Below are 121,896 nucleotides of genomic sequence, written 5' to 3'. Positions count from 1 at the left end.
CGGGAGTCCCATAGGGCGGCGCACAATTGGCCCAACGTCGTCCGGGTTAGGGGAGGGTTTGGCCGGGGTAGGCCTTCATTGTAAATAAGATGTTGTTCTTAACTGACTTGCCTAGTTAAATAAAGGTTCAAAATAAATTAAAGCACAAGGGCGATGCGCACAAGTTGGTGGCAGAACAAAAGGGAGTTATTTTAGAACGGCAGCAAAAAAAACTATATTTACATGTTGCTTATGAGTGCATTCCCCACACCTTTTGAATTATAATTAGATTTTAAGCCTCCGAAATATTTGTGTCATCATCGCAAATCAACTGCATTACACTTAAAAAACACAAACTTCAACCAGTAAAATGGCTCTTTGGCTAGCTTTTGCTACTGCCTATATCAATGATCGTTAGTATTCTAGCTAACAACTGCTCCATCAAAATTGTTACTTTGAAAGTTCACAACCAAATACAATCTTAGGTACTGTTCAAGCAAGAATGAAAACATAATTGTAAGAATATGAGAACCACAAAAAGTTATGTTTAGAAATAATAAAAATGTAAACCTAGCCTTTGTTGAATGGGTGCAGATGGTGATGGCTTTCTTAGTGCCGCCAACTGTCGCGCGCATCTATGCGTAAATGTCAGTGTGTCGTGTACTGGAAAAGGGTATTTTGGGTTAGTTAGTTAGTTGGGTAATGAAAAATGGCAAACATTTTCCCATGTTGTAATCACAAAGTGTAATGGCTCTATATACTACTGTTCAGTTGGGGGCAGTAATGCAACATATTGGATGCCAACCGCGGTTATAAAACCCACTGAAGAAGAAGAACATGCGCAGTTTGAGCTACTCCGGGAAGTGACGTTACAGGCTAGCTCAGTGCTGCCACCTCTCATTGTCTATCTCAAATTGAAGGTCGACTGGGGTACTGCATGCTGCCATTAGCAACTAAATTATCCTTATAACTTCTGTACGTGATTTTTTAAATCATCGTTTCAAGGACATACATCTGGTGTATTAGAAGCAACTATTGGTACCATGATTGTCTTCTAAACATGTTGTTCTTTACACGAAGTTTGCCATTTTCCATTCACTATAACGGGGATCCTGTTTGCCGCTAACAATGCCTGCAGTACCGCGGTCGACCGTGAACTTCCATGGCTTCAATGACATGGGGGGCAGTCGTTCTCTCCTGCCTCGCCAGAAAGCCCCTAGCTTACGTAGGAAGCGCAGTTGTTCTCGCGAGATTCAAACCTACCCAGCTCGCTAGTGCAAGATGGAGAAGTGAAATTTACACGCATCTAAGGTAAGCAACTATATGCATATCTTCGTTAACATTGGGCTCTAGTATGATGAAATTTTGAAATGAGGAGTCTTTAAAAACGGTTCATATTGGTTTGATAGTGCTAAGCAGGGGTCTGAAATGCGCGTCGTTTTAGGCTAAAACACGGACATTCTGCTGTGTGAACCGCCATTATTAATTTAGCCATGGACCATGCATACATAGTCCCACCAGAGTTTTCTCTTTGGTCCCTCTGAGTGAAAAACCACTGTGGAAAATATAATTTAAAAACTCTGTCGTTGCGATGCGCTATACACGCGCTACAAACACACTGCAGCTTGCGTGTTTTCTGAAAAGCTAGCTAACCTAGCTTGCTATGTTTCCTGTATTTTGTGTAGGGTAAAGGCATTTTGCAAGAGGCAGATGCCCTTTGCTTTGAGATTTACAATGAGTTAGTCGATTAACCATGTAAACACGAACCTCAGCGGCAGAGAATCAGATATCCCGTTACAACTAACTACTACTCGTCGAGGAGCTAGTCGAGATTGCGGATGAAAGTTTAGCAGAAAACCGACACCAATGTAAAGAGGCTAGCGAGTTACTAGGCTAGCTAACGCTGGACATCACATTATGCCGGTATTTTGATTGACAGGTCGTTTGTTTTACGAGGAGATCCTAGAAATGGTATTCAGAACTGAGCAGAACAGCCAGAACACATTCAGTTATGACTAGTAAGTAGAGGTTGATTTAGGTCAGATCAGCCCATTTGAAATAAAATGATATTGTTGACATTGTGTGAATAGTCAGTAACATTCGAGTTGTTCATATTTGATTATTAATAAGCCGTCTTTTTTTACATTTCTCATGAGCCTTTAGATTGAAATGTCATCCAGTTTCACAAACTGCCTTACAATATTCCATTTGCTTTTCCATTTTGTTTTTTTAACCTTTATTTAACTAAGCAAGTCACTTATTTACAATTATGGTCTAGGAACAGTGGGTTAACTGCCTTGTTCAGGGGCAGAAAGAAAGATTTTGACCTTGTCAGCTTGGGGATTCGATCTAGCAACCTTTCGGCCCAATGCTCTAACCACTAGGCTACCTGCCACCCCATCTATGACAGTTCCCTCATATCCTTCAGCTTCATTCGAATAGGTAGGCCAACCATTGTCTTAATTGTTTTTTGTTCATCTATAGGTTTGGTATGTCCCCTTAGGAGCCCAGCATTAAAAAAAAAAACACTTTGCTCAATAGATGTGCTTGTTTTTAGGCTCTCAGATTGTTTTAGGAGACCAGACAAAACAATGCTAAGGAGGAGGAAATGATGGTGAAACTAGTGAACCAAAGCAGTTTCTGGTATGTACCAACTACTGGTAGTATTGTAAACTACTATAATTTACAATAAGTATTAATCTCTTCTAACAAAGTTGTCGTTCTTCTGTCATCATTTTATTATGCTATTTATCTAACTAAAATAATTAGGGGATGAACTTGAGAATATTGTTTACCTACAACATGTTTCATTTGACTTTGAATTGTAGCTAAAAGCATTGTGGCCATCAGAAAGCCATTTGAATAGCAATGCAGTCTCATTGATGTCAGACAAACAGCAGCAGATTGAGATTCTTCCAGTGATTTGCTTTTATGTATTCCACTGTCTTCGAGAGACCATTGTTTGCCTTCTGACATCCTCATGTCACATAGTGTGGTTATCCTTCTTGCTGCAGGGCTCTAAGGAGGCTTTCACACAAAATTGGTTTGGAGTTCATTTACCACTTTTAGTTTGGTTAGTGTTCACACCAGTCGAAACTATCTGCGCACTAAACAACGCACCATGGTTCTCTCAAAAAGGGTGGTCACAGCCTGATTCCATTTGTGCAGTGATGCGGTTCGCGCCAGGTGAGAATTCCAAACACAGGAAAAGAACCAGAGGCGAGCTATATTATTTGTTTGACTGCGATTGTTTGATGAAATGGATACATCATCGTAATTTCATATCCCGGGGATTTTGGCTACTGAATATAGCCTTTTCACTTCACAGTTAGAGCAGCTATTATGCTATTTCCTGTTATTCTTGGAAGGCCAAATTAATATGAAGCTTGGGGTGCAAGTGATGCTTAATTTCATGATAATCATAAATGGATTTAACGTGAGCATTTTGTGCAAAATAAACTAATTACTAGCATGAACACATGATTTTGTTTAGGCCTTTTAGCTTGTTTGACATTTTGCAATGTGAAACCAACCGGACCAAATTGGGGGGGGGATACAATGTAACATAATCTAACTCTGATTTGAACTATAGCTCAGAATTATGTGTGAAAACGCCCTATGGTTGAGGCCAGACTGTACGTGGAGAATGGACAACATTTAGAATCAATGTATTTTGGTCCGTGTGTGACGTATAAAATGCCCTCTTTACTAATTGGCTGAAGGGGGGGGAATACATTCTTGGCCAATACTAATAATTGGCCAAGAATGCATATAGAGGAAACCACTGAAATTGTAAGAATATGGACCGATCATCTCAGCTGCGGCTCCCATTGTGAAAGCATTTGAATTCACGAATACAGATCAAATTAACGGGCCAGTCTGGCCTCACCTTAATGCTGCAATTGCTTTGGCAAATAGAAGAGAACCCAACAGTTTTAATTGCGTTCATCGAATACATTTTACTAGATTGGAGATGTATACATAGACAGACAGGATTTCCTGTCAAAATGCCAAAAGTATGTTTGCTCACCTGCTGATGTTTTACACTTATGAAGTGTTGCTTGCTAAATGATAGTGGAGATGAGTTCTGACTATGTTGGTACCTTCAGCTTATTCAGAGGATAATGTTACTCTAGTTACAGGGTGGATGGATGGTGACTTGTGTTAATAGAAGATCTATAGATACAACTCTTATGATAAAGACAATATATGCACAATTTGGTTGCTGAGATTTTGTGGTTGCTGGATAGGGGCTTAATAAAATGTGTCGGTACTCTATAAAAGGCCATAGGGGGTGTTTTGATAGTTACTGTTTTCAGAAAGTAATACTTGATGTGGGGGAAAATAATCTCCACCCCAAAGTATATTTTTTTTACTGAGTAACAAACAGGAATTCAAATCCTAGATGTTTCTGCTGTTACAATGGAAAACATGGAGATATTTGTATTTAACTTTTGTACAGAAACTTGCAGCAGATATTCCCACACAAAATATGAACATGTTTTAGAGGGATGGAGAAATGAACGCCCATCTCCTAACTAGCTACGCAAATTTGATGAACTAAAACTGAAATACACCACCAACTCGCTGTCACGTTAGGTCCGTATGGGGGAATGATTCAGCTGGTTATTAAACGTTTCGGCTAGCTAACCAACCAACCGGCTAGCCAGCGCGGTAAGTGAGAGCGTATTTTTATCCACTTCAAGCATAATATTTTGGGAGGAGGTATGGTAAAACATAAACGACTGATTCGTTCACGTCTGGTCGGGTGTGACTGTTGCCAGCCAGCTAGCGAGTTGTGTGAACGGTTTGTGTATTGTTACGGATGCAGGAGAGGACGGGCTTCTTGTGAGGCCTACTGCAGCCGGGCGCTAAATTTAACGGCGTGTTACACCGTTTGAGGAATGAGGAAAATACTCGCGGTAGCGGCGGTTGAATCTCTCAACTTGTCATTGCTAGGATTAGCATAGCTTGTTAATTTGCTAGCTAGTTTACCACACATTTCGTTAGATACGTCTTATTTGCTATTGTATCGCGTATTAGATATGTGTTGACATCCTCAAAAGCAATATTGATTGAAATGGCTAGTTAGCCAGTTCCCCACTGTCACCCAGCTAGCTAACTAGCTGCTAACTAACCTCCTACCCGGACATTTGGGCTTAACGAGAATTTACTCTTGTTCTTTCGATGAGGTATGCAATACATATTTATTATTACAGTTTAGCGAACTAACCGACTTTATTATCCATTAGCCAGTTAGCCCCGTTAGCTAGTGAACTCTCCCCCTTTTTTTTATTAGCTAGCTAGCTAATAATTTCCTTACCGCAGTAGCTAGCCTGCTACAGTAATGTTAGCTAACTAACAGTTGCCTAACTACCATTCGGTTGATGCTCTTTTCGTGTATGCTTTATTTGATAACGCCAGCTTTGTTTTGGATAGGAACATGCTTGTCTGGTGTTAGACTAGCTAGCTAATTTTGTTACGTTGAGTATGACCGCGGTGTGTAGAGAACGTCAATGTTAGCTAGATAGCTAATGCTGGCCGTATACTCACGTTGTTGTTGAATGTAGTAACTTTGCTAACGTTAGTTAGCCAATTGCGACGTTCTCAGATTCTACGGTCTATTGGTGAACATTCATTGAAGTTTAAATGCTTTTAAAGCACTTTTCTTGACAGGTTAGAGACATTAAACTGGTAACGTGTGATATTTTTGACTAGTTCTGTGCGGGAATCTTTCAGCTATATTCAGTTATGTTGTAATGTAGATTAATATAGCTAACATATTAGTTATCTTGTTCATCAAGATATTGTATCAGCAAGGTTTTCAAATGCTTGGAACCTGCTGAGCAAACCCCCCGAATCCAGTCAATTGCAAACAGGTTGAGGGTAGCTGGCAACAATAGTCTTTCTGATTTGTCTGGGGTTTGTCGTGAACCAAGCCTTAGAGAGATAATGTGATAATGACCCATGTTTGATAGTAAGTTGCTCAGAGATATACTGGTGGAAATGTGCCATGTTTCTCAACATTGTATTGATTGGAACTGTGTGGATGCGCAACTGTCCTATACTTTTGAACCCACACTTGGCTGTCTTGCTCAGAAGCTGTGTCCAGACTGTTACCTAATTGTATAGGCTACATGATTTGAATCTGCACCACTGAGCAAATAGATTTTCCTAGCTAGGCCCTCCTTGGTTGTTCTGTCTGTCTCTGTCTGTGTTCGAGTTCAGTAAAATACGTTTTTAAACCAGGACCATCCAAAAAATCTGCATTTTAAACCATTTCACCTGTTTTTATATTTGTTTATTTATTTTACTTCAATAGAGTGATCAGGGGTGTGCAACTATAATTTTCCTTAACAGAAAATACATTATTGCAACACATTCGGCATAAATTAGCTTGATTTTCACAAGATGACAACAGAAGTGCAACGCTATTTGGCTAGCAGCCACACAAGTAAATGAGCTTACAATGAAAAATGGCCATATTTCTGTTTATCATAAAAATAATGCAGCCAGCTACATTTCCTAATGTTTTGCTTGAAATTAATCTTGCATTTCACTTGAGGCTACACCAAGAAAAGCACCACAGAAAAGTAGCTAGACATCAGCTGTCTGCTGATAGATCTCATCCGATTGAAGTGCAACTGAAGTGTCAAATTAGTCTTCTGCAGAGCAGAAATTACAATAAGAAGCGTTATAGATATGTGTTTACAAAATGCAGCAAGATATTTCTTATGCATTATCTTTTTTCCTCATGGACAAATGCAGAATTCTGCATTAACACGACCCCTGGTTGGACAAGAGAAGCCCATTTTTCATGGGAGGAATGTTTTTTTGATTAGGGCCTAATGTCTAAATGTGTAAGTTAGGGTTAGACAAGTTTATTTTAAACTTCTCGCTATTCTCTCCCTTACAAGTGTTGAAAGGCTTGTACGGAAATTAGTGCCTTGACACAGGATAAAAATGTTTTTAGTATTTCATAATGCCTTTATCTTTATGTGAATGACTGTCTTTCTCCTGTTTTAGGCATTGTGAATGAAACATGCTGTTAAGTGGGTATTGCCAAATTACTTAACTGTAAGTGACACTTGTATATATTGTTTCTTCTCAAAAATACCCATTGCATAAACTCCATTTCAGTCTGAAATGAATTAAACTTACCATCTACTATTTAACTTCTCATTTGTTGTTGCTAGACTAGATGTAAGGCCTACATTTGCAACTGTACACAACAGCACAATTTCCATGGAAACACACATGCATTGTTTTTCTACAGACTGCATGTTAATCTATAATGTCCTGCATTCCAACAGGCGCATCAGATAGAAGCTATTGACAATGAAGGTTGACAGAAGCAAGTTAAAGAAAACCCCCACTGAAGCTGTGAGTGCATCTCAATGTTGTCTCTGTCTGTAGTCCCTGTTGGACCCGGGCCTGCACTCTACATCCTTTACAGTCTCCCCCTCCTCTCTTGCCCCCTCTTCCTCACAGCCTGCAGACTGCAGGACGCTCATAGAGAAGCTTAAGGGATGCCGCGACGAGCAACTGCTGTTGGAGCTGCAGCACATCAAGACCTGGAATATTGGCAAGGTGAGCAGGAGGGAGAGGCACTTTACAAATGATTTGTTAATGTGACGTTCATTCTTTGTATTAGATCATAATTTCATTCATAGGCAGTACTTTACCTGATCAGGTAAATGTATAGAAATGTTTCAGATTTCTCAGAACCAATTTAAGGAACGTTTCAGGTTTCTCTGAACCGTTTTAAGCTTCCTCCTCGATTTAATATTAGGCGTTTTAGTCCAGGACCAGGCTTAATCTGGGTCTGGGAAACAAGCGCTGTATTATACTGACATGACCGTGAATTGGCGTCACCGGGGATATATCCTCGTTCAACTGGGCTGTAGAACAAACTATCCTCTGACATGTAACAGCTATATTCATGACCTTTCTATCTGTAAAGTTCCACAACGTTTGTCTGCTGAACGTGGCCCAGGTGTTGATGCTGAATCAGCAGAATGTTAGCTCTATCTAAAGTGATTTCTTGAGTCCTCACCTGCCCCTATCTTCTCCAGTGTGAGCTGTACCACTGGGTGGACCTGCTGGACCGTTTCGATGGGATCCTGTGTGACGCGGGCCAGACGGTGGAAAACATGTCCTGGCTGCTGGTGTGTGACCGGCCGGACAACGGGCAGCTCAAAGCCCTGCTGTTGGCCGTGCTCAACTTCACCGCCCTGCTCATCGAGTACAGCTTCTCCAGGCACCTTTACAGCTCTATAGAGGTAGGAGTAGGACCACTCTCCAGTTGACACAATGACCATGGACAGTAGGACCACTCTCCAGTTGACACAATGACCAGGGACAGTAGGACCACTCTCCAGTTGACACAATGACCAGGGACAGTAGGACCACTCTCCAGTTGACACAATGACCAGGGACAGTAGGACCACTCTCCAGTTGACACAATGACCAGGGACAGTAGGACCACTCTCCAGTTGACACAATGACCAGGGACAGTAGGACCACTCTCCAGTTGACACAATGACCAGGGACAGTAGGACCACTCTCCAGTTGACACAGTGACCAGGGACAGTAGGACCACCTCTCCAGTTGACACAATGACCAGGGACAGTAGGACCACCTCTCCAGTTGACACAATGACCAGGGACAGTAGGACCACCTCTCCAGTTGACACAATGACCAGGGTCATGTTTAGTAGATCATACTGAATATTAAACTGTGGACCACTTCTTATTGGACAAGTTCATGTTCAGGCTGCCTCCCCTTTTCACTTCCTTTAAACATTTTCTCTCTTCTGACACAACCCATTTGTTCACAATGACGTGGTTTCCTCTTCTGTTGGTTGGGTGAAGTGGGCCTCCCTGCTTAGCTTTGTTGGGACCCACTTGCCTAAAATAGTTTCACCTCTTGGTTTAAATTGACAGTTTTGCTGCTAGAGAGTGTTGCTTTGGGGGCCTTTGTAAAATAATCCAGGAAACACATTGCAATAACATGTCCTGAGTAAAGGTTAAATTAATAAACTGTTTCTTCCTCTCTGGGTGATGCACCTGTCACAAACCTAGGTGGAATGAGCCAAACAGTCTTTCACTTTCTCTCCTCACAGCACTTGACTACCCTGTTAGCGTCATGTGACATGCAGGTGGTGCTGTCTGTGCTGAACCTCCTGTACGTGTTCAGTAAACGCTCCAACTACATCACCAGACTGGGCTCTGACAAGAGGACCCCTCTGCTGGCACGCCTCCAACATCTGGCTGAGGTACCGTACAGGTGGCAGAATGAGAACATGTTATCAGATATCCTGAGGAAGACATGCTTGTTGATGCTTTTCTTCTGCATGTCCATGTTAAACCGACTAAACGTTGATAATGAGTGACATAGCCGTTTGTTTTTGGCTTTCAGTCTTACAGGTTTTCAACATGCAAGCCACAGCTTATTTTGATGTTAGCACTTGGTGTTGTATTTCAAAACCAACTGGCCAACCGTATAGAGCAGTAGAGTAAAAATGATTCTCTGTTAATGTATTTGCCTTGATATTTAGCCTAGGTAATGAAGCGATTTGGATAGGTGGTCTGATGTGTGACGTTATTCCTGTAGAGTTGGGGAGGGAAGGAGAATGGCTTCGGTCTGGCCGAGTGCTGCAGGGACCTGCCTATGACGGTGAGGCTGAACCTTTATCATTGTCACAATCTGTAAAGGCTTGCGGTCTCCAGACAATCAGCTCATTTGCTTTGTAATGATTACATTTCCCATTATGACTGTCAAATGATACTGATGATGTTAGTTTCTATCACCCCCCCACGACTCACCTATCCTCTGTTTGCATCCTTCACCTGTCTCCTTCCACATTCACCCCCTCCTTCCACATCTCTTCTCTTGCCATCCCCCATCCCTGTAATGGTGACCTGAGCAGAAGTACCCTCCCAGTGCCACCACACTGCACTTTGAGTTCTATGCTGAACCTGGCCCTGAGGTCAAAGTGGAGAGGAAGGTAAAGACTGACACATTTCCTTGTACTCTACCAGAAAACAAATATTAGTGGGCCACTAATGCATGTCCCCGGTCTTTAGTAAGGCATGTCTTATGAGTGGATTTATTGACCATTTGTGAACTTTCTCTCTGCCTGACAGACCAGCAGTAACACATTACACTACATTCACATCGAACAGCTCGACAAGGTAAGGAACAAATGTTGTCTATTTTCTCAGAGCATTTAATGATTTAAACGAAGACTGAACAGAAGTAAATGTACCTTTTTTATTTGTTTAGGACTTCGCTGCTTTTCTTACATTGATCCTACATTCATATTAAAGAAACCAACCTATCCCCCAGGCCAAATTCAGATGTTCCTGATATTCTATGTTGTCTTTCCAGATCTCTGAGAGTCCCAGTGAGATCATGGAGTCACTTACAGTGATGTATAACATCCCTAAAGACAAGCAGACCCTGCTGTTCACACACATCAGACTGGCCCATGGCTTCTCCAACCACAAGAAGAGACTGCAGGCCGTGCAGGCCAGGCTCCACGCCATCTCTATACTGGGTAAGAGGGAGGGAGGGAGGGAGTGTGTGCTGCCTCAATATAGTTCAAAAGAGGTTATAATTGATTGGATTTATGTAGAGCTTTATCTGGACTCTCAGACCGTCATTCACTGCCAATGACATGGTGCTTTTCTACATCACCATTACAAGTTCTATGTTCAGTCGGTAATCAGTGCTTATGTCTCTGTGATGTTTACCTGTGTGTCCGAATTGTCTGTCTGATGCGTCAAATCCAATTTCCCCTCTGGGGATTAATGCAGTCAATTCATTTCATCCATTACATGTCGATCACTCTTTGAAATGAGTTTGCGTGGTAGTTAATTGTATTGTGGGGTTCTTTCCCTCCACAGTGTACTCCAATGCACTCCAGGAGTCGGCCAACAGTATTCTCTACAACGGCTTGATAGAGGAGCTGGTAGATGTGCTACAGATTACAGACAAACAGCTTGTGGTAAGAAATTACATTCTTTCTCCTTTCCACTCTATCCTGCTGTCCTCTGCCCCTAATGGGGTGGTGGGTCTGTGTCACATACCAATAGTAGGTGTGAAATTGGAGCCAATATTGTGACTGCAATCATGTCATATTATAGACTAGTATCAGATGTCACTGCATTGTAGTTAATGTAACTAATACAAGACCGTGATCATTACAATATGATTGCAATGTGGTTTGTGGTCAGATTTGACAATACAATCATGATTGTCTTGGCATTGTATATGTACCTAAAGAGTTTCCACAGTCATGGACAATCCTGGAAATAATGATATCTTGAAAGTCCAGGAAAACATACCTTTTGGCCTATATGTAATCCTCTATGCAGTTCTATAGTTTCATGAATACCCTGTCTCTTTCCTCAGGACATAAAGGCAGCGTCTTTACGCACCTTAACATCCATAGTGCACCTGGAGAGGACGCCCAAGCTGTCCAACATAATCGACTGCACCGGCACAGCCTCCTACCACGGCTTCCTGCCTGTGCTGGTGCGCAACTGCATACAGGCCATGATCGGTGAGTGGTCTAGCTGAGTGGTCTATTGATTTGAACTTGGACTGATTTTGATGCCAGTCCAATGAGAACCAGTCTTTACAATTTAGCCATTTATCACACATTCTTATCCAGAGCCACTTAGTTAGATAGGTGCAACAATGGAGTAACACATCTTCAGAGTTGGTGTTATGGTCGGATATGACTGTTGTACTAAGTTCTGAAAAGAAACTCTTAAGAACTATTCTTCAGCCTCCCGGGTGGCGCAGTGGTTAAGGGTGCTGTACTGCAGCGCCAGCTGTGCCATCGGAGTCCCTGGGTTCACCCCCAGGCTCTGTCGTAACCGGCCGCGACCGGGAGGTCCGTGGGGCGACGCACGTCCGGGTTAGGGAGGGCTTGGTCGGTAGGGATGTCCTTGTCTCATCGCGCACCAGCGACTCCTGTGGCGGGCCGGGCGCAGTGCGCGCTAACCAAGGTTGCCAGGTGCACAGTGTTTCCTCGGACACATTGGTGCGGCCGGCTTCCGGGTTGGATGCGCGCTGTGTTAAGAAGCAGTGCGGCTGGTTGGGTTGTGTATCGGAGGACGCATGACTTTCAACCTTCGTCTCTCCCGAGCCCGTACGTACGGAAGTTGTAGCGATGAGACAAGTAGCTACTAACAATTGGAGACCAAGGGGTAAAAAAAAAAAAGGGGTAAAAATTCAACAACAAAAAAAAAGGAACTATTCTTCAAGACAAGATGGGTATTTTGGTCTCCTGTCACTAGTAGAGTCCAGTGGAGGCTGATGGACCCAGCTCTAGGAAGCAAGGCTGCCTAAACAAATGGGCAACTGCACTGAAAGGCCTGCAACAAAAATAATTAATTGAGGTGACCGTTGAACAGAGTTCAATATCCCTGACTGTGCCTCTAACCTGCGGTGGGTGTTTGTCTCCTCAGACCCTCTGATGGAGCCGTACCCGCACCAGTTTGCCACTGCTTTGTTCTCCTTCCTCTACCACCTGGCCAGCTATGACGCTGGGGGCGAGGCCTTGGTCTCCTGTGGGATGATGGAAGCCCTGCTCAAGGTAAAGAAACACACTGTCACCTCTGACCTGTCACCTCTGACCTCTGACCACTCACCCTTTTTTATTCTGCTAAGCCGGCCTGGTTTCACGATGTACGTATGCTGCGCAGGTGTCTGACAATTTGAATGATCTGTTGATCGCCAGCATACTCACTTGCTCTGCATGAAGGCTGAACAGATCTAAATATATCCTTCCTGCTTATGGTCCCCATAGGTACGCCAATTAAGCCCCCTTCTGCTCTAAAAGGCTCCATGTAGAGGAGCTTAATTGTTTTCTAAGACAAGAATAGGCTTGGTCTGGGAGTCTGATCCATTGTGCGCATACAAACACAGTCTCAGCTCCCTCTCCCCTCCCTTACTCCCTTCCTCTGTAGGTGATCAAGTTCCTGGGGGATGAGCAGGACCAGATCACGTTTGTCACACGTGCAGTTCGAGTGGTGGACCTCATTACCAACCTGGACATGGCAGCCTTCCAGTCACATACCGGCCTTACCATCTTCATCAGCAGGCTGGAGGTAGGGTCCTTTACACACACATACCCCTAACACACCTACCATTCTGCCTATCTCTGTTGCCCCCAGCCAAAACGCTTTTATTAGTTTAAATTGACATGTTGGTTGCCAGAGGGCTTGGAAGTGGCTTTTGGGGGCCTTTGTGACCCACTTGGGAAATAATAAATGTGTTGCATAAATAACCTGAGTGGGTGACGACGCACCTCACTGCCTGGGACCTGACGCAGCACTCTAGGGGCTCTGTACTCGGCTCAATCTCTGCTGGAACACCCATGTGCCAAAGTCCTGAACTCTTTCCCTCTCTCTCACTCCCACATTGTTCTTTCTTTCTTTCCCTCTTTCACTCTGTCTCTCTGTGCAGCATGAGGTGGACCTGTCTAGAAAAGAATGTCCTTTTGTCATCAAGCCAAAGATCCAGAGACCCAACTCTACCGTGGAATCTGAGGACATGGACACGGACGTGGATGGCCAGTCAGAAAGCTGTAGGCTCCTTTTTATTTTCTATTGTCAATCAGCGGTTCCATACATTGGGCTATAGGCCTACATTTAGTTGAAGAGACCATATGAATTGATCAACATGGTTATAAGATGTTAGTCTAAAATTGGTACCATGTTTTGGTCAGTCAATATAGATCCATTTGATTTACTTTTGTTGAGGGTTAAACGGTATGTGGAGGTACTGTCCAGTAATTGTTCTATAATAGTTAGGTAGCTATGTGTTGTGTTACGGTCATTACCTGCAAACTAATCAATTCCCAAAACTAGAATGTAAGAAGTTAAATAGCCTCCATTTCCCCACATTTTCCTTGCCTTTGTTATGGGTGATAATATAGATCCAGTGTTGGCTGTTGTGGTATGGCTGGGGTCTTATGGCGTTGTGGCTGGGTGTGGTGGTGGTATACTTGAGATCTAAAAAGAACTGGAGACTGCGTCCAGGATGTCCGACTGTTGTTTTCAAGGTAATCTACTCAGGTTCGCGGAACGCTGATTCATGGACTCTATCGTGCTTAAATCTGGTTTATATGGACCAACATGACATGCGCACAAGGAGCAGTGATGACATCATCCAAAAACATGGCAGACACTGGATGAATATAAACTCAGCAAAAAAAGAAACGTCCCTTTTTCAGGACCCTGTCTTTCAAAGATAATTTGTAAAAATCCAAATAACTTCACAGATCTTCATTGTAAAGGGTTCCCATGCATGTTCAATGAACCATAAACAATTAATGCACTTGTGGAACGGTCGTTAAGACACTAACAGCTTACAGACGGTGGGCAATTAAGGTCACAGTTATGAAAACTTAGAACACTAAAGAGGCCTTTCTACTGACTATGAAAAACACCAAAAGAAAGATGCCCAGGGTCCCCGCTCATCTGTGTGAACGTGCCTTAGGCATGCTGCAAGGAAGCATGGGGACTGCAGATGTGGCCACGGCAATAAATTGCAATGCCCGTACTGTGAGACGCCTAAGACGGGGAGACAGGACGGACAGCTGATCGTCCTCGCAGTGGCAGGCCACAGGATCGGTACATCCGAACATCACACCTGAGGTACAGGATGGCAACAACAACTGCCCGAGTTAGACCAGGAACGCACAGTCCCTCCATCAGTGCGCAGACTCTCCGCAATAGACTGAGAGAGGCTGGACTGAGGGCTTGTAGGCCTGTTGTAAGGCAGGTCCTCACGAGACATCACCAGCAACAACGTTGCCTATGGGCACAAACTCACTGTTGCTGGACCAGACAGGACAGGCAAAAAGTGCTCTTCACTGACGAGTCTCATCAGCGGTCATGGTCGGATTCACGTTTATCGTCGAAGGAATAAGCCTTACACAGAGGCCTGTACTCTGGAGCGGGATCGAGGTGGAGGGTCCGTCATGGTCTGCGGCGCTGTGTCACAACATCATCGGACTGAGCTTGTCATTGCAGGCAATCTCAACGCTGTGCGTTACAGGGAAGGCATCCTCCTCCCTCATGTGGTACCCTTCCTGCAGGCTCATCCTGACATGACCTTCCAACATGACAATGCAACCAGCCATACTGCTCGTTCCGTGCATGATTTTCTGCAAGACAGGAATGTAATTGTTCTGCCATGGCCAGTGAAGAGCCCGGATCTCAATCCCATTGAGCAAGTCTGGGACCTGTTGGATCAGAGGGTGATGGATAGGGCCATTCCCCCCCAGAAATGTCTGGGAACTTGCAGATGCCTTTGTGGAAGAGTGGGGTAACATCTCACAACAAGAACTAGCAAATCTGATGCAGTCCATGAGGAGGAGATGCACTGCAGTACTTAATGCAGCTGGTGGCCACACCAGATATTGACTGTTACTTTTGTGTTAGTTTTCTGTTAGTCACATGTCTGTGGAACTTGTTCAGTTTGTCTCAGTTGTTGAATCTTATGTTCATACAAATATTTACACGTGAAGTTGGCTGAAAATAAATGCAGTTGACAGTGAGGACGTTTCTTTTGTTTATAATTGTTTCAGTGCTGAATAAGAGAAATCGGCCTCAGCGACAATTATTGGAGTAATTTAATTGATGTTTTGTGCACAAAGGTGATGACTGTCTTTTTAGTAATTTTTCTATCTGACTTATCTATGGCAATGGTCTTTCTGGGCCGGGCGGCAGTATAAATATAAGGATGTAGATTTGATCAGCCATGCTTATCGGTCTATAGGTCATTTGCATAATTTTGTGGAATTATGGTCATGCATCTTATTACGCCCACAGCATACATGAATATCCTATCAGACAGAGCCAGAGTAACACCTCACTGGAGTGAAACGTGCTTTTGTAAGCCTAGTCATTGAGCAACCTATAACTATTCTAAATGCAATTGCCTTTGATGGCCATGATTGAAAAGGAAAAATATTTCTCAATCTCAACTCGTAATTAAATTGCGCCTCCCATTTGCCATACGATTACATAGCCTGCCTACCGTTGACTATAGCCTATCAGCGCATCACCCACCACTTTGCAATGTGAGCTTGAGGCAGGAATTATCTGAAAGTTTTACTTCAAATAATGACACAGGTCAACCAGCATTTCACATTTCTCTCCTGTTCCGTTGGTTATTATATCAACTTTCTTTCGCTGTCCAGAAGCCCAGGGCACAATCCTAGTCATGTTAGCAACCAATCCAAGTCCACCTCTGTCACATCTGCTCACATTAGGTTTAGAAAAGTTTTTTTTCCAGGGAATTGCGTTGTTTGATTGACTTACCCGCTTCATTACCGAAGTTACAGTCAAAATGCTATAGCCTATAATTGAGCACGTAAGACGATTGGCTTGCTATCGTTACATGCTTTCAATAAGCTCTTGAAGAAAAATGCCCAGTCTTTCTATGCATAGTATCATAGAGGGAGAGGCGAACTAAGAGCTTTCACTCTCACAAATCTGTCCAAAACAAGCCCAATGTGTTTCTACATCGGCTGCCTTCCAAAACAAGCCCAATGTGTTTCTGTCGCCTGCCTTCCAGCCTTGATGACTACCATTGCTAGGGCGGGGAGAAATAAGAATCTCATTATATACAGATCTCTGATAGTATTTTCTGTTGGTCACGTCATTTTACTGTTTATACATATTTTTATACAAACCGGTTTGTTTACCTGTTAATGAGGGTCAGTTTGGTTGACAGCAAAATTTACTGTAATGTACATCCCTATGCAGTATCGAGGCAAAATTTTCGAAGCAGTTGAAACCGTGCTTCTAGACTGGAACCCTGACCCCTCGGGTGTGGTGGCTGTGGTGTGACTGTTGGCTGTGTCTTGGTGACTGTTGGCTGTGTTGTGGTGTGGATGTTGGCTGTGTCTTGGTGACTGTTGGCTGTGTTGTGGAGGTGGTGTGGATGTTGGCTGTGTCTTGGTGACTGTTGGCTGTGGTGTGGTGTGGTGTGGATGTTGGCTGTGTCTTGGTGACTGTTGGCTGTGTTGTGTTGTGGTGTGGATGTTGGCTGTGTCTTGTTGGCTGTGTTGTGGAGGTGGTGACTGTTGGCTGTGTTGTGGCAACGGTGGGGTGGTGGTGTGGCTGTGTTGTGGCTGCTAAAACTGTGTCCTCTTAAGTGTCAGAAGAGAGGATGGAGAGCAGCCCTGGTCCCTCAACGTCCTCTGGCTCCAGACCTGAGACAGACCACCGAGCGCAGAGCAGCACTGCCAGCACGCCCCGCACAGGTACACACTCGCATAGCAACGCACATAAACAAACATTCTCAGCTTAGACTATCACACGCTCAGTCAAACACACACACACAGGCGCTCACACTCCTATGTGTTCCATCTCCCATGTGTTCTCTTCCTCCAGGCCTGCAGTGTATTCCCCAGAGAGCAGCTCTGCTGAAGTCAATGCTAAACTTCTTGAAGAAAGCCATCCAGGACCCTGCCTTCTCTGATGGCATCCGTCACGGTGAGTGAGCTTTGATAACCACACTCTAAAAAGCATGAACAATGGAGATACGCAAAACTTAAGCTGTCTGAGGGGAACTGGTCTTATATGATCAGATGGGTTAAGGTTGTAATGCTTATAATAGGTACTGGGGCTTCAACAAAACATGATGAGAAAATGTTGAATGAATTCCCCCTGGACTTAGCCCGACTAACCTCCTGGTCTCTGTATGGCCTCTCTTCTCCAGTCATGGACGGGTCTTTGCCTACCTCACTCAAGCACATCATCAGTAATGCAGAGTACTATGGACCTTCCCTTTTCCTACTGGGTGAGTACTCGACTCACACAACATGCTTCAGAGGAATCTACCATGACATGCATTATAATGTGTAGTATGTTTACTAATATCACTTGATCATTGAGAAAGTTCTGTGAAGTCCATCAAAGCATACATTATGCCATGTTGATTAGAGTCAGTTTTTTCCCCTTCTGATTTTAAACATATTTATCTCGTTTCCCCTCCCTCCCTCCCCCTTTCACAGCGACGGAGGTGGTGACGGTGTTTGTGTTCCAGGAGCCATCTCTGCTCTCCTCCCTGCAGGATAATGGCTTGACTGACGTCATGCTGCATGCCCTGCTAATCAAAGACGTGAGTCCCACAGCACTCATCTCCTCTCGGCTCACCCTGCATTCAGACCACTCCATAGTCGTCGATGCAGGTTGGCTTTGATAAGTGCGAGGGAAAGTTTGTCGTTGGTGTCTGAATGCAAGGTCACTCTTTCTCTCTTTCTTCTCAATCTTTTCTCTACCTCTTCAGTTGCTCAGCGGACCCCCTCCTCTCATTTCTCTCACTGCTCACCCTCTAATCTCCCTCTTGTCCTCTCCTGCACATTTGACATGTTTAAATGTCCCGTTTTCTTTTTCAGCAGGGTCATACATTAACACCGGTGTAGCCAGTGGATGTAGAGCCTACACTGCCTAGTCTTCATCTTGCCCTCCATCTCCTCTCTGTCACACAGCATTGCATTAAACAGTCATTCTCCCTCCTTGGTTTCACCGCTTCCTTTCCTCCCTCACTCTTTCCTTCTGTTTTCCCCCTGCTCCTGATTGCCTTTACGTTTTGATTCCCTATGCCCTACCCTCACCCTCTCTTCCCCTCACCCTCTCTTCCCCTCACCCTCTCTTCCCCTCACCCTCTCTTCCCCTCACCCTCTCTTCCCCTCACCCTCTCTTCCCCTCACCCTCTCTTCCCCTCACCCTCTCTTCCCCTCACCCTCTCTTCCCCTCACCCTCTCTTCCCCTCACCCTCTCTTCCCCTCACCCTCTCCCCCTCACCCTCTCTTCCCCTCACCCTCTCTTCCCCTCACCCTCTCTTCCCCTCACCCTCTCTTCCCCTCACCCTCTCTTCCCCTCACCCTCTCTTCCCCTCACCCTCTCTTCCCCTCACCCTCTCTTCCCCTCACCCTCTCTTCCCCTCACCCTCTCTTCCCCTCACCCTCTCTTCCCCTCACCCTCTCTTCCCCTCACCCTCTCTTCCCCTCACCCTCTCTTCCCTCACCCTCTCTTCCCCTCACCCTCTCTTCCCCTCACCCTCTCTTCCCCTCACCCTCTCTTCCCCTCACCCTCTCTTCCCCTCACCCTCTCTTCCCCTCACCCTCTCTTCCCCTCACCCTCTCTTCCCCTCACCCTCTCTTCCCCTCACCCTCTCTTCCCCTCACCCTCTCTTCCCCTCACCCTCTCTTCCCCTCACCCTCTCTTCCCCTCACCCTCTCTTCCCCTCACCCTCTCTTCCCCTCACCCTCTCTTCCCCTCACCCTCTCTTCCCCTCACCCTCTCTTCCCCTCACCCTCTCTTCCCCTCACCCTCTCTTCCCCTCACCCTCTCTTCCCCTCACCCTCTCTTCCCCTCACCCTCTCTTCCCCTCACCCTCTCTTCCCCTCACCCTCTCTTCCCCTCACCCTCTCTTCCCCTCACCCTCTCTTCCCCTCACCCTCTCTTCCCCTCACCCTCTCTTCCCCTCACCCTCTCTTCCCCTCACCCTCTCTTCCCCTCACCCTCTCTTCCCCTCACCCTCTCTTCCCCTCACCCTCTCTTCCCCTCACCCTCTCTTCCCCTCACCCTCTCTTCCCCTCACCCTCTCTTCCCCTCACCCTCTCTTCCCCTCACCCTCTCTTCCCCTCACCCTCTCTTCCCCTCACCCTCTCTTCCCCTCACCCTCTCTTCCCCTCACCCTCTCTTCCCCTCACCCTCTCTTCCCCTCACCCTCTCTTCCCCTCACCCTCTCTTCCCCTCACCCTCTTCCCCTCACCCTCTTCCCCTCACCCTCTCTTCCCCTCACCCTCTCTTCCCCTCACCCTCTCTTCCCCTCACCCTCTCTTCCCCTCACCCTCTCTTCCCCTCACCCTCTCTTCCCCTCACCCTCTCTTCCCCTCACCCTCTCTTCCCCTCACCCTCTCTTCCCCTCACCCTCTCTTCCCCTCACCCTCTCTTCCCCTCACCCTCTCTTCCCCTCACCCTCTCTTCCCCTCACCCTCTCTTCCCCTCACCCTCCGTACCCTCTCTTCCCCTCACCCTCTCTTCCCCCTACCCTCCGTACCCCCTCTTCCCCTCACCCTCTCTTACCCCTACCCTCCGTACCCTCTCTTCCCCTCACCCTCTCTTCCCCTCACCCTCTCTTCCCCTCACCCTCTCTTCCCCTCACCCTCTCTTCCCCTCACCCTCTCTTCCCCTCACCCTCCTTTCCCAGTCCCCTTCCTCCCAGTTGTTCCCTACCCTCGCCACTCTGTCTCTCACTCGCTCTCTCTCTTCCTCCCCTTTTTCTCTCTTTCTCCCTTTTCTCTCTCTCACAGTCTCTCTCTCTGCAGGTCCCGGCTACCCGGGAGGTGCTTGGTTCTCTCCCTAACGTGTTCAGTGCCTTGTGCCTGAATGCGCGAGGCCTGCACTCCTTCGTCCAATGCCAGCCCTTTGAACGCCTTTTCAAGGTGCTGTTGTCACCTGACTACTTGCCTGCCATGAGACGACGCCGCAGCTCTGACCCTCTGGGTGAGTTGGGCGCGTGTGTGTGTGTTATTGCAATCTAGTATGGCGAGAGAGACCTTTGATAGAGGTGTGTTAACTTAAAGGAAGCTAGTATATTGGGACACAATTCACTCTGTTGAAAAATAGGTGTTTGTTATAGGAATGTTGGGTTGTAATTTGAAATACCTGATACACTAGAAGTTAATGGTTACATGTATGAGGAATGTATATTGTAATGGAGGTTGGATAAGAGCCAGGGGCTTGTAGAGTTACTAAAAAGACAATCACATAGTTGTGGCCACAGGTAAGTGAGGAATGGGGACTGTGATAAGTCACATGAAGGGAGAAGGAATAGTTTATTACCCACATCACTTAACTTCCTGCCTAGCTACAAAAATGTAGTGTTTAGAGGTAAGGGAGACTGCCTAAAGGGGGGTTTAAATACTGGTGCTGGTGGAAACATGTCTGTCTTTTCAGCTGTTTGACTCAGTGGGTGAATTAACTTGGTTTGAGCTTTAGTTTTTACTCTGTTTATTTAGAACCTAACAATACTGAACAAAAATATAAATGCAACCGTTTCAAAGATTTTGCTGAGTTACAGTTCAAATAAGGAAATCAGTCAATTGAAATAAATGCATTAAGCCCTAATCTATGCATTTCACATGACTGAGAATACTGATATGCATCTGTTGGTCAAATATACTACAAACAAAAATGGGCTTCACAATGAGCCTCAGGATCTTGTAACGGTATCTCTATGCATTCAAATTGTCATTGGTAAATCTAAATTGTGTTCGTTGTCCATATCTTATGCCTGCCCATACCATATGCCTGCCCATACCATAGCCCCACGGCCACCACATGGTACTTGTTGACATCAAAATAGCGCTCACCATACACGTGGTCTGCGGTTGTGAGGCCAGTTGTACGTACTGCCAAATTCTCAAAAACTACGCAGGTGGCTTATGGTAGAGAAATTAACATTAAATTCTTTGTCAATGGCTCTGGTGGACACTCCTGCAGTCATCAAGCCAATTGCACACATTGTGTTGTGTGACAAAACTGCACATTTTTGTGGCTTTTTATTGTCCCCGGCACAAGGCGCACCTGTGTAATGATCATGCTGTCTAATCAGCTTCTTGATATTCCACACCTGTCAGGTGGATGGATTATCTTGGCAAAGGAGAAATAATCACTAACAGGGATGTAAACAAATTTGTGCACAACATTTGAGAGAAACAAGCTTTTTATGTGCATGGAACATTTCTGGGATCTTTTATTTCAGTCCATGAAACATGGGACCAACAATATTTTTGTTCTATGTAGTATGGCGACACTATACACTGTTGATGCAGATGTCTGTATGTAACCATGCTGGGTTGTGTGTGTACAGGAGATACAGCGTCCAACCTGGGCAGTGCTGTGGATGAACTGATGAGACACCAACCCACTCTGAAGACTGACGCCACTACTGCCATCATCAAGGTGGGTTTACAATGACATGTACAGGAGGCCTGGGAAAACTGCAATGATCAGCACCATTGAGCAGGTTTGGGAGTTAGTACTCCAGTACAGGTTGGTATTTGATTACTAATAATCAAATACAAGTATTCAATTTACAAATATAACTATTTTAGCAGGTTAAATGTATAAGCACAGGCACAATTTCCAACTGTAAGATGTTTATTGTTTTGAGTATGTCAAATGCAGTGACTATGTTAAAGTTGTGTATCAGAACCATCAGTCATTGGAACAACCTTTAGCATACTGCAATCTCTTTTGGCCTTCAAACCCGTTTCACGGTAACATGTGAGTACTCAATTACTCAAAATGATTTTAGTGAGTGCACAGACACTCATTCAAATGCCCATCCCTACCCATTGTTCATGTCTGGACTTGTAGTTTTAACTCCATGTGACTTGACCAGGAATAACTGAGGTCTTGTTGTAGCTTTTAACTAGGGCACAGAGTTCAACTGGTTCAGGTCATGTGTTAGGTAGGACCCTAATAATATAGATTAACCTTGTAAACTGCATAGTGGATTAGCACCTACATGATTGTTTCTTTAAGCTGGGCCATGTGATCTGAACAGGAACAACTTAATGTTTATCCTTGGAGGAGTTTTTACATTATGGTAAATTAACACACACTTGTTTTCTCTTGAAAACAAATACCCTTGCCTTGTTTTCACCAGCACTCGAACTTGTCTTATCTTGCCAGCACCGACTTTGCTGATAGCTACTTTATTGAGGAAAAATGTACTTACTGTAATGTGTGGTTGTCCCACCTAGCTATCTTAAGATGGATGCGCTAACTGTAAGTCTGCTGTGTATGAGCGTCTGCTGAATGACTAAAATGTCAACTGTCCTTTCCCAGTTACTGGAGGAGATCTGTAACCTGGGCCGAGCCCCGGAGTACATCTGTCAGAAGCCCTCTATCCAGAAGACTGATGGCACCGTGACCGCGCCCCCCGCCCGCTCCTCCCACGCTGCCGAAGAGGCTTCCAGCGAAGATGAGGAGGAAGAGGAGGCGCTCCATACCTTTACCCAGCAGCAGGGGGAACCAGACAACAACAGACAGTCAGTGCCAGTTGAACTGTATGACATTCCAAATCAGCGATGTGATTCTTCCTGATCAATTCAGGATTTATTACCCCTGATTATAATTTTTTTTCTCTCTATTTATACATAATTTATGTATTTATATTTTGTTACATGTTTGATAGGGAGTTGGGATAATATAGTTTTTTTGTCATTTTTCCTATAGGGTTGTTGGCACTGAAGAGAGGATACCGATTCCTCTGATGGATTACATTCTGAATGTGGTACGTGTGTGGATGGACGTTCTCTGGTTATTCTATGTGATGATACGTGCAATAAGGCACACTTAAATCAAGTCCCTTTACTCACCAAAAATTGTCAATGAAGTGAAGACAGGCAAGATCACATAACATTTCTCTTGTGTTCAAAATTAAACAGAACATTTGTACAAAATAATGACTTCTGGGAGCGTATAACGGTGTGCAGACTGTACTACTACTATCGTCTAATCACTTTTTGGGACGTGCTTAGTCAGTCACTAGACGGCTACCACCCTGTTAGTGAACTCTGCACCTTAGAAGCTGCTGCCTATGTACATAGACATGGAATCACTGGTCACTTTAACCTTCTCACACGTGAGTTCCAAATATCTAACGGTCGCCCCAGCAAGAGTTGTTTTATAATGTTAGAATGCACTCACTGTTCCAAAATGTGATTATTACACAACGGGACAGTTAACACGCGCTGCCTGCCAGACATCTTTTGGCTACGTTTCAACTTGTCAATTTCAAATGATTTTCTAACAACAGTTTGAATTGAAGTGTGTTCCGCCACCTCATTAATTCACATAGAAGTAGCCCATTTCAGCGTTGCAAACAATTTGTTTGAGACTTTACTGAGCAGGATAAACTTCTGTCTTTGAGGAGAGCCTACCACACTTCACATATGTTTGCGCAGATCAAGTGTGCATATGTTTGTGCAGATCAAGTGTGCATATGTTTGCGCAGATCAAGTGTGCATATGTTTGTGCAGATCAAGTGTGCATATGTTTGTGCAGATCAAGTGTGCATATGTTTGTGCAGATCAAGTGTGCATATGTTTGTGCAGATCAAGTGTGCATATGTTTGTGCAGATCAAGTGTGCATATGTTTGTGCAGATCAAGTGTGCATATGTTTGCGCAGATCAAGTGTGCATATGTTTGCGCAGATCAAGTGTGCATATGTTTGCGCAGATCAAGTGTGCATATGTTTGCGCAGATCAAGTGTGCATATGTTTGCGCAGATCAAGTGTGCATATGTTTGCGCAGATCAAGTGTGCATATGTTTGTGCAGATCAAGTGTGCATATGTTTGTGCAGATCAAGTGTGCATATGTTTGTGCAGATCAAGTGTGCATATGTTTGTGCAGATCAAGTGTGCATATGTTTGTGCAGATCAAGTGTGCATATGTTTGTGCAGATCAAGTGTGCATATGTTTGTGCAGATCAAGTGTGCATATGTTTGTGCAGATCAAGTGTGCATATGTTTGTGCAGATCAAGTGTGCATATGTTTGCGCAGATCAAGTGTGCATATGTTTGTGCAGATCAAGTGTGCATATGTTTGTGCAGATCAAGTGTGCATATGTTTGTGCAGATCAAGTGTGCATATGTTTGTGCAGATCAAGTGTGCATATGTTTGTGCAGATCAAGTGTGCATATGTTTGTGCAGATCAAGTGTGCATATGTTTGTGCAGATCAAGTGTGCATATGTTTGCGCAGATCAAGTGTGCATATGTTTGTGCAGATCAAGTGTGCATATGTTTGCGCAGATCAAGTGTGCATATGTTTGCGCAGATCAAGTGTGCATATGTTTGTGCAGATCAAGTGTGCATATGTTTGCGCAGATCAAGTGTGCATATGTTTGTGCAGATCAAGTGTGCATATGTTTGTGCAGATCAAGTGTGCATATGTTTGTGCAGATCAAGTGTGCATATGTTTGTGCAGATCAAGTGTGCATATGTTTGTGCAGATCAAGTGTGCATATGTTTGTGCAGTCTTCCAAGAATTGGAACATTTTCTTGCTGGCGCTCGCTTTGCCTTGTTGTTTTCCTTACAAATAATAACTGGATATGTGTGTGTGTTACTTTGATAGGAAGTTCCTTATTTTCTGTATCGTGTTTCTACTGTAGGCGCGTATGGAGCATAATGAATTTACGGTTTTAACATGTTTTCAAGTACTTGTGACAAATAATGCATTCTGATAATTGCATCTATTGTAATGGGCACCTATGATGCGTGTAAAATAATTTTTTGAAGGTTGTACTGATGATAATGAGCTAAAGTATTTACCAGCTATGTGTGGCGCCATGTTTGTTGAAATTATACAATGCATTCTGGGTGTCACGTAAACTGTCAGACCGAAGATGTTATAATGAGGTGAAGGAATGGTTCACTCTTCTTTTGGGTGAACTTGTGGAAGTGGATGATTGTAGAAGACACACCCCTTCAACATGCATACTATAAACAGACCAAACTCATCTCTCTTATCTTTGGTTGATGCAAAAAAATAAACATTCCGGCGCTCACAAACTACCCATCGTCAGATTACTTTCGATTTCTAGGAAGTGTTTTACTCAATTATTTCGGTCAATGGTGAGTTCACCCGTGATGTGATTAATTATAAATAGTAATTGCTATTAACTAATACATATTGTAGTTTCTGTCAGCCGGGAGTCATATTTGAGTTATACAAAATATGTCACTCTTTCCTCAGTTAGCGCGAGGACAAATGTAGCCTATATTTTCCAGTTTGGATGATTGTGTTACGCTGTAGCTACTTCGGTTTCCTTTTGGATGCAATGTTCAGACATTCACAGATCACTTTCTGGACGTGACTTTGTAAGGACTGTGTTTGTGCAAAATGTTTCTGTGGAAAAAAAGTGTTGCGTCAATCGAAAATGGACGTTGTAAGTAAGCGTTCTCATCGACTGTTCTAATCACGCCGGTTTGATAGTATGCTACAGTGACTATACAACTATACAACGATCACACCCGTTTGTTGGTACGTGTGAAAAGGTTAATGTTTACAAACGTTTTTACTCATTTCATATGTGCATCTACTGTATTCTAGTCGATGCCACTCCAGCATCGCTCATCCTAATATTTCAATATTTCTTAATTACATTATTTTACTTTTAGATGTGTGTGTCTTGTTAGTTATTACTGCACTTTTGGAGCTAGGAACACAAGCATTTAGCTACACCTGCAATAACATCTGCTAAATATGTGTGTTTGACCAATAAAATTATATTTGATTCCTTACCCCTTAACATTCCCCTTTTGTGTTCCTTCCCAGATGAAGTTTGTGGAGTCGATCCTTAGTAACAACACGACAGACGACCACTGTCAGGAGTTTGTCAACCAGAAGGGTCTCCTGCCCCTGGTCTCCATCCTGGGTCTACCCAACCTGCCCATCGACTTCCCCACATCAGCTGCCTGCCAGGCTGTAGCCGGGGTCTGCAAGTCCATACTGGTGAGACCTGACACTGGGGATATGGGAGGTGTGTGGTTATGATGGGAGGCTGTAGCTGGGCTCTGCAACTCCATACTGTTGAGACTAAGAGATGTGGGGATATGATTTCAGTGAATTTGTTAGTGATTGAGCTCAAGCAGAGCTGGAATATGGACTATAGCCTCTTCAGAATATATAACCTGTGGTATTTTGATGAGGTTCTCTGACGGTTGTGACTAAACTCCAGGGAGACCTGTTAAATGTAACTGTTCAGTCTCTCCCCGTGACTGTACTGTATTGATAAATCAAATTTGATTTGTCACATACACATGGTTAGCAGATGTTAATGCGAGTGTAGCGAAATGCTTGTGCTTCTAGTTCCGACAATGCAGTAATAACCAACGAGTAATCTAGCTAACAATTCCAAAACTACTACCTTATAGACACAAGTGTAAGGGGATAAAGAATATGTACATAAAGATATATGAATGAGTGATGGTACAGAGCGGCATAGGCAAGATACAGTAGATGGTATTGAGTACAGTATATACATATGAGATGAGTATGTAAACAAAGTGGCATAGTTAATGTGGCTAGTGATACATGTATTACATAAAGATGCAGTAGATGATATAGAGTACAGTATATACATATGAGATGAATAATGTAGGGTATGTAAACATTATATTAGGTAGCATTGTTTAAAGTGGCTAGTGATATATTTTACATAATTTCCCATCAATTCCCATTATTAAAGTGGCTGGAGTTGAGTCAGTGTGTTGGCAGCAGCCACTCAATGTTAGTGGTGGCTGTTTAACAGTCTAATGGCCTTGAGATAGAAGCTGTTTTTCAGTCTCTCGGTCCCAGCTTTGATGCACCTGTACTGACCTGATACTGAAGCGTGGTGTGTTGTCCCGTGGTCCCCAGACGCTGTCCCATGAACCCAAGGTGCTCCAGGAGGGGCTGTGTCAGCTGGACAGCATCCTGTCGGCCCTCGAGCCGCTCCACCGCCCCATCGAGGTCCCCGGGGGTTCCGTGCTGCTCCGAGAGCTCGCCACCGCCGGTCATGTGACCGACGCCACGCTATCGGCCCGCGCCACGCCACTGCTGCACGCGCTCACTGCCGCACACGCTTATATTCTGATGTTCGTGCACACCTGCAGGGTAGGGCAGGTAAGATGCCGGTAAACCAATCAGCAAGGACCTCTCGTTATGTCACTCCACACCTGTAGCCCACAAAGTAGAGGCTGTAGATTAGGTTGACTTTGTATTCAATTAATTGAAAGATGTCAGCAGCATATAATCAACCAACTGTAGAGGTACTGCACCTCACCACTGTGGATTGTCATTGTTGGGAAGGAGTTGCTTGACTGTGAGAGGTTTGGTATTGGTTTGCCCAGGTGTGTTCATTAACCTTCCCCTGTGTGTTGTGCAGAGTGAGATCAGGGCCATCAGTGTGAACCAGTGGGGCTCCCAGCTGGGTTTGAGTGTTCTCAACAAGCTGAGCCAGCTCTACTGCTCTCTGGTCTGGGAGAGCACCGTGCTGCTGTCTCTCTGCACACCCAATAGGTACACTACCTCTGATAAGCCTGTCTGATACGCTCTCTGTCTCTCTCCTCCAGGTTCTAGCTCTCTTTAGCCCTCTATCCTTTGGCCTTGAGGTTCTCACTGGTTCTCTCTCTCCCCTTCCGCCTCTCTCTCCCCTTCCGCCTCTCTCTCCCCTTCCGCCTCTCTCTCCCCTTCCGCCTCTCTCTCCCCTTCCGCCTCTCTCTCCCCTTCCGCCTCTCTCTCCCCTTCCGCCTCTCTCTCCCCTTCCGCCTCTCTCTCCCCTTCCGCCTCTCTCTCCCCTTCCGCCTCTCTCTCCCCTTCCGCCTCTCTCTCCCCTTCCGCCTCTCTCTCCCCTTCCGCCTCTCTCTCCCCTTCCGCCTCTCTCTCCCCTTCCGCCTCTCTCTCCCCTTCCGCCTCTCTCTCCCCTTCCGCCTCTCTCTCCCCTTCCGCCTCTCTCTCCCCTTCCGCCTCTCTCTCCCCTTCCGCCTCTCTCTCCCCTTCCGCCTCTCTCTCCCCTTCCGCCTCTCTCTCCCCTCCCGCCTCTCTCTCCCCTTTCGCCTCTCTCTCCCCTTTCGCCTCTCTCTCCCCTTTCGCCTCTCTCTCCCCTTTCGCCTCTCTCTCCCCTTTCGCCTCTCTCTCCCCTTTCGCCTCTCTCTCCCCCTCCGTCTCTGTGTGTGTGGCCTTATCTCTTTCTCAGCATGCAGTCAGTTGACAGAACACACTAACTCTCTCCTGTTTCTCTCTCCTCTCTTCCCCCAGTCTCCCCCCAGGCTGTGAGTTCGGCCAGGCTGACATGCAGAAGCTGGTTCCCAAGGAGGAGAAGCCATCTGGCAGCACCACAGCCACTGCTTCTGCGTCTGGATCCAGGAGAACTGGTAAGAGAGGCCCTTCTACTGAAAAAACAAACAAAAGAAGATGTTATCAATTGGTTAAGAATGATCATTCATGAAAGCAATAGGACAATGTTTTGCAGGTCGTTTTTCTTCTTACATTCTAAAAATAACTGTCAACTTTGGAATGTTGGAGTTTGTTAGCAATCATTTGAGCAACGTGCAAGAAAGGAATGTATAAGCTTCTTTTAGCCAAACTACTCTTCCAGCACAGCCACCCCTAGCTCTAACCACAAGCCCGTTCTTCTCTCTCGCTAGCTGAGTCTGAGGCTGTTGCTGTGGACCCCTCTGCCACGTGTCTCCTAGAGGGGATGGGGTTGGACGGGGACACGCTAGCCCCCATGGAGACTGACGAGCCCACCGCCGGCACCTCTGACCCCAAGACCAAGTCCAAACTAACCCCCGCCATGGCCACTCGCATCAAGCAGATCAAACCTCTGCTCTCTGGTGAGGACACCAGGAGCTTTGTCTTTTCTTTTTCACACCATTGTCTATTTGTAGGCAAACGTTAAGTGTAGATTGGTAGTCCCACCAAATACAGCAATGTACTGTCAGAATCTCTGCATTAGTGAAGAAAGACATAGGGAACATACAACTCTCAGGTGAAGGTTGAAACACTGTCCGTTGTGACTGCTGATTCTATATTTGTGAGTGCAGGCTGTCTCTTTCATCCTGGTGTGGTAACTCTCCCCTCTACTCCAGCGTCGTCTCGTCTGGGCCGGGCTCTGGCCGAGCTCTTTGGTCTTCTGGTGAAGCTGTGTGTGGGTTCTCCAGTCCGACAGCGCCGCTCTCACCACGCCACCAGCACCGGCACAGCCCCCACCCCCGCCGCCCGGGCCACCGCCTCCTCCCTCACCAAGCTGCTCACCAAGGGCCTCAGCTGGCAGCCCCCGCCGTACACCCCTACCCCTCGTTTCAGGTACTCTACTGTTACCCCTACCCCTTGTTTCAGGTACTCTACTGTTACCCCTACCCCTCGTTTCAGGTACTCTACTGTTACCCCTACCCCTCGTTTCAGGTACTCTACTGTTACCCCTACCCCTTGTTTCAGGTACTCTACTGTTACCCCTACCCCTCGTTTCAGGTACTCTACTGTTACCCCTACCCCTTGTTTCAGGTACTCTACTGTTACCCATACCCCTTGTTTCAGGTACTCTACTGTTACCCCCACCCCTCGTTTCAGGTACTCTACTGTTACCCCTACCCCTTGTTTCAGGTACTCTACTGTTACCCCTACCCCTTGTTTCAGGTACTCTACTGTTACCCCTACCCCTTGTTTCAGGTACTCTACTGTTACCCCTACCCCTTGTTTCAGGTACTCTACTGTTACCCCTACCCCTTGTTTCAGGTACTCTACTGTTACCCCTACCCCTTGTTTCAGGTACTCTACTGTTACCCCTACCCCTCGTTTCAGGTACTCTACTGTTACCCCCACCCCTCGTTTCAGGTACTCTTTTATCCCTACACCCCAACCCCTTGTTTCAGGTACTCTTTTACCCCTACACCCCAACCCCTCGTTTCAGGTACTCTTTTACCCCTTCACCCCAACCCCTCGTTTCAGGTACTCTGTTACTCACAACGGCTACTTGGGTTGCTTCCGGATTCTCTACCCATCTCACGAAATGTGCACCTACAAACCCAGTGGTGGAAACTTCCTTTAACTAATGCTTACACTAATTCAATACATCTGTAGAAGGGATGAGACATCCCCCAATGCTGTTCTGTAGATCTGAGAGGATTGGAGTTATCAGATGTGTGTTGTCATGGCCGTGATGTCTCTGCTCTCTCTCTTCCACTCCAGGCTGACGTTCTTCATCTGCTCGGTGGGCTTCACGTCCCCCATGCTGTTCGACGAGAGGAAGTACCCCTACCACCTCATGCTGCAGAAGTTCTTCTGCTCCGGAGGACACAACGCTCTCTTTGAGTGAGTAGAGCACCCTCTGTTAATAGACCTGTAGCTACAACCAGCCTCATTACTGTTGCTGCTCAGCTCTCACCATTCATACCAGACTAAATATATATATTTGGCACTACCTTTATTGTCAGGATTACTAATATAATGATTATAAGTAGGGCCTTTTCCCTGACCAGGAAACATTTGAAGCCATAATTGTGATTGTACCCAACAAGAGCTTATGTTTCTTTGCCCATCGGCTCTGAGACATCTCTCGTTCCCCCTCCTCTCCTCAGGACATTTAACTGGGCCCTTTCTATGGGTGGTAAGGTGCCTGTCTCTGAGGGCCTGGAGCATGCAGAGCTGCCAGATGGGACAGGGGAGTTCTTGGATGCCTGGCTGATGCTGGTGGAGAAGATGGTGAACCCCAGTACTGTGCTGGACTCACCCCACAGCCTGCCTGTCAAGGTTCCCGGGGTCACCCCCACCACCCCACAGTTCAGTGCCCTGCGATTCCTCATAGTCACTCAGAAGGTAGGGGGATTGGTTAGTGGTGTGTGTGTGTGGTTTTTCCTGGATGTGTTTAACTATTCTTGTGGGGAACAGAAGTCCCCACAAGAATAGTAAACAAACAAAAATTTGACCTACGTGACATTTTGTTAGTCCTCACGAGGTCAAATGCTATTTCTAGGTGATTTAGGGATAAGGTTCAAATTAGTGTTAGGGTTAGAATTAGGTTAAGGTAAGAGTACTGGTTAGGGTCAGGGAAAATAGGTTTTTGAATGGGACTGAATTGTGTCCCCACAAGGTTAGTTATACAAGACTCTGTGTTACATGAAATAGTAATTTTTTTAGATGCATTTTTCAAAGAAGACAAACACACGTTGCTCCCTCTAATCCTGAGCCACTCTCTTTGCCTCCCGTTTAGGCAGCGTTCAGCTGCATCTGCAGCCTGTGGAACAGAAAGCCCCTTAAAGTGTATGGGGGCCGCATGGCTGAGTCCATGTTAGCTATACTGTGCCACATCCTGAGAGGAGAACCTGTCATCCAGGTGTGTTCTTTTATATAAGGTGCAGTGGCACACTAGGAGAGAAACTAATGGGGGGAATTATTTGTAATGTAAACTCATTTTCTTTGTCAAATTATCTTTTGAGGGATGGTTGCTAGTGGCATGTAATGAAATTTCGTTAATTCCTCCCAGGAGCGCCTGGCCAAGGAGAGGGAGGGCACGGCCCGTCCAGAGGAGGAGGGAGGTCTTGGGGCCTCTACGCTGCCTGTAGGCCCCAGCTCTGGAGGTGAGAGGAAATGGTTCATTTTCAACAACATTACATGGTATTAATGGCAGCGAAGGCTGAATTATTTGATACAATGTATTTTTTATACACATGAAGGATAAATGCACAATAACTATCCCAACAGCACATAATGATTTATAACACTTGAATGAAAATCCAGGTGCAGGTGGATCAGCAGGGGCCCCTGGAGCAATAGTAAATGCAGGAGAGGGCCCTGCCGGGTCAGTTCCAGGACCAGCCATTGGAAGCAGTACAGCACCACCTGCACCAGGGGGTGCAGCAGAGGACTCCACTAACACTACTCCCAGGAGAGAGCCACCGGTTAACCAGGCTCAGCTACAGCAGGTGAGGAGGGTGTGGCTGTCGGTCCAGTCTGTGTGTTTTTGGATTCCTTTACCTTTTGTGACCGTTTTTTCATGGAAATGGCAGTTTTTGTCAGACCGTTTTTGGTATTCAACACGCATCATTCGACAGCTTTGATAGATATAACTGCTAGCATTGCTAGATACAGTTGAGCGCATTGGTTGCACTGTTGGCATTGGTTGAAATTGCACTGTTCTGTTGTCAACTTCTTGTCCCCTTGAACCCTCACCCTGGTGTGGCCTGCACCACTTTGTCTTGTTGTGACAGGCTCAGGGAGGAGGCAGGGAGAGGCAGCAAAATGTCAACCAGCAGCAGCTACAGCAGGTATACAGCTAGCCTGCTCCACACTCAGGCGCGAGCGCACATTTGACTAGAATTGAATCTGATCTCTTGTTTGTAATGGGTTCCCGGCTGAAGGTGGCCAGGAGGAACCAGAGGGAGGGAGGGAGCAAGAGAGAGTGGGAGGCTGGATGTCCTTTGGTTGGTGGAGCATTTTTGATACACACAGGAAACTGTTGAGTGTTGTAAAAAAAAAACAGCAGCGTTGCAGTTCTTGACACAAACAGGTGGGCCTGCCAGCAACCTACATACCCCGTTCGAAGGCACCTAAATATTTTATCTTGCCCATTCACCATCTCAATGGAACGCATACACAATCTGTCTCGAGGCTTAAACATCCTTATTTAACCTGTCTCCTCTACACTAAAGTGGATTTAATAAGTGACATCAATAAGGGATCATAGATTTCACCTGGTCAGTCTGTCATGGAAAGTGCAGGTGTTCTTAATGTTTTGTATAGTCACTATATAATACATGAGATTGACTCACTGATCACACTGTGCCTTAGCCATAGTCGGCTCCTTTTCTCTCTCTCTCCCTTTCTCACACACACACACACACCCCCAGCAGTTATGACAGTGCTTTACAGATACCCAGCCTAAAACACCAAAGAGTAAGCAATACAGGGGCTAGGGAAATTACTCCCTAGAAGGAAGTCTTCTCTAACCCTGTCCTGTGGCCCGTTTTCCCTCTAACCCTGTCCTGTGGCCCGTTTTCCCTCTAACCCTGTCCTGTGACCCGTTTCCCCTCTAACCCTGTCATGTGACCCGTTTCCCCTCTAACCCTGTCCTGTCCTCTGCCTCTCTCTCTGGTTTTTAACCATTGTTCTCTCCTCGGCCTCTCTCTGGTTTTTAACCATTGTTCTCTCCTCGGCCTCTCTCTGTGGTTTTTAACCATTGTTCTCTCCTCGACCTCTCTCTGTGGTTTTTAACCATTGTTCTCTCCTTTATGTAGCTGATGGACATGGGTTTCTCCAGAGAGCATGCCATGGAGGCCCTGGTGAACACCAGCACCATGGAGCAGGCCACAGAGTACCTGCTCACACACCCTCCTCCTCTACTCAGCGGAGCCGTCAGGGTACGCCCACACACACACTTACGTGGGAACGCACACGTAAATACAGAACATGCATACTCACCCACGGTCCATTGACACACTATATAGTCATATTACACGCATGCACAGGTCCACACACATAGGAACACACACACACGTGTGTCTCCTCCCGTAATGCGTGTTAAGTGTACTCTGTTGGTCTGTCTGTAGGACATGACCATGTCAGAGGAGGACCAGATGATGAGAGCCATCGCCATGTCTCTGGGACAAGAGGTCAGCATGGAACAGCGCTCTGATTCGCCCGAGGTGCGCTGCCACACACACACTAAGACACGCCCCCACTCACAGGCGTACGGATGGAACATATTGCTGAATGAATGGACATCGGCTCATGAATGAATAACCAGGGCCCCCTCCAGAAAGGGGCTGTGGAGTCTACAATACACCCTAGGCACTTGTGTAGATCTGAAAGTATTGGGTAGGTGTGTAGCCTAGCGGTTAAGAGCGTTGGGCCTAGGTGAAAAATCTGTTAATGTGCCCTTAAGCTAAGGCACGTAACCCTAGTCGCTCTGGATAAGAGAGTCTGCTAATGTCTGAAATGTAAAAGGATATAGTGTTTTCCACAAGCACATGGAGTAGGCAGCCCAATAGAAAAAGTAGCCAGCCCAATAGAAAAAGTAGCCAGCAGCCTCCTTCGGTTAAGACATTTTTCCTAGATTAGATTTTCAACCAGCAAATATCAGGAAATAAATATTTTTATAAAAAAATTCAGCTGTTGTACAACACGATAGATATAGATATATATATATATATATATATATATATATATATATATATATATATATATAAATAAAATTACAATTTGTCATATATATATATATGTATGCGTGTGTGTGTATATATATATATATATGTATGTATGCGTGTGTGTGTATATATATATATATGACAAATTTTAATTATTTTTTACCTTTTATTTAACTAGGCAAGTCTGTTAAGAACAAATTCATATTTTCAATGACGGCCTAGTAACGGTGGGTTAACTAACTGTCTGTTCAGGGGCAAAACAGAATAAATCACAGGGGGGAAATATTTAGACTATACTGGGCCTAAAGAATCCTGTAAGAGTCTGCTGACTTCCACGGGCTTCAAGCTTCCTTTTAAAGACATTTTCTCAGCTATCTGCAATACAGGTATGAGAGACGAATGTAGCAGGTGTTTAACATGGGCTTTGCTCCACAGAAAACAGCAGTTAACTAGTCCATTGTCAACACTCTGGTGAAGTCAGTAGACCTATGTCAATAAGTATTAATAGGTTTAAAACAACTAGCCTACCTATTGTTCCTGCAGTGAGGAGGATTCACCATATTTGATAAACCAGTCAAGCTGGCTGTCTCTAAATAAAAGCACAGTAGATAGCATATCTCACCACTCCTTGGCTGCATATGAAACACACCTGGGTCCAATGTTAATTTATTTTCTCACTGGGCACAAATCTACTGGCCTACCACAGTTTATCCATGGTGTAGTTGTTAAGTGCATTGGGGTCACGGAGGGCCTGTAGGTTGTCATGGTTTCTCTATATAGGCCTATTCAGCTATTAATAGGCTACATTTGGTTATTATGTGTGTTAGAAAGCTGTGTAATATAATTCAAATAAGCAATGACTATTCTTTAATTCGGTGTATTAATTGCATTGTTTGTATATTATGTATTTTTGAGAAGATTTGAAAATAGGATGCTGCCCCCTTTTAAGACAAATGTTCCAAAAGAGATCAACATGACCACAGTAGGCTAGCCAAGACCAATGCTACATGTCTTTTTTGCAGACTATCAACAGTAGCCGGCCTATTGATAGTATGTGCACAATCACTTAAAGTAAATAAGCTCAGTGAGTAGATGGATGGGCACTTCTTTTTACTCTTGACAGCTCGTGTGCTTTGTGTCAGCATCAACCTATGTACTGCTCGAAGTTATGATTGGCAGGAGAGGGGTGGTGCTTGAATGAACGGCCTATCCTATTGCTCAAATACAAATAGCGTGACATTTACTTGTGTGGTCTTCAATGGTAGACTGACAGAGCAGGCAAATGTTGAACTGGAATTAAAAAAATGTGTTGAGGTTACCGGCCCCCACATGTTTTCACTGCCAGCGGGCCAACGTCAAAGTCAGACCCTGCAGGCAAAAGGAAAATCAATGTGCAAGAAAACAATTTGGCGAAGTGGATTTCGACATGCAAATTTATGCTCTCTCTCAGTGTAAAGAAATTTGACTGCAACCGTAGCGCACCCAACACACACACAGGTACAGAGAGGCGGGACTGTACCCAGGTACAGAGAGGCGGGACTGTACCCAGGTACAGAGAGGCGGGACTGTACCCAGGTACAGAGAGGCGGGACTGTACCCAGGTACAGAGAGGCGGGACTGTACCCAGGTACAGAGAGGCGGGACTGTACCCAGGTACAGAGAGGCGGGACTGTACCCAGGTACAGAGAGGCGGGACTGTACCCAGGTACAGAGAGGCGGGACTGACAGTCACACCAGCAGTGTGTCCCTGTCATCTCTCACTTTGGCTGACGGGCTCCTGTCCTATCAATTGATGACTAGAAGATGCATGTTGTTCATTCTAGCAGGAGAGGGCTTGGCACTCTTCTTTTTTTCTCTCTCTCTCTCTCTCTCTCTCTCCCTCTCTCTCTCTCTCTCTCTCTCTCTCTCTCCTGACTGGCAAATTGAAAAGTAGTTCATTTTAAGTGGAGAAAGTGCCCGGCTGAAAATGCCTCTGTAATTATCTGTATTGCCGACAGCCGGCGCTAGTGGAAAAAACTGGGTGTAGAATTCCATTTATTGTTGCAGCTCCAGCTTTTCATTTCATAGACTTGGTGAAATATCAGCCGTATTGCTTTTATCTGATGTATACACAGATTGGTTAGGGGCTGTTTCTGGGCCCACACCACTTCACCCCCACAGGTGCTCACATTCCCTCCCTATGTCTTTCTCTCAGGAGGCGGCGCGTCATCGCGAGGAGGACGATAGGAGAGCCAGGGAGCGTACGGAGGAGGAGGAGGCTCGCTGCCTGGAGAGGTTCCTGGAGGCCGAGCCCCTGGACAGTACGGAGCTCCACGCCTTCACTGACTCCATGCTGCCCGGCTGCTTCCACCTGCTGGACGAGCTGCCAGACACCGTCTATCGCCTCTGTGACTTGCTCATGACCGCCATCAAGAGGAGTGGTCCCGAGTACAGGGACCTCATCTTACGACAGGTGGTCAACCAGGTATGTGTAATACCAATTGGTCAACGCTTTGGAGAAGTGATGACGATTGCTAGTGTTGTCACTCTGTTAATGACCTCTGGACGATCAGCTGTAGGGGTGCCCTTGTGACAGTCTGCACCAATTATTTGAGTTCTCGGTGTCCTGTATGTCATGGTTTTCCCATCTCTGTCTTGGGGCTCCCCCTGGGTGCACGTCTTGGTTTTTGCCCTAGCACGACACAGCTGATTCAAATAACCAAATCTTGATGCGTTGGTTATCAGCTGTGTAGTGCTAGGGCAAAACCCATAACGTGCACTCGGGGGGGAGTCCCTGGACAGAGATTGGGAAACTCTGCTGTGTGAAATGTCAAGGTGTGATCTATTAAAGTATGTGATCTTTGACATGTGTAGGTGTGGGAGGCAGCAGACGTGCTCATCAAGGCAGCAATACCCCTGACCACCAGTGACACCAAGACTGTGTCCGAGTGGACCAGACAGATGGCTACCCTGCCCCAGGCCTCCAACCTGGCAACACGCATCCTGCTGCTCACACTGCTCTTTGAGGTACACACACACACACACACACACACACACAGAAAAACCTCCTGCTCAAACTACTTTAGTGACAGACACATAGATGAACAGTAATTCCTTTCTCGCACACCCCCACCGGCCCTGAATGTTGATGCATGCTGTCTTCTGTTACCCTGTAGGAGTTGAAGCTGTCGTGTGCCAGGGTGGTGGAGAACAGTGGGATCCTCAATGTGCTCATCAAGCTGCTAGAAGTAGTGCAGCCCTGTCTTCAGGCTGCCAAGGAGCAGAAGGACATCCAGACGCCCAAGTGAGTAGCAACAACCCCAGAGCTGTGTATTTAGAGTTGGGCCAACTTTTTTTAAATTGTGAATATTGTTCTAATTCAGTTACAAAGCATTATTTAAATATTTCCCATGTAATTATAATGGGAGCTAACATGGCTGCCATAAAATGTTGAAGTGTCATTCATGTCACTGCATCATAATGCAGAAACAATTGTCCAAGTCTCTAAATACATGGCTCTGCCATCCCCCAGCAAACGGACTAAAGGACCGTTATTGAGATTAGCTAGCTAGCACACGTGTGGAAATTAATACCTTTCAGAAATATACTGTCCTGCTACAAATGGCGGCATGAACAATCTTCATTTTTTTTTAACAAAGTCTTTTCTTATTAGAGCGATACTTATTTTTTGTACTTGGGTGAGGTAAATGTAGAAGCGTTGCATCTGTCAGACAAAAGGCAATGTACAACACGACTGAACGTTGTCTGTCCCACTGTGTACAGGTGGATCACTCCAGTGCTGCTGATCATTGACTTCTATGAGAAAATGGCTGTTTCATCTAAACGTAGAGCGCAGATGAACAAGGTAAGAGGAATGTCCCCGTGCAACATAAAGATTAACCCACATTATAGGGTATGCATGTGATTACCATTGTATTGCCATGTCTGGTCTTTTAGTCAACCTTCTCTCTACAAAATAAATCAATAATAATTTCTCCTCTCATCCTTTCGTCCCCACACCCCGTCCACTCTCTCCAGTACCTGCAGCCTAACGGTAATAACTGGCGTTGGTTTGACGACCGGTCGGGTCGCTGGTGCAGCTACTCTGCCTCTAACAACGGCACTATAGACTCAGCCTGGAGGGCCGGGGAGAGCAGCGTCCGATTCACCGCGGGACGCAGGAGATATACCGTACAGTTCAACACCATGGTCCAGGTATAGAGAGAGGTGTATGTAGTGCCTTAGGAAAGTATTCAGACCTGTGACTTTTTCCACGTTTTGTTAGGTTACAGTCTTATTTTCTTCCCTCATCAATCTGCACACAATACCCCATAATGACAAAGCATAAACAGGTTTTTAGACATTTTTGCTAATTTATTAAAGATTAAACAGATCACATTTACATAAGCATTCAGACCCTTTACTCAGTACTTTGTTGAAGCGCATTTGGCAGCGATTACAGCCTCGAGTCTTCTTGGGTATGATGCTACAAGCTTGGCACACCTGTATTTGGGGAGTTTCGGGCTCTTGCTGGGCCACTCAATGACATTCAGAGACTTGTCCCGAAGTTGTCTTGGCTGTGTGCTTAGGGTCGTTGTCCTGTTGGAAGGTGAACCTTCACCCCAGTCTGAGGTCCTGAGTGATTCGAGCATGTTTTCATCAAGGATCTCTTTGTGCTTTGCCCCGTTCATCTTTGCTTCGATCCTGACTAGTCTCCCAGTCCCTGCTGCTGAAAAACATCCCACAACATGATGCTGCCATCACCATGCTTCACCGTAGGGATGGTGCCAGGTTCCTTCCAGATGTGACGCTTGGCATTCAGGCCAAAGCATTCAATATTGGTTTCATCAGACCAGAGAATCCTGTTTCTCATGGTCTGAGAGTCTTTAGGTGCCTTTTGGCAAACTCCAAGCGGGCTATCATGTGGCTTTTACTGAGGAGTGGCTTCCGTCTGGCCGCTCTACCATAACGGCCTGATTGGATGAGTGCTGCCGAGATTGTTGTCTTTCTGGAAGGTTCTTCTATCTCATCATAGGAACTCTAGATCTCTGTCAGTGACCATCGGGTTCTTGGTCACCTCCCTGTCCAAGGCCCTTATCACCCCCCTGCTCAGTTTGGCTGGGTGGCCCGCTCTAGGAAGAGTCTTGGTGGTTCCAAATTTCTTCCATTTAAGAATGATGGAGGGAACTGTGTTCTTGGGGACCTTCAATGCTGCAGACATTTTTTGGTACCCCTCCCTAGATCTGTGCCTCACCACAATCCTGTCCTGGAGCTTTACGTACAACTCCAACCTCATGGTTTTTGCTCTGACATGCATTGTCAACTGTTGGACCTGATATAGACAGGTGTGCTTTTTCAAATCAATTTAATTTACCACAGATGGACTCGAATCAAGTTGTGGAAACATCTCAAGGATGATCAATGGAAACAGGATGCACCTGAGCTCAATTTCGAGACTCGTAGCGAAGGGTTTGAATATTTATGTAGGTTTTTCTTTACATTTTTTTTAATACATTTTTTTCGCTTTGTCATAATGGGGTATTGTGTGCAAATTGCTAAGGATTTATTTTGTATTTAATAAATTTTAGAATAAGGTTGTAACATAACAAAATGCACTGTACACACTGACTCAATGGTCAGTTTATTAGGTACACCCATCTAGTACTGGGTCGGACCACCCTTTGCCTCCCAGAACAGCCTTACTTGTTCGGGGCATGGATTCCACTGGGATATTGGTCCATGCTGACGCGATGACATCATGCAGTTGCTGCAGATTGGACGGCGGTACATCACCTCCACCAGCCTGTACCGTTGACACCAGGCAGGATGGGTCCATGGACTCATGCTGCTTACACCAAATCCTGACTCAGCCATCAGCATGACTCAAAAGAAACCGGGGTTCGTCAGACCAGACAATGTTTTTCTAGTCCTCAATTGTCCAGTGTTAGTGATCGTGTGCCCACTGGAGCTGCTTCCTAGCTGATCGGAATCGAACCCGTTGTGGTTGTCTGCAAACCACCGTTGTACTGTGCCATTTATTTGTCTGTTTGTGGCCCGCCTGTTAGCTTGCTCGATTCTTGCCATTCTCCTTCAACCTCTCATCAATAAGTTGTTTTTGTCCACTGGACTTCCTCTGACTGGATGTTTTTTGTTTGTGTCACCATTCTTGGGAAAATCCCACAGGGCTGTCGTTTCTGAGATACTGGATCCGGCGTGCCTGGCACCGATGATCATAGCACGCGCCAAGTCTTTTAGGTCACTAGTTTTGCCTGTTGTGATGTCCATTTGAACAGTAACTGAATGCCTCTGTCTGCCTGCTTTATATAGCAAGCCATGGCCACGTAGGAGCGATCCATTCTGGTGAAAGTAGTGGTGTACCTAATAAACTCGCCGGTGAGTGTGGGTGGGGGAGCCTCTTCTATACAGAGACCACTCAAAGGAACAGAGTCGACAAACAGGGGATTTTTTTGGTTATTAGACTTAGGAATACTTTAATAAATCCTGGTGCTCAATGGAGAGTATTCATTGAAAGTGCTTATCAGTCCAGTTATGGACATAATTTGTGTCTGGGAAACCGTTGACTTCTATATCTTTGTTCTATTCCAGGTGAATGAGGAGACTGGTAACCGTCGTCCGGTGATGCTGACGGTCCAGAGAGTGCCTCGCGTTCCTAAACCTGCCAAAACTGGCAGCATGACGGACTCTGAGAAGGAGGAGGGGGACAGGGGCAAGGCAGAGGAGACACAGACAGACCCAGGTGATGACTGGATAGGAGCTACTGTTCTAGTATAGCCTCGAACAGATACCTGAGAAGGAGGAGGGGGACAGGGACAAGGCAGAGGAGACACAGACAGACCCAGGTGATGACTGGATAGGAGCTACTGTTCTAGTATAGCCTCGAACAGATACCTGAGAAGGAGGAGGGGGACAGGGACAAGGCAGAGGAGACACAGACAGACCCAGGTGATGACTGGATAGGAGCTACTGTTCTAGTATAGCCTCGAACAGATACCTGAGAAGGAGGAGGGGGACATGGGCAAGCCGTAGGACAGAGAGACCCAGATAATGGACCTACTGCCTTCTACAGTGCCTTCAGAAATTATTCACACCACTTGACTTTTTCCACATTTTGATGTTACAGCCTGAATTTAAATTAAGATTGTGTCACTGGCCTACACACAATACCCCATAATATCAGTGGAATTATGTTTTTACGAGTTAATGAAAAGCTGAAGTGTCAGGGCACTAGGTATTCAATCCCTTTATGGCCTAAATAAGTTCAGGAGGGAAAATGTGCCTAAGTCGCATGATGGGTTGCATGGACTCACTGTGAATATTTTTTACATTATTTTTGAATGATTACCTTCTCTGTACCCCCCCCCCACACACAATTATCAGTAAGATCCTTCAGTCGTGCCATCAATTTCAAACACAGATTCAACCACAAAGACCAGGGAGGTTTTCCAATGCCTCGCAAAGAAGGGAAACTATTGGTAGATAGGTATCAATAAAAAAAAGCAGACATTTAATATCCCTTTGAGCATGGTGAAGTTATTAATTACATTTTAGATGGTGTCAATACACCCAGTCACTATAAAGTTGCAGGTGTCCTTCCTAACTCCATTGCCGGAGAGGCCAATGGTGATTTTAAAATCTTTACAGAGATTAATGGCTGTGATAGAAAACTGAGGATGGATCAATAACAATGTTGTTACTCCACAATAACAACCTAAATTAGAGTGAAAAGGGAAACCTGTACAGAATAAAAAATATTGCGAAACATTTTTTTTATTTGTAATTAGGCACTAAACTGCCAAAAAAAAATGCAAAGAAATGTATTTCATGTTTTGAATACAAATATTCATGTTTTGAATACAAATATATATGTTTGGGGCAAACATCACTGAGTACCACTTTAAAAAATATATTTTCAAGCACGGTGGTAGCTGCATCATGGATGTGCTCGTCATCGGCAAGGACTAGGGAGTTTTTTATTTTGATGAAAAGAAATGGAATAGTGCTGAGCCCCGGCAAAATACAAATGTCTGCTTTCCAACAGACACTGGAAGACAAATGTACCAGTTCTGCAGGACAATAACCTTAAACACAAGGCCAAATATAACCTGGAGTTGCTTACTGAGATGACATTGAATGTTCCTGAGTGGCCTAGTTACAGTTTTGAGTTAAATCAGCTTGAAAATCTGTGGCAAGACTTGAAAATAGCTGTCTAGCAATGATCAACAACCAACTTGACAGAACTTGAAGAGTTGAAAATGATTCAGCAAATATTGTACAATCCAGGTGTGCAAAGCTCTTAGACTCATAGCTGTAATTGCTGTCAAAGGTGATTCTAACAGGTGTTGAATACTTATCTTACAATAAATATTTATTTATTTATTTGATATACTTTTCCTTTCTATTTGACAGAGTATTTTGTGTAGATCTAAAAAAAAAGATTTGAATCCATTTAAATCCCAATTTGAAACATCAAAATGTAGAAAGGGTGTGAATACTTCCTGAAGGCACTGTAGATTTATAGCTTTGGAAGAAATATGCTCAACTCCAGTGTTTTATAAGCAAAGTGTGAAGTGTTCACCTTTTATTAGACATTGCTATTGTCACAAAGCACACTTTGTTTAGATGAAAAATGTATAAATCTATGTATACTGTTACTTTAGTTGAATACCATAGTCAAATCCTCCCCTCTCTCTTTCAGACTCTGCCCCAGTAGCTGTGGAGATGAGTGCTCCTAAAGATGACAACACTACCCCTCAACTAAAGGAGTCCTTCTCTGGTCCTTCTGCTCCTCCTGCCCCCCCTCCTGCAGCCCCCCTGGACCCCATGTCTGAACGCACCGGGGCAGGAGGAGCCATCGTGGTGCAGGGCCTGACAGAGGACATGACCACGGTGCTCATCAGAGCCTGTGTATCCATGATCAGTGTCCCCGTGGACCCAGACACCCTCCACGCCACACTAAGGTTCCTACTTTTATTTTGTTCTCTTTTAAGTCTTGAATCTTATGTAAATGCAGCGTTTTCCACTAGTGTCGCCTAATCAACTTGTTAGACACATTTTCAGCTGACTACTTTGTCCACTTCAAAATCATATTAACTAGGTTACTTTTCATTTAAGTTTCTGTCGAGCCCCCTCTCGCTGGAAGGAACGATATGCATCTTCTAGCGATCTATTGATAGGACAGGTGCTGACCTGAGGTGCTGACCTGTTGCACCCTCGACAACCACTGTGATTATTATTATACCATATACAGGGGTATTTGGAAATTACCAAGGGATAGTTTTTCAATACTGTCATTATTGTTTATACTTTGTTTGATCTATTTTTATACATTTGGATATTTGTAGCTACTTTTTATGTAAATACCTGCAGTCAACTCGTGCATTACGTTAGGAGATGAGGAATATCGAGTTAATTTCCATTTTTAATTACTAACCTTACTGGTAGTCCCCAGTAAGGCCTTTACAAGCACAGAACCATGAGAGACCGGAGCCTTGTTGTGGAGTAGTACGGAATCCACAACTAAATGTTTGCCAGCTAGATATCTTATAACTTAACTGTCTAAAATGTGCTAAATGCTCTGCAGTTGTGCATTTGATTTGCTAATTTATTAGCTTGTTACCTAAGTGGTTACCCTCTTTCATAATCAAGTTTTGCATGGTAACAGCAGGGAATCCCCTCCTAGATCAACAGCCTTGCGGTCTAATATTTATTTTGTGCAGCAAACTGTGAGTAGCGTTTTTGAGCTACTTCTATAACTTTGAGCTGGGATGTCAGTCCTGCAAATAATTTAGGTCAGAGACTGTATAACATGTTCGCAATGCGCTCTTTAGCATTTTTAGTTAGCATTCTCTATAGGATTTTACATATATTTGTTAGCATTGCTAACCTACAGACTACAAAGGCTCAGTGGGGGTTGAAAATAGAAGTCTTTCTGTTCAGTGCCGGTATTACCAAATATCCCGGTATGACAGTATGGATACTTCTCAAGCCAACTTAGAACATCCAATGGTGTGGGAATTCATTCCTTGCAGTAAAACTATAAATAAGACAGCAATCTTGAAGATTAATTGTAAAAATAAAATGAAACGTTTTTTTTTTTTAAGTAATGTTATTTTACTTGTTCTTACATTATCAGTGATTTCAATTATAAAGTCATCTCTTTCTACATAATACCACAACTACATTTTCCAGGTATTCAATCATTTTTCTGTGTATTTCGGATGGAATCAAGGCATTAGAATGTCCTCGATGCCACACATGGAGCTCCTTAGACAAAATATTTTGAACCCAGGGGGGACAGACCCACCCGGCCCAGGTCATGCTGGCTGTCTACTCTAAGTACTTGTTGCACACTGAGAATGGGTCATGAAAGTGCTGTACAAATCAATTGATATAGTAAAATAAAACTGATCCGTAATGGGAAATTGGTTTGCGTCCGTCATAAAATGGGACCATTTGAATCACAACTGGAAAACGTAACATAAAATACATCTATATATAAATTGCACCGGAAGAACTGGCATCAATTGGACTGTGTAATTTATAATGTTTCTTCAGGCTGTGCCTGCGCCTGACGAGAACCCACCACTATGCCATGATGTTTGCTGAGCTGAAGAGTACCAGGATGATCTTGGGGCTGACGCAGGGGTCAGGGTTCAACGGCTTCACGCCGCTCGTCACCCTGCTGTTCAGACATATCATCGAGGACCCTGCCACGCTACGACACACCATGGAGAAGGTACTGGAACACTTTCACCTATTTCAACTGTTTGGTATTATTTTCAGTTTTCTGATCAGTGCAGCTGAAGGCAAGGAGAAACTGAGAGGAACAAACTTTAGACTGTTGAGAAACCCCCAGTCAGTGTTAAAACGTAGTGCACTATAGCCATTTGTAATTTGCACTTAGTGTCTGTCTGACCTCTAGGTGGTGCGGTCAGCAGTGACCAGTGGGGCGGGCAGCACCACGTCAGGTGTGGTATCAGGCTCTCTGGGCTCCAGAGAGATTAACTACATCCTGCGTGTTCTGGGCCCGGCCGCCTGCCGGAACCCAGACTGCTTCGCAGACACGGCCAACAGCTGCGTCCGCATCGCCCTACCGGCACCCCGCGGCGCTGGTACGGGTACGTTAAAACACTGATAGTTGAATGTCCACAGGTCTATCCGGTTCAAAGGACCATGCAAAACAGTGTGGTGTGGGGACCAAATCTTTATGAAACTACTCCTGAATACATCTTGGACATCTCTGACAGACCTGTGGCCAGTCAACTATCCGCTTGCACCTATAGCTCTCAGCTAGTGCCCCTATTTTATAGTGTGACTTAATGTGACAGTGTGTGTGTGGTTGCTGTAAGTGTTGACATCTTTTTCTCGCTCAGCGTCAGATGATGAGTTTGAGAACCTGCGTATCAAGGGGCCCAACGCGGTGCAGCTGGTGAAGACCACTCCCCTCAAGCTGTCTCCGCTGCCCCCTATCCCTGACACCATCAAAGAGGTCATCTATGACATGCTCAACGCCCTGGCCGCCTACCACGCACCTGAAGAGGGTAAGACCCACAAGCACCCTATCCCAATTTGTGTTTCCTCGATACCTTGCGTCCCATGTCCTCGCCTCCTTTACTATATTGAACAAAGGTCCCTCTCCTCGGTTCTTAATCTCCAATGCATTAGGAGAAGAGGAGAGAGGATGTGAGGAATGAAAAGACATCAATGAATTGAGACAGCAAGCCGTACACTGAGTGTACAAAACATTAAGAGCACCTTCCCAATATTGAGTTGCACCCCCCCCCCCCCATACCCTGTTTTTCTTGCGCATTCACCCTCTGAATGACACAATTACACTATCCATGTCTCAATTGTCTCAAGGCTTAAAAATCCTTCTTACCTGTCTCCTCCCCTTCATCTACACTGATTTGAAGTGGATTTAACAAGTGACATCAATAAGAGAGCTTTCACCTGGTCAGTCTATGATATCTCATGGAAGCAGCAGGTGTTCCTGCTACACGTGTGTAAAGTGAAAGGTTCTGTGGGCTAACTTCCTGTGTGTCTCTTGTGTAGCTGAGCGTCCAGAGGAGCCTGTTGTGGCGGTGCCCGTGGGGCAGGACCTGTGTCAGATACTCCAGGATGATGATGTCTACCAGCAGTACAGACTCACCAGACAGGGCAGTGACTTCGACTCACAGTCCGCTTTCCACATCAACGTAAGTGTCATGTCTGGCTGGCTGTTTGTGAGAGTCCTTCTGGCCATGGTCCTGTTTCAGTAGTGGATACACTAGCGAAACGTTTTGCAACAGAAAGCAGAAGATGTGTTCTTATTGGAAGTTTAGGTTATACCTCTCCGTTTGAAAATGTTTTCCCACCGACTGAACAGGGCCCAAGAGTGAGTATTATCAATGGGAACTTGTTACTATGTATGTTTTGAAAACTGCTGTATTAGTCTAGATATTGTAAGTAATATTTTCTCCACCTCTCCTCGTTCTCTCAGGCCCAGGTGTTTACTGCAGATGGTACTGTGGCTGACTCCTCTCAGTCTGGCACACCCCAGGGAGAAGGTGAGGCACTCCCTCCCTGCTCTTCACCTCCAGCCTCTACTGGTATTGACTACATTTACATCCTTACACTTCTTGCTTTTGTTTGATTACATTTTATGATGAAAATATACAATATAGTGTTTACACAAAATTAATGAAAAAAGATTTTGTCACGACTGCGTCCTTAAAAATGTGTTGTAACAACCTCTCTGCCCCTACTTGATCCCAACTCCTCTCTTCTTTCCCCTCCTCTCTTTCAACTCCTCTCATCTCCTCTCCCCAGCCTCTACTCCAGAGGAAATGCGTGAGGAGAAGAAGGAGGTGGAGGGTGAGAACGGAGCCAGCTCAGAGGAGGGTAAGGGGGCCAAGGCTAAGGCCTCCAAGCCCCTGATGCCCACCTCCACCATCCTGCGTCTCCTGGCAGAGCTGGTCAGGTCCTATGTGGGCATCGCCACCCTCATAGCATCCTACTGCTACACGGCCGGACAGTCTGAGCTCATCAAGGAGGTGGGTTGGTTCGTCTGGACAAAACTTCAATTTTTCAAAGTCTGTTTGCATTGAGATTTTTACCACTGTAATACATTTAGCATTAAGAACCCAAAGGGATCAAAGCTTGGAGTTTCCCCAACTCTGTCCTCAGGACCCCCAGAGGTGCACCTTTTTTATTAGATTTTTTTTACCTAACACTACACAGCTGATTCAAATGATCGGAGCTGGATTAGGTCATTATTTGAATCAGCTGTGTAGGTGCAAGGGCAAAAACCAAAACGTGCACCCGGTGGGATCCTGAGGCTCGAGTTGGAGAAACCCTGCTTTCAGTACTTGAAAATGCGTTCAGACTCCTGTTCAACTCATCTCATCCCTGTGTTGCCGCAGCCTTTACTTGAACACGAAACAGAATGCAAATTCACACCATCACACTTTGATCTTCTACAGTAGCGATGTTGGTCCATTGTACTTCAAACAACTTACGTAGGCAGGTTGATTGTGGATTCAAACCTTCTCAAATAGCCTAATTCAGACTCTTAGCGGAGGTGCTCCCACAATAATGTGAGTTTGTACTGCATACAATGTAAAGTGTTGGCTTTTTCACACACCAAAAGCTTTGCTTTTATACTTACAAGATTGAGTGAGCTGTTTTGTCTGTGATGTGGTGTCTGCCTGTATTTCCTTAAATCTTTATTTTGGCAGTACATGTCAATATTTCATAACATGTTTTTTTTTGGTCCGTAGGTGTCCAACATAACAGCAGGTGGTGGTGTTGTACACAGTCACTCATATAGATGTAGAGGTCTTTACAGCCTGTCTGCATTCCTGTTTTCTTTCATCATTAGCTTACCTGTGTAATGCTGACATCAGCTCAGAACCACTTGTTTTATCGATTGCTGTGCTCTGTCAAATGTATATTTAGTCTAAAGTTTGTATTTGTAATAGATTGACCCTATAATACATTTACACTAGGCCTGTATTTAAAAATACATACAGCCTAATGAGACGCGCATACATACTGTTAATTCGGAAAATGTTCAGACCCCTACACCTTTTCCACATTTTGTTACGTTACAGCCTTATTCTAACATTGATTAGGTAAACAAACGATTTAATCTCCACATAATACCCCATAATGACAAAGGGAAAAACAGCTTTCTAGATTATTTTTCAAATGTATAAAAAAAAAACAGATCACATTTACATAAGTATTCAGACCCTTTACTCAGTACTTTGTTGACGCACCTTTGGCAGCGATTACAGCCTCGAGTCTTTTTGGGTAGCTTGGCACCTGTATTTGGGAAGTTTCTCCTATTCTTTTTTGCAGATCCTCTCAAGCTCTGTCAGGTTGAATGGGGAGTGTCGCTTCACAGTTATTTTCAGGTCTCTCCAGAGATGTTAGATCGGGTTCAAGTCCGGCCTCTGGCTGGGCCACTCAAGCACATTCAGAGACTTGTCCCGAAGCTACTCCTACGTTGTCTTGACTGTGTGCTTAGGATCGTTGTCCTGTTGGAAGATGAACCGTCGCCCCAGTCTGAGAACCTGCTCCAGAGCGCTCAGGACTTCATCAAGTATCTCTCTCTACTTTGCTCCGTTCATCTTTCCCTCGGTCCTGACTTGTCTCCCAGTACCTGCTACTGAAAAACATCCCCACAGCATGATGCTGCCACCACCATGCTTCACTGTAGGGGTGGTGCCAGGTTTCCTCCAGATGTGATATTCAGGCTGGAGAGTTGTATCTTGGTTTCATCAGACCGGTGAATCTTGTTTCTCATGGAGTCTTTAGGTGCCTTTTTGGCTATCTGACCAAAAAGGAGAGTGATGGAGTCCTGCATCAGATCACCTGACCTAAACCCAATTTGAGATGGTTTGGGATGAGTTGGACCGCAGAGTGAAGGAAAAGCAGTCAATAAGTGCTCAGCATATGTGGGAACTCCTTCAAGACTGTCGGAATAGCATTCCAGGTGCAACTATTTGAGAGAATGCCAAGAGTGTCAAGATAAAGAAAAACCATTGAATGAGTAGGTGTTCTAAAACTTTTGACTACTACTGTATTTTATTTATGTAGTAGCAGGACACTGTGAATTTCATTATTCCACTGAAGAGTATGAATAAATCTAATCAGTCACGTGCGCCGAATATAACCAGTGTAGACCTTACAGTGAAATGCTTACTTACGAGCCCCTAACCGACAGTGGAGTTTCAAAAAATACAGATAAGAATAAAAGTAAGAAGTAATTAAAGAGCAGCAGTAAAAAAAAATATATATATATATATATATATATATCACACACACACACACAAACACACATATACAGGGGGGGGGGGGGTCAGTTAGTTGAGGTAGTATGTACATGTAGGTAGAATTTAAGTGACTATACTATTCCTGTGACTATACTATACATCTTGGCCATGTTCTGTTATAATCTCCACCCGGCACAGCCAGAAGAGGACTGGCCACCCCACATAGCCTGGTTCCTCTCTAGGTTTCTTCCTAGGTTTTGGCCTTTCTAGGGAGTTTTTCCTAGCCACCGTGCTTCTACACCTGCATTGCTTGCTGTTTGGGGTTTTAGGCTGGGTTTCTGTACAGCACTTTGAGATATCAGCTGATGTACAAGGGCTATATAAATAAATTTGATTTGATTTGATTTTTGATTGGATTTGCCTTGATGACAACAGAGAGTGGCAGTGTTGTAGGGAAGGGGCGCAATGTGAATTGTCTGGGTAGCCATTTGACTAGATGTTCAGGAGTCTTATGGCTTGGGGGTAGAAGCTGTTTTAGAAGCCTCTTGGACCTAGATTTGGCGTTCTGGTACTGCTTGCTGTGTGGTAGCGTGGAGAACAGCCAATGACTAGGGTGGCTGGAGTCTTTGACGATTTTTAGGGCCTTCCTCTGACCACTGCCTGGTATAGAGGTCCTGGATGGCGGGAAGCTTGGCCCCAGTGGAGTACTGGGCCATTCACACTACCCTCAATAGTGCCTTGCAGTTGCCATACCAGGCTGTAGAACCTTTTGAGGATCTGAGGACCCATGCCAAATCTTTTCAGTTTTCTGAGGGGAATAGGTTTTGTTTTGTCCTCTTCACGACTGTCTTGGTGTACTTGGACCATGTTAGTTTGTTGGTGATGTAGATGCCAAGGAACTTGAAGCTCTCAACCTGCTCCACTCAACCCTGTCGATGAGAATGGGGGTGTGCTCGGTCCTCTTTTTCCTGTAGTCCACAATCTCCTTTGTCTTGATCACGTTGAGGGAGAGGTTGTTGTCCTGGTACCACACGGCCAGGTCTCTGACCTCCTCCCTGTAAGGCTGTTTGAGAAGGTTTGAATCCTAAGCAACCTGCCTACTATTGCTGACTGATTAGTGCTCCTGTAGGTCGCTAAGATGTTAGCGTTGTCAGAAATACTACAGAAGGTAGAACGTTGTTAGTTCTAAATGGACAGAAATAAGCATGTGAGAGTGATAAATTATACTTCCATTAACTTTTGCCCCTACAAACTTATTCAGTCTGAAAGGTGGCAAGTCTAATCGTCACTTTATGGACCCTGTATTCTCGTTCTTATCTGACGCCTAGATAGTGAGCTAGGTCGGGGAAAGACATTGTCTTTTTTCTTCATGCTATTGACCCTGTTAAAAGTCCAGTATGTGGTTCTCGGAAACAGCCCATTGGCTAATGACGAGGGCCAGGGAGCGTCTACGACACTGGTGTCATGTTGTCTTAGATATAATGGTAGGGAGATGTAAATTTAACATTGAGCTTCGATCAAAGGCTGTCGTGCTGACTGGCATTATGTATAAGTTTGTCCAATAAGTTCCTCAGTATTGACTCTAGTCCTCTCATGGCCTTTGTGCCGGACCACCCAGGGGTCCAACTCTACTGTTCTCTCTCCCTATGCTGCACCGTTCTATATTTGTTGGGTATAATACTTGTCCTCCTGACTAGCTTTGTTTTCTCTCTCTCCCCCTGCAGGACTGTAGTGTCTTAGCTTTCGTGCTGGACCACCTGTTGCCCCACACCCAGAGCTCTGAGGATAAGGACACCCCTGCCCTGGCACGTCTGTTCCTGGCCAGCTTGGCAGCCGCCGGCACAGGCACTGACGCACAGGTGGCTCTGGTCAACGAGGTGAAGGCCGCACTCAGCCGGGCGCTGGCCATGGCAGAGGGCACGGAGAAACACGCCAGGTGTGTGAGAGAGAATTGTGTGTGTGTGTGTGTGTCAACCTTGCGGCGGTGCGTGCTATGCCACTGCTTATAACGATCAGTTAAGTATAACTGGAAAAAGTCTGAAGACGTGTCAAATAAATGATATCCAGGTCAGGGCTCTAGCTATGCATTTGGTTTGCTAACTTGCTATCTAAGTGGCTACAGCAGAGACAATCAATCCCCTCCTGGAACAAGATCTCTGTTGCCTAAAATTGTTTTGTGCGTAATTTTTTTTTTATATCGATTTAGAAATAGTGCCTCTTGTGTACACTTCTGGTAATACCGTATATGAACATCTGTATACAGCCCAACCCTAATAGATATCACTGTTGTGTACTGAGTGAAATAGCCATCAGAGCCAGTTAATGCTTCAACTTTATTATGCAGTTTATAATTAACATTTACTGACCCCTCCCCCCCCCAGGCTCCAGGCAGTGATGTGTATCATCAGCACCATCATGGAGTCGTGTCCGTCCACCTCTAGCTTCTACAGCACGGCGGCAGCCAAGACGCAGCACAACGGCATGAACAACATCATACGTCTCTTCCTCAAGAAGGGACTGGTTAACGACCTGGCTAGAGTACCACACAGCCTCGACCTGTCCAGGTACACACACCTCTGATGCTCTCAAACCCCCTGCTCACCCTCTCACGGAGGATTCACATTCACCCTCTCACGGAGGATTCACATTCACCCTCTCACGTAGGATTCACATTCACCCTCTCACGTAGGATTCACATTCACCCTCTCACGGAGGATTCACATTCACCCTCTCTCGGGGGATTCACATTCACCCTCTCTCGGGGGGATTCACATTCACCCTCTCTCGGGGGGATTCACATTCACCCTCTCTCGGGGGGATTCACATTCACCCTCTCTCGGGGGGATTCACATTCACCCTCTCTCGGGGGGATTCACATTCACCCTCTCTCGGGGGGATTCACATATAAGAAAAGGTTATTGTTCTCAAACAATTGCAGTGCGCACATGGAGCGGGCTTTTCTGTGTTGCGGGTAAAAGTTATCATTTGAAATGAAGACTTAATTGGTAACTTTACTTGTGATAGGCCTACAAACCTTAATGTCTTTGAAATCAAAACATATAGGCTGCATGCGACTATTAATTATTTGGAAAAAGTTACAAAAAAGGCATGTGTTCTGTTCCTTGCTCCTCCCACCGATAGAGAGAACATTGCATGGCAGCTTGTTTGGCAAGCAAGTAGGAGTTATCTAATCAATGGAAGATGGAATTAAAATGACAGTATTAAATGAGAAGATTACAACAGCCAAAAGCCAACCGGTGGGCTGCTATTTATAATCCAAACAGAGTTGTTGTTTTTAGCTGTAGGTTGGGTAGAAGTGCAGTAATGTTTTGTAGGCTAGCCTCAATTAGCCTAGCTAGCTAGCTTGACTAGCTTCTCAAGTTTTGGTGCAGTCAAGAAGGGTACAATGTAACCGGATGGGATGAGAAATAACAAGCAAAAAGTTAGTCTACTCACGTGACTTAACAGTGCTTGCCGTCTCTGTTTCTATTCCTGCTCCTGTGTCACTCGCAGTGGGGAGACACCCTGCACGGCCCCTCCCCTGATCACTAGCACCGTACAGGCGCTGTTGTTCACGCTCCGTTCTGGTTAATAAAGTACAAATACAACCGGGTGTTGGAGACGCCCGGATCTCTGTTTTTAAAATGTACTTATTCATATTGTATCCGGCTGGGAAAGCCCCAGGTCTGTTTCGAAACAACCTCTAACCCATCACCATTTATCCGCATTCAGATTATTCAAATGCAATCATGAAGTGTTTGTGATTTTCAATTGCATTTGCATTTATGTTAGAGTGATTTAGATGGAGAATAGAGTGCTGAGCAGGGGTTGGAACCAGTTTAGGGAACAGAACCTGAAAAGAAAACATTATTATTTGAGGAACAGGACCTGGAACAGAAGTGAATCTGTTCCGGAATAGAACTGTTACTTTAAAAGTATGGGAACCGGTTCTGGGCATGTTCTTCAAGTCCCACTCAAAAAAGCACCTATGCCAAGCTCTGTCACTCAGTTATTCCAGTGTCTGCTTGCCACATGAGTCTTTGCCAGTGCGTGTAGGCTACCAGCCCCCCCCCCCCCCCCCCCCCCCCCCATGCTGAATGATTTCTGCATGTTTTCTCATTGATTTCTTCTCTTATCTCAGTCCTAACATGGCCAACACGGTGAATGCAGCTCTGAAACCCCTGGAGACTCTGTCCCGTATCGTCAACCAGCCCAGCAGCCTGTTTGGAGGGAAGGGGGGATCCAGCAAGAACAAGGCTGAGCATGACACTGTGGGAGCCGCCAGGGACTCAAACAGCAACACACAAGGTACCACAGGTGATACGTCTGTCTCTCTCTGTCTGTCTAAAAAAAGAAACTTCCTTTTTTCAGGACCCTGTCTTTCAAAGATAATTCATAAAAATCCAAATAACTTCACAGACCTTCATTGTAAAGGGTTTTAACACTGTTTCCCATGCTTGTTCAATGAACCATAAACAATTAATGTGGAATGGTCATTAAGACACTAACAGCTTATAGACTGTAGGCAATTAAGGTCACAGTTATGAAAACTTAGGACACTAAAGAGGCCTTTCTACTGACTCTGAAAAACACCAAAAGAAAGATGCCCAGGGTCCCTGCTCATCTGTGTGAACGTGCCTTGGGCATGCTGCAAGGAGGCATGAGGACTGCAGATGTGGCCAGGGCTATAAATTGCAATGTCCGTGCTGTGCGACGCCTAAGACGGCGCTACAGGGAGACAGGACGGCAGCTGATCATCCTCGCAGTGGCAGACCACGTGTAACACCTGCACAGGATCGGTACATCCGAACATCACACCGGTACAGGATGGCATTAACAACTGCCTGAGTTACACCAAGAATGCCCAATCTTTTCATCAGTGCTCAGACTGTCCACAATAGACAGAGAGGCTAGACTGAGGGCTTGTAGGCCTGTTGTAAGTCAGGTTCTCACCAGACATCACCGGCAACAACGTTACCTATGGGCACTAACCCACCGTCGCTGAACCAGACAGGACCGGCAAAAAGTGCTCTTCACTGACTAGTCACAGTTTTGTCTCACCAGGGGAGATGGTCGTATTCGCGTTTATCGTCGAAGGAATGAGTGTTACACCGAGGCCTGTACTCTGGAGAGGGATCGATTTGGAGGTGGAGGGTCGTCATGGTGTGGGGCGGTGTGTCACAGCATCATCGGACTGAGCTTGTTGTCATTGCAGGCAATCTCAACGTTGTGCGTTACAGGGGAGACAGCCTCCTGCCTCATGTGGTACCCTTCCTGCAGGCTCATCCTGACTCCTCCAGCATGACAATGCCACCAGCCATACTGCTCGTTCTGTGTGTGATTTCTTGGAATGCCAGTGTTCTGCCATGACCAGCGAAGAGCCCGGATCTCAATCCCATTGAGCAAGTCTGGGACCTTTTGGATCGGAGGGTGAGGGATAGGGCCACCCCCCCAGAAATGTCCGGGAACTTGCAGGTGCCTTGGTGGAAGAGTGGGGTAACATCTCACAGCAAGAACGGGCAAATCTGGTTCAGTCCATGAGGAGGAGATGCACTGCAGTACTTAATGCAGCTGGTGGCAACACTAGATACTGACTGTTAATTTTGATTTTGACCCCCTTTTGTTGAAGGACTCATTATTCCATTTCTGTTAGTCTCATGTCTGTGGAAATTGTTCAGTTTATGTCTAAGTTGTTGAATCTTGTCTAAATATTTGTATGAACATATGTTCAGTTTGCTGAAAATAAACGCTGTTGACAGTGAGAGGAAGTTTTGAATTCAAAATGGATCACAGACATGGTCAGCAGCAAAGCACCATCACACCACCTCCATGCTTCACTGTGGGAACCACACATGCAGAGATCATCCGTTCATCTACTCTGCGTCTCGCAAAGACACAGCGGTTGGAACCAAAAATCTCATTTGGATTCATCAGACCAAAGGACAGATTTCCACCGGTTTAATGTTCATTGCTTGTGTTTCTTGGCCCAAACAAGTCTCTTCTTATTGGTGTCCTTTAGTAGTGGTTTCTTTGCAGCAATTCAACCATGAAGGCCTGATTCACACAGTCTCTTCTGAATAGTTGATGTTGAGATGTGTCTGTTATTGAACTCTGTGAAGCATTTATTTGGGCTGCTATTTCTGAGGCTGGTAACTCTAATGAACATATCCTCTGCAGCAGAGGTAACTCTGTCTTCCTTTCCTGTGGCGGTCCTCATTAGAGCCAGTTGTCAAGTTTGGTGGAGAAGGAATAATGGTCTGTGGCTGTTTTTCATGGTTCGGGCTAGGCCCCTTAGTTCCAGTGAAGGGAAATCTTAATGTGACAGCGTACAATGACATTCGAGACGATTCTGTGCTTCCAACTTTGTGGCAACAGTTTGGGGAAGGCCCTTTATTGTTTCAGCATGACAATGCCCCCAGGCACAAAGTGAGGTCCGTACAGAAATGGTTTGGAAGAACTTGACTACCATGCACAGAGCCCTGACCTCAACCCCATCAAACATCTTTGGGATGAATTTGATCGCGGACTGTGAGTCAGGCCTAATCCCCCAACATCCGTGTCCGACCTTAATAATGCTCTTGTGGCTGAATGGAAGCAAGTCCCCGCAGCAATGTTCCAACATCTAGTGAAAAGCCTTCCCAGAAGAGTGGAGGTTGTTATAGCAGCAAAGTTGGGACAAGCAGGTGTCCACGTACTATATATAATCACACTCACACACATTTTTAAATACTTTATTTGAATCCACCAAAAAAAAGGATCCAAACATTTCAAAGGTCCCTGCAAGCGTACAGAAAGCACCCCCTTCTCCCAAACAGCTAGGCTGCCCACGGCAGCTGAAACGGAGCAGTACCTAGCCAATTGCTTTGCCCTCGTTTTTGTCAGTCACTCAATCTGGAGGCCACTCCCTGCAAGCCTGTGTACATGGCCGAGACTGCCAAATATCAGCACTACCAGCTGGCACCTCCACCCGAGGCTGTCCCAGCATGCCACGGGGTGCTGGTACAGAAGCGGCTTCTCAGCCAAGGCCTGTTCGATGTAGCCGTCCAATGAGCAGCCCACTTCCAAAATGAGCACTTCCCACTGGCCTCTCCCCACAACAATATCTGGCACACAGGAAAACACACAATCATAAAACTCAATCCAGCTTCACCTTACACAAGAATGTTTATGCATGTGTGCTGTTGGTGACATTACTTTTCTCACCTTGCTGGCTATCAGGTCAACAAAGTGGGCATGTTTAGCAATGTACTAATCCTTGCATTAACATACACAGACACACGTTCGCACTCATAAACACACATACACATGTACTAACAAATATGTTCACTCTACACACAATCACGTACTCCACAGAAGCAAAGGGAAATGGAAAAGCCCAATGTGGACTCTTCTAGGCTTATCGTTCCGTTCATCTTACTGTCATGTTCGTTGCAGGTGACTCGGGTGAGGTTGAGGGGACTCTGGTCGAGGGCAGTCACAGGGTCCAAGGGACAGACAGTGACCTGATGGATGGAGAGACGGAGGGAGACACAGTGGTCATCGCTGGACAGCCGGAGGTGCTCAGCACCACAGCCATGCAGGTAGAGAACGAGCTGGTGGATCTGATAGACGAGCTGTTGGAGAGAGATGTCGGCGCCGTCAACAGCTCCATTATCGGTAAGCAAAGCAGCCTGCTGTCCAGGACTCTGTTCAGAAGGGTGAAACGTTACAAAACCTTAAGGTATACATTTTTTGGGGGGGGGGGGGGGGTAGAATAGCTGATTGTCTGTCGTGCAGAATTGAGTTCTACTCTTTTGCATACATCTCTATTGGAAACACTGTTAACGTTTCACCCCTCTGAATACACCACTGGGCTCATCAGACTGATGGGATGAAAGGTGAAAGGTGCGGGCACATACAATACAGTCTTGATGGGTTATTTTTTTTTATTTTGTTATATCTGTTGTTCTGTCACTCAGTGGGGCGTGGTAGCGGTGAGGACGAATCACAAGAGGACGTGTTGATGGATGAGGCGCCAACCAATATCAGTCAGGCTTCTACTCTACAGACCAACAGAGAAGGTCAGTGCTGGCGCTGATGGTTTCTTTTCACGTTGTCCTCTCCATGATTCCGACAGTTATGGTGGGTGTGTAACCAGGCCAGCGCAGTATAGTTTGGCTCGGATCTGTCATAAAGATGCATTAAAGTACTATTTCATTTGTTATATTCAGTACTATGGGGTTATTAGTGTGAAAAGGGTCGAAGTGTGTTGGGTCTCACTCCATCTGTCCTTTACTGTCTCTCCAACTCTCCTTCACTGTCCATCTCACCCTCCAACTCCTTCACTGTCCTTTACTGTCTCTCCAACTCTCCTTCACTGTCCATCTCACCCTCCAACTCCTTCACTGTCCTCCATCTAACCCTCCAACTCCTTCACTGTCCTCCATCTCACCCTCCTTCACTGTCCTCCATCTCACCCTCCTTCACTGTCCTCCATCTCACCCTCCTTCACTGTCCTCCATCTCACCCTCCTTCACTGTCCTCCATCTCACCCTCCTTCACTGTCCTCCATCTCACCCTCCTTCACTGTCCTCCATCTCACCCTCCTTCACTGTCCTCCATCTCACTCTCCTTCACTGTCCTCCATCTCACCCTCCTTCACTGTCCTCCATCTCACCCTCCTTCACTGTCCTCCATCTCACTCTCCTTCACTGTCCTCCATCTCACCCTCCTTCACTGTCCTCCATCTCACTCTCCTTCACTGTCCTCCATCTCACCCTCCTTCACTGTCCTCCATCTCACTCTCCTTCACTGTCCTCCATCTCACCCTCCTTCACTGTCCTCCATCTCACTCTCCTTCACTGTCCTCCATCTCACCCTCCTTCACTGTCCTCCATCTCACCCTCCTTCACTGTCCTCCATCTCACCCTCCTTCACTGTCCTCCATCTCACCCTCCTTCACTGTCCTCCATCTCACCCTCCTTCACTGTCCTCCATCTCACTCTCCTTCACTGTCCTCCATCTCACTCTCCTTCACTTTCCTCCATCTCACCCTCCTTCACTGTCCTCCATCTCACTCTCCTTCACTGTCCTCCATCTCACTCTCCTTCACTGTCCTCCATCTCACCCTCCTTCACTGTCCTCCATCTCACCCTCCTTCACTGTCCTCCATCTCACCCTCCTTCACTGTCCTCCATCTCACCCTCCTTCACTGTCCTCCATCTCACCCTCCTTCACTGTCCTCCATCTCACCCTCCTTCACTGTCCTCCATCTCACCCTCCTTCACTGTCCTCCATCTCACCCTCCTTCACTGTCCTCCATCTCACTCTCCTTCACTGTCCTCCATCTCACTCTCCTTCACTTTCCTCCATCTCACTCTCCTTCACTGTCCTCCATCTCACTCTCCTTCACTGTCCTCCATCTCACTCTCCTTCACTGTCCTCCATCTCACCCTCCTTCACTGTCCTCCATCTCACCCTCCTTCACTGTCCTCCATCTCACCCTCCTTCACTGTCCTCCATCTCACCCTCCTTCACTGTCCTCCATCTCACCCTCCTTCACTGTCCTCCATCTCACCCTCCTTCACTGTCCTCCATCTCACCCTCCTTCACTGTCCTCCATCTCACCCTCCTTCACTGTCCTCCATCTCACCCTCCTTCACTGTCCTCCATCTCACCCTCCAACTGTCCATCTTTTCCTAACGTAGACTCTATGAACATCCTGGAGCCTGAGGATGAGGAGCACACGCAGGAGGAAGACTCCAGCGGCAGCAATGATGATGAAGACAGCCAAGATGAAGAGGAGGAGGAAGAAGAGGAAGAGGAGGAGGACCAGGTGAGGAAAAAGGAGTGTTTTTGGTGTTTGTGTAACAAATAACCATACTTGACTAGTAACCTTTTTTTGAGACCTGAGGAGTTGCATTGGCTCCGGCTTAATGGGCTAATATAGGGAAGATCTGGTTGTGAACCCGCTCGGTCCCATTTGAACGGTCTCCATTCACTTTTTAGAGTTGGTTAGAAAAATATTCCATGTTCTATTTCTCTCAGGATGATGAAGAAGGTGATGAGGATGATGATGATGAAGGGTCGGAGATGGAGCTGGATGAAGATTTCCCAGACATCAACGCTGCGCCACACATTCGTTTCGAGAGGTTTGACCGCGACGATGATCTAATCATCGAGTTTGACAACATGTTCTCCACCACCGGTGAGTCATCTTGGTGTTTTATTTGTCTTTGTTTTTAATATATGGATAGATTTAGAAGGCAATTTATGTTATTGGCCTGGGCCCATATTTATAAAGCTTCTTGGTGTAGGAGTGCTAATTTAGGATTAGTACCCCCTGTCAATCATATTCCTTTTAATCTGAAAGGCAGAACTGATCCTAGATCAACACTCCTACGCAGATGCTTTATGAGTACGAGCTCTGATATCACCAAGTAGATTTCTAGTCTCTCTTCGAAATCTTCTTTAACAACGAAGACTACAGACACACAGCCTTACCAATTGCTGGATTAGCTATAGTAATATATAGCCTAGATTATGATAACTATGTAACGTTATGTAGAATGGCGGGGTTGTGTCACTACGTGTCCCCCTAATGTCTGCAACTGTTCTCTCTGTTTATCATGTTCCCATCAGCTGACATCCCTCCCTCCCCAGGCAACATCCCCAGCTCCCACCCCCTGATGGTGCGTCACGCCGACCACGGCTCCTTAACGCTGGGCGGAGCGGGCACCAACAACCGTCTAGCGCAAGGCATGGGTCGCAGCCAGAGAACGCTACGCCAGCTCACCGCCAACACGGGCCATACGATACACGTCCACTACCCTGGGAACAGACAGCCCAACCCCCCACTCATCCTGCAGAGGTGAGACAGATGCAACAGTGAATGAATAGATTCATTAATGGGACTTTTCCTTGATTCGGTCAAATACTCCGCCTGCCCTTTGATTTAGTTTGCCAGGTACAAAGGGATCTTTGGAGTAGTCCTCAGGTTCATAGTCCAAGAAAAATCATTCACACCTCATAAACAAAGTATTGATACTAGTTACTTTATTCATGTTTGACCCAGGTCCATTTCTAAGGAGGTCATGTCTGTGTATGTGGGTGGGTTTAAAGAGAATAATAAGATCATATATATATATATGCCTGTGCCTTCCCTCTCCTCTAGACTGCTGGGTCCCAGTGCTGCAGCAGACATCCTGCAGCTGTCTAGCTCTCTGCCACTGCAGTCCCGCGGCCGTGCCCGACTCCTGGTGGGCAACGAGGACGTGCACATCATCGCCCGATCTGACGACGAGCTACTGGATGACTTCTTCCACGAGCAGAGCAGCACCGGAGGACAAGCAGGTAGGACACTCACTCACTGTCCACGCTGCTCTATGGCGCCGCTTTACCAGACCCACGTTAAGCCTAGTCCTGGATGTGGAATGACTTTCATTGGAGAATAAGTCCAGGACAAGGAGGAATCTCTGTGGGGAACGGTGTCCTAAGGGCTTAATCTGCGCTAGTAGCACCAGTCATTTCGTTGAATTGTTTGTATCCTGTCTTTCCAGGCACTTTGTCCAGTATCCCCACTGCCTTAACCCGATGGACTGATGAGTGTAAAGTGCTGGATGCTGAGAGCATGCACGACTGTGTCGCAGGTATTTCACATCTTCTACTAGTCTGCTATTGGACTGACAAATGATTATTATTGTATTCCCTGATTCTCATATTGTTGCTGAATCATGCAGTCACACACAGTACACTTCACCCCTCTAACCCCACCCCTCTATTTCTCACTCTCCTCTCCAGTGGTGAAGGTTCCTATCCTGCAGCACCTGGAGACTCTGAGAGACGAGGAGCTGGAGGAGAGGAGGGAAAAAAGACGGAGACAGCTGGCTGAGGAAGAGGAGGCCAAGCAGAACGACAGAAGGACAGGAGGAGAGGAGACCAGGGAACAGAGTCTACAGGGCTCAGGACTGGGGACGGTCAACGGTGCTGCTGGAGAGACCACTGCTGGTACTGCCACTTTTTCTTTTTAAATGCCTTTATTTGTAATATTGATTTTTACCGGATTCATCGAAGTTTGAAGCTCTAACTTGTAAACAATTTTGCTCAAGTGAATTCTTTTCAGATAATGTTCTGGTCATTTTCAGTGTGCTATTTAGTAGCCTGACCTGACCTAACCCAAACCCTCTGGACCCTTCTGAAGCCAGTGGACAGACGGGCGGACGGACAGATTAGCGGGCTGTGGGCTGAGGTAGTAGTTTGTATAGTTTTAGGATCACACCAGATCTGGGAGATGACTATACAGTCTACTGTCTTTCCCACAGCAACGCCATGGCGACCCCAACTATCACCATGGAAACAACCGGACTGCCGTTTTATTGATCAATAAGATTTTATTGATTTAGGCGGTTACTCTGCAACTGATGGTTGGAAAACATATTACTGTGACAGTATTACGTAATATTATATTTCTATGCAGTGATGTTGTGGTGTGCTTGTGTCCGCTTGTAGTTGGGCTGGAACCGTTCTATGGCTGTGCTGTGGTGAGGTAGTAAGTTGTGTTGTTGTTGGGGATCAGGATAGTGTGCCCCGTACGGGAGATAACTAGACAACTTACTGCCTTCCTCAGTGCTGCCCAACAACATCTCACTGATGTCATGGTTACCTCTCTGACTCGGTGCTCCTCAAACCTCTGCTTGAATACCACAGACAGTTGCCCCGATAAAAGCTACAGTACTAGCACACCTGTAGGATCTGCCGTAACTGAAGTAGTGAACCTATTGCTCCCTACTGAGTTAGTTTGACTCATTTCCTGTTCTGTTTGTTCTCCCTTCAGTGACATCAAGTGAACCTATTGCTCAAAATCAGAACTGTTTGTCAGTTGTCCCCTCTGTTCTGTGTGTTTTCTCTGGTTCAGAAGGTGAGCCCCAGGGCAGTGGGGTGTCCTGTTTGGATCCCCCCAGGGTCTCAGAAGGCTTCCTCACCGCGCCCCCTTCAGGAGAGGTCACCCCCACCACCCCAGCCCCCCACGAACAGGCCCTGGTCTCCCTGGAGACCGCCATCAGCCAGCAGGTCCACCAGCCAATCGCAGATCTGCTCCTGGCCGAGTCGCACGCCAATTCGCTAGCCACACTGGCGGGGGCGGGTCTTCCTGACCTGACGGCTTCATCCGATAGGCTGAACTGTGAAGCTGAGGCATCCCAGATGGAAATGTCCCCGGCGCCCCCTATTGGTGAGTGAGGAGGAGAGATGATGGATGGAGGCAGGCTTTGACTAGCTTTGGAACTGTAAAAAGTATTGGCATGTTTGTTTTAGCTCGCCCCCAGCACTGGTTTGCCGAGTTGGCACATTTGAGACCATTCCACTCTTTCACAGAGTGATTTGGTGAGCAGTGAGGACACACATCTTGTATTTGCAGTGATGATGTTGACCAATCTGTCCGACAACAATCTGTCTTGTAAATATACCCGTCCATGGCTAACTACACATTGCTTCACAGTGAAATGTTAGTGTAAATATCGGAACAAAGCAGGTGTAAATGCAACCACATTGTTTTTCCCAGGATGTTGTCATCAGCCTATAAATAGAGGTGCTTATTGTATCAACATTTTGCTCCTCTTCCTCGTCTTCTCCTCCCCTGTCTTGCCCGCACCAGCCTCCCTGAGTCCAGACATCGTGGAGACCTCTGAGCCTGCAGCGGTGGGCGTGTCACAATTGGAAGGGTCTCCCATGGATACCAGTAGCCCCGCCTCTGCCACGCAGGAAGAGCCCAACCCTGCCCAGGCTGTCCATCTGTCTCAGGAGCTGTCTGGGAGTGGAGACAGCGGGCTGACGGACACGCACACAGACGCAGAGACCGGGTGAGGCTTTTAGAAGAAAAAAGCGATAAAAACGATACATTCCAAATTTGAATCCTAGCCCTTCTTTAGCTCTAGAAGATTTAGATTTATATCAAACATGATACATTCTACCTCACTTGTCAGAGGGCAACATGGAGCTACGACTGTTCCATATTGCTTATATCAATGTGATCTAATCAGAGGCTCTGAGGGAAAAATGAGCTAAACAAAACTATTTTTCTCATGCCAAGCCATTCGCCTCCTTCACTTCCTCCTCCTCTCTCCCTCCCTCCCTCTGTAGATCCACCGCTGTCTCCCCCCCTGGAGAGACCATGCCCCTGAGTGATCGTGCCAACAGCCAATCCCAGGCCATCCAGGAGGAGCCACTCCCATCCACCAGCAATGAGGATGAGGACCCACTGGCAGGTAAGATGAGTCTCATTGGTTGTTTCTGTCCCTCTCCCTCAGTGGTGGGCATCCAACACTATTCTAACGCGCCTGATTGTACTGCTCACCTGTTGCACATCAGGCGCCCTGATTGTACTCCATGGACAGTAGAGCTCTACATTTCTACAGTCGCCCCTCTCTCTGTCCAGGCATCAGTTTACCAGAGGGTGTAGACCCGTCCTTCTTGGCAGCTCTTCCAGAGGACATCCGTCGTGAGGTGCTCCAGAACCAGCTGGGTATCCGACCCCCGGCGCGCCCCCCTGCCTCCTCCACCCTCCCCTCCACCACCACACCAGTACTAGGAGGACCCGGGGTCACGGAGGTCAGCCCTGAGTTCCTGGCTGCCCTGCCACCCGCCATACAGGAGGAGGTGGGGAACAAAACTTAGGACTATTAAAAAATCATATTATTTAACCAGCCATGTAGTTGTAGGACTGAACTGTGTAAGAATTATTTTGAAGACGTTATGAATTCTCAATAAAGCCTGTATATGTTGTTGAACTTATTTTGGTTTAAAGTGGTATAGTTCTAGAAGCCTCCAAGTCTGTCGAACCTGCCTCTTCCCCCTCCCTTATCCCTGTCTCTCTCGCTCCCCCAGGTGCTAGCTCAGCAGAGGGCGGAGCAGCAGCGTAGAGAGCTGTCCCAGCAGCCAACGCAGGGCGACACTCCCCTGGACCCTGTCACCTTCATCCAGACCCTCCCCTCGGAGCTGCGTCGCTCCGTCCTGGAAGATATGGAGGACAGCGTACTGGCAGTGATGCCCCCGGACATCGCCGCCGAGGCAGCCGCGCTGCGCCGCGAGCAGGAGGTGAGTGTAAGATTCGTTTTTCTACACACTATCACCAAGTAACACAACTGTTCCAACCCACATAGAATATATTGGATAAAAAACAGAATTTATCAAATACTGTTTCGGCTACATCATGTGCTTAGATGTAAAACATGAGAAACCCCTTCTTATTATGCAGTTATTTCATCATCGCATTGAATGTAAATTTGACATCAACAGGCTCGCCAGAGACAGCTGATGCACGAGAGGCTATTTGGCCATAGTTCAAGCTCAGCCCTGTCGGCCATTTTGAGGTCGCCTGCGTTTACCAGCCGCCTGGGGGGAAACCGAGGAGTACAGTACACCCGCCTAGCCGTGCAGAGAGGAGGGACCTTCCAGATGGGAGGAGGGGCCAACCACAGCAGGTGAGAGGGACAGGATTGTTGGTTTTAAGGAGAAGGCTTGGTCTTAAGGTTCCGTCTAACGTGTCCTCTGTCCTCTCCCAAGGCCGTCTAGTTCCAGTGTGGACTCTCTGCTGCGTCTGCGTGGTCGTCTGCTCCTGGACCACGAAGCCTTGTCCTGTCTCCTGGTCCTCCTCTTCGTAGACGAACCCAAACTCAACACCAGCCGTCTGCACCGCGTACTCCGCAACCTGTGCTACCACTCCCAGACGCGTGGTTGGGTCATCCGCAGTCTCCTCTCCATCCTGCAGCGCAGCAGCGAGAGTGAGGTTTGTGTCGAGACCACCCGCCTGGAAGATGCCAGAGGCAAGCGGACTGCCGGAGGTCAGGGAGGTTACGGAGGGAGTAAAGGATCTACGACCACAGCTACCTCCTCCCTCTCCTCCTCTTCCTCCTCCTCTCTGGAGTTGATCAACAGGGTGGAGTCTCGTAGCTCCTCCCAGCTCTCTTGGCTGTCCGTTTCCATGGACGCGGCTCTAGGCTGTCGCACAAACATTTTCCAGATCCAACGGGCGTCGGGGCGGAAGCACGCTGACCGGCACTCTGCTGGGGGGACGTCAGGAGGGTCCGGGGGGACCCTGGGAGGAGGGGTACAGGGGGTTACAGCTGGGGTGACGTGTGCAGGGGGAGGAGGGTCGACTGTACACATCCACCCCCAAGCTGCCCCGGTGGTCTGTCGACACGTACTGGATACTCTTATCCAACTGGCCAAGGTAGGAGACAGTTTAGTGCTGGATGGGTGGGTGAACATAGTACCTCTCAGGGTTAGTGGGTCTGGAATCTGTATCAGTCATTCATTTTAGGACTCAGACCAGAGCCTTTGTATGTCTTGGTCTTTAACTCTATTTTTTTTTTACTTTGAAAGTGGGTTTTAAAATGTTATGGAAATAGTGAATTGTTAATGTAATGTCTCTCAATTAGTCCAGGTCATTAACCTCGTGTGTTACTCTCCTATTGCCAGGTGTTCCCCAGTCACTTCACCCAGCAGCGCTGTAAGGACCTGCTCTCCTCCTCCACCTCTGATCTGGACTCCCGTCTGTGTGCTGCTGCCTCCATCGTTACTGCAGGAGGCGGCTCTAGATCTACCCAGACTAACACCTGCTCCACTCCCTCCTCAGCCCAGAACTCCCTGGGCGGGGGTGCCTGTGGAACGGCCAACACCCCCCAGTCCCTGGGCATCTCCACCGACTTCTGGGACCTGCTGGTGAAACTGGACAACATGAATGTGTCAAGGAAAGGCAAGGCCTCCATGAAGACTGTTCCCCTAGGTGCAGGAGGGGAGGCCGAGGGGGCTCAGTACAGCCTGGAGGCCTCTCCGCTGGGCCAGCTGATGAATATGCTGTCCCACCCAGTGATACGACGCTCCTCCCTGCTAACCGAGAAGCTGCTGCGTCTCCTGTCCCTCATCTCCATTGCCTTGCCTGATAATAAGGCTACTGAAGTCCCAGCTGGACACCCGACGCCGCAGTCTACCACTGCCGGAGCTGGCAATCCCGCCACTGCCACCAGTGCAGCAGCAACAGCCTCAGCCTCTGCTCAGGGGACCACTGTAGGGGTGGTAGTTCCAGCTCAGGGTTCATCTTCCACAGCTATAGTGTCCATACCCACCTCTACTGGAGCCAGCGCAACCGGTGAGAACGCACCGCAGCTTCACTTTAGAGGCAATACACTGACATCAGTTTATCGGAGTGGGATAAGATAAGATTAACTTTGTCACCAAGGGGAGTTTGGGCTTGTCTACCCGTCACACAATACTAATAGTGTCAATGTTTATCTTTGTGAACGCAACAGGGTAACGCACCATAATAGAAGACTATAATGATGTGTGATTGTGATGTGATTGTGTTTTTTCTCAACAGGGAAGCATCGAGCAACAGTGCTCTGTATTGAAAGTGACACCAAGCTTGCCTCCACTGGACTCACTGAGAAACAACTGCAGCTCTCTGTCGAGGTACAGGACAGAAACCACTCTAAAACAACACTGGGAAGGCTCATAGCTCTCTACATGACTAGGTGTATCTGGTGTCGTAGAAACTGTTCAAACGTAGTGTAACACATCCAGCCGCTTTCAGCTGCAGGCTACAAAGCAACGTCTAGTGATGTCCCTACAGTAGTACTTCCTTCCTGTTGGTCTGTTTTCTTCCATTTGGTTCATAATGAACACCACCTAGGCTTTAGTAAGACGAGTGGGACTCTCCTGTGAGGCTAATGTAAGTGCCTCCCACCTTTTCTTACGCCAGGCTCTGATGAAGGTGTCCTACGCTGAAATGTACGCCTGTTTCTAGGTCCTGAAAGTAAATTCAGATCAACGCCGAGTGCTGTTCTTTCTTGGTCTTTTGTTTATTAGGGGTTTCATCTGTTGGAAGTGTCCTGAGGTAAGAATGTTTTTTTGACTAGAGTAACACTTCCCCGCCCCTCCCCAGGTGCTGACCAGTCACTCGTGTTCAGAGGAGGGTCTGGAGGATGCAGCCAACATCCTGCTCCAGCTGTCCAGAGGAGACGGAACCACCAGAGACACCGTACTGCGTCTGTTGCTGAGTGGAGCTAGACACCTGGGATACACACTTTGCAAACAGATTGGTTAGTAGGCCACATCATACACGAAATCATTCGTTTCAGCTTTGTATTCAAACTACGCACACTTCCAATGGTTACATTTGTTTCATTTTCACTAATATTTCACTTATGAACCAATGTAATGGTCAAGGTTTAAAAATGACTTGACCGATAGAACTCAGTGTATCTACTGATGGTGTTAAATGAGGTTTTCTGGACATAACGAAAGGTGCCCACAGGGGTCAATTCTGGGTTCTGAAATGTTTACATGAAATAATATTGACTTCTGCAAAACAAATGTAACCTGCGCTTGTATGCTGCTGATACTGTATGCTATTAAACCCATGGTTGACCAGGCTCGATCTAAACTACAATCTGCCTTCATTATATTACAGAAACACTTTATTCACCTGAAATTAGTATTGAATGCAGGTCAAACTAAGTATATGTTGTTCTCTGATTGAATAGGTCATGCCTGTTGCTATATAGTAGAAAGTGAATTATTCAGTCGACGGTCGTAGATTATGGCGACATCTATATGAACTTCATTAAAGCTGTTAAATGCAGTTCATTCTAGTCCACCGTGCTTTATTACGGGTGATGGGTTTAGTATTCATCACTGCATGTTCTACCAGAATGTTGGTTGGCTGCCTTTTGATATCATGTAGGTTGATACGTTGCTATGTTTTCATTTATAAAGCCCTTTTACTGAACTCACACTGTACCTAACATATTTACTAGACTTTAGACATGAGTTACCACCCCAGGTCTCAGGGCAATTCAAAAAGCTGATTGAGAACCTTATTATTGATCCATGTCTTTGTTATTTATGACTGTATTCCTGCTTACATTTCGATGTGTATTTTCAGTCATTTTTGTAATTCAGGGCTCATCTGTGAGAGACCGTGGTAGTCTCAGAATGACTCCCTGATGAAATAAAGGTTACGTAAATAATGTGAAAATGTAACCAATTTACTATCCTGTCTACCCCCCCCCCCCTCTCCGCTTCCAGGCACGTTATTGGCCGAGCTGCGGGAGTACAACCTAGAGCAGCAGAGGAGAGCCCGGGCTGACGCCCAGTCACCTGACGCCCCTGCCGAGGACACCTCCATCTCCGCCAGGCTGAAGGCCGGCAAGCTCTCTAGCAGGTGAAGAGAGCGAGAGTCTTGCAACATATGGGGGTTAGGGGTCAGAGTTAGGGTCCAGCTCTCTAGCAGGTGAAGTGATTAGGTCTGGGGATAGATGGGGGGGGGGGGGGGGGGGGGGTTACGGTTCAAGCTCTAGGAGGTGAAGAGGGAGGGTCTGGGGAGGCCGTAGTACCAGATGCTGTTTTTCTGGATCCAGATTAAGACCACACCTAAACTAAAAATCACTTTCAGTTTTAGTCCAGGGGTAGGCTTCTCTATTGCTTTTTAGTCAGCTTAATCTGTGTCTGGGAAACAGGGCCTCAGTGTCTAACTCAAGTGGTCTACATACTAGGACAGGGAAGACTGTGTGGAAGAACTGCTTCTATTAGATGTATTATCTTGACACTAAATGCCCAGTATTAAGGACAGTGTCCTGTTGAGGCAGCTATGTGTTTAGACTGACATTTAGCTCTCTTAACATTTCTGGTGCAGGCGTTCCGCTAGCGACCCACCTCGACAACATCCAGTGAAATTGCAGAGCTCCAATTTCAAAATACAAACTCAATATTAAACATTCATGATAATACAACTGTCATACATGATTCTTTAGCTTAGAATCTTGGCAATCTAACCGCATCGTCGGATTTCAAAAAGGCTTTACGGCAAAAGTACAGCATTCGATTATCTGAGGTCAGCGCCCCGCAACAGCATATTATCCAAACAAGCACGGGTCACAAAATCCCAAATAGCGACAAAATAAGTCACTTACCTTTGAAGATCTTCCTCTGATCGCAATCACAAATAAAATGTATTTATATAGCCCTTCTTACATCAGCTGATATCTCAAAGTGCTGTACAGAAACCCAGCCTAAAACCCCAAACAGCAAGCAATGCAGGTGTAGAAGCATGGTGGCTAGGAAAAACTCCCTAGAAAGGCCAAAACCTAGGAAGAAACAGGCTATGATGGGTGGCCAGTCCTCTTCTGGCTGTGCCGGGTGGAGATTATAACAGAACATGGCAAAGATGTTCAAATGTTCATAAATGACCAGCATGGTCAAATTATAATAATCACAGTAGTTGTTGAGGGTGCAACAAGTCAGCACCTCAGGAGTAAATGTCAGTTGGCTTTTCTTAGCCAATCATTAAGAGTATCTCAATCGCTCCTGCTGTCTCTGGAGAGTTAAAAGCAGGTTGGGGCAGGTAGCACGTCCGGTGAACAGGTCAGGGTTCCATAGCCGCAGGCAGAACAGTTGAAACTGGAGCAGCAGCACGGCCAGGTGAACTGGGGACAGCAAGGAGTCATCATGCCAGGTTTTCCTGAAGCATGGTCCTAGGGCTCAGGTCCTCCGAGAGAGAGGGGGAGAGAGAGAGAGAGAGAGAGAGAGAAAGAAAGAAAGAGAATTAGAGAGCATACTTAAATTCACACAGGACACCGGATAAGACAGGAGAAATACTCCAGATAAAACAGACTGACCTTAGGGATATCTTCAACCACCAACTTACCATCCTGAGACAAGGCCGAGTATAGCCCACAAAGATCTCTGCCACGGCACAACCTAAGGGGGGGCGGGGCGCCAACCCAGACAGGAAGATCACATCAGTGACTCAACCCACTCAAGTGACGCAACCCTCCTAGAGACGACATGGAAGAGCACCAGTAAGCCAGTGACTCAGCCCCTGCAATAGGGTTAGAGGCAGAGAATCCCAGTGGAGAGAGGGGAACCTGCCAGGCAGAGACAGCAAGGGCGGTTCGTTGCTACAGAGCCTTTCCGTTCACCTTCACACTCTCAGGCCAGACTACACTCAATCATATGACCCACTGAAGAGATGAGTCAGTAAAGACTTACAGGTTGAGACCGAGTCTGCGTCTCTCACATGGGTAGGCAGACCATTCCATAAAAATGGAGCTCTATAGGAGAAAGCCCTGCCTCCAGCTGTTTGCTTAGAAATTCTAGGGACAATTAGGAGGCCTGCGTCTTGTGACCGTAGAGTACGTGTAGGTATGTACGGCAGGACCAAATTTGAAAGATAGGTAGGAGCAAGCCCATGTAATGCTTTGTAGGTTAGCAGTAAAACCTTGAAATCAGCCCTTGCCTTGACAGGAAGCCAGTGTAGGGAGGCTAGCACTGGAGTAATATGATGACATTTTTTGGTTCTAGTCCGGATTCTAGCAGCTGTATTTAGCACTAACTGAAGTTGATTTAGTGCTTCATCCGGGTAGCTGGAAAGTAGAGCATTACAGTAGTCTAACCTAGAAGTAACAAAAGCATGGATACATTTTTCTTCATCAGGGTCCAGAGTAACGCCGAGGTCCTTCATAGTTTAATTTGAGATGACTGTACAACCATCAAGATTAATTGTCAGATTCAACAGAAGATCTCTTTGTTTCTTGGGACCTAGAATAAGCATCTCTGTTTTGTCCGAGTTTAAAAGTAGAACCTTTTCAGCCATCCACTTCCTTATGTCTGAAACACAGGCTTCTAGTGAGGGCAATTTTGGGGCTTCACCATTTTTCATTGAAATGTACAGCTGTGTGTCATCCGCATAGCAGGGAAAGTTAACATTATGTTTTCGAATGACATCCCCAAGAGGTAAAATATATAGTGAAAACAATAGTGGTCCTAAAACGGAACCTTGAGGAACACCGAAATGTACAGTTGATTTGTCAGAGGACAAACCATTCACAGAGACACACTGATATCTTTCCGACAGATAATATCTAAACCAGGCCAGAACTTGTCCGTGTAGACCAATTTGGGTTTTCAATCTCTCCAAAAGAATGTGGTGATCGACGGTATCAAAAGCAGCACTAAGGTCTAGGAGCACGAGGACAGATGCAGAGCCTCGGTCTGACACCGTTAAAAGGTAATTTACCACCTTCACAAGTGCAGTCTCAGTGCTATGATGGGGTCTAAAACCAGACTGAAGCATTTCGTATACATTGTTTGTCTTCAGGAAGGCAGTGAGTTGCTGCGCAACAGCTTTTTCAAAACATTTAGAGAGGAATGGAAGATTCGATATAGGCTGATAGTTTTTCATATTTTCTTGGTCATCGTTTGGCTTTTTCAAGAGAGGCTTTATTACTGCCACTTTGAGTTATGTACACATCCGGTGGATAGAGAACTGTTTATTATGTTCAACATAGGAGGGCCAAGCACAGGAAGCAGCTCTTTCGGTAGTTTAGTTGGAATAGGGTCCAGTATGCAGCTTGACGGTTTAGAGGCCATGATTATTTTCATCATTGTGTCAAGAGATATAGTACTAAAAAACTCTTCATCCTACGTCCTGGCAGAGTTGTGCAGACTCAGGACAACTGAGCTTTGGAGGAATACGCAGATTTAAAGAGCAGTCCATAATTTGCTTTCTAATGATCTTGATCTTTTCCTCAAAGTTTATGAATTTATTACTGCTGAAATGAAAGCCATTCTCTCTTGGAGAAGGCTGCTTTTTAATTAGCTTTGCGACAGTTTCAAAAATACATTTTGGATTGTTCTTATTTTCTTCAATAAAGTTGGAAAAATAGGATGATCGAGCAGCAGTTAGGGCTCTTCGATACTGCACGGTACTTTCTTTCCAAGCTAGTCGGAAGACTTCCAGTTTGGTGTTGCGCCATTTCCGTTCCAATTTTCTGGAAGCTTGCTTCAGAGCTCAGGTATTTACAAGGAGCAATTTTCTTATAACAAATGTTTTTAGTTTGTTTTTTATTATCGGTTGGTTAACTGATTTCTGTCCTCTGACGTCCTTGGGTAGGCAGAGGGAGTCTGGAAGGACATCAAGGAATCTTTGGGTTGTCTCAGAATTTATAGCATGACTTTTGATGCTCCTTGGTTGGGGTCTGAGCAGATTATTTGTTGCAATTGCAAACGTAATAAAATGGTGGTCCGATAGTCCAGGATTATGAGGAAAAACATTAAGATCCACAACATTTATTCCATAGGACAAAACTAGGTCCAGAGTATGACAGTGAGTAGGTCCAGGGACATGTTGGACAAAACACGCTGAGTCGATGATGGCTCCGAAAGCCTTTTGGAGTGGGTCTGTGGACTTTTCCATGTGAATATTAAAATACAAAAATTAGAATATTATGTGCTATGATTACAAGGTCCGATAGGAATTCAGGGAGCTCAGTGAGGAATGCTGTATATGGCCCAGGAGGCCTGTAAACAGTAGCTATACAAAGTGATTGAGTAGGCTGCATAGATTTCACGACTAGAAGGTCAAAAGACAAATGTTTTTTTTTTGTTTTTTTTTGTAAAATTTAATTTGCTATCATAAATATTAGCAACACCTCTGCCTTTGCGGGATGCACGGGGGATATGGTCACTAGTGTAACCAGGAGGCCTCATTTAACACAGTAAATTCATCAGGCTTAAGCCATGTTTGTCAGGCCAATCACATCAAGATTATGATCAGTGATTAGTTCATTGACTATAACTGCCCTTGAAGTGAGGGATCTAACATTAAGTAGCCCTATTTTGAGATGAGGTATCACGATCTCTTTCAATAATAGGAATGGAGGAGGTATTTATTCTAGTGAGATTGCTGAGGTGAACACCGCCATGTTTAGTTTTGCCCAACCTAGGTAGAGGCACAGACAGTCTCAATGGGGATAGCTGAGCTGACTACACCGACTGTGCTAGTGGCTGGATAACAGCCTGCTTCCTGGCCTGCACCCTATTTCATTGTGGGGCTAGAGGAGTTAGAGCCCTGTCTATGTTGGTAGATAAGATGAGAGCACCCCTCCAGCTAGGATGGAGTCCGTCACTCCTCAGCAGGCCAGGCTTGGTCCTGTTTGTGGTTGAGTCCCAGAAAGAAGGCCAATTATTGACAAATTCTATCTTTTGGGAGGGGCAGAAAACAGTTCAACCAGCGATTGAGTTGTGAGACTCTGCTGTCGAGCTCATCACTCCCCCTAACTGGGAGGGGCCCAGAGACAATTACTCGATGCCAACACATCTTTCTAGCTGATTTACATCTTTCTAGCTGATTTACATTCTGAAGCTATGTTGCGCTTGGTGATCTCTGACTGTTCCATCCTAACATCGTTGTTGCCGACGTGGATAACAATATCTCAATACCCTCTACACTCGCCTGTTTTAGCTTTAGCCAGCACCATCTTCAAGTTAGCCTTGACGTCAGTAGCCCTGCCCCCTGGAAAACCGTGTATGATCGCTGGATGATTCGTTTTAAGTCTAATACTGCAGGTGATGGAGTCGCCAATGACTAGGGTTTTCAATTTGTCAGAGCTAATGGTGGGAAGCTTCGGCATCTCAGACCCCGTAACGGGAGGAGTTGAGACCAGAGAAGGCTAGGCCTCAGACTCCGACTTGCTGCTTAATGGGGAAAACCGGCTGAATGAGCGACACCGGTTGATCATTCCTACAGCATTTCCCTCCAGAAGCCATGAGAAAGTTGTCTGGCTGTGGGGACCGTGCGAGGGGATTTGTACTAACGTTACTATCTGTACTTACTGGTGGCACAGACGCTGTTTCATCCTTTCCTACACTTAAATTACCCTTCCCTAGCGATTGCGTCTGAAGCTGGGCTGGCAGCTCAGCTATCCTCGCCGTAAGGCGATCGTTCTCCTGTATATTATGAGTACAGCAACTGCAATTAGAAGGCATCATGTTAATGTTACTACTTAGCTTCAGCTGTTGGAAGTCCTGACGAACCTTGTCCGGATAAAGCGTCCGGAGTGAAAAAGTTGAATGAAAAAAAAGTTGAGTGAGGGAAAAACTAAAAGTAAAAACCGTAAAGTTGTCAGGTAGCAAAGTAAGGTTGGCAACCAAATGCACAGCAACACATAAACAAGTCTGCAAGTTGTGAAATGACGATGTCTCAGTACTGTGCAAAAGCTCCCAGGAACACAATGAATGGTCGTTTTGTTCGATAAACTCCTTTATGTCCCAAATAGTCCGTTTAGTAGGCGTCATTGATTTCAGTAATCCACCCGTTCAGAATGCAGACATAGGAGGTCCAAAAGTTACCAGTAAAGTTTGTCCAAACAATGTTTCTAATTCATTATTAGGTACTCTAATATCTAAACTAAAGATAGTTCGCTCCGTATGAAATACTATTTTCAATAGGAAAGGAAAAGAACGCAGCGCGCTTCCTCGGTCACCCGCGCAATGAGACTAGCTTTGCCATAGAGCTCCCTGAGGATAAACAACTTTTCCTCGTTGGTTTTTCTAAAAACAAGCCTGAAACCATGTATAAAGACTGTTGACATCTCGTGGAAGCCATAGGAACTGCAATTTTGGAGGGGGACGTCTTTGTTTTCAATAGCTTAACCTTTGAATTGGCTGGCAGGTCAACAGAAAAACAATGTGTCCTCGGGTTTTTGCCTGCCAAATCAGTTCTGTTATACTCACAGACATAATTTTAACCGTTTTAGAAGCTTTAGAGTGTTTTCTATCCAATAGTTCCATGCATATGCATGTCCTAGCTTTTGGGCCTGAGTAGCAGGTAGTTTACTTTGGGCACCTCAGTCATCCCTGTACACGTCTCTCTGATGATAGTGTCATAGTAATGAATAGTCATCGGTGGTTCTCTCCTAGTGCCAACTTGACCTATTCAGATTTAGCTAAATATGACACTTTAAATAGATGCGTCTGGGAGATTAGAGAGACCCACAGTTTAAGGCTTGAAATGGATAACATTTTTATTTTAACATGGTTGTGATTTTCAAAGTTTATAGTCAACCATCTGTCAGTGTCTGATCATTTAGGCCACAGCTTTTTCCTTGGTGTGTCTGTATGCGTTTGTCTATACTGCTCTACTGCCACTCCGTTTCTGTATAATAACAGTACTTTGCCTTGTCGCCCGTCCTCGCGTGCTGACGGGGGCGCAGGTTCGACGGCTCTGAGAGCGTGGTGATTGTGGCTGCCCAGAAGCGTACGCTGGGCGGACGGGAGCTGCAGCTGCCCTGCATGTCTTCCCTGACCTCAAAGACGTCCACCCAGAAGTTCTTCCTGCGGGTCCTGCAGGTCATCATCCAGCTCCGTGAGGACACGCGCCGCGCCAACAAGAAGGCCAAGCAGACCGGGCGACTTGGTGAGACGTGTGCACTACTTACACATTACACAGAGAGGGCAAAATCAGTCATAGTAATGTCTTCAGCCTGATCTTTTAAAGAGATGAACTGGAACAAAACTGTTTTTATGAGCTGGTTAATATGACCAGGAAGACGAGAGCGGTTGAGAGCCTTCTCTGACAGGGATGGGATTTCGCTAATTATCAGGAATGACGGCGTTTCTATTTTAGACTTTCTATGTTGTCTGGATCACATCTCTGCTCTGGGTGTTCTGTAACTGGTCTCTCCTGTGTGTCCAGGCTCTACCAGTCTGGGTGTTCTGTAACTGGTCTCCTGTGTGTCCAGGCTCTACCAGTCTGGGTGTTCTGTAACTGGTCTCTTCTGTGTGTCCAGGCTCTACCAGTCTGGGTGTTCTGTAACTGGTCTCTCCTGTGTGTCCAGGCTCTACCAGTCTGGGTGTTCTGTAACTGGTCTCTCCTGTGTGTCCAGGCTCTACCAGTCTGGGTGTTCTGTAACTGGTCTCTCCTGTGTGTCCAGGCTCTACCAGTCTGGGTGTTCTGTAACTGGTCTCTCCTGTGTGTCCAGGCTCTACCAGTCTGGGCTCCGCCAGCAGCATCCAGGCGGCAGTCCGTCAGCTAGAAGCCGAGGCTGATGCCATCATTCAGATGGTGAGAGAGGGGCAGCGGGCACGCCGTCTGCAGCAGGCCCCCCCGCCCTCCGCCTCTGTCGCTGCCGTCACCACCTCCGGATCCTCTGTGGCCGCCCCTCATGCCCCCGCAGCTGCCCCCGGCACGGCGAGCGCTGCCACGGTTAGCATGATGGGCCGCATCGCACTGACAGAATACTGCTACTATTGAGCAAACTTGACTAAACACAAACGTGCATATTGATCCATACGCTCACGCATTATTGCTGTTGACTACATGACTCATACCGACCACATGCTCATTCTGAAGACCTGGCTTCAAATAGGCCATTTTTTTTGTTGCACTTCTGGAACTTATTGGTGCCATTGTATCAGGCAAGCTCAATCAAGTGTAGCTGAAGTATTTGAAAGAAATGAAGACTATTTTAACCACGGTCTGATGACATGCTTATTGACCATACACTCACACACTGCTATCGTTGACATTTCCATGCATATTGAACTTACTCTACGGGCATGTGAGCTGACAGTACTATTGACATCGTCATTGCATTTACAATCAGCCTACAGTACAGCCTAACATCCATGATGCATGACAGTAGCTGAAAACAGACAGACGATCCACTGCATTCTGACGACCTGTTTAAATACTATTAAAAATCATTTTATATACTATATCTAAGCTTGGCTGAGCTTTCCTGGCTTATTGGACCAATAGAATAGTCCTAAAATCTTGAGCTCCCCCCCCCCCCCCAAAAGAGAACCTGGAACTCCAGGCAGGCTAGAGCAGACCCTCAAAGTATTTGGAAGATTTCAAATAGTATTTGAACCCAGGTCTAGAATGGATGTGCTGGCTTCTCTCTACTGTATGATGTGAATTGAGGATGTGTGTATTGGCTGGCTGTCATGGCTTCATGCTTTTGCCCCCTCCCTCCCAGTCCCCCTCTGTCTGTGTCTGTCTGTAGCCTGTCATGGTGCATCAGCATGCCCCACTGGTTTTCTGGTTTACTGGAAAACTGTCAGCCTTGTGTTGAATTAATCACATTTTTCTTTCTTTTGTTCTTTCTCTCGCCCACCCTCTCTATTTCCCTCTTTCTTTTTCCCTCTTGTCTCTCTTGTTCGCTCTGATTCTCACTCTTTCTCCTCTCTTTTTGCCCTCCCTCCGTTCCTCTCTCCAGTCAGAGGTGGGGTCAGTGTCTGAGCCCCAGGCAGTCCAGAGGGATGATTCTCCCATGGATGTAGACCAGCCCTCTCCCCTGGAGCAGGACCCTGCACCCCTGGGTTAGACAGGCCTCCACCACAATAACCACTACAGTCCTCAGCTACCACAACACAGGTTCCAGCTCATCTTTATTGCAGTCACGCTGTGCAGATCAGATTTCACAACACCTAAAAAGGTGTTTCAGGAACCACGTTTGTATGAAATAGCCAAGTTCTGAGAGCAGTGTGACTGCAAAGAAAGACAACCTTGAACATGACCAGAGCCACTCAAACCACAGCAGAAGTACCATGCGTTAGGGAGCACTTGTCTTGGCATAGTGATTCTAACATTATTGTGTTTGATATTTCCTGCTCTTGTGCAGATGAAGAAGGCAACAGCCAATCAGAGACAGAGGAGCGTCTCCCGGACCTTCCCCTGCTGAGCGAGCAGCTGCTATTGGATGAGTTGTGGGACATGCTCGGGGAGTGCCTGAAGGAACTGGAGGAGTCACATGATCAACACGCTGTTCTGGGTACGTTAGGTTTACAATATTGAATCTCACATGGGTAAAACTAGGGCCCTGAGATTTTCCTGAGCGTGACATCTGTATACTAAGTGTTAGCACTATCTGTCGTAGAACCTCCATTGGAAAACCAATGTCCTGAATGTGTCAAAAGTAGTGGTCATTGATTTTGCAGTCATGCAGTGAAACATGGTCAACCCTCAGGCCATACGGAACAGGAAACGTTTGGAAATGGAATGTTTTGTTCTTACTGAACACCACCTTGGATAAAAGCCTTTTTTCACAGGAGTGATGACGTAGTCTGCTCACATCTCGCCTCTCCCTCAGTCCTTCAGCCGGCGGTAGAGGCCTTCTTCCTGGTCCATGCCACAGAGAGGGAGAGCAAGCCCCCTGTCAGAGACACCAGGGAGAGCCAGCTGTCCCACATCAAAGACGAGCCTCCCCCACTGTCCCCCGCACCCCTCACACCCGCCACCCCCTCCTCTCTGGACCCCTTCTTCTCTAGAGAACCCTCCTCCATGCACATCTCCTCCAACCTGCCTCCTGACACACAGAAGTTCCTCCGCTTCGCTGGTGAGTTCTGGGACTAGGGAGGAGGGTATAGCAGGGTATGCAGTATTTTCCTTGCGTTCTCTATCTTTGCCAGTCACTTAAATCACAGGAAGTGAGGAGTCTAGAAATAATACAGAGATTCAGCCTGGATCATTTTAGAAAGCCCACGTGTGTTAGTTGCACTGTAGGTTTTTGTCTCTCTTCCATTCTCTCCCTCCCTCCCCCCTACAGAGACTCACCGTACAGTGCTTAACCAGATTCTGCGCCAGTCCACCACCCACCTGGCCGACGGACCCTTCGCTGTGCTGGTTGACTACATCCGCATCCTCGATTTTGACGTCAAGAGGAAGTAAGGAAGGATTTTCTTATGGGGCATCATCTTGGTTGTGTTCATTAGTCACCTAATGGAGGAAAACTGATTAAAACAGAGACACCCGAGACACCCTGGATACTCATTTAGTTTTCAGTTTAAAACGTGTTTTTGCTTGCTCGCCCTAATGAACAACCCTGATCTCTCTCCAGGTCAAACACTGGTCCTTTGAATGGAAGTGTGCCTCTTTCATGATAATATTTGAGCTTTTTAAAATATTATTGACCCCCTCCCTCTCCCCAGGTACTTCCGTCAGGAGCTGGAGCGTCTGGATGAGGGTCTGAGGAAGGAGGATATGGCTGTCCACGTCAGGAGAGATCACGTGTTTGAAGACTCCTACAGAGAGCTGCACCGCAAGAGTCCCGAGGACATGAAGAACAGGCTGTAAGAGACTCTGATTTCTCTCTCTGTCTCTTAGGGGTTCCTGTCTCTTAGGGGTTCCTGTCTCTCAGGGGTTCCTGTCTCTTAGGGTTTCTGTCTCTTAGGGTTTCTGTCTCTTAGGGTTTCTGTCTCTTAGGGGTTCTGTCTCTTAGGGGTTCTGTCTCTTAGGGGTTCTGTCTCTTAGGGGTTCTGTCTCTTAGGGGTTCTGTCTCTTAGGGGTTCTGTCTCTTAGGGGTTCTGTCTCTCTCTCTCTCTTTGGGGTTCTCTCTCTGGGGTTCTCTCTCTCTTTGGGGTTCTCTCTCTGGGGTTCTCTCTCTCTGGGGTTCTCTCTCTCTGGGGTTCTCTCTCTCTGGGGTTCTCTCTCTCTGGGGTTCTCTCTCTCTGGGGTTCTCTCTCTCTGGGGTTCTCTCTCTCTGGGGTTCTCTCTCTGGGGTTCTCTCTCTCTGGGGTTCTCTCTCTCTTTGGGGTTCTCTCTCTCTTTGGGGTTCTCTCTCTCTTTGGGGTTCTCTTTCTCTTTGGGGTTCTCTCTCTCTCTTTGGGGTTCTCTCTCTCTCTTTGGGGTTCTCTCTCTCTCTTTGGGGTTCTCTCTCTCTCTTTGGGGTTCTCTCTCTCTCTTTGGGGTTCTCTCTCTCTCTTTGGGGTTCTCTCTCTCTCTTTGGGGTTCTCTCTCTCTCGTTGGGGTTCTCTCTCTCTCGTTGGGGTTCTCTCTCTCTCTCTCGTTGGGGTTCTCTCTCAGGGGTTCTCTCTCAGGGGTTCTCTCTCAGGGGTTCTCTCTCAGGGTTTCTCTCTCAGGGGTTCTCTCTCAGGGTTTCTCTGTCTGTCGGGGTTTCTGTCTCTATTTATCTGGATTGCTTCTGTCTTTTTGTATTATTTATGTCCCTGTGTTGTGACTATTGACAGAATGACAGTGAAGTGCACTGACCTCGTACATCTCCTTTCCCCCCCACCAGGTACATAGTGTTTGAAGGGGAGGAGGGTCAGGATGCAGGAGGTCTGCTGAGAGAGTGGTACATGATCATCTCCAGGGAGATGTTTAACGCCATGTACGCCCTGTTCCGCACCTCGCCCGGCGACAGGGTCACCTACACCATTAACCCCTCGTCCCACTGCAACCCAAACCACCTCAGCTACTTCAAGTTCGTAGGTCGCGTGGTGGCCAAAGCCGTCTACGACAACCGACTGCTGGAGTGCTACTTCACACGCAGCTTCTACAAGCACATCCTGGGCAAGAGTGTCAGGTAACACACACTACTTCACACACAGCTTCTACAAGCACATCCTGGGCAAGAGTGTCAGGTAACACACACACACTACTTCACACACAGCTTCTACAAGCACATCCTGGGCAAGAGTGTCAGGTAACACACACACAGCTTCTACAAGCACATCCTGGGCAAGAGTGTCAGGTAACACACACACACTACTTCACACACAGCTTCTACAAGCACATCCTGGGCAAGAGTGTCAGGTAACACACACTACTTCACACACAGCTTCTACATGCACATCCTGGGCAAGAGTGTCAGGTAACACACACACACTACTTCACACACAGCTTCTACATGCACATCCTGGGCAAGAGTGTCAGGTAACACACACTACTTCACACACAGCTTCTACAAGCACATCCTGGGCAAGAGTGTCAGGTAACACACACACACACACTACTACTTCACACACAGCTTCTACATGCACATCCTGGGCAAGAGTGTCAGGTAACACACACACACTACTTCACACGCAGCTTCTACAAGCACATCCTGGGCAAGAGTGTCAGGTAACACACACACACACACTACTACTTCACACACAGCTTCTACAAGCACATCCTGGGCAAGAGTGTCAGGTAACACACACACACTACTTCACACACAGCTTCTACAAGCACATCCTGGGCAAGTGTGTCAGGTAACACACACTACTTCACACACAGCTTCTACAAGCACATCCTGGGCAAGAGTGTCAGGTAACACACACTACTTCACACACAGCTTCTACAAGCACATCCTGGGCAAGAGTGTCAGGTAACACACACACACTACTTCACACACAGCTTCTACAAGCACATCCTGGGCAAGTGTGTCAGGTAACACACACTACTTCACACACAGCTTCTACAAGCACATCCTGGGCAAGAGTGTCAGGTAACACACACACACTACTTCACACACAGCTTCTACAAGCACATCCTGGGCAAGAGTGTCAGGTAACACACACTACTTCACACGCAGCTTCTACAAGCACATCCTGGGCAAGAGTGTCAGGTAACACACACACACTACTTCACACACAGCTTCTACAAGCACATCCTGGGCAAGTGTGTCAGGTAACACACACTACTTCACACGCAGCTTCTACAAGCACATCCTGGGCAAGAGTGTCAGGTAACACACACACACACACTACTACTTCACACACAGCTTCTACAAGCACATCCTGGGCAAGTGTGTCAGGTAACACACACTACTTCACACACAGCTTCTACAAGCACATCCTGGGCAAGAGTGTCAGGTAACACACACTACTTCACACACAGCTTCTACAAGCACATCCTGGGCAAGTGTGTCAGGTAACACACACTACTTCACACGCAGCTTCTACAAGCACATCCTGGGCAAGAGTGTCAGGTAACACACACTACTTCACACACAGCTTCTACAAGCACATCCTGGGCAAGAGTGTCAGGTAACACACACACACTACTTCACACACAGCTTCTACAAGCACATCCTGGGCAAGAGTGTCAGGTAACACACACACACACACTACTTCACACACAGCTTCTACAAGCACATCCTGGGCAAGAGTGTCAGGTAACACACACACACACACACTACTTCACACACAGCTTCTACAAGCACATCCTGGGCAAGTGTGTCAGGTAACACACACTACTTCACACACAGCTTCTACAAGCACATCCTGGGCAAGAGTGTCAGGTAACACACACTACTTCACACACAGCTTCTACAAGCACATCCTGGGCAAGTGTGTCAGGTAACACACACTACTTCACACGCAGCTTCTACAAGCACATCCTGGGCAAGAGTGTCAGGTAACACACACACACACACTACTTCACACACAGCTTCTACAAGCACATCCTGGGCAAGAGTGTCAGGTAACACACACACACTACTTAACATTCCATTTCCAGTTCCATACATGAGGGCAAACGGTGTTGAGATCATGGAGATGTACGTATGTAGAGATGTGTGTTAACTGTGGAGTGTCACCGTGCAGTAGTTGATTGAGCGTGTGTGTTGTGTCGTCAGGTACACAGACATGGAGAGTGAGGACTACCCGTTCTTCCAGGGTCTGGTCTACCTGCTGGAGAATAATGTGTCTACTCTGGGCTATGAGCTGACATTCAGCACTGAGGTACTTCCTTTCTCTGTCTTTTACATCAACCAAACTCACAAAACTGCTAATTATACAGGCCATTGTCTCAGGATGGGTATAGAGAATGTGACCTAAATGATCACTAACAGCCCTTGGCCCAACATTGGATAAATCATGTTAGTTACATTTCTCTATAGCATGTGACCTCACACATACTATTACATTCTGTGGAAGCACTGCTGAACTGTCTCCATCCCTCCACCCCCTCCCGCTTGCCTCTTTCATGTCCCTCCATCTTCCTTCCTCTCTCTCTCTGTCTCTCTCTCATGTCTCTGTCTCCCTATCCTCTCTCTCGCGTCCCTCTATCCCCTTCTCGCTCTCTCTCACGTCCCTCCATTCCCTCTCTCTCGTGTCTCTCTCTCATGTCCCTCCCTCTCTCTCTCCCTCTCTCTCGTGTCCCTCGCTCTCTCTTGTGTCTCTATCCTCCTCTTGCTCAGGTTCAGGAGTTTGGTGTGTGTGAGGTACGTGACCTGAAGCCTAACGGAGGCAACATCATTGTCACCGAGGAGAACAAGAAGGAGTACGTCCACCTGGTTTGTCAGATGAAGATGACTGGTGAGACCAGACACATCAATCACATCTATCTTAGAAACCCAGCCTTTAAAAGTACATATTTAATTGGCATAATACATTTGTGAACATTCAGTCAAATAGCCAGAGATATAGATTATACATGTCATACACTTGTTGGAGGTGGCCATGTATAACAGGAGCATACTTAGTCAAATGTACACCAAGACTTTGTCAGCAACACTGTCTGCAAAACATGAAGTAATGCGCTTTTGACCTGTGTGCTGCAATACATGTATATTTTTAGAAATGAATCCTGTAAGTTGGGGAAGTCGGTTTCATGTGAACCTTTCTTCTTTCTCACAGGTTGCTTGGCAGAAATCATCTTGTCATAGTGAGGTACTACTTGTGTAGCCTTGTAAGTGTAACTCTGTACTCCCTCTCTCTCTGCCCCCCCCCTGTAGGTGCCATCCGTAAGCAGCTGTCTGCCTACCTGGAGGGTTTCTACGAGATCATCCCCAAGAGGCTGATCTCCATCTTCACAGAGCAGGAGCTGGAGCTGCTGATATCTGGCCTTCCCACTATAGATATAGACGACCTCAAGGCCAACACTGAGTACCACAAGTACCAGTCCAGCTCCATACAGGTAGAGACACACACCAAGTACCAGTCCAGCTCCATACAGGTTGAGACACACACCAAGTACCAGTCCAGCTCCATACAGGTAGAGACACACACCAAGTACCAGTCCAGCTCCATACAGGTAGAGACACACACCAAGTACCAGTCCAGCTCCATACAGGTAGAGACACACACCAAGTACCAGTCCAACTCCATACAGGTAGAGACACACACCAAGTACCAGTCCAGCTCCATACAGGTAGAGACACACCAAGTACCAGTCCAGCTCCATACAGGTAGAGACACACACCAAGTACCAGTCCAGCTCCATACAGGTAGAGACACACACCAAGTACCAGTCCAGCTCCATACAGGTAGAGACACACACCAAGTACCAGTCCAGCTCCATACAGGTTGAGAGACACACCAAGTACCAGTCCAGCTCCATACAGGTAGAGACACACCAAGTACCAGTCCAACTCCATACAGGTAGAGAGACACACCAAGTACCAGTCCAGCTCCATACAGGTAGAGAGACACACCAAGTACCAGTCCAGCTCCATACAGGTAGAGACACACACCAAGTACCAGTCCAGCTCCATACAGGTAGAGACACACACCAAGTACCAGTCCAGCTCCATACAGGTAGAGACACACACCAAGTACCAGTCCAGCTCCATACAGGTAGAGAGACACACCAAGTACCAGTCCAACTCCATACAGGTAGAGACACACACCAAGTACCAGTCCAGCTCCATACAGGTAGAGACACACACCAAGTACCAGTCCAGCTCCATACAGGTAGAGACACACCAAGTACCAGTCCAACTCCATACAGGTAGAGAGACACACCAAGTACCAGTCCAGCTCCATACAGGTAGAGAGACACACCAAGTACCAGTCCAGCTCCATACAGGTAGAGACACACACCAAGTACCAGTCCAGCTCCATACAGGTAGAGACACACACCAAGTACCAGTCCAGCTCCATACAGGTAGAGAGACACACACCAAGTACCAGTCCAGCTCCATACAGGTAGAGAGACACACCAAGTACCAGTCCAGCTCCATACAGGTAGAGAGACACACACCAAGTACCAGTCCAGCTCCATACAGGTAGAGAGACACACACCAAGTACCAGTCCAGCTCCATACAGGTAGAGACACACACCAAGTACCAGTCCAGCTCCATACAGGTAGAGAGACACACACCAAGTACCAGTCCAGCTCCATACAGGTAGAGACACACACCAAGTACCAGTCCAGCTCCATACAGGTAGAGACACACCAAGTACCAGTCCAACTCCATACAGGTAGAGAGACACACCAAGTACCAGTCCAGCTCCATACAGGTAGAGAGACACACACCAAGTACCAGTCCAGCTCCATACAGGTAGAGACACACCAAGTACCAGTCCAGCTCCATACAGGTAGAGACACACACCAAGTACCAGTCCAGCTCCATACAGGTAGAGAGACACACACCAAGTACCAGTCCAGCTCCATACAGGTAGAGAGACACACACCAAGTACCAGTCCAGCTCCATACAGGTAGAGACACACACCAAGTACCAGTCCAGCTCCATACAGGTAGAGAGACACACACCAAGTACCAGTCCAGCTCCATACAGGTAGAGACACACACCAAGTACCAGTCCAGCTCCATACAGGTAGAGACACACCAAGTACCAGTCCAGCTCCATACAGGTAGAGACACACCAAGTACCAGTCCAGCTCCATACAGGTAGAGACACACACCAAGTACCAGTCCAGCTCCATACAGGTAGAGACACACACCAAGTACCAGTCCAACTCCATACAGGTAGAGAGACACACCAAGTACCAGTCCAGCTCCATACAGGTAGAGACACACACCAAGTACCAGTCCAGCTCCATACAGCTAGAGACACACACCAAGTACCAGTCCAGCTCCATACAGGTAGAGAGACACACACCAAGTACCAGTCCAGCTCCATACAGGTAGAGAGACACACCAAGTACCAGTCCAACTCCATACAGGTAGAGACACACCAAGTACCAGTCCAACTCCATACAGGTAGAGAGACACACCAAGTACCAGTCCAACTCCATACAGGTAGAGAGACACACACCAAGTACCAGTCCAACTCCATACAGGTAGAGAGACACACCAAGTACCAGTCCAGCTCCATACAGGTAGAGAGACACACCAAGTACCAGTCCAGCTCCATACAGGTAGAGACACACACCAAGTACCAGTCCAGCTCCATACAGGTAGAGACACACACCAAGTACCAGTCCAGCTCCATACAGGTAGAGACACACACCAAGTACCAGTCCAGCTCCATACAGGTAGAGACACACACCAAGTACCAGTCTAGCTCCATACAGGTAGAGAGACACACCAAGTACCAGTCCAGCTCCATACAGGTAGAGACACACACCAAGTACCAGTCCAGCTCCATACAGGTAGAGAGACACACCAAGTACCAGTCCAGCTCCATACAGGTAGAGACACACACCAAGTACCAGTCCAACTCCATACAGGTAGAGAGACACACACCAAGTACCAGTCCAGCTCCATACAGGTAGAGACACACACCAAGTACCAGTCCAGCTCCATACAGGTAGAGACACACACCAAGTACCAGTCCAGCTCCATACAGGTAGAGACACACCAAGTACCAGTCCAGCTCCATACAGGTAGAGACACACACCAAGTACCAGTCCAGCTCCATACAGGTAGAGACACACACCAAGTACCAGTCCAGCTCCATACAGGTAGAGACACACACCAAGTACCAGTCCAGCTCCATACAGGTAGAGAGACACACCAAGTACCAGTCCAGCTCCATACAGGTAGAGACACACACCAAGTACCAGTCCAGCTCCATACAGGTAGAGAGACACACCAAGTACCAGTCCAGCTCCATACAGGTAGAGAGACACACCAAGTACCAGTCCAGCTCCATACAGGTAGAGACACACACCAAGTACCAGTCCAGCTCCATACAGGTAGAGAGACACACACCAAGTACCAGTCCAGCTCCATACAGGTAGAGAGACACACACCAAGTACCAGTCCAGCTCCATACAGGTAGAGAGACACACACCAAGTACCAGTCCAGCTCCATACAGGTAGAGACACACACCAAGTACCAGTCCAGCTCCATACAGGTAGAGAGACACACACCAAGTACCAGTCCAGCTCCATACAGGTAGAGAGACACACCAAGTACCAGTCCAGATCCATACAGGTAGAGAGACACACACCAAGTACCAGTCCAGATCCATACAGGTAGAGAGACACACACCAAGTACCAGTCCAGCTCCATACAGGTAGAGACACACACCAAGTACCAGTCCAGCTCCATACAGGTAGAGAGACACACACCAAGTACCAGTCCAGCTCCATACAGGTAGAGAGACACACCAAGTACCAGTCCAGATCCATACAGGTAGAGAGACACACACCAAGTACCAGTCCAGATCCATACAGGTAGAGAGACACACACCAAGTACCAGTCCAGCTCCATACAGGTAGAGACACACACCAAGTACCAGTCCAGCTCCATACAGGTAGAGACACACACCAAGTACCAGTCCAGCTCCATACGGGTAGAGACACACACCAAGTACCAGTCCAGCTCCATACAAGTAGAGACACACCAAGTACCAGTCCAGCTCCATACAAGTAGAGACACACCAAGTACCAGTCCAACTCCATACAGGTAGAGACACACCAAGTACCAGTCCAGCTCCATACAGGTAGAGACACACCAAGTACCAGTCCAGCTCCATACAGGTAGAGACACACACCAAGTACCAGTCCAGCTCCATACAGGTAGAGACACACACCAAGTACCAGTCCAGCTCCATACAGGTAGAGAGACACACCAAGTACCAGTCCAGCTCCATACAGGTAGAGAGACACACCAAGTACCAGTCCAGCTCCATACAGGTAGAGAGACACACCAAGTACCAGTCCAGCTCCATACAGGTAGAGAGACACACCAAGTACCAGTCCAGCTCCATACAGGTAGAGAGACACACCAAGTACCAGTCCAACTCCATACAGGTAGAGAGACACACCAAGTACCAGTCCAGCTCCATACAGGTAGAGAGACACACACCAAGTACCAGTCCAACTCCATACAGGTAGAGAGACACACACCAAGTACCAGTCCAACTCCATACAGGTAGAGAGACACACACCAAGTACCAGTCCAGCTCCATACAGGTAGAGACACACACCAAGTACCAGTCCAGCTCCATACAGGTAGAGACACACCAAGTACCAGTCCAGCTCCATACAGGTAGAGACACACACCAAGTACCAGTCCAGCTCCATACAGGTAGAGAGACACACCAAGTACCAGTCCAGCTCCATACAGGTAGAGAGACACACACCAAGTACCAGTCCAGCTCCATACAGGTAGAGACACACCAAGTACCAGTCCAACTCCATACAGGTAGAGAGACACACACCAAGTACCAGTCCAGCTCCATACAGGTAGAGACACACACCAAGTACCAGTCCAGCTCCATACAGGTAGAGACACACCAAGTACCAGTCCAGCTCCATACAGGTAGAGACACACACCAAGTACCAGTCCAGCTCCATACAGGTAGAGAGACACACCAAGTACCAGTCCAGCTCCATACAGGTAGAGAGACACACCAAGTACCAGTCCAGCTCCATACAGGTAGAGACACACACCAAGTACCAGTCCAGCTCCATACAGGTAGAGACACACACCAAGTACCAGTCCAGCTCCATACAGGTAGAGAGACACACCAAGTACCAGTCCAGCTCGGTGTGTTCCACAAAGATGAGTTTTTTTTTTTTGTTGGACAAGATCCGGTAGTCCCTCCCTTTTTTAGTCACTTGTCTTTTGTTTGGTGCCTGATGAATTCGACCCAGGAACAACAATGTCCCACAATGCCAAATGATAGTCTGTTGGTTGTATTATATAATATGCATTCATATAGATGTACTACTGGTCAGTGTAGTGAGGCTGTGACCCTGACCGTTCCTCCCCGTCACCTCAGATCCAGTGGTTCTGGCGGGCCCTGCGTTCCTTCGACCAGGCGGACAGAGCCAAGTTCCTGCAGTTTGTGACGGGCACGTCCAAGGTTCCTCTGCAGGGCTTCGCAGCGCTGGAGGGCATGAACGGAATACAGAAGTTCCAGATCCACCGCGACGACCGCTCCACCGACCGCCTACCGTCCGCTCACACCTGGTAAAGACCTATACAACCACACAGCTCACACCTGGTAAAGACCTATACAGCCACACAGCTCACACCTGGTAAAGACCTATACAGCCACACAGCTCACACCTGGTAAAGACCTATACAGCCACACAGCTCGCACCTAGTAAAGACCTATACAGCCACACAGCTCACACCTGGTAAAGACCTATACAGCCACACAGCTCACACCTGGTAAAGACCTATACAGCCACACAGCTCACACCTGGTAAAGACCTATACAGCCACACAGCTCGCACCAGGTAAAGACCTATACAGCCACACAGCTCGCACCAGGTAAAGACCTATACAGCCACACAGCTCGCACCAGGTAAAGACCTATACAGCCACACAGCTCACACCTGGTAAAGACCTATACAGCCACACAGCTCACACCTGGTAAAGACCTATACAGCCACACAGCTCGCACCAGGTAAAGACCTATACAGCCACACAGCTCGCACCAGGTAAAGACCTATACAGCCACACAGCTCGCACCAGGTAAAGACCTATACAGCCACACAGCTCGCACCAGGTAAAGACCTATACAGCCACACAGCTCGCACCTGGTAAAGACCTATACAGCCACACAGCTCACACCTGGTAAAGACCTATACAGCCACACAGCTCACACCTGGTAAAGACCTATACAGCCACACAGCTCACACCTGGTAAAGACCTATACAGCTCACACCTGGTAAAGACCTATACAACCACACAGCTCACACCTGGTAAAGACCTATACAGCTCACACCTGGTAAAGACCTATACAGCCACACAGCTCACACCTGGTAAAGACCTATACAGCTCACACCTGGTAAAGACCTATACAGCTCACACCTGGTAAAGACCTATACAGCCACACAGCTCACACCTGGTAAAGACTTATACAGCCACACAGCTCACACCTGGTAAAGACCTATACAGCTCACACCTGGTAAAGACCTATACAGCCACACAGCTCACACCTGGTAAAGACTTATACAGCCACACAGCTCACACCTGGTAAAGACCTATACAGCTCACACCTGGTAAAGACCTATACAGCTCACACCTGGTAAAGACCTATACAGCCACACAGCTCACACCTGGTAAAGACTTATACAGCCACACAGCTCACACCTGGTAAAGACCTATACAGCCACACAGCTCACACCTGGTAAAGACCTATACAGCCACACAGCTCACACCTGGTAAAGACCTATACAGCCACACAGCTCACACCTGGTAAAGACCTATACAGCCACACAGCTCACACCTGGTAAAGACCTATACAGCCACACAGCTCACACCTGGTAAAGACCTATACAGCCACACAGCTCACACCTGGTAAAGACCTATACAGCCACACAGCTCACACCTGGTAAAGACCTATACAGCCACACAGCTCACACCTGGTAAAGACCTATACAGCCACACAGCTCACACCTGGTAAAGACCTATACAGCCACACAGCTCACACCTGGTAAAGACCTATACAGCTCACACCTGGTAAAGACCTATACAGCCACACAGCTCACACCTGGTAAAGACCTATACAGCCACACAGCCCACACCTGGTAAAGACCTATACAGCCACACAGCTCACACCTGGTACCATTAATGAATACTGATGGATTGATCAAAATAATGTAGTTAGTTATGCATGTAGATCTGAAGTTTCCATTCAGCCAGGTCGATATGATAGAACTTCAGGTACTCTGGTAAAGAGCTACCATTCTCAATTCCCTTACAAACCATTTGTCTCTTCTCCTGTAGCTTCAACCAGCTGGACCTCCCAGCCTACGAGAGCTATGAGAAGCTGAGGCACATGCTGCTGCTGGCCATTCAGGAATGCTCCGAGGGATTCGGACTGGCTTAGACCTACCCACACAGACTCAACACACACACACACACACAAACACAATTTAGACTTGCATACTCTGACAGATTCAAGCTGATGACACACAGACACATTGTCACACACACACTCGCACTATCATAGACATTACTGGATGACTGGAAAAATGGCCTCTAGACATACAACTGGTTCCTAATCCATATAAAGAAACAGATGGACCAGCAGCGCGGTATGATTAACTGACTGACTGATATTACCTACTACACACAGAGCCTCATGTCAATAGACACAGACCTGTGCCTGGTATGTCTCCCTCCCCTTCCACATTAGAATGGCAGAAACCTGAGAGGGTGTATTGAGGATAAAAACCTGGACTAATATAAGACATTTTCTCCATTTAGTTTGATTTCTCTGTACAAAAGGTTTGGGAGTTTATTTTTCTTTGTTGTTCTTCTCTGGCTGTGTAAAAAGGAGAAGGTTGTGTGTGAGAACAGGATGGTTATAAAACCTTTGGGGAAAAAATGTTGGCTGTTTCTTTTTGCGAATTTGTGACCTCATAAGCCTTGAGGGGGGGGTGACATTTTTATGGGGAAGAAGGAGAAAGAGAGAGGAAAAAAAATAAGTTTTGAAGAAATTCAAAGAAATGCACTTTTCAAAGTTTTGTGGCATTTTTAAGGAAGGAAAACAAATGATGAGAACAAGAAAGGAAAGGAGATGAAATTAACCACAAATTCTAGAGTATTTTTGGCTATTAAATTGCTGACCCCGCCTTGAGCCTTTGAATCAGAGTGAAATAACTACATGAATAAATGCATAAAATGGAGTCCCATTTGTCTCTTAACATTATTATATATTGAAACCTATATCACCCTTCATCTGAAACAAGCTATAGCCAATCATACGTCATCTGAGACAAGCTATAGCCAATCATAGTTAATCAGAAACCAGCTATAGCCAATCATACTTCATCTGAGACAAGCGATAGCCAATCATAGTTAATCAGAAACCAGCTATAGCCAATCATACTTCATCTGAGACAAGCTATAGCCAATCATACTTCATCTGAAACTAAATATAGCCAATCATACTTCATTTAAAACAAGCTATAGCCAATCATACGTCATCTGAAACTAAATATAGCCAATCATACTTCATTTGAAACAAGCTATAGCCAATCATACTTCATTTGAAACAAACTATAGCCAATCATACGTCATCTGAAACTAAATATAGCCAATCATACTTCATTTGAAACAAGCTATAGCCAATCATACTTCATTTGAAACAAACTATAGCCAATCATACTAGACCTTAATTATAAAAATATTTACTGTTGTAATAGTGTGCTATTGCACTAATGCAAATGATTTGAAACTATTGTTTAATTTTGTGGAGGACCCTCTTCCCTGAAGATTGTGTGCTCGTCCTTATGGTCATTTTGAATTGTCCTTGAGCATTCCCTGGCAGATCAAATTAAAACCAGTCATAGAGAACACCTCTACGAAGAGCCTGGATGGGTCACAGCGTGGGACCAATCAGAATCTACCATCACAAGGTCACTCAAGTCTGCACTGTCCCAGCAGAGAGAATCTTACTGAACACGTGTAACAGAATTCCATGCAACATTTCAGCCAGGTTAATTGGCACGACACTTGTCCTGGCCTTTGCTATGTGTTAGTGCATACTGATGGACTGTACGACACCTTACCATACTGGCCTGTGAGGAGGCTGCAGAGAAAAGCAGGCAGCTGGAGCTAGAAACACAAGCATTTCGCTACACTCGCAATAACATCTGTTAAAGTGTATGTGACCAATAAAATTTGATTTGAGCTGCGGTTCAGGATCTGTTTGAGTTGTCTGGCCGACTCCTATGGCCATTTGTGATGTCGTGACAGCACATGGGTTTGGAACCAGGCTAGCTTTGTCCTGTTCAGACAGGCTGGTGCAACTAGCATGCTGAGATGACAGTGAATCAGTCCTCCAGACACCGCTGTCTTGTCATGTAACACAGACGTGCTAGATAGTCTATGTGCCTGCAGCTCTACTGGTCTGCAGTCTGGGTCTCAGCCTCACGGTCTCACTGCTGATGGAAGTGACAGGGTGGCAGTGAGTTGTGTTTTGATTGGGGCATTTTGTCACATGGTTCATGTTGTGATTCATTCACCCCAGAAGGTATTGATTTGCAGCATCACTCTAGGATTCATCATGTGGTCATCTGGTGTGAGACCGGAATGACCACTGACTTGCCTAGTTAAATAAATGTAAAAAAATTAACACCGTCTGTCCTCCATTGCAATATCCACCTGTCCGGTACCACATTTGAGCTGGTTCCTAATGATTTCCCCATGACTGATTGGTGATGAGATTGTTTTATTCCTCATCAGCCCCTGGTCAAAAGTACACAGAGAGGGAGAGACTGGTCATGTGGTCTGAGGTGTCTGCTGCTCTGACAGTGTAACCTGGTCCTCAAGCTAATAGCACACAGCAGTGTCTGATGTGTGAGACCGAATGAGACGCTAGCTGTCTGGACCAGGGCTCGGTTTCCCGATAGGGATGGAATTTAGGCTTGAGTGTGTTAACGATGCATCTGTCGTTCCAACGGCCGAAAATGCAATATGCATTTCCCAAAACACCATGCAGAGAGAACTGTTGTTTGAGGATTGGGTTGATACTTATAGGATCGAAAGAAAGGGAGCATTGCTCTTGGATCAGCTTTGTCCATTCAAAGCTTACATGAACACTAATTATTTCTCAATACAGACGACAATGCATTAAATCAAGATTTGGCACATAAACATGTTAAGTTTGCTGAAAATAAAAGCAGTTGACATTGAGAGGACGTTTATTTTTTTACTGAGTTTGTTAGGCAACATGAAATAAACTCAGCAAAAAATGAAATGTCCTCACTGTCAACTACGTTTATTTTCAGCAAACTTAACATGTGTAAATATTTGTATGAACATAAGATTCAACAACTGAGACATAAACTGAACAAGTTCCACAGACATGTGACTAACAGAAATGGAATAATGTCTCTGAACAAAGGGGGGGGGGGTCAAAATCACAAGTAACGGTCAGTATCTGGTGTGACCACCAGCTGGGTTAAGTCCTGCCTTTGCATCTCCTCTTTATGGACTGCACCAGATTTGCCAGTTATTGCTGTGAGATGTTACCCCACTCTTCCACCAAGGCACCTGCAAGTTCCCGGACATTTCTGGGGGGAATAGCCCTAGCCCTCACCCTCCGATCCAACACGTCCCAGACATGCTCAATGGGATTGAGATCCGGGCTCTTCGCTGGCCATCGCAGAGCATTCCTGTCTTGCAGGAAATCACGCACAGAACGAGCAGTATGGCTGCTGGCATTGTCATGCTGGAGGGTCATGTCAGAATGAGCCTGCAGGAAGGGTACCACATGAGGGAGGAGGATTTCTTCCCTGTAACGCACAGCGTTGAGATTGCCTGCAATGACAACGAGCTCAGTCTGATGATGCTGTGACACACCGTCCCAGACCATGACCTCCAAATCAATCCTGCTCAGGCCTCGGTGTAACGCTCATTCCTTTGACGATAAACACGAATCTGACCATCACCCATGGTGAGACAAAACCGCGACTCGTCAGTGAAGAGCAGTCCTGTCTGAGTCAGCGACGATGGGTTTGTGCCCATAGGCAACGTTGTTGCCGATGATGTCTGGTGAGGACCTGCCTTACAACAGGCATACAAGCCCTCAGTCCAGCCTCTCAGCCTATTGCGGACAGTCTGAGGGATTGTGCGTTCCTGGTGTAACTCGGGCAGTTATTGCCATCCTGTAGCTGTCCCTCAGGTGTGATGTTCGGATGTACCGATCCTGTGCAGGTGTTATTACACATTGTCTGACACTGCGAGGACGATCAGCTGTCCATCCTGTCTCCCTGTAGCGCTGTTTTAGGTGTCTCACAGTACGGACAATTTATTTCCCTGGCCACATTTGAAGTCCTCACACCTCCTTGCAGCATGCCTAAGGCACGTTCACACAGATGAGCAGGGACCCTGGGCATCTTTCGTTAGGTGTTTTTCATAGTCAGTAGAAAGGTATCTTTAGTGTCCTAAGTTTTCGTAACTGTGACATTAATTGCCTACCGTCTGTTAGTCTCTTAGCGATCGTTCCACAGGTGCATTTTCATTAATTGTTTATGGTTCATTGAACAAGCATGGGAAACAATGTTTAAACCCTTTACAATGAAGATCTGTGAAGTTATTTGGATTTTTACTAATTATTTTGGAAAGACGGTCCTGAAAAAGGGACTTTTCTTTTTTTGCTGAGTTTATAATGAGAGAAATTACAGACAGAATATAACTAAATTGATTGAGAATGAAATGCAGGCTATTTCAATATGATTGAAATAGGCATATGGCCTACTGTTTATGTTGTCATCATGTGGCCTTCTTTGGGTATAGCAAGTGCCTTTCCCCGCTCTCCCATTTAAACCCAGGTTCCGTTATCTCAGGTCGTAAATTCCCGGAGGAGACTCTCTCCCTTCTGCATTATAGAGAGAGAGAATTTCACAGTATATCAAAGGAATTTATTTTACCTCACAGAACTTAAGAACTGAACAATATCCATGTTTTGGAGAATGTGTAAATGGTCGGTGAAGAATCCAGCTACAACCGGTCCATTTTGTCTCATGTTTGTGACGTCATGAGACAATACAGCCACATTACCATAACTCTGTTTATCCAGGAGCCTCCGTTATGAGTTTGCATCTAATTATTGTATAAAATGAATGAGTAAAGATGAAACTATTTGTGAAATGATGTAATGTGATTTTAAACTGTTTAATGAATGAGAATCCAATTTCCTTTAAAGTTTCACTAAGTCATTGGCCCGCCCCCATGAGCACAGACATTGATTTGGCGTCATGAGACAGCCTTTTATGCTTTTCCGAATATAACCCCCACCTTGAGAAGCCCACTTCAGACCATGCGTACCTCGATTACGGAGAGGGCTAAGGTTTGAGTAGAGACCATGCATTCCTCGGTTGTTGAATTCCTAACCAAACCACGTGGAGCATTGGCTACACTGGTGGAAATGGTTAAACTTTGAGACTACCGATACCAACAGAATAAGAGCATATCTTCTATACTAATTACTGGTCTGCAGCTAGAATTTATGTCGACTGAATGCGAAGACCGACAACCGCCGAAACAACTATTCTATAAGAACATTTCTGAATGGGACTCTGAAGTATCCATTCTAACCACAAAAGACTCCAGGGACGCAAAGGGAAGTTCAGATGAACTTTCCAACAGAGTTCATGACGACACACTGAGCGTAAATATATATATTGATAGCAATTATTCCTGAATGAGTGAGCGTTCATGTGCAAAGGATTAGCTTTTCAATTATAATAATTATATTAACCTGTCTAGAGGAACCCCTCGCCAACTGCCAATGACATTGCAGGGCGCCAAATACAAATCAAACACAAATCAAATTTCTCAAACATACAAGTATTAGGCACCATTTTAAAGATAAAATTCTCGTTAATCCAGCCACAGTGATTTCAAAAATGCTTTACAGCGAAAGCCCCACAAACGATTAAGTTAGGTCACCACCAACTCACAGAAAAACCCAGTCATTTTTCCAGCCAACGAGAGGAGTCACATAAAGCACAAATAGAGAGAAAATGCATCACTAACCTTTGATGATCTTCATCAGATGACACTCGTAGGACTTCATGTTACACAATACATGTATGTTTTGTTCTGTAAAATTCATATTTATATCCAAAAATCTTATTTTACATTGGCGTGTTATGTTCAGTAGTTCCAAAACATGCAGTGATATTGCAGAGAGCCACATGAATTCACAGAAATACATAATAAATGTTGATGAAAATACAACTATTATACATGGAACTTTAGATACACTTTTCCTTAATGCAACCGCTTTGTCAGATTTCCCCAAAAAATTACGGAAAAAGCATAATTTGATAACGGCGCTCAGAGCCCAAACCAGCCAGAGAAATATCCGCCATGTTGCGTAGTCAACATTATTCATAAATAGCATTATAAATATTCACTTACCTTTGATGATCTTCATCAGAATGCACTCCCAGGAATCGCAGTTCCACAATAAATGCTTGTTTTGTTCGATAATGTCCATTTATGTCCAATAGCTTATTTTGTTAGGGCGTTTGGTAAACAAATCCAAAAGCGCGATCTGGTCCATTCGGATGAAATGTTCAAAAAGTTATATTACAGGTCGAAGAAACTTGTCAAACTAAGTATAGAATCAATCTTTAGGATGTTGTTATCATAAAAGTTAAATAATGTTCCAACCGGAGAATTCCATTGTCTGTAGAAAAGCAATGGAACACAGGTTGCTCTTATGTGAAAGCGTGTGACTGAGAACGAGGCTGCAGGCCAACCCCTTAGTAAAACAGCTCCCATCCGGCCCCCCTTCACATGAGAAGCCTGAAACAACGTTCTAACACTTGACACTTGTACCAGAGAGGTTAAGACAATTGATGTATGGAGGATTCATAGTGAAGGCTGGGTTTGTGCAGATAACCAACTTACGATGTTTGGAATGAGACTAACAAGAGGTAAAGAATAATTCATTAATTAGAAGACTGATTGATCAGATATTTAAATATCTGAAAAGTTATATTAGGAAAATTATAACTTTGTAATCTGAAGATTTTCCTTGGTGCCCCGACTTCCTAGTTAATTACATTTACATGATTAGTTAATCACGTAATAATAATTACAGAGAATTGATTTGATAAAATAAGTCTTCACTTTAATGATGCCAAAGACATGACTATTCTAATGCAGTCATCTCGGTTTTCAGTTTTTAAATGTTTGTATCAATTGCAAAGATATTGGCAACTTTATTTGTCGTCAACTTTGTTCTGAAGTTATCGGCGGTCACAGAGAGACAGATAAAAGGTGTGATAATGTTCAGTGGCTATCTTCTGTGTATAAAAAGATGCAGGAGGGCAAAAATGCCCACTTTCCCTCTTACCTCCACAGCCCTCTCCCCCCATCCTCCATCCCCCGTCTTCCGTCTCCTCCATATCTAGCCTTGTCTCATAGCAATCTCCCGTTACCGGCTTTAGTGTGGAACTTTTGTCCCACTTGAGAACTTGCTGCTACAACAGAGGGAACTCTTCCACTATGATAAGGGAATTTATATGTTTAAGGTAATGACTAAAGAATTCCACCCTGAAATGTAATTATTAGATCATGTAACATGTATAATGAATTAGAATGATAAATTTCAGTCTAATAAGGTTTGGTCGAGACAAGTAGAAATGTGTGTGTGACTAAGAAATTACAGAGAACAATTAAACTATGTATGACCTGACCTGGCTAGAACTCTGAGAAACTTACGGTAGGAAAGGGAGTCCCGTCAAGGTCTCTCTAATCTCGGGAGGATGGAACTGCCATCTTGGTAGTGATAAACGAGTGGTGAGAACTGTGGGGAAAGATACATCCCACCTACTGTTTGTGTGTCTGTATGTGCGTGTAGTAGGTAGGTAGGGGTGAGTTATAAAATGGCATGTCTTTGTATTATGGACTTTAGAACATTCTCTGAATAAACTGTACAGGCCTTTTGCATAAGCTGAGTCTTTGCCTAATTATTATTAAACCCAGGGTCTTACAAACCTCGGGGATTGGTCAAAGCTTAAATAATTGTTAGTACTTTGCACGCTTCTAGAGAATCCCCCTCATACAGCCAGCCATCATTCTCTGATGGCTTGTTGCACCGTGTGTGTGTGTTTGGCTTTGTTTAGATAGGCAGCCCAATTCTGATATTTCTACCACTAGTTGGTCTTTTGACCAATCTCATTAGATCTTTTTCAGAGCTGATCTGATTGGTCAAAATACCAATTTGTGGAAAAATATATCATAATTAGGCTCCCTGTCTAAACACGGTGTGTGTGGCTCTGGATGGCAAGTACCCCTTCAGCCCCCAGGAGGATACCAGAACATAGTTGGTGGGTGACAGAAACAAATCTTTAAAACCTTTATGCTTGATCCAAAAATGTGGTTGGATGCTCCATATGAAGGGGGTGACGTGATCGCGGAGCCTCCAGAGACATGCATAGGCCAAATTGATCTCTGTACCGCATTGCCATGCGCCTCCCAAATGTTTCAACAATAGAGGGCTGCATATACTATAGCTCAGCATTGACATGATTGGTTGATGGTAGGTGGGGGCGGGAGGTCCTGTATAAACACAAACACATTTCCTTGAAAACTTCCTTGACAACATCTCTACACTGCTCTGCGAAGCGCAAGAAGTATACATGCTATGACTTCTGCAGAGGCCGTATCACCGTAAATGCTGCACAGTCAATGCAGATGTCGGATTGACCATGCAGTGTCTTTTTAGTGTGGGAATCTCTGCATGGGACTTATTTCATTTACCACGCATGACAGAGAACACACACCCACCATGTGTTTTACTATCCTTGCGGGGAGCTAAAATTGATTTCCATTCAAAATCCTTTTTTCTCTAACCCCTAAACCATGATTCTAACCCTAACCTTAATCCCTAACCTTAAAATAGCCTTTGTCATTGTGGGGATGTGGGAAATGTACCCACAAGGGAGAATTTTCTTTGTTTTACTATCCCTGTGGAGACTTAGGGATTACTGGTACCCACAAGGATAGCAATACAAGCACACACACAAACAGGCTATTGGTCACACATGATTTAGACTGAGTGAAGGCAACAGCTATGGTGTGCTGGCAGCTTGGGGATTTAGTTTCACCAATTAAAGTAGAAAATAATTTGTCGCTTCACACTGGGATTTAGCTGGCAGATGAGTGAGGGAATTTACATTTTCCATTGCACTGTGCCGCCATTTTCACAATGTATTTTGAGTAATGTATTGATAACAATTGTGGTTATACAGTACCAGTCAGAAGATGGACACACCTACTCAAGGGTTTTTATATTTACAAATATCTACATTGTAGAATAATAGTGAAAACATCAAAACTATGAAATGACACATATGGAATCATGTAAACAAATCAAAATATATTTTAGATTTTAGATTCATCACAGTAGCCACCCTTTGCCTTGATGACAGCTTTGCACACTCTTGGCATTCTCTCAACCAGCTTCATGAGGTAGTCACCTGGAGTGCATTTCAATTAACAGGTGTGCCTTGTTAAAAGTACATTTGTGGTATTTCTTTCCCTCTTAATGTGTTTGAGCAAAGCAGTTGTGTTGTGACAATGTAAGGGAAGAAGATAGCCCTATTTGTTTATTGACCAAGTCCATATTATGGCAAGAACAGCTCAAATAAGCAAAGAGAAATGACAGTCCATCATTACTTTAAGACATGAAGGTCAGTCAATATGGGACATTTCAAGAACTTTGAAAGTTTCAAGTGCACTTGCAAAAACCATCAAGGCTATGATGAAACTGGCTCACATGAGGACTGCCACAGGAAAGGAAGACCCAGAGGTACCTCTGCTGCAGAGGATAAGTTCATTAGAGTTACCAGCCTCAGAAATTGCAGCCCAAATAAATGCTTCACAGAGTTCAAGTAACAGACACATCAACTGTTCAGAGAAGACTGCCTGAATCAGCCCTTCATGGTTGAATTGCTGCAAAGAAACCACTACTAAAGGACACCAATAAGAAGAAGAGACTTGCCTGGGCCAAAAAACACTTCCTCCGGTCTAATGTCCGTTGCTCATCTTTCCTTTGGTCTGATAAATCCAAATGAAATATTTGGTTCCAACCGCTGTGTCTTTGTGAGACGCAGGGTAGGTGAACGGATGATCTCCGCATGTGTGGTTCCCACCGTGAAGCATGGAGGAGGAGGTGTGGCCGTGCTGTGCCAGTGACACTGATTGTGATTTATTTAGAATTCAAGGCACACTTAACCAGCATGGCTACCACAGCATTCTGCAGCGATACGCCATCCCATGTGGTTTGGGCTTAGTGGGACTGAAGAAGAAGGAGAGTGGTGTAGTGCTGCATCAGATGACCTGGCCTCCACAATCACCCGACCTTGACTCAATTGAGATGGTTTGGGATGAGTTGGATCGCAAATTGAAGGAAATGCAGCCAACAAGTGCTCAGCATATATGGGAACTCCTTCAAGACTGTTGGCAAAGCATTCCAGGTGAAGCTGGTTGAGAGAATCCCAAGCGTGTGCATGATTCCGTATGTGTTATTTCATAGTTTTGATGTCTTTCTATTATTCTACAATGTAGAAAATAGTAAAAATATACAAATACACTTGAATGAGTAGGTGTCCAAATTTTTGACTGGTACTGTACAGGTCTTATGCATACAGTATCTGTTGTACGATGCTCCTTTTTTAATCGCACAGTACTGACAGTCTAATAATGTGTTGTGATAGTTTATTTAATCACACAGTTCTGACAGTCTAATAATGTGTTGTGATAGTTTATTTAATCACACAGTTCTGACAGTCTAATAATGTGTTGATAGTTTTTTTAATCACACAGTTCTGACAGTCTAATAATGTGTTGATAGTTTATTTGATCACACAGTTCTGTCAGTCTAATAATGTGTTGATAGTTTATTTGATCACACAGTTCTGTCAGTCTAATAATGTGTTGATAGTTTATTTGATCACACAGTTCTGACAGTCTAATAATGTGTTGATAGTTTATTTGATCACACAGTTCTGTCAGTCTAATAATGTGTTGATAGTTTATTTAATCACACAGTTCTGACAGTCTAATAATGTGTTGATAGTTTATTTGATCACACAGTTCTGTCAGTCTAATAATGTGTTGATAGTTTATTTAATCACACAGTTCTGACAGTCTAATAATGTGTTGATAGTTTATTTGATCACACAGTTCTGTCAGTCTAATAATGTGTTGATAGTTTATTTAATCACACAGTTCTGACAGTCTAATAATGTGTTGATAGTTTATTTAATCACACAGTTCTGTCAGTCTAATAATGTGTTGATAGTTTATTTAATCACACAGTTCTGTCAGTCTAATAATGTGTTGTGGTAGTTTTTTATTATTATTTTTCTTAACCTTTATTTAACTAGGCAAGTCAGTTAAGAACAAATTCTTATTTTCAATGAAGGCCTAGGAACAGTGCCTGTTCAGGGGCAGAACGACAGATTTGTACCTTGTCAGCTCTGGGGTTCGAACTTGCAACCTTCCGGTGACTAGTCCAACTCTCTAACCACTAGGCTACCCTGCCGCCCCAGTTTATTTAATCACACAGTTCTGACAGTCTAATAATGTGTTGTGGTAGTTTACTTATTGTTTCTTCACATATTCTAATTATTTATAGATACAATATGTATGGTGTAAATAGTGAGCATTTAAGCTGCACTATATTACTGTTTCCAGCAGGTGGTGGTTTTGATTTGATTAGGATTCCCATTAGTTGACGCCAATTGTGACAGCTAGTCTTACTGGGGTCCAACACAACGAAAAATACATTACAGACTAAATACTTTACAGTTGACATACCTTTAAAAACATGAACATGTAATGTGTGTGTGTGTGCTCATCTAACAGTTACACATGTCAATACTTACACTCAACAAGTAGGTCACATGGGGGAGAAGTGTTGTGAGGTGTTGCTTTGTTTGTTTTTTGAAACCAGGTTTGCTGTTCACTTGTGTTATATGAGATGGAAGGGAATTCCATGTAATCATTGCTCTGTATAATACTGTACAGTTCTTTGAATTTGTTCTGCTAGATCATGATGTTGTATTGCAGGACGGATTGGATTAAAATTTCAGTGTGGTTTGTTTCTAGCAGTGTTGGGATTAATCCAGGAAATACACTGAAATTAAAATGATCTGCAATGCTTTTCAATTAGGAAAATTCGGAATTGGAATTTCTTTCTGAATTGACTGGAATTAAAAGAGAATTGACCCCAACCCTGGTTTCTAGCCTGGTCATTCAATTGTCCTGTGTATTCTTATCACCTGTATGTTCTGTGTTTTTCCAAGTTTAACCATTTCTAAGGGTTGAACGAACAGTTGAAGAATTTGAATCAATTCTTGTCTGGTAAGTATTGATACTTCTGATCATCTAGTGACACCTGCTCATCCAACATCTCAATACAAAATCAAGGGCATTACTATGTATTTTGTCCCCCTTTTGATGCTATAACAGCCTCCACTCTTCTGGGAAGGCTCTGAGCTGCGCTTCAGTAGATGGGTCGTAGATAGAAGGCGGGTTGGTCCAGCATGGATCTCTGGTCCTCTGAAGAATGTCTAGTGGTGAACTGGAGCATGGTAGAATGGATACTCTGTCCGTCCTCTCCTAGCCCACGTTTAGCGGGCGGAGAGGGTATCACTTCTTTAGTGAATAAGAGTTCAAAGTTCATACCAGGTTTCCATGCTATATGCTCATGCTATATTCTGGCTGGTATAGTAGAAATTCCTCTTTTTGGCGTGTCGATAGTCACCTTCACATTGAACACGATGCTAATTTCGTTAGGTTATTATCTGAGCCTTTTTAACATAGGAACCACGTCCGCGGAACAGGAAGTTTAATTTTCGTCAACGGGTTTATATAGTGGTGAAAGAAGGGCCTGTTTCATAGGTTAAAACCCATGTCTGTTCACTTGGGTGGGGCCTCTGAGTGAGCAGAGTGGTGTTCTTATGACAAATCGTTCTCTCATTAAGAAGCTAAAAATGACATTTAATCTTTTCACAAATAGTTTCATATTTAAACATTTAAATTGCACAACAATTCCATGTGAATCTGATAACTAGAATGTGAAAATTTTCCAAGATACAGTTTATGTTGTTCTATCATCAGTAATAATGTCTCAGACGCCAACTGATCTGACATCATATTCATTAAGTACCAACGCATATTTTTAACTGGTTGGATTACCGAAATATGGTTCAGTTTCCCTCCTTTTGATGTTACCAGACTCTCTATGTTAACGAAGGGATTTTCAATAGTCACATCGGTAGAGTAGAGAGAGGAAAAAGGGGAAAGGTATTTATGGGGGTCATAAACCTCCCCCAACAGGTCAACGTCATGACAGTAATGTTGCAACCAAAGACAGACAATTTTTACATGCTACTCGCTTCAGCACTTGGCGGTCCCGTTCTGTGAGATTGTGTGGTCTACCACTTTGTGGCTGAGCCATTATTGCTCCTAGATGTTTCCACTTCCCAATAACAGCACTTAGGGGCAGCTCTAGCCGGGCAGAAATTTACGAACTGACTTGTTGGAAAGGTGGCATCTTATGACGGTGCCACGTTAAAAGTCACTGAGCTCTTCAGTAAGGTCATTCTTCTGCCAATTTTTTTATTTGGAGATTACATGGCTCTGTGATCAATTTTACACACCTGTCAGCAACGGGAGTGGCTGAAATAGCCAAATCCACTAATTTGAAGGGGTGTCCACATACTTTGTATACAGTGCATTTGTAAAGTATTCAGACCACTTTTTCCACATTTTACGGCCTTATTCTAAAATCAGTTAAATAAAAATGTCCTCATCAATCTACACACAATTCCCAATAATTACAAAGTGAAAACTATGCTATGAGACTCAATTGAGCTCAGGTGCATCCTGTTTCCATTGATTGTCCTTGAGATGTTTTAACAACTTGATTGGAGTCCACCTGTGGTAAATTTTATTGATTGGACATGATTTGGAAAGGCACACCTGTCTATATAAGATCCCACAGTTGACAGTGCATGTCAGAGCAAAAACCAAGCCATGAGGTCAGACGATTTATCCGTAGAGCACCGACTGGGAGACTAGTCCGGACCGAGGGAAAGATGAACAGAGCAAAGCACAGAGAGATCGTTGATGAAAACCTGCTCCAGAGCACTCAGGACCTCAGACGGGGACGAAGGTTCACCTTCCAACAGGTTGCTGGGTTGAATCCCCTGGCTGACAAGGTACAAATCTGTCGTTCTACCCCTGAACAAGGCAGTTAACCAACTGTTCCCCGATAGGCCGTCATTGTAAATAAGAATTTGTTTTTAACTGACTTGCCTAGTTAAATAAAGGTAAACATTTTTTTTTAAAACAGGACATCGACCATAAGCACACAGCCAAGACAACGTAGGAGTGGCTTCGGGACAAGTCTCTGAATGTCCTTGAGTGGCCCAGCCAGAGCCCGGACTTGAACCCGATCAAACATCTCCGGAGAGACCTGAAAATAGCTGTGCAGCGACGCTCCCCATCCAACCTGACAGAGCTTGAGAGGATGTGCAGAGACGAATGGGAGTAACTCCCCAAATACAGGTGTGCCAAGCTTGTAGCATCATACCCAAGAAGACTCAAATCTACACACAATAAATACCCATAATGACAAAGTAAAAACAGGTTTTTAGAAATATCACATTTACATGAATTAGAGTATTCGGACCCTTTAGTACTTTGTTGAAGCACCTTTGGCAGTGATTACAGCCTTGAGAGTAAACGCAGTAACGTAACAAAATGTGGAAAAAGTGAAGGGGTCTGAAAACTTCCCGAATGCATAATTACTGAAGATGAAACAAAAAAATCTCCTGAAAGCATTTGATATCTCATTCAATAGGCTACTTCCATTAGACTGTAAAGCCACAACACTTAGCACTCGTCTCTCTCTTGATGATTTTAGGTGGAGGGAGAGAGGAAACTATGGCTCTAGAGCAGCTCATTAATAAACAGTACTTAGTGTGTGTTGGAGGCAGAATGCTCTCAGACTAATACAGCACTGCTCTCCCAGATAAATCACAATATTACTGCCCTCGCTCACCATAAGAGAGAGAAATGAGAGAGAGAGAAATTATAAAAGCAGGGGAAGCAGGATACTGAGAATGAAATTGAAGGGGACCACATAGTGAGTGAGTTCATTACTGTAATTGATTTAATGTTCCCAATTGGCAAAATGGTCAATATTTTTCTAAATGGCAGAATGGGCTTAAGTTAAGTGTGTTATTTTTCTGGGAATTGATGACAGTGATGAACCATTCCCTTTGGCACAGTGGCACAGCCTTGCATTTTCATTAATTCACACTGACTCAACTCCTGTGATCCTACTCCAAGTGCATTCTGCATTGGGAGTGCCTAGTCTTGTGTTGCCATCCTTAACGTCAGACCCTCTAAGAGGAGTTAGGCACCTCCTAGCCTCGGAAGCCCGTCTCATTCACGTGTGAGAAGCCTGGGCTTCTGAGGCTAGGGGGTGCCCAACGCCTCTTAGAGGGCCTGATGCCAATCTTAGATTTTGGATAATTTCTTATCCTATATTTTATGGGTTTTTTTCTCCATTGATTGCACATTTTAGTCTAGGACTAGGCTTAATTTAGGCTTAAGTAGAGTAAAAATAATCGTTTTAATATTTAATAAACGTTTTAATATAAAATATGTGCTATCTGGATCCTTAAAGGGTTCTTCAGCTGTCCCCATAGGAGAACCCTTTGAAGAAGCCTTTTTGGTTCCAGGAGGAAACCAAAAAATGTTCTCCAATAGGGACAGCCAAAGAACCCTTTAGGAACCCTTTTTTTCTAAGAGTGTACAGTAAGGCATACATTGACAGTCAAATTATAATGCTTTTATGAAATTAATAATTTAACCTTTTGCGTTTTAGGCTTGCAGTAATAAACAATCTTTCACATATAATTTATTGTATCCTATGTTTCCATGGAACAGAGACTGATCAGAAAAGACCCCTTCACCACTGACAGTATATCAAATGTACTGAGTATACCAAACATTAGGAACACCTTCTTTCCTTAGAAGAGAGATGGGGTTCTCTCTGGGTCACTGGGTCGCTGGGCTCTCTGGGTCGCTGGGCTCACTGGGTCGCTGGGCTCTCTGGGTCGCTGGGCTCACTGGGTCGCTGGGCTCTCTGGGTCGCTGGGCTCACTGGGTCGCTGGGCTCTGGGTCGCTGGACTCACTGGGTCGCTGGACTCTGGATCGCTGGGTTCTCTGGGTCGCTGGACTCTGGGTCGCTGGACTCTCTGGGTCGCTGGGCTCTCTGGGTCGCTGGGCTTTCTGGGTCGCTGGACTCTGGGTCGCTGGGCTCTATGGGTCGCTGGGCTCTGGGTCGCTGGACTCTCTGGGTCGCTGGGCTCTCTGGGTCGCTGGGCTCTCTGGGTAGCTAGACACTGGGTCGCTGGGCTCTCTGGGTCGCTGGACTCTGGATCGCTGGGCTCTCTGGGTCGCTGGGCTCTGGGTCGCTGGGCTCTCTGGGTTGCTAGACTCTGGGTCGCTGGGCTCTCTGGGTCGCTGGACTCTGGGTCGCTGGGCTCTCTGGGTCGCTGGGCTCTGGATCGCTGGGCTCTCTGGGTCGCTGGACTCTGGGTCGCTGGGCTCTCTGGGTCGCTGGACTCTGGGTCGCTGGGCTCTCTGGGTCGCTGGGCTCTCTGGGTCGCTGGGCTCTCTGGGTCGCTGGACTCTGGGTCGCTGGACTCTCTGGGTCGCTGGGCTCTCTGGGTCGCTGGGCTCTGTGTCGCTGGACTCTCTGGGTCGCTGGGCTCTCTGGGTCGCTGGGCTCTCTGGGTCGCTGGGCTCTCTGGGTAGCTAGACTCTGGGTCGCTGGGCTCTCTGGGTCGCTGGGCTCTGGATCGCTGGGCTCTCTGGGTCGCTGGACTCTGGGTCGCTGGGCTCTCTGGGTCGCTGGGCTCTCTGGGTCGCTGGGCTCTCTGGGTCACTGGGCTCTCTGGGTCGCTGGACTCTCTGGGTCGCTGGACTCTCTGGGTCGCTGGGCTCTCTGGATCGCTGGGCTTTATGGGTCGCTGAACTCTGGGTCGCTGGGCTCTCTGGGTCGCTGGGCTCTGGGTCGCTGGACTCTCTGGGTCGCTGGGCTCTCTGGGTCGCTGGGCTCTCTGGGTCACTGGGCTCTCTGGGTCGCTGGACTCTGGATCGCTGGACTCTGGATCGCTGGGCTCTCTGGGTCGCTGGGCTCTCTGGGTCGCTGGGCTCTCTGGGTTGCTAGACTCTGGGTCGCTGGGCTCTCTGGGTCGCTGGACTCTGGATCGCTGGGCTCTCTGGGTCGCTGGACTCTCTGGGTCGCTGGACTCTCTGGGTCGCTGGACTCTATGGGTCGCTGGGCTCTCTGGGTCGCTGGGCTTTCTGGGTCGCTGGACTCTGGGTCGCTGGGCTCTATGGGTCGCTGGGCTCTGGGTCGCTGGACTCTCTGGGTCGCTGGGCTCTCTGGGTCGCTGGGCTCTCTGGGTAGCTAGACTCTGGGTCGCTGGGCTCTCTGGGTCGCTGTGCTCTCTGGGTTGCTAGACTCTGGGTCGCTGGGCTCTCTGGGTCGCTGGACTCTGGATCGCTGGGCTCTCTGGGTCGCTGGACTTTCTGGGTCGCTGGACTCTCTGGGTCGCTGGGCTCTCTGGGTCGCTGGGCTCTCTGGGTCGCTGGGCTCTCTGGGTAGCTAGACTCTGGGTCGCTGGGCTCTCTGGGTCGCTGGGCTCTCTGGGTCGCTGGGCTCTCTGGGTCGCTGGGCTCACTGGGTCGCTGGGCTCTCTGGGTCGCTGGGCTCACTGGGTCGCTGGGCTCTGGGTCGCTGGACTCACTGGGTCGCTGGACTCTGGATCGCTGGGTTCTCTGGGTCGCTGGACTCTGGGTCGCTGGACTCTCTGGGTCGCTGGGCTCTCTGGGTCGCTGGGCTTTCTGGGTCGCTGGACTCTGGGTCGCTGGGCTCTATGGGTCGCTGGGCTCTGGGTCGCTGGACTCTCTGGGTCGCTGGGCTCTCTGGGTCGCTGGGCTCTCTGGGTAGCTAGACTCTGGGTCGCTGGGCTCTCTGGGTCGCTGGACTCTGGATCGCTGGGCTCTCTGGGTCGCTGGGCTCTCTGGGTCGCTGGGCTCTCTGGGTTGCTAGACTCTGGGTCGCTGGGCTCTCTGGGTCGCTGGACTCTGGGTCGCTGGGCTCTCTGGGTCGCTGGGCTCTGGATCGCTGGGCTCTCTGGGTCGCTGGACTCTGGGTCGCTGGGCTCTCTGGGTCGCTGGACTCTGGGTCGCTGGGCTCTCTGGGTCGCTGGGCTCTTTGGGTCGCTGGGCTCTCTGGGTCGCTGGACTCTGGGTCGCTGGGCTCTCTGGGTCGCTGGGCTCTGTGTCGCTGGACTCTCTGGGTCGCTGGGCTCTCTGGGTCGCTGGGCTCTCTGGGTCGCTGGGCTCTCTGGGTAGCTAGACTCTGGGTCGCTGGGCTCTCTGGGTCGCTGGGCTCTGGATCGCTGGGCTCTCTGGGTCGCTGGACTCTGGGTCGCTGGGCTCTCTGGGTCGCTGGGCTCTCTGGGTCGCTGGGCTCTCTGGGTCACTGGGCTCTCTGGGTCGCTGGACTCTCTGGGTCGCTGGACTCTCTGGGTCGCTGGGCTCTCTGGATCGCTGGGCTTTATGGGTCGCTGAACTCTGGGTCGCTGGGCTCTCTGGGTCGCTGGGCTCTGGGTCGCTGGACTCTCTGGGTCGCTGGGCTCTCTGGGTCGCTGGGCTCTCTGGGTCACTGGGCTCTCTGGGTCGCTGGACTCTGGATCGCTGGACTCTGGATCGCTGGGCTCTCTGGGTCGCTGGGCTCTCTGGGTCGCTGGGCTCTCTGGGTTGCTAGACTCTGGGTCGCTGGGCTCTCTGGGTCGCTGGACTCTGGATCGCTGGGCTCTCTGGGTCGCTGGACTCTCTGGGTCGCTGGACTCTCTGGGTCGCTGGACTCTATGGGTCGCTGGGCTCTCTGGGTCGCTGGGCTTTCTGGGTCGCTGGACTCTGGGTCGCTGGGCTCTATGGGTCGCTGGGCTCTGGGTCGCTGGACTCTCTGGGTCGCTGGGCTCTCTGGGTCGCTGGGCTCTCTGGGTAGCTAGACTCTGGGTCGCTGGGCTCTCTGGGTCGCTGTGCTCTCTGGGTTGCTAGACTCTGGGTCGCTGGGCTCTCTGGGTCGCTGGACTCTGGATCGCTGGGCTCTCTGGGTCGCTGGACTTTCTGGGTCGCTGGACTCTCTGGGTCGCTGGGCTCTCTGGGTCGCTGGGCTCTCTGGGTCGCTGGGCTCTCTGGGTAGCTAGACTCTGGGTCGCTGGGCTCTCTGGGTCGCTGGGCTCTCTGGGTCGCTGGACTCACTGGTCGCTGGACTTTGGATCGCTGGGCTCTCTGGGTCGCTGGACTCTGGGTCGCTGTGCTCTCTGGGTCGCTGGGCTCTCTGGGTAGCTAGACTCTGGGTCGCTGGGCTCTCTGGGTAGCTAGACTCTGGGTCGCTGGGCTCTCTGGGTCGCTGGGCTCTGGATCGCTGGGCTCTCTGGGTCGCTGGACTCTGGGTCGCTGTGCTCTCTGGGTCGCTGGGCTCTCTGGGTCGCTGGACTCTCTGGGTCGCTGGGCTCTGGGTCGCTGGACTCTCTGGGTCGCTGGGCTCTCTGGGTCGCTGGGCTCTCTGGGTCGCTGGGCTCTCTGGGTAGCTAGACTCTGGGTCGCTGGGCTCTCTGGGTCGCTGGACTGGATCGCTGGGCTCTCTAGGTCGCTGGGCTCTGGGTCGCTGGCCTCTAGGTCGCTGGGCTCTCTGGGTCGCTGGGCTCTCTGGGTAGCTAGACTCTGGGTCGCTGGGCTCTCTGGGTTGCTAGACTCTGGGTCGCTGGGCTCTCTGGGTCGCTGGACTCTGGATCGCTGGGCTCTCTGGGTCGCTGGACTTTCTGGGTCGCTGGGCTCTCTGGGTTGCTAGACTCTGGGTCGCTGGGCTCTCTGGGTCGCTGGACTCTGGGTCGCTGGGCTCTCTGGGTCGCTGGGCTCTGGATCGCTGGGCTCTCTGGGTCGCTGGACTTTCTGGGTCGCTGGACTCTCTGGGCCGCTGGGCTCTCTGGATCGCTGGGCTTTATGGGTCGCTGAACTCTGGGTCGCTGGGCTCTCTGGGTCGCTGGGCTCTGGGTCGCTGGACACTCTGGGTCGCTGGGCTCTCTGGGTCGCTGGGCTCTCTGGGTCGCTGGGCTCTCTGGGTAGCTAGACTCTGGGTCGCTGGGCTCTCTGGGTCGCTGGGCTCTCTGGGTCGCTGGGCTCTCTGGGTCGCTGGACTCACTGGTCGCTGGACTTTGGATCGCTGGGCTCTCTGGGTCGCTGGACTCTCTGGGTCGCTGTGCTCTCTGGGTCGCTGGGCTCTCTGGGTAGCTAGACTCTGGGTCGCTGGGCTCTCTGGGTAGCTGGACTCTGGGTCGCTGGGCTCTCTGGGTCGCTGGGCTCTGGATCGCTGGGCTCTCTGGGTCGCTGGACTCTGGGTCGCTGTGCTCTCTGGGTCGCTGGGCTCTCTGGGTCGCTGGACTCTCTGGGTCGCTGGGCTCTGGGTCGCTGGACTCTCTGGGTCGCTGGGCTCTCTGGGTCGCTGGGCTCTCTGGGTAGCTAGACTCTGGGTCGCTGGGCTCTCTGGGTCGCTGGACTGGATCGCTGGGCTCTCTAGGTCGCTGGGCTCTGGGTCGCTGGAATCTAGGTCGCTGGGCTCTCTGGGTCGCTGGGCTCTCTGGGTCGCTGGACTCTGGGTCGATGGGCTCTCTGGTTCGCTGGACTTTGGGTCGCTGGCCTCACTGGGTCGCTGGGCTCTGGGTCGCTGGACTCACTGGGTCGCTGGACTCACTGGGTCGCTGGGCTCACTGGGTCGCTGGACTCACTGGTCGCTGGACTTTGGATCGCTGGGCTCTCTGGGTCGCTGGGCTCTCTGGGTAGCTAGACTGGGTCGCTGGGCTCTCTGGGTCGCTGGACTCTGGATCCCTGGGCTCTCTGGGTCGCTGGGCTCTGGGTCGCTGGACTCTGGGTCGCTGGGCTCTCTGGGTCGCTGGACTCTGGATCGCTGGGCGTTCTGGGTCGCTGGGCTCTGGGTCGCTGGACTCTCTGGGTCGCTGGGCTCTCTGGGTCGCTGGGCTTTCTGGGTCGCTGGACTCTGGGTCGCTGGGCTCTATGGGTCGCTGGGCTCTGGGTCGCTGGACTCTCTGGGTCGCTGGGCTCTCTGGGTCGCTGGGCTCTCTGGGTAGCTAGACTCTGGGTCGCTGGGCTCTCTGGGTCGCTGTGCTCTCTGGGTTGCTAGACTCTCTGGGTCGCTGGACTCTGGATCGCTGGGCTCTCTGGGTCGCTGGACTTTCTGGGTCGCTGGACTCTCTGGGTCGCTGGGCTCTCTGGATCGCTGGGCTTTATGGGTCGCTGAACTCTGGGTCGCTGGGCTCTCTGGGTCGCTGGGCTCTGGGTCGCTGGACTCTCTGGGTCGCTGGGCTCTCTGGGTCGCTGGGCTCTCTGGGTCGCTGGGCTCTCTGGGTAGCTAGACTCTGGGTCGCTGGGCTCTCTGGGTCGCTGGGCTCTCTGGGTCGCTGGGCTCTCTGGGTCGCTGGACTCACTGGTCGCTGGACTTTGGATCGCTGGGCTCTCTGGGTCGCTGGACTCTGGGTCGCTGTGCTCTCTGGGTCGCTGGGCTCTCTGGGTAGCTAGACTCTGGGTCGCTGGGCTCTCTGGGTAGCTAGACTCTGGGTCGCTGGGCTCTCTGGGTAGCTAGACTCTGGGTCGCTGGGCTCTCTGGGTCGCTGGGCTCTGGATCGCTGGGCTCTCTGGGTCGCTGGACTCTGGGTAGCTGTGCTCTCTGGGTCGCTGGGCTCTCTGGGTCGCTGGACTCTCTGGGTCGCTGGGCTCTGGGTCGCTGGACTCTCTGGGTCGCTGGGCTCTCTGGGTCGCTGGGCTCTCTGGGTAGCTAGACTCTGGGTCGCTGGGCTCTCTGGGTCGCTGGATTGGATCGCTGGGCTCTCTAGGTCGCTGGGCTCTGGGTCGCTGGACTCTAGGTCGCTGGGCTCTCTGGGTCGCTGGGCTCTCTGGGTCGCTGGGCTCTGGGTCGATGGGCTCTCTGGTTCGCTGGACTTTGGGTCGCTGGCCTCACTGGGTCGCTGGGCTCTGGGTCGCTGGACTCACTGGGTCGCTGGACTCACTGGGTCGCTGGGCTCACTGGGTCGCTGGACTCACTGGTCGCTGGACTTTGGATCGCTGGGCTCTCCGGGTTGCTGGGCTCTCTGGGTAGCTAGACTGGGTCGCTGGGCTCTCTGGGTCGCTGGACTCTGGATCCCTGGGCTCTCTGGGTCGCTGGGCTCTGGGTCGCTGGGCTCTGGGTCGCTGGACTCTGGGTCGCTGGGCTCTCTGGGTCGCTGGACTCTGGATCGCTGGGCATTCTGGGTCGCTGGGCTCTGGGTCGCTGGACTCTGTGTCACTGGGCTCTCTGGGTCGCTGGGCTCTCTGGGTTGCTGGGCTCTCTGGGTCGCTGGACTCTGGATCGCTGGGCTCTCTGGGTCGCTGGGCTCTGTGTCGCTGGACTCTGGGTCGCTGGGCTCTCTGGGTCGCTGGGCTCTCTGGGTCGCTGGGCTCTCTGGGTCACTGGGCTCTCTGGGTCGCTGGACTCTGGATCGATGGGCTCTCTAGGTCGCTGGGCTCTGGGTCGCTGGACTCTGGGTCGCTGGGCTCTCTGGGTCGCTGGGCTCTCTGGGTCGCAGGACTCTGGGTCGATGGGCTCTGTGGGTCGCTGGACTCACTGGGTCGCTGGACTCACTGGGTCGCTGGGCTCACTGGGTCGCTGGGCTCACTGGTCGCTGGACTTTGGATCGCTGGGCTCTCTGGGTCGCTGGGCTCTCTGGGTAGCTAGACTGGGTCGCTGGGCTATCTGGGTCGCTGGACTCTGGATCCCTGGGCTCTCTGGGTCGCTGGACTCTGGGTCGCTGGGCTCTCTGGGTCGCTGGACTCTGGATCGCTTGGCGTTCTGGGTCGCTGGGCTCTGGGTCGCTGGACTCTGGGTCACTGGGGTCTCTGGGTCGCTGGGCTCTCTGGGTTGCTGGGCTCTCTGGGTCGCTGGGCTCTCTGGATCGCTGGGCTCTCTGGGTCGCTGGGCTCTCTGGGTCGCTGGGCTCTCTGGGTCGCTGGGCTCTCTGGGTCGCTGGCCTCACTGGGTCGCTGGGCTCTGGGTCGCTGGACTCACTGGGTCGCTGGACTTTGGATCGCTGGGCTCTCTGGGTCGCTGGGCTCACTGGGTCGCTGGGCTCTCTGGGTCGCTGGACTCTCTGGGTCGCTGGGCACTCTGGGTTGCTGGACTCTGGGTCGCTGTGCTCTCTGGGTCGCTGGGCTCACTGGGTCGCTGGGCTCTCTGGGTCGCTGGGCTCACTGGGTCGCTGGGCTGTGGGTCGCTGGACTCACTGGGTCGCAGGACTCTGGATTGCTGGGCTCTCTGGGTCGCTGGACTCTCTGGGTCGCTGGACTCTCTGGGTCGCTGGACTCTGGGTCGCTGGGCTCTATGGGTCGCTGGGCTCTGGGTCGCTGGACTCTCTGGGTCGCTGGGCTCTCTGGGTCGCTGGGCTCTCTGGGTAGCTAGACTCTGGGTCGCTGGGCTCTCTGGGTCGCTGGACTCTGGATCGCTGGGCTCTCTGGGTCGCTGGGCTCTCTGGGTCGCTGGGCTCTCTGGGTTGCTAGACTCTGGATCGCTGGACTCTCTGGGTCGCTGGGCACTCTGGGTTGCTGGACTCTGGGTCGCTGTGCTCTCTGGGTCGCTGGGCTCACTGGGTCGCTGGGCTCTCTGGGTCGCTGGGCTCACTGGGTCGCTGGGCTGTGGGTCGCTGGACTCACTGGGTCGCAGGACTCTGGATTGCTGGGCTCTCTGGGTCGCTGGACTCTCTGGGTCGCTGGACTCTCTGGGTCGCTGGACTCTCTGGGTCGCTGGACTCTGGGTCGCTGGGCTCTATGGGTCGCTGGGCTCTGGGTCGCTGGACTCTCTGGGTCGCTGGGCTCTCTGGGTCGCTGGGCTCTCTGGGTAGCTAGACTCTGGGTCGCTGGGCTCTCTGGGTCGCTGGACTCTGGATCGCTGGGCTCTCTGGGTCGCTGGGCTCTCTGGGTCGCTGGGCTCTCTGGGTTGCTAGACTCTGGATCGCTGGGCTCTCTGGGTCGCTGGACTCTCTGGGTCGCTGGACTCTCTGGGTCGCTGGACTCTCTGGATCACTGGGCTTTATGGGTCGCTGAACTCTGGGTTGCTGGGCTCTCTGGGTCGCTGGGCTCTGGATCGCTGGGCTCTCTGGGTCGCTGGACTCTGGGTCGCTGGGCTCTGAGTCGCTGGGCTCTAGCTAGACTCTGGGTCGCTGGGCTCTCTGGGTCGCTGGGCTCTGGATCGCTGGGCTCTCTGGGTCGCTGGACTCTGGGTCGCTGTGCTCTCTGGGTCGCTGGGCTCTCTGGGTCGCTGGACTGGATCGCTGGGTTCTCTAGGTCGCTGGGCTCTGGGTCGCTGGACTCTGGGTCGCTGGGCTCTCTGGGTCGCTGGGCTCTCTGGGTCGCTGGGCTCTCTGGGTCGCTGGACTCTGGGTCGCTGTGCTCTCTGGGTCGCTGGGCTCTCTGGGTCGCTGGACTGGATCGCTGGGTTCTCTAGGTCGCTGGGCTCTGGGTCGCTGGACTCTGGGTCGCTGGGCTCTCTGGGTCGCTGGGCTCTCTGGGTCGCTGGGCTCTCTGGGTCGCTGGACTCTGGGTCGCTGGGCTCTGAGTCGCTGGGCTCTAGCTAGACTCTGGGTCGCTGGGCTCTCTGGGTCGCTGGGCTCTGGATCGCTGGGCTCTCTGGGTCGCTGGACTCTGGGTCGCTGTGCTCTCTGGGTCGCTGGGCTCTCTGGGTCGCTGGACTGGATCGCTGGGTTCTCTAGGTCGCTGGGCTCTGGGTCGCTGGACTCTGGGTCGCTGGGCTCTCTGGGTCGCTGGGCTCTCTGGGTCGCTGGGCTCTCTGGGTTGCTAGACTCTGGATCGCTGGGCTCTCTGGGTCGCTGGACTCTCTGGGTCGCTGGACTCTCTGGGTCGCTGGGCTCTCTGGATCGCTGGGCTTTATGGGTCGCTGAACTCTGGGTCGCTGGGCTCTCTGGGTCGCTGGGCTCTGGGTCGCTGGACTCTCTGGGTCGCTGGGCTCTCTGGGCTTTCTGGGTCGCTGGGCTCTGGATCGCTGGGCTCTCTGGGTCGCTGGACTCTGGGTCGCTGTGCTCTCTGGGTCGCTGGGCTCTCTGGGTTGCTGGGCTCTCTGGGTCGCTGGGCTCTGGGTCGCTGGACTCTGGGTCGCTGGGCTCTCTGGGTTGCTGGGCTCCCTGGGTCGCTGGACTTTGGGTCGCTGGCCTCACTGGGTCGCTGGGCTCTGGGTCGCTGGACTCACTGGGTCGCTGGACTCACTGGGTCGCTGGGCTCTCTGGGTAGCTAGACTCTGGGTCGCTGGGCTCTCTGGGTTGCTGGGCTCTCTGGGTTGCTGGGCTCTCTGGGTTACTAGACTCTGGGTCGCTGGGCTCTCTGGGTCGCTGGACTCTGGGTCGCTGGACTCTGGATCGCTGGGCTCTCTGGGTCGCTGGACTCTCTGGGTCGCTGGGCTCTCTGGATCGCTGGGCTTTATGGGTCGCTGAACTCTGGGTCGCTGGGCTCTCTGGGTCGCTGGGCTCTCTGGGTCGCTGGGCTCTCTGGGTAGCTAGACTCTGGGTCGCTGGGCTCTCTGGGTCGCTGGGCTCTGGATCGCTGGGCTCTCTGGGTCGCTGTGCTCTCTGGGTCGCTGTGCTCTCTGGGTCGCTGGGCTCTCTGGGTCGCTGGACTCTCTGGGTCGCTGGGCTCTGGGTCGCTGGACTCTGGGTCGCTGGGCTCTCTGGGTCGCTGGGCTCTCTGGGTAGCTAGACTCTGGGTCGCTGGGCTCTCTGGGTCGCTGGACTGGATCGCTGGGCTCTCTAGGTCGCTGGGCTCTCTGGGTCGCTAGGCTCTCTGGGTCGCTGGACTCTGGGTCGATGGGCTCTCTGGGTCGCTGGACTTTGGGTCGCTGGCCTCACTGGGTCGCTGGGCTCTGGGTCGCTGGACTCACTGGGTCGCTGGATTCACTGGGTCGCTGGGCTCACTGGGTCGCTGGACTCACTGGTCGCTGGACTTTGGATTGCTGGGCTCTCTGGGTCGCTGGGCTCTCTGGGTAGCTAGACTGGGTCGCTGGGCTCTCTGGGTCGCTGGACTCTGGATCCCTGGGCTCTCTGGGTCGCTGGACTCTGGGTCGCTGGGCTCTCTGGGTCGCTGTGCTCTCTGGGTCGCTGTGCTCTCTGGGTCGCTGGGCTCTTTGGGTCGCTGGACTCTGGGTCGCTGGACTCTGGATCGCTGGCCTCACTGGGTCGCTGGGCTCACTGGGTCGCTGGACTCACTGGGTCTCTGGGCTCTGGGTCGCTGGACTCACTGGGTCGCAGGACTTTGGATCGCTGGGCTCTCTGGGTCGCTGGGCTCACTGGATCGCTGGGCTCTCTGGGTCGCTGGACTCTCTGGGTCGCTGGGCACTCTGGGTCGCTGGGCCCTGGATCGCTGGGCTCTCTGGGTCGCTGGACTCTGGGTCGCTGTGCTCTCTGGGTCGCTGGGCTCTCTGGGTCGCTGGGCTCTCTGGGTCGCTGGACTCTGGGTCGCTGGGCTCTCTGGGTTGCTGGACTGGATCGCTGGGTTCTCTAGGTCGCTGGGCTCTGGGTCGCTGGACTCTGGGTTGCTGGGCTCTCTGGGTCGCTGGGTCGCTGGACTCTGGGTCGATGGGCTCTCTGGGTCGCTGGACTTTGGGTCGCTGGCCTCACTGGGTCGCTGGGCTCTGGGTCGCTGGACTCTGGATCGCTGGGCTCTCTGGGTCGCTGGGCTCTCTGGGTTGCTAGACTCTGGATCGCTGGCCTCTCTGGGTCGCTGGCCTCTCTGGGTCGCTGGACTCTCTGGGTCGCTGGGCTCTCTGGATCGCTGGGCTTTATGGGTCGCTGAACTCTGGGTCGCTGGGCTCTCTGGGTCGCTGGACTCTCTGGGTCGCTGGACTCTCTGGGTCGCTGGGCTCTCTGGGTCGCTGGGCTCTCTGGGTAGCTAGACTCTGGGTCGCTGGGCTCTCTGGGTCGCTGGGCTCTGGATCGCTGGGCTCTGGGTCGCTGTGCTCTCTGGGTCGCTGGGCTCTCTGGGTCGCTGGACTCTCTGGGTCGCTGGGCTCTGGGTCGCTGGACTCTGGGTCGCTGGACTCTGGGTCGCTGGGCTCTCTGGGTCGCTGGGCTCTCTGGGTCGCAGGACGCTGGGTTGCTGGGCTCTCTGGGTCGCTGGGCTCACTGGGTCGCTGGGCTCTCTGGGTCCCTGGGCTCTCTGGGTCCCTGGGCTCTCTGGGTCCCTGGGCTCTCTGGGTCCCTGGGCTCTCTGGGTCCCTGGGCTCACTGGGTCCCTGGGCTCACTGGGTCGCTGGACTCTCTGGGTCGCTGGGCTCACTGAGTCGCTGGGCTCTCTGGGTCGCTGGGCTCTCTGGGTCGCTGGGCTCTCTGGGTCGCTGGGCTCTCTGGGTCGCTGGGCTCTCTGGGTCGCTGGACTCTCTGGGTCGCTGGGCTCACTGGGTCGCTGGACTCTGGGTTCGCTGGACTCTGGGTCGCTGGACTCTTGGTCGCTGGACTCTCTGGGTCGCTGGACTCTCTGGGTCGCTTGACTTTCTGGGTCGCTGGGCTCACTGGGTCGCTGGACTCTGGGTCGCTGGGCTCTCTGGGTCGCTGGACTCTAGGTTCGCTGGACTCTGGGTCGCTGGACTCTGGGTCGCTGGACTCTCTGGGTCGCTGGACTCTCTGGGTCGCTTGACTCTCTGGGTCTCTGGGCTCACTGGGTCGCTGGACTCTCTGGGTCGCTGGGCTCTCTGGGTCGCTGGGCTCACTGGGTCGCTGGACTCTCTGGGTCACTGGGCTCACTGGGTCGCTAGGCTCTCTGGGTCGCTGTACTATGGATCGCTGGACTCACTGGACTCAGCTAGACATCAGGTACAAGTACTTTTGCTAGAGTGCACACACACACGCACGCACACACGCATGCAGTTGGACCTAACCTCCCAATCCTGACACAGAACAGTAGTGACACTTTCTTTCTAGTTTAAAGGCCAGGGTGTATCTGAAGCTGAATAGTCCTCCACCTCTCAGGTCAATGGATGCATCCCAAATGACACCCTGTTATCTATGGGCCCTAGTCAAAAGTAGTGCACTATATGGAGAATAGTGTGCCATTTGAGAAGCACACTAAATCTCCATTCCTTCTCACTATGACATCATACCTGCTCTCTGCCACTGTACCCTTAGTCTCATACCCTCTAACAGTCACTCACCTAGCCCTCTCAAACAGGCCTCTCTCGCTCTCTCTTTTTCTCTCACTCTCCTTCCCTCAGGCACCTTACCTGGCCTGGCACTGTGTGTTCTCTCTGTGACATTTCAAAGAAGCCAGGTGGCCACCTGATTCCCACTGTTTGGTCACCTGGCCAGATCGAATCCACCTCTGGAGCCTGCCCTCATCCCCCAGCTGGCCACGCCCAAGCGGAAAGAAATCAGAGAGACAGATGGTCCGGCCAGCTGGAGTATGACCTACACAAGGTTGGATTATACAACACCACATCAGCCTGGGACCTCATCAGCCTGGGATCCTCATCAGCCTGGGATCCTCATCAGCCTGGGATCCTCATCAGCCTGGCATCCTCATCAGCCTGGGATCCTCATCAGCCTGGGACCTCATCAGCCTGGGATCCTCATCAGCCTGGGACCTCATCAGCCTGGGATCCTCATCAGCCTGGGATCCTCATCAGCCTGGGATCCTCATCAGCCTGGGATCCTCATCAGCCTGGGACCTGGCCTGGAACAGGGCGACATGGAGAGCCAAATGTCCAGGCACAATGCTTCAAGTAGCTAGTGAAGATGAGCGAGGGAGCGTGATGGGCACCCCTACAAGTCAGCCCTCCTACAGTAACACTGCTCAAAAAAAATAATAACACATCCTAGATCGGAATGAATGAAATATTCTTATTAAATTATCTTTTCTTTAAATAGTTGAATGTGCTGACAACAAAATCACACAAAAATTATCAATGGAAATCAAATTTATCAACCCATGGAGGTCTGGATTTGGAGTCACACTCAAAATTAAAGTGGAAAACCACACTACAGGCTGATCCAACTTTGATGTAATGTCCTTAAAACAAGTCAAAATGAGGCTCATTAGTGTGTGTGGCCTCCACATGCCTGTATGACCTCCGTACAACGCCTGGGCATGCTCCTAATGAGGTAGTGGATGGTCTCCTGAGGGATCTCCTCCCAGACCTGGACTCCTGGACAGTCTGTGGTGCAACGTGGCGTTGGTGGATGGAGCGAGATGATGATGTCCCAGATGTGCTCAATTGGATTCAGGTCTGGGGAACGGGCGGGCCAGTCCATAGCATCAATGCCTTCCTCTTGCAGGAACTGCTGACACACTCCAGCCACATGAGGTCTAGCATTGTCTTGCATTAGGAGGAACCCAGGGCCAACCGCACCGGCATATGGTCTCACAAGCGGTCTGAGGATCTCATCTCGGTACCTAATGGCAGTCGGGCTACCTCTGGCAAGCACATGGAGGGCTGTGCGGCCCCCCAAAGAAATGCTACCCCACACCATGACTGACCCACCGCCAAACCGGTCATGCTGGAGGATGTTGCAGGCAGCAGAACGTTCTCCACGGCGTCTCCAGACTCTGTCACGTCTGTCACATGTGCTCAGTGTGAACCTGCTTTCATCTGTGAAGAGCACAGGGCGCCAGTGGCTAATTTGCCAATCTTGGTGTTCTCTATCAAATGCCAAACGTCCTGCACGGTGTTGGGCTGTAAGCACAACCCCCACCTGTGGACGTCGGGCCCTCATACCATCCTCATGGAGTCTGTTTCTGACCGTTTGAGCAGACACAGGCACATTTGTGGCCTGCTGGAGGTAATTTTGCAGGGCTCTGGCAGTGCTCCTCCTGCTCCTCCTTGCACAAAGGCGGAGGTAGCGGTCCTGCTGCTAGGTTGTTGCCCTCCTACGGCCTCCTCCACGTCTCCTGATGTACTGGCCTGTCTCCTGGTAGCGCCTCCATGCTCTGTACGCTGACAGACACAGCAAATCTTCTTGCCACAGCTCGCATTGATGTTTCATCCTGGATGAGCTGCACTACCTGAGCCACTTGTGTGGGTTGTAGACTCCATCTCATGCTACCACTAGAGTGAAAGCACTGCCAGCATTCAAAAGTGACCAAAACATCAGCCAGGAAGCATAGGAACTGAGAAGTGGTTTGTGGTCACCACCTGTCGAACCACTCCTTTATTGGGGGTGTCTTGCTAATTGCCTATAATTTCCACCTGTTGTCTATTCCATTTGCACAACAGCATATGACATTTATTGTCATTCAGTGTTGCTTCCTAAGTGGACAGTTTGATTTCACAGAAGTGTGATTGACTTGGAGTTACATTGTGTTGTTTCAGTGTTCTCTTTATTTTTTTGAGCAGTGTATATGTTAGTATATTTTAATTATGTCAATGTGCTTTCATCAATTGAAAGCCCTTAATCTATTTTATGAGAATTTGTAAGATTTCTTGTTTGCATAAAATAGACGCAGACCAGTCTTTAAATAATAGGTAATAGAATTTATTCTCGGATGGCGCTCCCACAACACGTGCAGCAGTTTATATACAGATCATGACGTCATTTCACTGCTTTAACAGAATCCCCTCCTCTCGACCG

The 121,896-nt window shown here is 47.8% G+C and overlaps 1 protein-coding gene across 50 annotated transcripts; it reads left to right on the top strand.

The window, feature by feature from the left end:
- Positions 1-868: 868 nt before the first annotated feature.
- LOC110531242 (E3 ubiquitin-protein ligase HUWE1) lies at positions 869-92,285 on the top strand. 50 transcript variants are annotated; one of them, XM_090185291.1, is made up of 86 exons: positions 869-1,290; positions 2,537-2,622; positions 7,006-7,056; positions 7,293-7,362; positions 7,471-7,569; positions 8,055-8,261; positions 9,104-9,256; positions 9,595-9,657; positions 9,911-9,988; positions 10,128-10,175; positions 10,372-10,540; positions 10,890-10,990; positions 11,398-11,548; positions 12,462-12,589; positions 12,963-13,103; positions 13,462-13,582; positions 17,165-17,272; positions 17,403-17,504; positions 17,731-17,811; positions 18,026-18,132; positions 20,348-20,525; positions 21,895-21,986; positions 22,878-23,080; positions 23,268-23,325; positions 26,375-26,551; positions 27,458-27,703; positions 27,966-28,099; positions 28,838-28,953; positions 29,227-29,415; positions 29,671-29,887; positions 30,770-30,892; positions 31,159-31,396; positions 31,791-31,913; positions 32,064-32,157; positions 32,318-32,502; positions 32,788-32,844; positions 33,814-33,936; positions 34,126-34,221; positions 36,917-37,186; positions 37,576-37,728; positions 37,878-38,005; positions 38,485-38,566; positions 38,740-38,916; positions 41,308-41,458; positions 43,418-43,679; positions 45,277-45,457; positions 45,644-45,839; positions 46,095-46,262; positions 46,774-46,916; positions 47,201-47,267; positions 47,530-47,753; positions 51,704-51,915; positions 52,361-52,543; positions 54,121-54,287; positions 57,414-57,635; positions 57,938-58,039; positions 59,666-59,793; positions 60,006-60,165; positions 60,600-60,828; positions 61,132-61,310; positions 61,517-61,606; positions 61,758-61,964; positions 62,872-63,186; positions 63,610-63,814; positions 64,095-64,219; positions 64,390-64,610; positions 64,839-65,048; positions 65,250-65,434; positions 65,517-66,183; positions 66,432-67,101; positions 67,330-67,421; positions 67,894-68,050; positions 69,039-69,174; positions 76,004-76,206; positions 76,772-76,995; positions 78,011-78,113; positions 78,416-78,565; positions 78,884-79,129; positions 79,340-79,457; positions 79,722-79,862; positions 80,810-81,097; positions 83,135-83,240; positions 83,699-83,816; positions 84,236-84,417; positions 89,423-89,613; positions 91,381-92,285. In XM_090185291.1, the coding sequence occupies exons 4-86, from the start codon at positions 7,318-7,320 to the stop codon at positions 91,481-91,483; spliced, it is 13,788 nt and encodes a 4,595-aa protein (XP_090041417.1). In that variant the 5' UTR covers positions 869-1,290; positions 2,537-2,622; positions 7,006-7,056; positions 7,293-7,317; the 3' UTR covers positions 91,484-92,285. The 50 variants fall into 50 exon arrangements, with proteins under 50 accessions (XP_090041417.1, XP_090041383.1, XP_090041416.1 ...); XM_090185257.1 differs by having other exon boundaries at positions 47,201-47,309; positions 54,121-54,296; positions 64,839-65,054; positions 75,992-76,206; XM_090185290.1 differs by having other exon boundaries at positions 22,878-23,098.
- Positions 92,286-121,896: the final 29,611 nt, after the last annotated feature.

This window comes from Oncorhynchus mykiss, chromosome 9 (genome assembly GCF_057628025.1).
Source record: "Oncorhynchus mykiss isolate SJ-2025 chromosome 9, ASM5762802v1, whole genome shotgun sequence".
Classification (NCBI taxonomy): domain Eukaryota; kingdom Metazoa; phylum Chordata; class Actinopteri; order Salmoniformes; family Salmonidae; genus Oncorhynchus; species Oncorhynchus mykiss.
Note: the sequence above shows the minus strand (reverse complement) of the source record. Positions and strands in the feature narration are given on the sequence as shown.

Excerpts from the sequence above, each read along its gene's own strand:
- LOC110531242 (XM_090185238.1), top strand. The coding sequence starts at position 7,318 with ATGAAGGTTGACAGAAGCAAGTTAAAGAAAACCCCCACTGAAGCT. Across the intron at positions 9,989-10,127 it reads AGGTCAAAGTGGAGAGGAAG|ACCAGCAGTAACACATTACA; the intron begins GTAAAGACTGAC and ends TCTGCCTGACAG. Across the intron at positions 29,888-30,769 it reads ACCCCTACCCCTCGTTTCAG|GCTGACGTTCTTCATCTGCT; the intron begins GTACTCTACTGT and ends CTTCCACTCCAG.